Source organism: Lagenorhynchus albirostris, chromosome 2 (genome assembly GCF_949774975.1).
Source record: "Lagenorhynchus albirostris chromosome 2, mLagAlb1.1, whole genome shotgun sequence".
Classification (NCBI taxonomy): domain Eukaryota; kingdom Metazoa; phylum Chordata; class Mammalia; order Artiodactyla; family Delphinidae; genus Lagenorhynchus; species Lagenorhynchus albirostris.
This window is the reverse complement of record NC_083096.1, coordinates 72,380,975-72,525,153: the sequence shown is the minus strand read 5'-3', so window position 1 is coordinate 72,525,153 and position 144,179 is coordinate 72,380,975. Positions and strand designations below refer to the sequence as shown.

Genomic DNA, 144,179 nt, shown 5'->3' with positions numbered 1-144,179 from the left:
ATTGCCTGCGTGAGTCCAACTAAAAAGGACTGATGCCAGGATTTGATGCAAGACGCTGTTTCATAATCACGTATTACTCATCCATGTAAGTTTATCTTCAAAATAATGGTACTAGTAGGCAACCTTTTTTAGCACGACACTGTGCCAGGCTCTGTGCTGATTGCATGAGGCCACGGCATCAGATGCAACAGCAGGAGGAGAAGCGGGGGACTTTACCCTTCTGTATCGGCTGCTGCTTAACCTGCGTTCTCAAGGCTTTCACCTCTCAGAGCCTCAGACCAAGATGCTGGGCCTGGGCTGGTAGAGGCAGAAGCTGGGAAAGAGTTGTTAACCAAAACTTTAAAAATGGAGACCTGACTGAAATAAAAAGGTGTTTATTGGGGCTTGTTAGGACTGCAGCCCGGGACACACAGATTCAAGAAGTACTTGAATTGTGTTCCATGGGACTACAACATGGTGGAGGCTTATGAGGGCAAAACCTGCAAGGTTACAGTTAATTACATGAGTTCTCAAGAATTACAATCAAAGACGGCAGGAAGTAAGGGTGCCGGTTACGCAAGGACAGGTTGGGGTCTGAAATGGTCGCATGGTTACAAGGGGGAATCTTGAGACCAGAAGGTTGCAGGTGGCACGTGTTGTTCTGAATGCCCTGGTGGTGTCCTTGGGTCTGGTACAGTTCAAAGAAAGTTCACGTTCTCTGTGGCGCAGAGACGTGTCTGACACCAGATCCTCAATGGCCTCCTGACTCCATTTTTGTGTGAACTGTGATGACTTTATTATAATTTCAATTTGTCATCAGAGTGGAGGGGAGAAGTGCCCCCAAGGGCACTGCCAACACCCCTCTCCAGCCCCATTCCCCAGCTATGACTGCGGAACATTACATCAAGAGAAACCACCGTCTTGCCAGCTAAAGGTACCAGAGGTCAGAGTTCAGGGTTGTCAAGCAGCTGGAAGTTTCAAGGGGGAATATCTGGAAGCATGACGATCTAGAAGGAGTGAGATCCAAGTCACAAAATAAATTGTCTAAATCCCTGGGTGGCAGCTAGACTATACATATGAGGGAAGGACCAAGGTGCCTCGTAGAAAAGTAGGTGTATTGCAGAGAGAAATCTGTTATTGACAGAGATACAGAAAAATCAGAACTGTGAATCTTTTTTTAAAAACCTGAATTCATACCCCAATGTTGTACAGCTTGTTGGTAAAAAGCTGAAGCCAGATGGGCTTGAAGAACAGAGTCCAAATCTGACAGAGCAACTGGCAAAAATGAGGGAATACTGAGAGGCAAGGGAACCATTGATGAACAACCTCTAAAAATGTGAGCAAATAATTTGAAAGACACTTCACTAAAGGACAAATTGCAAAGAAGCACCTGAAAGGTGGAAAAGTGCTTAACGTCATTTAGCATTAGGGAAATGCAAATCACACTGAGATACCACTACACAATCCTACCATGGCTAACACAAGAAGACTGAAAATACCAATTGTTGGAGAGGATTTGGAGCAACTAGAGTTCTCACACATTGCTGGAGGTAGTGAAAATGGCACATCCACTTTGGGAATTTGTTTGGAAATTTCTTGTAATTTTAAATGTACACTTAACCATACGACTCAGTGTTCTATTCTTAGATATTGACTCAGCAGTCCTAAGGAAGTGAAAAACAAGGCTGAGATTATGTGAAGCAACATAGGAACCCAGAGAGCAAAATTCAACTCTCGGGGTTGCACTAGTAGGACCAGAGAGTCGGTGTCTCCTTAAATTTTGAACCTTAGATGACTTCCTTGCCTCACGCTAGTCCCAGCCCTGAGAAAACATGTCTACACAAAGACAGGTGTGTTCATAGTGTCTTTATTGGTAATATCCAAAAACTGGAAGCAGCCCAAATGTGTATCAGTTGGTAAACGGATAATCACATTGTGGTACGTCCATTCCACACTGTGGAATACTACACAGCAACACAAAGAAATGAACAAACAGTACGCAGAAAAACATGAGGGACTCTCCAAGGCTTTATGCTGAATGAAAGAAGTCAGACACAAAAGACTACTACTGTATGATTCCATTTACATAAACTTCAAGAAAAGGCAAAATTATAGTGTGGGAAAGCAGATTAGTGTGGCCTGGATCAGGGGGATCCAGAGGAAGGGGATACAAGGGAATTTTTTTGAAGTGATGGAAACATCTGTTTATTGACTGTGGTATGGGCTACCTCACTGTGTACATTTGAGTAAATGTGTGAATGAATACAGCCTTTGAGGGCAAACAGAGTTTGTCAAATCCCCTTGACAGGCTTAGAAGCCCCGAGTCTCAAGGAGAATACAGACCCTGCTGGGAACTGACCCAAATGCCAGACCAGGATTTATTCAGAGTCCTCTGCTTTTCATCTTCCAAGGACAGGGTGAGAGGTAGCATACTGGGCTCATCAGTGATGCGCAAGCAATCTCCCATGGGGATACACCTAAAGAGAGAGCCATGTGGTAAAGAAACAGACACACCTGTCCTTGATTACAAATAATACGTGCTTCAGAGGCAAAGTAAAGGATGCCAGAGACCAGATCTAGTAGGACAAAGCTGGGAGGAATGGAGGGGTAGGAGGGAGCAAGGTTCATTTTTCAGGGGCTGACTAGTTTTTATTGAGTTGTAATTTACATACAGTAAAAGTTGTTGATTTTAAGTGTGCAACAAGATTTTCTTGTGTTTCCTAGAGAAAAGTTTTAACTTTTCTACAACTGTGTATTAGATCCATTCATGTTTTTACTTCTTGGGTGGAGTGGGGACTCTTGGGTCTGAGTTATTATGAGTTATAATAATAATAACATATAATAATATATAATATAATAATCTGAGTTATTATTACGAGTAAAACTGTGCCCCCTTTCTGTTTGGATCTTGCCCTTAGAACCTAACTGGTAGGGCCAGGTGTTGTCGCCGTAGCTACTCAGTTGTTGGAACAGATGGGGTTAGACAAGGGACTAGGGGAAGCCATTCTGAGAGCTTAGTCTCTGTGTTTTTTCTCTGAATTTGCTAGAACACTTGCACTTCAGGCCAGTGCCGTGGGCTTATGAGCTGTTTGTATTCCATGGTGAGAGGAGCACGCCTTTGAGTTTTGTGTGTGTATGCGTGTGTGTGTGTGTGTGTTTCCATTTCCGCATGGCCCAGCCACTTTGGTAACCATCATTACTAGTATTATTATCTCTAGGAGCTGAGCTTGGAGAAAACAGTATGCTGGTAAACACTGCTCATTGAAAATCCCTTCTGGGAGAAATTCTTAGGTGAGGATGAAGAGCTTTGCAGAAGTTACAAAGATTTTTTTAAAAACTGGAGCAAGAATAGCGGGAGTATCTTGTCTGTTGCAGGACTGATATTTGGGTTCACTTGGAGTTAAGCAGTTTCTCACACTTCAGACACTCATCGGTGTTGATGCAGACCAGCTCCCATTGTAAAAGATTGGCAAGAAGGTTGAAGTTACAGTGGAATATTGGGGAATTTTTTTCAACAGATGCTTGGCCACATCCTCATGTGTTTCCTTGTGTACAGTAGTGCCACAGGAAAGAATTGATAGTTCAGGTGAGCTGATGGGGCTCCTCTCCTTATCCTTTAATTTTTAGAGGCTCAGAGTGAGTAGAGTCCTGGCATGGATTCCTAGCTTTCCAGTTGTTTTCCCAGCATTTGATGCTTTTCTGCCAAAGCCCCTTTTGCACCCTGCATCCTAAGTTTCAGAGCTGAGGCTGTGGAGCTGAGCCAGGAGGGGAACCCAGATGCTCGGCCTTACAGATGAGACCAGCTGCAGAGGCTCATAGCTCTGGAGTCAGTGGTCTTTGAAGCAAAAACTGGTAGAGGCAGCTATGGTGGGGTCTTGAGGCTGCTAGGACCTCCAGAGGAGGGGTGACGCAACTGCACATCTCAGCTCAGGCTGCACCTCGTGGGGGTGTCAGGAAGGATGGAGAGGATCTGGTAGTTTTTGCTGCCCAGGGTCTGACTAGCTGTCATTGGCTGAGGAGCACAAGGAAAATGTTGATAGTAACCAGTAACTGCAATGGTTTGTATTTATATATAACTCTTTTAGGAGAATATTTCAAAGGCAATTAGCATTATAATGAATCAAAACTGCAAGGGATTGTGTAAGATGGGGTATGAGTGAATTGAATTAATGAGATTGCATTTTTCAAATTATTGGCTCATCAAAGAATTGGTTGATAGTTTAAAATGAGTAAATTTTTAAATAGGAATTTTTAAATGACTCTAATAATGATCCATCATGTTTGTAGTGAATAGACTCAAGTCCATAACCAGTGGACCAAAAAATGTGAATGCACATTAGTCCGATTAAATTCAAAATCACCAACTTAGTTCCAGCAAAATAACACTACCCACCACATTAAATTAACCTTAACTTGAATTTTATTGCTCTTTCTAATTGTATACTTAAAATTTTTATTGTTATTAGATAAGCATACAGTGTATACATTTCGTATTTATATACCTTTGAGTAATGTAATAATAAAATAAGTTAGCGAAAATTGGATTTCAATATATGCGTGGTGAGTTTTTACTTTTAAAAGGGATCTCTGATTCTCAGCCTGAACACAAGTAACATCTGTCACACTTGATGTCAGTGACACCTAGTGGCGGGAGGCAGAACTGCAACTTCATTGATGGTTTAAACAGCCTCCTCTTGGATAAACTTCAGTGTTCCTCTGGTCTTGAAATGAGTTTTGAAATGAGGTGACCACCAGTCCCTGGTCTCTCCCTGTGGCTCTTCAGCTATTTGGAGCAACTATATGGAGGAGAGAATTATATTTAATGTGCTGGGAACAGAACGTGGAAACAAATGGTGACTTTTAGAGTGAGGAAGTCTTCAGGAAGGCATTTCTAACAATTACAATGGTCCAACAATGTACATAATTTGGCTAGAAATTCTCTTCTCTTTGTTTTTGTTTTTTTTGTGTGTGGTGACTCTAACATTCCTTGACCTTATGCCCTGTGGGTAATAAGCTCCCCACCACCAGAAGTGTTTAACAAGCAGCTAATGACCATTTGATCAGGGAGGGATTCTACTGAAGGGTCTCCTGAACTTGGTGGGAAGAGAGGTTAGAAGGCCTCTTGGCCCCATTGCAGCCCTGAGTTTCTTTAGGCTCAGAATTGAATCTGATTTCAGTGACTTTATGCAGGTAGGTTGAGAAAGAAGGGGCTGCCTCACAGCAGGTGCGCAGGACCCATTGATCCAGGTCGTGGGCCCAAGCCCACTCTGTTCCATGACCTTCTGAAAAGTGTCCATTCAAGTCTCCACCTTCACCATCTCCACATCACTTGAGTTCTTATTAGGGTCAATTGAGTAAAATGTTGCCACTGCCCTCTCTAAGACATCTGGGTGTCCTAGAAGTCACTTTGCCTTAAGAAGTTTCTTAAAGCTCTTTTTGAAAAGAGCTGATGTGCTCTAAATTGCGAACAGACCAGGGAGAGAATTATGCCTTTGTCACTATGAAAGGATCAAAGGTGGCCATGGGCTTAATGTGTGACAATGTGTGCAGTGGAGACGCAGGGGTCAGAGCTGTAGATTTATAGAGTGATCCCAATAAGGACGGTAGGCGCTCAACATAGTTTTGGAAGTTTTAGCCACAGCAATCAGAGTAGAAAAGGAAATAAAAAGAATCCAAATCGGAAAAGAAGAAGTAAAGCTGTCACTGTTTGCAGATGACATGATACTATACATAGAGAATCCTAAAGATGCTACCAGAAAACTACTAGAGCTAATCAATGAATTTGGTAAAGTTGCAGGATACAAAATTAATGCACAGAAATCTCTGGCATTCCTATACACTAATGATGAAAAATGTGAAAGTGAACTCAAGAAAACACTCCCATTTACCATTGCAACAGAAAGAATAAAATATCTAGGAATAAACATACCTAAGGAGACAAAAGACCTGTATGCAGAAAATTATAAGACACTGATGAAAGAAATTAAATATGATACAAATAGATGGAGAGATATACCATGTTCTTGCATTGGAAGAATCAACATTGTGAAAATTACTCTACTACCCAAAGCAATCTACAGATTCAATGCAATCCCTATCAAACTACCACTGACATTTTTCACAGAACTAGAACAAAAAATTTCACAATTTGTATGGAAACACAAAAGACCCCGAATAGCCAAAGCAATCTTGAGAACAAAAAACGGCGCTGGAGGAATCAGGCTCTCTGACTTCAGACTATTCTACAAAGCTACAATAATTAAGACAGTATGGTACTGGCACAAAAACAGAAATATAGATCAATGGAACAGGATAGAAAGCCCAGAGATAAACCCACGCACACATGGTCACCTTATCTTTGATAAAGGAGGCAGGAATGTACAGTGGAGAAAGGACAGCCTCTTCAATAAGTGGTGCTGGGAAAACTGGACAGGTACATGTAAAAGTATGAGATTAGATCACTCCCTAACACTATACACAAAAATAAGCTCAAAATGGATTAAAGACCTAAATGTAAGGCCAGAAACTATCAAACCCTTAGAGGAAAATATAGGCAGAACACTCTATGACATAAATCACAGCAAGATCCTTTTTGACCCACCTCCTAGAGAAATTGAAATAAAAACAAAAATAAACAAATGGGACCTAATGAAACTTCAAAGCTTTTGCACAGCAAAGGAAACCATAAACAAGACCAAAAGACAACCCTCAGAATGGGAGAAAATATTTGCAAATGAAGCAACCGACAAAGGATTAATCTCCAAAATTTACAAGCAGCTCATGCAGCTCAATAATAAAAAAACAACGCAATCCAAAAATGAGCAGAAGACCTAAATAGACATTTCTCCAAAGAACATATACAGACTGCCAACAAACACATGAAAGAATGCTCAACATCATTAATCATTAGAGAAATGCAAATCAAAACTACAATGAGATATCATCTCACACCAATCAGAATGGCCGTCATCAAAAAATCGAGAAACAATAAATGCTGGAGAGGGTGTGGAGAAAAGGAACACTCTTGCATTGCTGGTGGGAATGTGAATTGGTACAGCCACTATGGAGAACAGTATGGAAGTTCCTTAAAAAACTACAAATAGAACTACCATATGACCCAGCAATCCCACTACTGGGCATATACCCTGAGAAAACCATAATTCAAAGAGTCATGTACCAAAATGTTTATTGCAGCTCTATTTACAATAGCCCAGAGATGGAAACAACCTAAGTGCCCATCATCGGGTGAATGGATGAAGAAGATGTGGCACATATATACAATGGAATATTACTCAGCCATAAAAAGAAACGAAATTGAGCTATTTGTAATGAGGTGGATAGACCTAGAGTCTGTCATACAGAGTGAAGTAAGTCAGAAAGAGAAAGACAAATACCGTATGCTAACACATATATATGGAATTTAAGAAAAACAAATGTCATGAAGAACCTAGGGGTAAGACAGGAATAAAGACACAGACCTACTATAGAATGGACTTGAGGATATGGGGAGGGGGAAGGGTAAGCTGTGACAAAGTGAGAGAGTGGCATGGACTTATATACACTAGCAAACATAAAATAGATAGCTAGTGGGAAGCAGCCGCATGGCACAGGGAGATCTGCTCGTTGCTTTGTGACCACCTAGAGGGGTGGGATAGGGAGGGTGGGAGGGAGGGAGATGCAAGAGGGAAGAGATATGGGAACATATGTATATGTATAACTGATTCACTTTGTTATAAAGCAGAAACTAACACACCATTGTAAAGCAATTATACTCCAATAAAGATGTTAAAAAAGAAAAAGAAAAAAAAAAAGAGGAGCGTGAAGGCCTCGCTGTTTTCAGGTTCTTCAGAATTGGGGAGAGATCAGATGCAAAGAGTTTCTACAAAGCCCTTCTCAGCGATGCCCCGAGCACTTTCCTTGGAACTGGATACCTGGCTGCAGAGCCCCTGTGTTGCAGGCCCTGGATCTGTGCTATTTGAGAGAGATGCTGCCCACCCTGGAAAATCTACCTGATCTAAGCTCTGAGATCCAACTGTTACACTGGGTGACCCGACCATCCTCTCCATGATTAGTTTCCTGCCTGCAAACAATCAACTGTAGAATGTGTGTGACCTGACTGAACTTGACAATAATGTCCTCAGGATCAAGTGACACTGAGACCTTGAGCCCAGGGAGCATGTATAACCGAGCAGGACCCTATGTCCTCTGCTTTAGTTCTTCTCTGAAGTACCTAGATAACAGTATCTCATGCACATTTTCTGAGCTGTTTTACAGATGCTAAAACCCCCACCAGTGGAAGAAGTTAACTACTTGATGACCATGAGCACGTAGCCCCCAGACCTAGTGGAGCCTGAGGACTGATAATGTTAACCCTGTGGTACCACCCTATTCCCTCACCATCAACCATTCAGAGAATTGTGCACAAGCTGATCACACACCCTGCGACTCCCCTCCCTCAGCTGGTCTTTAAAAATGCCTCCCTGAAGCCCATCTGGGAGTTCAGGCTTTGGGAGCGTTAGCTGCCCCAAACTCCTTGTCTCGCGCCTTACAATAAACGCTGCACTTTCCTTCACCACAACTCAGTGTTCGTAGGTTGCCTTTATTGCGCGTGGACAAGCGGACCCAAGTTTGGTTCGGTAACACATCAGAGTTCTTCAGGGAGTCTGACCGTTGGGCTCACTTGGGAGCCCCTTGCAGCATGGTAGCATCCTTGAGTGCAATCTCAGGGTTTCCCTTTAGGGGCAGAAATGGTCCCTATGGAGACGTGGGTGGGTCTGATGTTGCACAAGGATTGGAGGGGGTTTGTGTGGCCTGGGGATGGGGCAAGGTTTTGCGGGGCCCACATGCGCTGGACCACCTGGAGATGCTCTCTGAAAGCAGGCGACCACGTAGGCTCTGCAGACACAGGCCCAGCTCTGTCACTTTCTAACTGGGTGAGCTTAGGCAGGGTAGTGAACTTCACTGAGCCTCTGCTTCCTTTTTCTTTAAAATGAAAATATGAATATATTAGTTGCACCTGCCCCATAGGGTTGGCTGTAATAAGTGCAGTGAGGTGCCCAGCTCAGTGCCAGACACATGGGGGACCTCAGCAGAGGTGAGCTACAGTTACTGCAGTGTAGCTACAGTCACAGGCAAGGGCCAAAGTGGTCCATCTGGTTGGACTGGGAGGAGGCTTATGCTGTTAAATATTGTTAAAAGGTTTGGATTATAAAGACGGTTTGGATTTATAAAGTTTATGGAGCTAATAGAGAAGAATCATGTGTCAACCACCTCCCTCTCCCTCCTGCGCCCAAGGTTGCAAAAAGTTGTGGAAAGTCCAGGAGTGTTTGGTGCCTCCGTGATGGTACAGACAACTTTTTCAGGGTGGTCTGTGACTTGCGGGGGAAAGCTTGTGTGGCCGTGGGAGTGTGGGATCAGGCATGGGCTGCTGACGAGGGAACACTGTAAAGACTATTATGACCTCTGGAAAGCTGGAATTTAACATCAGTGGTCTTCAGAAGGTCTAGAGCATGTAGCAATTTACAAATACAAAACTTTGCATCTTATGTCTGGTGAGGTTGGTATGTGTTGTAAGTTGCTTAGCTGGGGAGTGAGCCTAGCAGACTGCCTGGCAATCCCAACCAATGTTAATGGTTCTCTACCAGTCTTCTCAAGCATAGAAGATGCTTGAGATGTGATTAAAAATGAGTGTGTGTGTGTGTGCACGTGTGTGTGTGTGTGTGTGTGTGTGTGTGTGTGAAAATGGCTTTCCAGTGAGAGAAACATGTTGTCAGAAGACAAAAAGGTCACTGACTCACAGCAGGAAGATACTCACAGGAAACATCTGTCTCAATGAAAACCGATTTTGGGGATAGGAGGGAACCTGCCCCAGTGGCTTCCTTACATGTGAGCCTGGGGTTGTCCACAGGTGCCCAGACAGCTTGCAAGGACCCACGGTGTCCTGGATGGTTCTTATGCCCTGGGGGTAAGTGAGGTTTTGTCTGCTCAGACTCTGAGGGTGCCTATCACGCAGGCCCAGCCTCCCAGCCACTGTCAGAAGCCGGCCCTTTCATGAAGGGGCTTGAGGTCTGCCAAGTGGTAACAATGTCCAGTGACGCCAGGGTGTGACAGCACTGTGGGGACCCATGTGCGCCGATGTGTGGTATTGATGCTCTGGTACCTTTCTGTAATGAGATCGTAAGCCTGTGTGCCGATGGTATGACTAAAATGACAAGGGTTGAATGAAGGGAAAGAAAGAGACATGCCTCTGCTTTAAGGAAACCCTAACCCTTTTGGAGCCTTTCCATCGTCACAGCTAACAAAGCAAGTGAATTAATAAAAGGAAGTTGTCTCCTCTACTCTTCTCACCTCTTGCCCTTGGCAAGAGAAACACACACACACACACACACACACACACACACACACACACACACACACACTTGTCCCCTCTGGAGGGTGCTGGAGGCAGGTGCACTTTCTTCCATCAGGATGAATGTTTCTCGGCTCCTTCAAGTGGGGCACCAGGGCAAATTTTCCGGTATGTTTGTGGATGTCAGTCCAAAGACCAGGAAGAAGTTCAGGTGAGAAACTCTGAACCACCTTGCCTCCCCTTCCTGCTACAGTCCTAGCCAGCAGCTTTCTTTCTGGATGCTTCTGGCTTTGCTCAGTCTTTTTACAACCCTCCTTTTATTTTAATACAGGCACGCTCCTTTGCTGACTGTTCATGGGGTAATAGACCCATAGAGTATAGCTTTTGCTGTACTGGGTGATAAATTCTTCCATATATGCTGGGGCAAGCTGGTGTTCTTACAGACATTGAACACTGGTATTTATGTCCTAGTCAAGCATCTTTCCATCTTTCCACAATATTACCAAGGGCCTTTTTGCAATTATATGTAGATGGCCAGACTGGAGTGATGGTCTGGTTGTGAGGGAGGGAGAGTATAAATTCTCCATCAAGAATGGCTCTGTGGACGCCCGCCCAGAGGAAACGAGGCTTTCCTGAGTTCATTTGTGAGACTGAGGCTGCTTCCCATCATTTGTCTTGAGGGTTTTTTGTTTGTTTGTTTTTCTGTTTGTTTGAAAGAACTCATTTTATTACTTGGATTGTCAGTCTTAGGAAAATAGCTTTTCACAAAGAATAAAATGTAGAAAATCTTCTGTGAAAGCCTCCTGCATCCAAGTGGGGAGTTTTTGAGGTTTCAGACATTAGGTCATTGATGATCAAAAAGTTGTCATTCCCCTTGGGAAAATGGTTATTATCTCCACAAGGCAGTGGCAAGCTGACCCCAGAAGGGACGTGTGAGAATTTGTGTTGTGCGTTCTTACACAGCTGTGCCAGGGGCAGCGATATCTGACAGTTTCTTCAAGTCCACATGACAATATCTTATTACCACGTTTTAAGTTTTAGGTTTCGTTTTCTGGTTTTTCTTTTACAAATAGCCTCTTACCAGAATGGGGTTTTTCTTTTACAAATAGCCTCTTACCAGAATGGGCGGAGGTGGGGGCTGTGTGAGATGGCCTATAATGGTGGGAACCTCTGAGAAGGGTGCTGTCCTCATCTGTCAGGGGTTCAGGATCCCAGAGCCCAGTTTTGAAATGATCCTTTGGATTTTTTATGTATTTTCTTGATGTGAATTTTTCTCAAGCTTCATATCTTTCATTTAGTACTTCCTGTTGTGGAACATCTCGCTCTGATGCTTGACCACCTGCTTATCATCACTGGCTCTTCTAGAAAACACTGTGGACGATGAAGCTGCCTCTAGAGGCCTGACCGCCTGCCTCACCCACTGGCCACACAGCTGCCACACGCCTTACTTTTGGTCACCTGAGCCCTGCGCCTGTTACATTTCCACGCCCCTGTGTGGTGGCCTGTGCAATTTGTGTGCACCACACAGGCTTAGTGGCTTTCAAGGGCCTTAGAGGAAGGACAGAAACTGAAGATTCCTTACGTTTTGAGGCCAGTGACCTCATGAATGTGGCTCCCAGTCCCCCTGTGGATTGAGAGTCTACGGAGTGTCTGGTGGTTCCACTGGCCCTCCTGTAGGAATCCCAGAACACTCTGGACCCAATCCCTTCCCTCCCACAGGGCCCAGGGCCCAACTTTTTTTTCTTTCCCTTTAAAGTGTTCACCAGCCACTTTAAATGAGCTTTTCTCTTCCCTTGACCCTGACTTTGGACTCAGCTCCCTTGTGCCTGCCTGTTCCTGGGCCTCTTTGTTTTCGGGATTTTACTGGTCTTTATTCAGGGGATATAGGCTAGGGACACGAAATTAGGCAAGGTATAAAGTTCAATAACCCCTACAGGTGTAACCTGAGGCTTAATAGCTGCTGAGAGTTTTTGTGAAAACCTCATGGGCTGCAAGCCCTGGGGTAGCTGCCAACATAAGAAAGGGGAGACCGGGTGGGGGTCATGGCCAAAAGTCTCAGGTGTACTTTTTCACCCTTAGTGGGAGCTGGAGATGGGGCAGAGTTCGTTTGCAAGGTGGAAGACAGTAATTACCAAATCACTACAAAGTGATTACCAAATTACAAAATCACTACATTGGGCTTAGGTTTTAATTTTTAAAAATTCAGAAATTACTTAAAAATTCTTTTGTCGCTGTTGGAAAAGAACAGTGAAATTGTTCCCTTGACACCACAATTATCTTTTCAGCATTAAAAATAAGTCGTTGAATACCATGCACTTTAAAAGTTTGATAACTTTACTGCTGAATTGTTTGTATCAACCTGTGAACATTTCCAAATCACCTTTTGTTTTTACCCTAATTATTTTTTGTGACTTAAATAACTTACCTAAAAACATTTCCGCACAAACTCATCTAAATGTTGGTAAAGCTCCCCCTGGTGGCGACTCTGAGTATTGAAGTCATGCGGTCTATCTTCCTTCACGGGCACCAGCAGTCTACGACCTAAGCTGCCTGAAGAGCAGTCTGTGCCAAACTTTTGATGCTGAAGCTCTTATTTGCCACTGATAGGTGTGTGTGTGTGTGTGTGTGTGTGTGTGTGTTTGTGTGTGTGTGTGTTAGGGGGTGTCTGGGTGCGTGAGCGGAATGTGCATAGAGGCTAAGGATGGACAGAAAGACCATGGGTTGTATTTAGGCGGGAGTTGAGAGCAAAGAATCAGGAGATCTACTTGTCCCTCTGCATCCCTGTTCCCCAATCAGCAGCGCTGAATTCGTTGGCCCAGAAAGGACCCTCATCACACAGGGGAGTTGTGTGCTCCCCATTCTCCAACCTGAGGCTGCCCATGTCTGAGGCACCACTGGCTGTGCACAGAATGCCAGCTCCTACTGCTGGCAAAGCCACTGACCTCTAGCTGCTGCCTCCCTCTGTCCTCCTTCCCTAGCCAGGCCCCGAGGAGACAGGAGACAGCTCCCCCAGGTTGTTACGGGGTACTATGCTCCCAGACCTGGCACCAGCCAGGAAACCAGTGATAACTAGTGGTCACTGGTTAGAACTACAGCTTTACTTTGAATTTTCAGTGTGCCGTAATAACCTCCATACTAAATAGACATATTCATGTGTAAAGAATACATGCTCGTGTTTAAAACTCAAACAGTAGATAAAGGCATTCAATTAAAAAAAACTAAAGTTTCTCTTCCTTATTGTTCCACATTTACTACTGCAATGAACAATTTCTGAGTCATCTGGTTAATAGCACACAAATGTAAATAACATGGCAATATATGTAAATTCTTGATTTACCAACTTTAGGTAGTATCTATTAACTACCTTGCAGGAAAGGTAAAGAATTTAGGGCATTATATGGGCTTCCTTTCTTCCTGCCCCCTCTACTTCCTGGTTTCGATCTGTAATGTTACTAGGTTTTCCGGCGGTTAGATATACGATTTAAGAGTGTACTTAAACCTCTATTTCTTGATGTATCATCTTTAGACAAAATCTACTGATTTTCCACTACGCAAAACAAGGAAATCAGTGCATGTAGATGTCCCTCTGCTCTCCTCCTCCAGATTTCTGTCAGCCATACTATCATTTTTATATTGAGCATGTTTATAGCAGTTAAAGGCTAAAGTAACCATAATTAAGTGTTCTATGCTTTGGGTTGATTCTGAAAACTGAAACCCCTTAAATAGTATTTACGGCATTATGATTATGTAAACATTATGCACTGCAAAAGCAAGTGTTGTGATTAGGCCCACAGAAAAGGAAAGAAAGTAACATGTAATTAAACCTTGGCCACTCAAAGGAGAATGTTCTATGAATGAAGTCCTATATCCTTCCACTCTGTTGTTTACTCACAATTATCCCACAGTTTAGTTTGCACCAAATTTGAACCATGACTTCCTTAGACTGGGTTTTTCCCAAGGTTTCTAACTGTCATTTTACTAGTTGTTATTGGAGAATCACACATCTTCATCTTATTGTTTAGAATTAACTACGACCTGCTTAGGATATATATTTTGAGCTCTTATTCATATAATTTGCATAGTAGAAGTGGCTTGCTTTCTGAACACAATCTTCACAGAGCCCTCTGTCTTTGGACCAGTTACTTTCTAGGGCTGCTATGCTGTTGTCAGCTTAGGAGTTTTTCACTGCACACCTGAGTCCCACGTTTTCTTGGATGTGGGTCATTTTCTCTTTTGGATTTATTGTTATTGCTAATGTACAGATTCGCTAGAGCACATACTCCCATATAACATAGCAGTTAAGAGTTGGCCTCCTGAGTTTGAAACCTGGCTTCATCGTTTATCATTCTGTGGTCTTGAACAACTGTGTGTGCAGGGTCTTGGTGTCCTCCTCTATAAAATGGGCATAATACAGCTCCCTCACTGGTTATTTTTGGATGGGCTAAGATAATACATGTGGAACTGTTAGGTCAGTCACCAATAAATGATAAAAATTAATATTTGGTGGATTTGGAAAGGGAGAGGAGTATATTAGTGTGCTCATTGACCATTCGACCATCCTGAAACATGGCAGCCAAAGCATGCTTCTGAAGTGGTCATGAAGGACCCGAAGGACCCTCTGCCACTGGGCACTCTCTTGATGATGTTGTGCTGTCTTTTATGGCAGGGACTCCCATGTGCATGTCTCCAGACCTCTCTTCTAAGCCCAGACTTCCATCCCTGACTGTCTACTTGACGTCCCCGCTTGCATGTCCAATACACATCTCAAATGCAACTTGTTCAAAACTAAACTCCTCATCTTCTCTCCCAGACTTGTTGCACTCCCACCATTCTCCAGCTCAGGATGGAGTTGCCATCCTTCTAGTTGCTCAGGTCAACCATTTCAGAGTCACATTGATTTCTTTTCTTTTTCTTGTATTCCACATCTAAGCCATCAGGAAATCCTGTGTACTCTATGTCCAAAACATCCCCAGTATCCTACCCCTTCTGAACACCACCACCGTCTCCATGCTTGTGGGAGCCATCAACATCTCTCACCTGGACCGTGCACAGCCTCCTAACTGGTCTCTCCGCCTCCACCATTGTTCCCTGCCATCTATCCTCAGACTTGTCAGGTATGATCCTGCCTTGCAGCCTATGCCCTCTTCCCAGGACTCTCCTCCTTCAGAGACCCATTGTCCGTCCGATGAACCTATCATGCCTTTGCTCAGACGTCACCTTCCCAATGAGGACTTCCATGGTCACCCTACTTAAAACTGCAGCCTGCCCTGGCCACTCCTGATTCTCCTTACTTTGCTCTACTTCTTCTTCTTCCTCCATGGCACATACCACCCTCTAAATTACTACGCACGTTACTTATTTTTCATGTTTATTGTTTAGTATCTTTTCCTCTGCTAGATTGTCAGCTTCTTGAAAGCAGAGTCTTTATCTGTTGTATTCGTTGATGTATTCCAAGTGCCTAGTGTAGTGCCTGACTCAGTTGCAGGCACAAAGTAAAATTTGGTGAATGAATGAACGAATGAATGGCAATGAGGAGAGTTGGGGTTCTCCCACACTGGCATACTCCGCTGGCCCAGCTATTTGAAGGTGACACCAGGAGGAAGCAATATGGTTAATAAGTCCAGGGAGCAGGATCTCCTTAAAGTTAAGATTTACAGGGCGGTGACTTCCAGAGTGCAAGGCTATCAGGCAGCATGAGGATTTCCCACCCCAGCATTCACAGGACCTGCTGGCCTCAAGGCTTCTTTCCAGCTCCAACCTTCTGTAATTTCAGACCATATGAGGTGCTGAATTCCCTGGAGGTATTCCAGCATAGGCTGGATGATGGCTCAGGAAGGATAATGCAAAGGGACCCAAGCATGAGAAAAGCATTAATAGTGGATGACCTTCAAGTTCTCCTCTAATAATAAGATTTGATAATTAGATGACTGACCTCCCCCTGATCTCTCCCATCCCTCAAAGCCTGAGTCACAGCCCTAGAATCCCTGGTCCTGCTGGGTCCCTCTGAGCCATTCCCTGACCCTCCCTATACCCTTATTACTCCATAGTTATGGTCACAGAACCTCTTTCCCCTCCCCTACAGAATGTATTCTATTTTTGCCAAGGCAATGTAGTGTCCTTGACTGAGAGAGAGCAGCCTGGACAAATGGAAGGAGGGTAAGTGAGGGACACCTTCCTCTCAACCTTACTCTTTCATCTCTTCTTCTAATTTCTGCCCCTTCTCACTGACATGGCCACATGGCCAGCTCTGGACCAGACTTATCCATCAGGTTTGCACTGTGGTTCTCCACTTGGAGACGCAGGTGGACATGTGAGTTCAGAGGTGTGGAACGATCACAGGAGAGATCTGGATGAGAATGGCGATGGTCAGGCAGGAAGGGAGGCTGAGGGCTGGAGCATGGAGAAACAGCCCTGAAGTACCCATCAGCCTAAGCGCTCTCATTTTCTCTCTTTCATCCCCACCCTCCTCCCCAGCCCTTGATCTCTTCAGCAGCCTGGTACCAGAAAACCTAGAGCTACAGGATGTGCTGAGCTCTGGCCCAAGGAATTAGAATTTATTCAAAGCCCTCTTGTGAGCAAACGACATGATCTTTTGTCAACAAGAGACCTGGGAGAGTATGTCTAGCAAAATCACCCCTTTGCTTTTATTTCTCTGCTAAATGACCAGATAGAACCCAAATTACATAGGTCATTCCCTGAAATGCTAATATATGTATTCTCCCATCTCCCACCTAATTATCCCATTCCTTTAACATTAAAAAGGTTAACAAGTTATTTTCCACTATTTTCTTCTGGAGTATCTTTTTGGCAGTTCAGCAGCTGCTTCACTGTAACGATGGAGTAGGGACCAATAAAGGCAGACAGCAATGCAAACTTTGCAGTGAATGCAAGTACCTCGCCACCTGCTCTGAGAACACCTGCACAGGGTTTATACAAACATTATCTCTTTCAATAAGTACTCCAGGCAAGCAGCTGATATTATTTTCCTGTTTTACAGGTGAGGTGAGCAGAGCTTGGAGAGGCTGGATAGTGGGCGGTAGGGCCATATGGGAGCCAGGCCTCTGGCTTCAGCTCTCATCTGCTCTCTGCTTCTTCACAAATGTCTCTCTCCAGACAAGACTAGTGACCCATGAAACCCTGCAAGGACAATGGGTGAAGAGGCTAAAAGCATGGACTTTGACGCTAGCTCCAACTTACTAATGTGTGCTCTTTTCTTGTTATGGCTAAAATTTATTTATCAATTTATTTTAAAAAAATTTAAATTGAAATGTATTTGATTTACAAAGTTGTGTTAGTTTCAGGTGTACAGCAAAGTGATTCAGTTATATGTACATTATATAATATATATTCAGTTATACATATATATTCTTTTTCAGATTGTTTTCTCTTATAGTTTATTACAAAGTATTGAGTATAGTTTCCTGTGATATACAATAAGTCCTTGTTGGTTATCTATGTTATATATAGTTACATGCATATGTTAATCCCAAACTCCTAATTTATCCCTCTCCCCCTTTCCCCTTTGGTAACCATAAGTTTCTTTTCTATGTCTGTGCATCTGTTTCTATTTTGTAAATAAGTTCATTTGTATCACTTTTTTAGATTCCACATATAAGTGATATCACATGATATTTGTCTTTGTCTGACTTTCTTCACTTAGTATGATAATCTCTAGGTCCATCCATATTGCTGTAAAATGGCATTATTTCATTCTTTTTTATGGCTGACTAGTATTCCATTGTGTATATGTACCACATCTTCTTTCTCCATTCATCTGTTGATGGACATCTAGGTTGCTTCCATATCTAGAATAATGCCTGGCATGCTGCCTTATATTTATTAATTCTTCAATAAATAGTAGCTTTTCTTATGAGTTAGTCTCTGATGAGGGGGCTGTACTGATCAGAGGAGATTGGAAGAGGGGAAAGACAGCAAGGTTGGCTAGTTGATGTCGAAAGAGTTAAATCTGGAGATTTTGTACGGGCCAGCCAGATGTCAAAGAGAAAGACGGACCTTGAGGAGGAACAAAGGATAAAACAGAAAGAGAAAACAGGTGTGCTCTTGAAAGGTTTGACGTTCTTTTAACTACCAAAGTGAGGGAGGCCAGACAGGTACCTCTCCTCTTTGAGGACACCCCCCAAATAACACCACTCTTCCCTGTCAGAGTTCTGAACCAACTGAGAAACAAACCAAAAGATATATTGGAGCCAGTTGACCACCTTTATGATTGTGATAATAAATTTTATACGTCAACTTGATTGGGCCATAGGGTGCCCAGACATTTGTACAAACATTAGTCTAGGTATATCTGTGGGGGTGTTTTTGGATGAGATTAACATTTGAATTGATAGACTGAGTAAAGCAGATTGCCTTCCTTTAATGTAGGTGGGCCTCATCTAATCAGTTGAAGGCCTGATCAAAAGACAAAAGGTTGACCCTCTTCCAAGTGAGAGACAATTTCTCTTGCTTGACTAGCTTCAAGCAAGGACATCAGTTTTCTTCCTTTCTTGGACTCAAATTGAAATCTTGGCTCTTCCTAGGTCTCTAACCTGCCGGCATTTGGACTGGAATTACACCATCAGCTCTTCTGGGTCCCCAGTTTTCCAAATGCAAATCTGGGGATTTGTCAGCCTCCATAATCACATGAGCCAATTCCTTAAAATAACTCAATCTTTCTTATAGATAGATAGATAGATAGATAGATAGATAGATAGATAGGTCATCTCTTGGTTCTGTTTATCTGGAGAATCCTAATGTAATTATTAATAAAGCTGAGGTGTGAGAACCGAATGGGCTGGCTAACTACCCCTCTCCAGGCTGGAACTTGAGACAACCCACCTGAGGGAAAGTTTCAGTCTTCAGAGAAGACACACTTATCTAGATCGCAGGCTTATACTGGTCCTGAGTAAAGAGGAAGGAGAAAGGGAACAAATCCCCATGTCTCTAACTTGGATAGAATAGATTCACCAGTGAAGATGTGAGCAAACAGCCATTGTCCACTAACTGGGGAAGAATAAGAGGTGTTTAGGGAAAATTCTAATGATCCCTAGATTTTTGTGCAGCTCACTGTGCTTATCCATTAAGCCTGTGGTCGATCACGGGTGTGGGCAGCAGAAAGAATATCTACTGATCCCATCTGTGTGAGGCTGCATCCCCAAACCAAATATTCCTCCTCTGTGAAGTCTTCTGGGAGCAGAGCTGAGCCACTCAGGTTTTGTAGAGAGCTCTGAAATGGGTCAGAACAGTGGACTAACTAGAGTCCACTCCAGCTCACAGTGTACTTGAAGCTGAGAGTTTCCTCTCTGTTCTATTACCCGCCCCTAGTTATTTCATCCGTATTTCCTAACCCTCTATTAGAGGTTCTGCGTTGAGGTCTGATGACATCATTTACTTCTCCAATCATAACGCGCCAACACAAAGATATTCTGATGTTGAGAACAAATTCCATTCCATTAGGAAATCCCCAGGGAAGAATGACAGCTCAAAAATTAAATTCCCAAGGAAATTAAAGTAAAATATTTTAAGTTAAAACCCCAGTCATCATCCTCAATGTCCTGTGTGGCTCTATCCTTGGCCAGGGTGTCTCAGTGCCTGAGCCAAGCAGGATTCTCATGACACATGTAGTGGAGAGGGTGGCTCACAGGGCTGGGTGAAGTTCTATCAGCATCTCAGGGCACCTATCAATTCAATGCCAAGTGTCTGAGGTGCTTCTCCCCTACCTGATGCTTTATTTTAAAAGTTTTCAAATCTCAGAAAAGTCGGAAGCGAGAATAGTACAATGAACACTGCCATGCCCTTCCTTGCATTCACCAATTTTTGCCAAATTTGTTCTCTTTCTCTCTCTCTCTCTCTCTCTCTCACTCACACACACACACACACACACAGAATTTAAAAAATATTTACTGAATCATCTGAAAGTATTTTGAATATTTTCAAAAATATTTATATAGTAATATCAGGTTATTGATTCAATATTATCAATAAGATATAGTCCATATTAAATTTTCCCTAATTTCTCCTGTGGCTTTTTTTTTTTTGATCAAGAATCCAATCAAAGTTCCTATTAGGTGTGTCTTTTCAGTCTCCCTTTGTCACACTGCCCTTTTATTTTCATCTTTTGTGACATTGACAGTTTTGGGGAATCTCTCTCAGAATGGCCCACATTCTGAATTTGTCTCCTCACATAGGTTCTGGATTAGCTTCTTTGATAAGAGCACTCTGAAGGTGAGACTGGACTTCCCACTGCACCATATTAAAGATCACGGAGGGTCAGTGTCCCCCACTACTAGTGATGCCACATTTGGTCACTTACTGAAGACTGGCGCTGCCAGATCTCTCCGTTGTAAAGGTACATTTCCCCTTTTGTACTGTGGGTGATGATGCACTGAGACCCTGTGGATCTCTTGTTGCCTAGCAACCTCTTACCCAGTAATTTTAACATCCATGCGCGATCCTTGCCTGAATCAATTGCTACCATGGGATTGCAAAGTGGTGATTTCCTAATGTCAACATTCCTTCTACATTTATTATTTGTTGTCTTCTGTAAATAAGAGATTTTGACTACTATTTTTTTTCCTTTGAGAATAATTATCTCATAAATTCTTTTAATGTGTTATTGTTTATTACTAGTAATATTATTTTTCATGCTCAAATTATCCCAAGGCAAACTCATAGATGATGTACCTTACTATTTGCTATATACTGAATGTTTGTGTCCCCTCCAAATTCATATGTTGAAACCTAATCCCCAATGTGATGGTATTAGGAGGTGAGGGTCTTTGAGAGGTGATTAGGTCATGAGGGCAGAAGACGGCTGAGGCCACAGCTTTTTTGTTTTGTTTTGTTTTTAGTAAATATATTTTTTATTCATTTTAATTAGATTTTAAGCTGCTTTTGTCTTTGGAGGCTTTTAGAAAGAAAACTGAATTAGGTCCACTTCAATGTCCACTGATTTTCTTTTATGAAACTTGTATGGTGCTCTCAGGCCATATTATAGCTCTGCAATAATATCTATCTTGATTTTCCACTCTGCAGCTTTCTTTTGAATATGTTCCCTAGTTGAGGATTTGTGTAAAGAATATACTGCTGTTCTTGCCATTTCCAAAGCAGTCTTCAGAAAGGCCATATCTATGCCTTTATTATTTTTGGTCCCAAAGGGAGGATTCATAATTACTGTATCAAATGACTTAGACATTCTGTTAGATAATGAGCACACATCACACTGAACCATGTCAACATTTGTTAACTCAAACTCTTCTACATTCCTATTAAATATTTCCAGTGTGTCTTCATCTATGTCAAATCCAACACACAATCCCTCATAGGGGATTTTGCTCTTATAAAAGAGACCCCAGGGAACTCCTTTGCCTCTTCTGCCATGTGGGGACATGTCTAAGAACCAGGAAGCAGACCCTCACCTGACACTAAATCTGCTGGCACCTTGACTGTGGACGTCCCAGCTTCCAGAACTGTAAGAAGTGAATTTCTGTTGTTTTTAAGCCACTCTGTCTATGGTATTTTTGTTATAGCAGCCTGAGCAGACTAAGACACTATTTAAAAGAATCCAGAGAGTTAATAGGACATGTCAGAGTATCATAGCACGGGCCCTAGACTTACTGACTTTAGAAAAGAAGTCAATCTCAGGGTCCTAAAACATTTTATCCTAACAAAATTATGTCCCCGGAGACCAGCATTTAGCATTGCCAAAGAAACTGGTGTCTGAATCACAGAGGGTAAATGGAAAAGATCTTTTCACCATAATGAAATTGTGATAAAGTCTAGAGTCTGTAATTTTAACTAAAGTGGAAGAAATCTTAAGTTTTGTTTTGCTACTATGAATTCACCCTACTGGGAAAGGGGTAGAATTCACCTAAGTGGTACCTTTCTTTTCCACTGAAGAATTTTAAAATTTCCTTTTTTTTTTGAGCCTGGTGCCACCACCTTCTCAGAGCGGCACCTTCTATGAGCTTTGTTGGGTAATGTGGCCTCCATCACAGATGGTGAGCAGATCTTTTCCTTTAGTCCTGAGCTGCTCTCGCTGTTGTCATCTGTCAATTTGCAGTTAGGCCTAAAAATCCCCCTCCTAGGGAATGCGTTCCCCTTGTCTGTCTTTATGTTAGTTGCAGTTCTGTAGTGGAGACAAATGTCTCTCCTCTTGCTCTATAAGGCAGCATGGGGCTACAGCTCAGGCTCATATCTCTGGTGTCCTTGTTAAAAGGTTCAGCTGAGGTTGGGTCAGCAGACACAGCCCTTCCTACCTTGGCAAGGCCCTAACTCCTAACAGCTTGAAAAGCTCTGTGACACACGGGAAGTCAGCTGCCTTGCATTGAAAGCAGAAAATATTGCCCTGGCTCCCAATATATCAAAGGCCTTGAATGAAAAGGTTCTGTTTTATGGCTGAAGCTTGGTCACAGCCACAGCTGTTCAAGAAAGCCAATCTGTTGAAGGACAGTGGTCCCTTTTTCAAGGTTGCTGGCTTTGCTGGGACCCTTGACTCTCACCTAGAAGATAGCCTGAAGGAGAAGCTCATGTGCTAACACACTGTGGGTGAGTATAATCCCAGGGAAGTAGAAGGGAGAGGGAATAGGAGGGAGGCTGGGAAAGGAGAACACATTTAAGAATGTGTAGGGCTTCCCTGGTGGTGCAGTGGTTGAGAGTCCGCCTGCCGATGCAGGGGACACGGGTTCGTGCCCCGGTCCGGGAGGATCCCACATGCCACGGAGCAGCTGGGCCCGTGAGCCATGGCCGCTGAGCCTGCACGTCCGAAGACTGTGCTCCGCAATGGGAGAGGCCACAACAGTGAGAGGTCCGCATACTGCAAAAAAAAAAAAAAAAAAAAAAAAAAAAGAATGTGTAGACCCAACTTGGCCAGAGTTTTGCAATAGGTTGATTGCTTGGTCACTCAAGGAGTCCTCAGAGAGGTCATATAAATAAAGCTTTTACATCTCTGAATGGTGCATTTAGGGAGGGGGCTGTGGAGAGGACAAAAGGAGCAACATTTATCCATTGCCTTCAATATCCCAAAGTTAACTTCCCTGCACATTTGCACTTCAGCCCAATAGGGGAGCCCCGGAGTGGAGGTGGAAGGTTCATGGAATGTGTGTGAGGGAGGTGTTGTCAAGTCATGCCCCCAAGTGCCATAAGGACCTGGAACCCTTGACTGGCAGAAGCAACTGCCTGAATACACAACCATGGGAATAGTGTAGGTCGTGTCCAGGGCCACTGCACCCAGAAGAGTCCAGTGCACTTGCTCCCCACTGCTTAATGGTCAGTGTGTGTATCCCCAGCCCTACAGCCTTTGGTCAAAACCTCGTCTAAGTTCTAGTGCCCTGCCACAAAACACCACAGCCTAAGACTTAAAGCTCCTGTCTCAAGTTCAGCAGCCAAAAGTCAACTCCAATACACTGTCATAAAAAAACACAGTAAAAAACCCATATGATCTCTGCCTGGTAAGCACCACCAAAGCATAGAGTCGTCTGCCCTGCTTCGAGCAGAAGCCTCCATCTCTTGCTATGCATTTTGCTCCCCTGAATTCTCTATTTTTGTTTCTCAGGGTTTGAAGCCTCCTATGCTAAACCTTGAGGTTGGGGTTGTGAAACTGTAAGTATCCCTCTGTAGAGGCAGGTCTTTTAAAACTTAGGACAGAGGGGAACACATGGTCCTGTGGGCTGCTCTTGGCTATGAGAAAAGAAGACAGAGGGGCTGGACCACTAGAAGCCAGGAGTGTGGTGTTAATGGAACTCCCTTCCCGTGAGAGGAGTGGGGAATAGTGTGCTCTCTAACATCCCCAAACCCCAGGGCACTTGTGTTAAGATTTCTTAAAAGCTCTCTCACTGGGCTCTGCTCTCTACCTGAGGCTCAACAGTTCCCCTTGAATGGTGAGATGAGGGGCTGTCTTCCCTTCTTTAAGCCATTATCTAGGAGTCCTGCCTTCCCCTGGCTGGAGTTGGGAGGGAAAGTAAAACACCCAGTGCCCCTCACCAGACCACCCATCTCCTCCATTACTCCTTTCAATGAACTCTGAGCTCAGCTGATAGAGGAGGTGTGAGGAACCAGGGAAGTACCCAAGGGTCATGTGGCCACTTCTGAGTCAATCCTGTGGGATGTGTCCAGAAGCTCCTCTTCAGAACATGTGAGTTACTATCGACTGTTGAGCTCAGCTTCGGGGCTTACGCGTTTTTCTGAGGGAAACAGGAAAAGTCCATTCAACACTGTTGCACATTCATTTATTCACTATGAATTGAGCATCTGTGATTCACCAGGCCCTGTGTTGTGTGTTGGGCATGATGCGAGGATGAGAGGAGGGTTATAAAATAGAACTAGCTATAACACTCAACCCTAGAGAGGCTTTAAGTAGTCCAGGGAAAGAAGCACGTGGGTGCATGCACTCACACACACACGTGCACACACACACACACACACACACACACACACACACACACACACACTTTTGTAAGGACTACAAGAAACATAAATGCCAAAGGTTATAGAAACCTGTCGAGAGAAATGAGGCCTCACTGAGTATTGACATTTGAACTAAATGTTGAAGGATGAGTGAGTTTAACCGAACAAAAAGGGGAAAGTTACTAGGAAAAAAGCCATGGCTGCTTGAAAGAAGGTGGTGTGTATAAGAAATGAAAAGAAGTTCGTGTGACAGGAGCACATGGTGTGTGCTCTTGCCTGTTAAAGGGGATATTGGGAGGTGGAGCTGAAAATGTAAGTTGGAACTAAATCCTGAAGACCTTTGTGTCCACTGATAGAGACTGAAATCTGGATAATTGAAAGATTTCAAGCAGAGGAATAAATAGAGCTGGTTTTTAGAAAGGTCATATTAGCAACTCTGTTGGGAGGTCGAACTGGCAAATCTGTTGGGGATGGTTATGCAAAGAGAGAATCTGGAAGTTGGGAAACCAGTTTCGAGGCTATTATGTAATGCTGGTGGTAGGTGATGAAGGCCTGTACTAAGGAAGTGGCAGTAGGAACTAAAAGGAGGATGTGATTTGAGAGATATCTCAAAAATAAAGCTGACGGGGAATTCCCTGGTGGTCCAGTGGTTAGGACTACAAGCTTCCACTGCAGGAGGCCCATGTTTGATCCCTGGTGGTTGGGGAACTAGGATCCCGCATGCTGTGTGGTGCAGCTGAAAGAAAGAAAGAAAGAAAGAAAGAAAGAAAGAAAGAAAGAAAGAAAGAAAGAAAGAAGATGACAGCAGAAAGAAAGAAAGAAAGAAAGAAAGAAAGAAAAGAAAGTTGACTGGATTGGCTTGGGTGACCAATTCAATGTAGAGACTCACAGACGGCTATGCATCTTCTGTCTTGGGCGAGTGGGTAGAGTGCTATCTTCAAGTCAAAAAAGAAGAAGAAGGAAAAGAGAGGGAAGGAGAGAGAGAGAAAAGAGGAAGAAGGAGAAGAAGGGGGAGGGGGGAGAAGGAAGGAAGGAAGAAAGAGAACACAGTAAGGAGAGCAAGTTTTGTGGGGACACCTGATTGGGTTTTATGTGGTGTTTTAGATACCTGCAGTTCATGCAAGTATCTTGTTCTTGTTTTGAACAATACACAGCATTCATCTCAAACTGACAGGTGGACCTTGTAGCAATGATTTTATTGGGATTATTAAAAACTCTGAGATTGAAGGACATGTGTTGCACTTCTTTGGGTTAAGAGAGAGCAGGTAATGATATAGACAAATTTGTAGAGGTGATGTTTATTCATCGGGGGATTTAATGGACATCCAATTCAACAACAATTCATTGAGCACCAATTGAATGCCAGGTACCATGCTGGCTGCTTGGGCTTTGCTTTTAAGGAACTCTCAGTCTTGTTGGAGAAACACAAAAATGCACACGTCTCTGTAGCAGAGGAGCCGTGTAAAGGAAAGAGCACTGTCCTGGGTACCAGGAGTCCTGGGTTTAATTTAGTATTTGCTTTGCCACTAACTCGTCATTTAATTTTCAGCTAGTTGCTCTTCCTCTTTCGTTCTCAATTTACAACCAAAAAATTAAAGAAGTGGCTTAGATAAACTCTAAGTTCCCTCCAAACATCAGCCATTAGTGATTCCATGTCTCACGGCATACAAGTGCTATGGGAGTCCAAAGACAGATCATTTCCAGTAGGGGCTGACATTTGACTTGGGGCCCAGTGAATAAGCAGGATTCTAGCATATGCAAATGACGGAAAAGGCTAAAAGGAGGAAGTGCAGAGTGGCTATGTTAGAAAATGGGGAAGATCACCTGGTGATTGAGTGTAGGGTGTGGAGGACAATGACCACGGAAAAAGCTGGAGAGGGAAGTAGGTGGTACTATGTGGAGAAGGGCCATGAATGCCCTGTCAAGGATTTTACTAATCCAGGCAATGTGGCTTGGAAACGATTCCCCCTGTACAATCCACCGGAGGGTGGAGATCAAGATGAGGTGTGATGGACATCATAAAAATGGATCAAAACATCCCATGGCTCAGAGGCGAGATAGATCAACTTTGAATGGAGAAGGCTAAGAGGTATATTTATTCACAGTGTATTCACTTCCTCTGTGGGAAAGTGTGAGGCCTGAGGTGGGGAAACGAAGATGACAGCAGCTGCTTTTTACTGACCTAGGGAGGCTGATGAAACCCAGCATGTTGCTGAGAAGTTCTCTTAGCAGCAGGATCTGATGGTGTTCTAGTGGAAAGATGGTGCAGGGAGCATGTGATCTACGTGAGTGGCCCCCATGGAGTTGGGCAGTGGGCAGCCAGAGCCCACGCTACTTCTTCATGGGCCTGGGTACTCAGTATGCTCCTAGGATCAGTAGCATCAGCATCACGTGGGAGCTTATTATAGATGCAGGATCTCAGCCTCCACCCAGACTCAATGAATAAGAATCTGCATTTTAATAAGATCTCCAGATGACCCATAAGCACTTTATTTTATTTTATTATTTTTTTAACATCTTCATTGGAGTATAATTGCTTTACAATATTGTGTTAGTTTCTGCTGTATAACAAAGTGAATCAGCTATATGTATACCTATATCCTCATATCCCCTCCCTCTTGCATCTCCCTCCCACCCTCCTTACATAAGCACTTTAAAGTTTGAGAAGGCTTCCTGCTTTCTGAACACAGCTTTCCTCACTCAAACTCCTTCTCTTAGTTTATTTCCTACTCAGGGAAGAGAAAAGAGTACTTCTTGGATTTACTAGGGAGCACACTGGATCAGATGCCAGTTTGAGGGTAGGAATACACCATAATGACCCATAATATCTTCTTCATTTATTCATTCATTCATTCAATCAAATAGTGATAGAGCACCTCCTATATTTCAATATGTATTCTATCTGCATCTCTGGTCCTCCTGGCCTTGACTGTCCTGGGTTACTTCTGGCAGGAAGGGAAGGATCTAGGACCTAAGGTGTGAAGTCCACTTACTTGGGCAGGTAGATATTGGCACATGGGCAGGAGAGGAGTTATCCTGGTGTCAGATTCTGAGCTTAGAGTTTCAGACAGACAGGGGGAGTGTGGAATGCAGTCCCATCGTGGGGAGGTCCATGACGAGCGCAGTGTCCATGTCTCCAGGGGTGTGTGCTGTCCCATTGGGCAGAGCCCACTGTAGCCTTACCAGACTGACTGCAGCTGAGAAAAGCACCCACTGAAAGCAGGTTATCCGTGGCAGATTTTAGGGGCAGTCCTCATGGAGGAATGGTGGGGATGTGTATGGGGGTAGGACTCGGAATAGTGACCAAAGCTGAAGTTCATTAAGGAAGCCAGGCAACATCATGGGCCCTGGGTTGGGAGCACATGTCATTAAGAAAAAGACCACTGGGCCAGGGCTGTCACTTTGGAAATAGGCGGGAGTCCTGCAGGGCCCTGTGTTCTGTTCACACTAGGGTGTGGGCACTTGATGCACAGGTTGCTGGGTGTGGCCTTGGGTCTAGGACCCAAGGTTTAAATCTTCCCGCTTTGATGTCCCTTCTCCCCCAAGGGTGGTTTTGGGTGCAGAGGCTGAGACAGCAGTCGGGAGCTGCGTGGACTCATCTGTGAGGAGGGGATGCAGCCAAGAGCTGGGGCTTAGGGGCTGCGGTGTAAGCCCCCTTCACCTGGGAGTAGATGACGCAGGAATCCTGGGGGAAGGAGCACATAGGTGAGGGCCAGAGGCCAGCAGGCCCTAGGTGGGAGAGTACACAGGTCACGGGACTCACCGTGTTCTTGAGAAGCTCTGGGTCAGAGGCTGCTGTGGAAAGAAAGGAAGTATTCATCTGTGAACTGAGAACTCTCTCTTTGCATCTGTGCCATCAGCCCAGCCACAGCCATCTCCATGTGGCTGCACTGAACCTTTCCTAAGAACCTCAACCTCACAGCTTCGACCAACTCTCTCAGTATCACTCCACTCTTTGTTCCTCATGCTGAGCTCCCCAGGGACTCTCAAAAGAAAGAAATCTACTTTTTATCTTGTTCGTGTTTTGATCATAGATTCATAGTGTATATTATGGAGAAGCAGCCTGGCCTGGAGCAGAGGCAGTGCAGTGGTTCAGAGCAGACTTCTGATCCAGACCACCCCAGACTGAGCCCCAGGTCAGCCGTGCCACCTCTGTGGCCTTGGGAAAGTCACTCAGTATCTCCTGCCTCGGGTGTCTCATCTGTATGTTGGGAATAATAATACCTACCTATAGGGTTATGTGTGTGTGTGTTTGATTTCTAACATCTGTTATGTGCTGAGCAGTTCCAATGTGCAGGTACACTTCTGAGGGCTATAAACAAACAAACTTTAAATATATGTGTGTGTGTACATATTTATGGCATATATATATATATATATATATATATATATTTTAAATGTATTTATTTACAGTACTCAGAACTGTACCAGTCACATAGGAACTGCTCAATACATGTTGATATGATAATAGAAGTTGTTATTATTATTATATTGTCTTAAAGCTGTAATGAAATATGGCATTCATCAAGCAAGGCTTTCTTTTTGGATTGGGATCAGGCTCAAGGCTCCCTGGAACTGCCCTGAGAAGCAGAGCTTGGCCTAAGGCTTGGATTCTAGAGACAGACTCTTCTGTCATTTGTTAGCTCTGTGACTTCAGGCTGGTCATTTAAGGTCTCTCTGCCTCTGTTTTCTCATCTGTGAAATGGGGTAACAACAACACACTTCAAAGGAGATTGTAAGTGTGAATGAGTTCATACGTTTTAGAGGTGGGCCACTGAACCAAGAATGGAACAAAATAGAGTTCTTTTAATTTTATACAAGAAGAATCAAAAAACCAGAGAAGGAAGCAGAATGGCTAAAAATCACATGGCACTTTTTACAGAACAAAGTTAGAATAGCCCCAAAGGCTTTCCCTTTCCTGCTCTGAGCAGGACGAAACCAGGCTGGGATTCTTCACGGCTGACCATCTACCATGAGTGAGGACTAATGACACAGACAGACAACCTGCATATACTCATTATAAAAGCTGCTTAAATTCTGCTGCTGTAATAGCATCTCCACATCTACTTCCTCGTTTGATCCTCACAATAACCCTATGAGAGACTGTGATAAGCAGAATAATGTCTCCCACAAAGATGTCCATGTCCTGATACCTGCAACCTGTGAATATGTGACCTAAGATGGAGAAAGGGATTTTGCAGATGTGATTAAGATTAAGGACCTTCAAATGGTGAGATTATTTTAGATTATCCAGGTGGAATTTTAAGGAGAATTTTAAAATCTGAGAACTTTTTCTAGTTGTGGTCAAAGGGAGCACTGACTATGGAAGAAATGGTTAGAGAGGTGCCACTTGCTGGCTTTGAAGGGGATGGGATGGGACCATGAGCCCCAGAAAGGAAAAGAGTGTCCTTTAGAAGCTGGAAAAGGCAAGGGAATGCATTCTCCCATGGAGCTTCCAGAAAGGACCTCTGCTGACACTGATTTTAGCCCAGTGCGACCTGTGTTAGACTTCTGACCTACAGCACAGTAAGATAATAAACTTGTATTGTTTAAACCCTCATGGTCATTTGCCACAGCAGCAGTAGAAAACAGGTACAAGTAGGTAGGGAATGATAGACAGTCCTGTCTCATTTCACAGATGGGACACTGAAGCTCTGAGGAGCTGACTGCCCAGGGTGATGACTTTGTTACTCAAGTGATGCTGAGGCCATCCATGGAGAATGGAGAAAGCAGCTCTGCATGGTGAGCTTGGGTTAATCGCAACAGAGTAGGTGGGCACAAAGTAAGAAGCCCAGTGACCCAGCCTGAGGGGCAGTTCTTTGTCTGGTTGGCCCAGACCCACTGAAGGGGTGGAGACTGAGCCACACATAGCAATAGACCGCCAAAATCAAGGGTCCTTTGGTCTTACCTGCCTGTTTGTTCTCCACCTTCACGGTCCGGACTTCCGAGTACACCACGTCTCCTCTGTTAGGATTTACTTGGAGAGAAGTTGAAGTTTGAGAGGACTCTAAGGTTCTTGCCCCTTGTCTTGCTACTTCCTCCTCCCCCAGATAGAGTTTGTTTTCTGGAGGGGGCAGAGCCCTCTGGGCCTCTGTACTGTCCCTTCCTCATTTCTTCTCCCACCACTTCTTGGACCAACCCTGGGGTCCCTGCCCAAATGGAGGGTCCTCTGTCCTCACCATTGCTGTACACTGGTTGTAGTTCTATCCAGCTTGGTACATTGTGGTAGGTGGGCTCTTGTGGGTCTGAAGCTGACTGATTCCTGTAAGATAGAAGCATTGATGTTTCCCAGAAATCCTGATGAAGTAACTATAAGGATCATTCCCTGTTAGTGAGTCTTTACCACAGGATAGTTGCCAAGCCTGGAAACGTAGATGAGCATATAACAAATAGTCTATTGTTATGGACTATTATATTATAAATCATAATATTAATCCAGATTTTATGATCACCTGTATGTCACTGTGCTAGTGCCTATAACAATATTAAGTTGATTCTATTATTATCTCTATTTTTTAGATGGAAAAAATGGAGGTTCTGAGAAGTAAAATGACTTGCTCAAGACTATGTAACTAGAAAGGGGAAGAGCCAAGATTCAAACCTGGCTCCAAGGTCTACACTCCCAGAGAGATCAGTATCTGAGTGAAATCCATAATTAGAAAAGCTCAAATGGGAATTCCCTGATGGTTCAGAGGTTAGGACTTGGTGCTTTCACTAAGAAGGGCTCGGGTTCAATCCCTGGTAGGGGAACTAAGATCCTGCAACTGTGCAGCATGGCCAAAAAAACAAACAAACAAAAAGGCTCAGAGGAACTCAGGATGGTTTGGATGCTGCTACCATAAGCTTGCCCAGGGATAGTTTGTGAGCTATGGTGTGACTCCTAAAGTCAGCCTTTGGAATCCAAGATGGCAGCCCCTTCTTCACAGGCACCACCTCCTGTTAGCAGAGAGGTCTCTCGGGGTGGCCAAGTTGCATGACTCCATCTTCTTGGCTGTCATCACAACAGATGTTGGTTAGGTTAGGTTGGCCATGACCAGAGTTTTCCAGGCTGATTAAGCTAAGACCATCTTAGGAAACGGATGGATTCAGTGGTCATAGTGTCACTCAAACACTCAAACAACCAAGGCAACATTGGACCAAGGATGTAAGTTAATAAATAAAAAGCAATTAACACTTGCTGCAAGAAAAAGGCCTATTTAGCTAAGCTGATGGGTGAGAAGGTCCTGGGAATTGAGATATCCCAAGGGAGGTGGCAACATGAAATTGGCACAACCCATCTCAGTGACATGAAGCAGTGACCGTGCTCTCAGCAGTAACCAGATTTAATTCCATTTTCATACTTGGTGGGCATTTCATTAACCATATGGCAATATAGGCAGGTCTTACCTGGAGGAGTCAAATGTAGGCTTTCTCCCTGCAAAGGAAAGCAGAGAGACATTGAATCCAGCAGAAGGAAGACTTCACAAGGAGCACAGCTCATAGGAGGCTCACCTAGAACCTTCCAGGAGTCACTGTCTCTAAGATGTGAACCCTCCTTTGCTATGTCCAAGGGAGGTAGCAGATTGGGCAAAAACTACTGATCCTGGATTCCAGAGGGGTATAGTTATAATACAAAAAGGTAGCCCACAATCCATAATCTTTTAACGTGGAGTTTGTGAAGAACAATGGTCAATAGCTGAATGTGGGAAAATAGACTTGATCGGCTATGAAAATACCATACATTTACAAAATCAGTAAGTTATCAAATTACACTTGGTTTCTGTTTTCACTCCTATTTCTCAGAGTTTTTCTTCTCCTCTTCTGTTCCTTGGGGGGTCTTGTAAGGGTAGAGAGGGAAAGACACTGTAATTTGTCATGTCAGATAAACTACATCTTGTGAAGACATCTTACACCCAATAGGGCTGTTCTGGAAACTTTGCATTTGATTAAGACAAATTCTGGAGGAACTAGAGAGGAAGGTAGGAGTTGTGGAATTGTGCAGAAAGGAGGTTTTGAGAGCTTGGGGTTGGTTCCAAAGGCAGCATGGGCCTGAGGGAATGGAGATGGGAAGGACAGGGACTCAAGCAAAGGTTAACTAGGGAGTTACTCACCTGCTTTTCTCGGGAGCCAGCAGTAGAACAACAGTGTTATGGCAGCGAGACCCATCATGCTGAGCAGCCCCCCGGTGACACCGGTGGCAACAGGGCCACTTCTGCTCTCTGTCAGCCCTGAGGGGGAGACCCCAGGCATGAGCCAGATGGAGAGGCTTGTGGTCTTGAACTGCCCTGATCCCTGGAGCTGATGCCTGGGAGAGAGGATGAACTGAGGGGACCAGGACTCCTGAGGCTAATGAGGTGCAAGTGTGGCACAGGGGATGGAACTTCTCTTGGTGGGGAAGCTCATGTCTGTGGCTGATGCAAGGGTTGAGGGTCAGGATGGATGATGCTAGCTGAAGAGTATTAAATTCGGTGGTCTTCTTTAGCCTCCTTTCCCACCCAAATGACAAGCCTTCAGAAAAACTTAATGAAAATAACAGTTTGGAGAACATCTAGCTTTGTGTACATGTCCCTGAGAAACACTGTCCTGGTCAGGCATCACAAGGATTATCAGAGTATCCTAGGAGGAAATCTTTTGGCCACATCTGTGGCCTGAGAATAGGAAACTTACCTGTGATGGAAAGTGTCACTGCCTCACTGCACTGGGGACCCAGGCCATTGTCGGCCTCACAAGAGTAGGTTCCAGAATGATTTGCAGTCAGTGAGAGGTTGAGGGACACTCCTTGTCCAGAGTGGGACATGCTGCTCTCTAGGGTGACATTCTTGTGATAAAACTGGTACAGGATCGGGGGAGAGCCTCTCTGGGCCTCACAGTGAAGCTCCACCACATCCCCCACCACAGCCTGGGCCCTGGGGGCCCTGAGGGTGAGGATAGGGCGAGACACTGGAACTGAGGAAAAAACAAAAAGTCAATAGAAGTTCCTACTTCTAACATATTCAGAAAGGAACAAAAAATAATATAAACAAATAATAAAAGTCATATCTCAATCAAGGAAAATATATTGAAACACATATGACAGGCAAAGTTAGTGACCTGAATCCACAAATAGCTTTCAACGCACAAAAATATCCAACAGAAAAGTGTGAAAAGGGTATGAATCACTAAAAACTTCAAATAGCCAATAAATATATAAAGATATTATCTTTGTTACTAGTTAAGTATATACAAATAAAAACACCCATCAGACTGGCAAAGCTTAAAAAGGTAGATAATACTGATGGGGTTGTGGATTAAGAGGCACCCTGATATTCTCTCAGTGGGAATGCAAATTTGAGACACTTCCTTAAATGGTGATTTGGAAATATATATCTAATTTAAAATGCACATAAACTTGGACCCAGCAAATCTACTTCTAAGACTATTTTCTTTAGGGCTACTAACATAAGTTATGTAAAAAATGGCCAATAGGCACGTGAAAAGATGCTCAATATGGCTAATTATTAGAGAAATGCAAATCAAAACTACAGTGAGGTATCACCTCACACCAGTCAGAATGGCCATCATTAAAAAGTCAACAGGTTTGGTACTGTGATGTGTTTACTTATTATATACAGTTCATACTTCATAGAAACTGTTATTTTATTGCTTTTGAATAAATTTTATATGTTGAATAAAAAAAAGTCAACAGGACTGAGACCTTCAAGATGGCGGAGGAGTAAGATGTGGAGATCACCTTCTTCCCCACAAATACATCAGAAAAACAACTACATGTGGAACAACTCCTAGAGAACACCTACTGAAAGCTGCCAGAAGACCTCAGACTTCCCAAAATTGTGGCTTACAGGGTTTTGGTGCTCCATCCGGGTGTCAGGTCCTATGTCTCTGAGGTGGGAGAACGGAGTTCACAACATTGGTCCACAAGAGACTTCCCAGCTCCACGTAATAACAAATGGCAAATGCTCTCCCAGAGAGCACCATCTCAATGTTAAGACCCAGCTCCACTCAATGACCAGTAAGCTACAGTGCTGGACACCCTATGCCAAACAACTCGCAAGACAGGAACACAACCCCACCCATTAGCAGAGATGCTGTCTAAAATCAAAATAAGGTCACAGACACCCGAAAAAACCCACCAGACATGGCCTTGCCCACCAGAAAGACAATATTCAGCCTCACTGACCAAGACACAGGCACCAGTCCCCTCCACCTAGAAGCCTACACAACCCACTGAACCAACCTTAGCCACTGGGGACAGACACCAAAAGCAACGGGAACTACGAACCTGCAGCCTGTGAAAAGGAGACCCCAAACACAGTAAGTGAAGCAAAATGAGAAGACAGAGAAAAAAAAGCAGATGAAGGAGCAAGGTAAAAATGACCAGACCAAACAAATGAAGAAGAAATAGGCAGTCTACCTGAAAAAGAATTCAGAGTAATGAGTGTAAAGATGATCCAAAATCTTGGAAATGGAATGGAGAAAATAGAAGAAACATTTAAGAAGGACCTAGAAGAACTAAAGAGCAAACAAACAATGATGACCAACAAAATAAATGAAATTAAAAATTCTCTTGAAGGAATCAATAGCAGAATAACTGAGGCAGAAGAACGGATAAATAACCTGGAATATAAAAGGGTAGAAATAACTACCACAGAGCAGAATAAAGAAAAAAGAATGAAAAGAATTGAGGACAGTGTCAGAGACCACTGGGCAAACATTAAACACACCAACATTCAAATTATAGGGGTCCCAGAGAAGAAGAGAAAAAAAAGGAACTGAGAAAATATTTGAAGAGATTATAGTTGAAAACTTCCCTAATATGGGAAAGGAAATAGTCAATCAAGTCCAGGAAGGGCAGAGAGTCCCATACAGGATAAATCCAAGGAGAAACAGGCCAAGACACATATTAATCAAACTATCAAAAATTAAATACAGAGAAAAAATATTAAAGGCAGCAAGGGAAAAGCAACAAATAACATACAAGGGCATCCCCATAAGGTTACCAGCTGATCTTTCAGCAGAAACTCTGCAAGCCAGAAGGGAGGGGCAGGGCATATATAAAGTGTTGAAAGAGAAAAACCTACAACCAAGATTACTCTACCCATCAAGGATCTCATTCAGATTCGACAGAGAAATTAAAACCTTTACAGACAAGCAAAAGCTAAGAGAATTCAGCATCACAAAACCAGCTTTACGACAAATGCTAAAGGAACTTCTCTAGACAGGAAACAGAAGACAAGGAAAAGACCTACAAAACAAACCCAAAATAATTAAGAAAGTAGTAATAAGAACATACATATTGATAACTACCTTAAATGTAAATGGATTAAATACTCCCACCAAAATACATAGACTGGCTGAATGGATACAAAAACAAGACCCACATATATGCTGTCTACAAGAGACCCACTTCAGACCTAGGGACACATACAGACCGAAAGTGAGGAGATGGAAAAAGATATTCCATGCAAATGGAAGTCAAAAGAAAGCTGGTTAGCAATTCTCATATCAGACAAAATAGACTTTCAAATAAAGACTATTACAAGAGACAAAGAAGGATACTCATAATGATCAACAGATCAATCCAAGAAGAAGATATAACAACTGTAAATATTTATGCACCCAACAGAGGAGCACCTCAATACATTAGGCAAATGCTAACAGCCATAAAAGGAGAAAGTGACAGTAACACAATCGTAGTAGGGGACTTTAACACCCCACTTTCACCAATGGACAGATCATCCAAAATGAAAATAAATAATGAAACACAAGCTTTAAATGATATGTTAAACAAGATGGACTTAATTGATATTTATAGGACATTCCACCCAAAAACAACAGAATACACCTTCTTCTCAAGTGCTCATGGAACACTCTCCATGATAGATCATATCTTGGGTCACAAATCAAGCTTTGGTAAATTTAAAGTAATTGAAATTGCATCAAGTAACTTTTTGGACCACAATGCTAAGAGTCTAGATATTAATTACAGGTAAAAATCTATAAAAAACACAAACACATGGAGGATAAACAATACACTACTAAATAACCAAGAGGTCACCTAAGAAATCCAAGAGGAAATTAAAAAATACCTAGAAACAAATGACAATGAAAACATGATGACCCAAAATCTATGGGATGCAGCAAAAGCAGTTCTAAGACGGAAGTTTACAGCAGTACAATCCTACCTCAAGAAACAAGAAACATCTCAAATAAACAACCTAACCTTACACCTAAAGCAATTAGAGATAGAAGAAGGAGAACAACAAAAAACCCTCACAAAGTTAGCAGAGAGAAAGAAATCATAAATATCAGATCAGAAATAAATGAAAAAGAAATGAAGGAAACAATAGCAAATATCAATAAAACTAAAAGGTGGTTCTTTGAGAAGATAAACAAAATTGATAAACCATTAGCCAGACTCATCAAGAAAAAAAGGGAGAAGACTCAAATCAATAGAATTAGAAATGAAAAAGGAAAAGTAACAACTGACACATCAGAAATACAAAGGATCATGAGAGATTACTACAAGCAACTATATGGCAAAAAAATGGACAACCTGAAAGAAATGGACAAATTCTTAGAGAAGCACAACCTTCCAAGACTGAACCAGGAAGAAATAGAAAATATAAACAGACCAATCATGAGAACTGAAATTGAGACTGTGATTAAAAATCTTCCTAAAAACAAAAGCCCAGGGCCAGATGGTTTCACAGGCAAATTCTATCAAACATTTAGAGAACAGCTAACACCTATCTTTCTCAAACTCTTCCAAAATATAGCAGAGGGAGGAACACTCCCAAACTCATTCTACGAGGCCACCATCACCCTGATACCAAAACCAGACAAAGATGTCACAAAGAAAGAAAAGTACAGGCCAATATCACTGATGAACATAGATGCAAAAATCCTCAACAAAATACTAGCAAACAGAATCCAACAGCACATTAAAAGGATCATACAATATGCTCACGTGGGTTTTATCCCAGGAATGCAAGGATTCCTCAGTATATACAAATCAATCAATGTGATACACCATATTAACAAAGTGAAGGAGAAAAACCATATGGTCATCTCAATAGATGCAGAAAGAGCTTTTGACAAACTCAACACCCATTTATGATAAAACCCTCCAGAAAGTAGGCATAGAGGGAACTTACCTCAACATAATAAAGGCCATATATGACAAACCCACAACCAACGTCATTCTCAATGGTGAAAAAATGAAACCATTTCCACTAAGATCAGGAATAAGAGAAGGTGGTCCTCTCTCACCATTATTATTCAACATAGTTTTGGAAGTTTTAGCCACAGCAATCAGAGAAGAAAAAGAAATAAAAGGAATCCATACCGGAAAAGAAGAAGTAAAGCTGTCACTGTTCGCAGATGACATGATACTATACACAGAGAATCCTAAAGATGCTACCCAAAAACTACTAGAGCTAATCAATGAATTTGGTAAAGTAGCAGGATACAAAATTAATGCACAGAAAACTCTTGCATTCTTGAGAGGGCAGACAGCAGAAGCAAGAAGAACTACAATCCTGCAGCCTGTGGAACAAAAACCACATTCACAGAAAGATAGACAAGATGAAAAGGCAGAGGGCTATGTACCAGATGACGGAACAAGCTAAAGCCCCAGAAAAACAACTAAATGAAGTGGAGATAGGCAACCTTCCAGAAAAAGAATTCAGAATAATGATAGTGAAGATGATTCAGGGCCTCGGAAAAACAATGGAGGCAAAGATGGAGAAGATGCAAGACATGTTTAAAAAAGACCTAGAAGAATTAAAGAACAAACAAACAGAGATGAACAGTACAATAACTGAAATGAAAACTACACTAGAAGGAATCAAGAGCAGAATAGCTGAGGCAGAAAAATGGATAAGTGACCTGAAAGACACAATGGAGGAATTCACTGCTGCGGAACAGAATAAAGAAAAAAGAATGAAAAGAAATGAAGACAGCCTAAGAGACCTCTGGGACAACATTAAATGCAACAACATTTGCATTATAACGGTCCCAGAAGGAGAAGAGAGAGAGGAAGGACCAGAGAAAATATTTGAGGAGATTATACTCGAAGACTTCCTTAACATGGGAAAGGAAATAGCCACCCAAGTCCAGGAAATGCGGCAAGTCCCATACAGGATAAACCCAAGGAGAAACATGCCAAGACACACAGTAATCAAATTAGCAAAAATTAAAGACAAAGAAAGCAGCAAGGGAAAAATGACAAATAACATACAAGGGAACTCCCATAAGGTTAACAGCTGATTTCTCGGCAGAAACTCTACAAGCCAGAAGGGATTGGCATGATATACTTAAAGTGATGAAAGGGAAGAACCTGCCACCAAGATTACTCTACCCAGCAAGGATCTCATTCAGATTTGATGGAGAAATCAAAAGCTTTACAGACAAGCAAAAGCTAAGAGAATTCAACACCACCAAACCAGCTCTACAACAAATGCTAAAGGAACTTCTCTAAGTGGGAAACACAAGAGAAGAAAAGGACCTACAAAAACAAACCCAAAACAATTAAGAAAATGGTCATAGGAACATACATATCAATAATTACCTTAAACGTGAATGGAGTAAATGCTCCAACCAAAAGACACAGGATCACTGAGTGGATACAAAAACAAGATCCATATATATGCTGTCTACAAGAGACCCACTTCAGACCTAGGCACACATACAGACTGAAAGTGAGGGGATGGAAAAATATATTCCATGCAATTGGAAATCAAAATAAAGCTGCAGTAGCAATAGTCATATTGGATAAAATACACTTTAAATAAAGAATGTTACAAGAGACAAGGAAAGACACTACATAATGAGCAAGGGATCAATTGAAGAGGAAGATATAACAATTATAAATATATATGCATCCAACATAGGAGCACCTCAATACATAAGGCAATGGCTAACAGTTCTAAAATAGGAAATCGACAGTAACACAATAATAGTGGGGGACTTTAACACCCCACTTACACCAATGGACAGATCATCTAAAATGAAAATGAATAAGGAAACAGAAGCGTTAAATGACACAATAGACTAGATAGAGTTAATAGATATTTATAGGACATTCCATCCCCAAAGAGCCGATTACACTTTATTCTCAAGTGTGCATGGAACATTCACCAGGATAGACCACATCTTGGGTCACAAATCAAGCCTCAATAAATTTAAGAGAATTGAATTCATATCAGGCACCTTTTCTGACCACAATGCTATGAGATTAGAAATGAATTACAGGGAAAAAAAACATTAAAAAACACAAACACACACACACACACACACAAAAAAAAAACCCCAAAAAAACCCCACAAACACATGGAGGCTAAACAATACATTACTAAATAACGAAGAGATCACTGAAGAAATCCAAGAGGAAATAAAAAAATACCTAGAGACAAATGGGAATGAATACACGATGATCCAAAACCTATGGGATGCAGCAAAAGCAGTTCTTAGAGGGAAGTTTATAGTTATACAAGGCTACCTCAAGAAACAAGAAAAATCTCAAATAAACAATCTAACCTTACACCTAAAGGAACTGGAGAAAGAAGAACAAACAAAACCCAAAGTTAGCAGAAGGAAAGAAATCATAAAGATCAGAGCAGAAATAAATGAAATAGAAACAAAGGAAACAATTGCAAAGATCAATAAAACTAAAAGCTGGTTCTTTGAGAAGGTAAACAAAATTGATAAACCGTTAGACAGACTCACCAAGAAAAAGAGGGAGAGGACTCAAATCAATAAAATTAGAAATGAAAAAGCAGAGGTTACAACAGACACCGCAGAAATACAAAGCATCCTAAGAGATTACTACAAGCAATTGTATGCCAATAAAATGAACAACTTGGAAGAAATGGACAGATTCTTAGAAAGGTATAAACTTCCAAGACTGAACCAGGAGGAAATAGAAAATATGAACAAGCTAGTCACAAGTAATGAAATTGAAACTGTGATTAAAAATCTTCCAACAAACAAAAGTCAAGGACCAGATGGCTTCCCAGGTGAATTCTATCAAACATTTAGAGAAGAGCTAACACCCATCCTTCTCAAACACTTCCAAAATATTGCAGAGGAAGGAACACTCCCAAACTCATTCTATGAGGCCACCATCACCCTGACACCAAAACCAGACAAAGATAGTACAAAAAAAGAAAAATACAGAGCAATACCACTGATGCATATAGATGCAAAAATCCTTAACAAAATATTAGCAAACAGAATGAAACAACACATTAAAAGGATCATACACCATGATCAAGTGGGATTTATCCCAGGGATGCAAGGAGTCTTCAATATACGTAAATCAGTCAATGTGATACACCATATTAACAACTTGAAGAATTAAAACCATATGACCTTCTCAATAGATGCAGAAAAAGCTTTTGACAAAATTCAACACCAATTTATGATAAAAACTCTCCAGAAAGTGGGCACAGAGGGAACGTACCTCAACATAATAAAGGCCATATATGACAAACACACAGCAAACATCATTCTTAATGGTGATAAACTGAAAGCATTTCCTCTAAGATCAGGAACAAGACAAGGATGTCCACTCTTACCACTATTATTCAACATAGTTTTGGAAGTCCTAGCCACAGCAATCAGAGAAGAAAAAGAAATAAAAGGAATTCAAATTGGAAAAGAAGAAATAAAACTGTCACTGTTTGCAGATGACATGATACTATACATAGAGAATGCTAAACATGCCACCAGAAAGCTACTAGAGCTAATCAATGAATTTGGTAAAGTTTCAGGATACAAAATTAATGCACAGAAATCTCTTGCATTCCTATACACTAATGATGAAACATCTGAAAGAGAAATTAAGAAAACACTCCCGTTTACCATTACAACAAAAAGAATAAAATACCTAGGAATAAACCTACATAGGGAGACAAAAGGCCTGTATGCAGAAAACTATAAGACACTGATGAAAGAAATTAAAGATGATACCAAAAGATGGAGAGATATACCACATTCTTGGATTGGTCGAATCAATATTGTGAAAATGACTATACTACCCAAAGCGATCTACAGATTTAATGCAATCCCTATCAAATTACCAATGACATTTTTTATGGAACTAGAACAAAAAATCTTAAAATTTGTATGGAGACAAAAAAGACCCTGAATAGCCAAAGCAGTCTTGAGGAAAAAAAAAGGAGCTGGCAGAATCAGACTCCATAACTTCAGACTATACTACAAAGCTACAGTAATCAAGAAAATATGGTACTGGCACAAAAACAGAAACATAGATCAATGGAACAACATAGAAAGCCCAGAGGCAAACCCACGCACCTGTGGTCCACTAATCTATGCCAAATGAGGCAAGGATATACAATGGAGAAAAGACAGTCTCTTCAATAAGTGGTGCTGAGGAAACTGGACAGCTACATGTAAAAGAATGAAATTAGAACACTCCCTAACACCATACACAAAAATAAAGTCAAAATGGATTCGAGACCTAATGTAAGACTGGACACTATAAAAATCTTAGAGGAAAACATAGGAAGAACACTCTTTGACATAAATCACAGCAAGATCTCTTTTGGTCCACCTCTTAGAGTAGTGGAAATAAAAACAAAAATAAACAAATGGGACCTAATGAAACTTAAAAGCTTTTGCACAACAAAGGAAACCATAAACAAGACGAAAAGCCTCAGAATGGGAGAAAATATTTGCAAATGAAGCAACTGACAAAGGATTAATCCCCAAAATTTACAAACAGCTCATGCAACTCAATATCAAAAACAACAAACAAAGCCCAATCCAAAAATGGGCAGAAGACCTAAATAGGCATTTCTCCAAAGAAGATATACAGATTGCCAACAAACACATGAAAGGATGTTCTAATCATTAGAGTAAAACAAATCAAAACTACAATGAGGTATCACCTCACACCAGTCAGAATGGCCATCATCAAAACATCTACAAACAATAAATGCTGGAGAGGGTGTGGAGGAATGGTAACCCTCTTCCACTGTTGGTGGGAATGTAAATTGGTACAGCCACTATGGAGAACAGTATGGAGGTTCCTTAAAAAACTAAAAATAGAACTACTATACGGCCCCACATCCCACTACTGGGCGTATACCCTGAGAAAACCTTAATTCAAAAAGAGTGATGTACCACAATGTTCATTGCAGCTCTATTTATAATAGCCAGGACATGGAAGCAACCTAAGTGTCCATCGACAGATGAAGAGATAAAGAAGATGTGGCATATATATACAATGGAATATTTCTCAGCCATAAAAAGAAACAAAATTGAGTTATTTGTAGTGAGGTGGATGGACCTAGAGTCTGTCATACGGAGTGAAGTAAGTCAGAAAGAAAAAAACGAATACCGTATGCTAACACATATATATGGAACCTAAAAAATAATAAAAAGGCTATGAAGAACCTAGAAGCAGGACAGGAATAAAGATGCAGATGTAGAGAATGCACTTGGGGACATGGGGGTGGGGAAGGGTAAGCTGGGACGAAGTGAGAGAGTGGCATGGACTTATATACACTACCAAATGTAAAATAGATAGCTAGTGGAAAACAGCTGCATAGCACAAGGAGATCACCTCGGTGCTTTGTGACCACCTAGAGGGGTGGGATAGGGATGGTTGGAGGGAGACGCAAGAGGAAGGAGATAGGGAGATATATGTATATGTATAGCTGAGTCACTTTGTTATAAAGCAGAAACTAACACACCATTGTAAAGCAATTACAGTCCACTAAAGACGTTAAAAAAAAAAGTCAAGAAACATTGCTGGAGAGCCTGTGGAGAAAAGGGAGCCCTCCTACACTGTTGGTGGGAATGTAAATTGGTGCAGCCACTATGGAGAATAGTATGGAAATTCCTCAAAAAAGTAAAAATTGAGTTACTATATGATCCTGTAATTCCACTCTTGGGCAAATGCTAGTTCAAAAAGGTATATGCACCCCAATGTTTATAGCAGCAATATTTACAATAGCCAAGACATGGCAGCAACCTAAATATCATCATTAGAGTAATGGATAAAGAAGATGTGGTATATATACATACGATGGACTATTACTCAGCCATAAAAAAGAATGAAATAATGCCATTGCAGGAACATGGATGGACTTAAAGATTGCCATACTGAGTGAAGTCAGACAGAGAAAGACAAATATCATATGATATCACTTATCACTAAAAAAATGATGCAAATGAACTTATTTATAAAACAGAAATAGACTCACAGACATAGAAAACAAAATTATGGTTACCAAGGGGGCTAGCAGGCAGGGATGAGATAAATTTGGAGTTTGGGATTAACATGTATACCCTACTATATATAAAATAGATAACCAGCAAGGGCCTACTGTATAGCACAGGGAACTATACTCAATATCTTGTAATAACCTACAATGGAAAGAATCTGATAACGAATATATATATATATATATATATATATGTACGTATATGAAACTGAATCACTTTGCTGTACACATTGTAACTATACTTCTATTTAAAAAAGTATTTGCAAATATATTTGCACAAAGATTTCTATTGTAGAATTTTTATAATAGCTAAAAACTGGAGACAACCTAGTTGACTTGCTAATAAAACACGAAAGATATCCAAGATATATCAAGTAAAAAATGCAAGTTGCATAACTATATGTGTAATATGATTGTACTTGTAAAAAATTCTATGCCTTTATGTTTATAATATATTTTAATATTTCTAGAAAAACATACCTGAAAGTACCCTTTTGTTCCATTTGACTTTTTATCGTGAAAGTTTATGTATTCTTCCAGAATAATAAATTATTAAAAAGTTGTGTTAAACCTGGCCACAAAGGATGAGAGATATTATAATGTAGATTTACATTGAGTTGGATAGGCTCATTTTTCAACCTGGCTTTACCTTTGCTAGCTGTGTCTCTAAGCTGGTTACTTCACCTCTCTAAGCTTCAGTTTCCTCTCCTGCAAACTGAGGATAAAAATGATCTCATTTTTAACCTCAGTGGTTTATTTTAAAGATTAAATGAGATATTGCATGTCAAGTACTAAGCACAGGGCCTGGCACATACAAGGGCTCAGTAAGTATTTATGATGGTGATGATGATGATGGTAGTGACAATGTAATAAGTATTCCTTTTTCTTGTAGTTCTCCATGATGTGTCCTAGTTCTAGGACTCAGACACAATCATTTAGCAAGAAGTCCTTTAGGTGTGATAGCACCAGCATAAATAATAGGCATTTGCACCAGGGATCATAGAAACAAAGGAATGAGGATGTGTATAAAATCACGAATACAGAGTGTGAGGGGTATGATGTGCTGGTCCACTGTGTTGTGAAGAGGGAGGGAGTGGCACTTGGTCAGAAGTACATGCCTGTGTGGTGGATCTAAAAGGTGAGTGTGTAAACCATGCGGTAAGAGTTCCTGTGAACCTTAGAGGAAAATTGGCTGAGGCAGGTGCTGCCTACCACTGGGGGAAGAAGAATGGACTAGTTGAATAGAAAAAAATCAAATCTGCAATCAGGTAGCCTGCTAGATGCCAAAGACATGGCTGCCCCAGCCACCTTGATGGGATGCTGGCTCCTGGGCTGGTATGCCTAAATCAACCTGCTCATGTGATTTTGTCTGTATTTCTTATGATACTCAGGGACCCAGCCAAGGGAGACTAAGAGTATCAGCCTGTATTTTGCTTTATGTACTTCAGAAAGCATTTGCATGTTATTTCATGGTCTCGTGTTTCTCTGGGTTTGTATCCCAGGAGCAGTGACTCCCAGCTTCTCCTTTAGCATGTCTCCTTCCAGGAACCTTTGAGTCTGACATACACCATATTCCCTGTGCACCAAAATAATAGGATTCTAGGGTTGAGGATGACCCTGATATTCATCTAGTTCAATTTTCTCACTTTGTGAATGAGGAAGTTGAGGTCAATATAGGGAAATATGCTTGGCCAAGTTCATAGAGCTAGTATCTTCAGAACCAACACTAGAACATTCATCTCAACAGCCCTTAGCATACTTTTGCTCTACCATAAGATTGGCCTGTAGAGGATCATCACAAAGCAGATTCAGAGATGACAAGAAGCAGTTTTCCTTTGGCTTTTATACCTAAAGGCAAGATGTCAGACTGCTTAGAGAATGAAAGAATTTGATTAATGGGTGACCATTTTCACTCCATGTCATCCTGCTTTCACCTCTGTGTCCCCATTGCTTTAAGAATCACTTTGTAAACTAACTTGGATTGGTTGTGATTGTATACCCTTAAAAGCTATGTACCTAGCTAATATTAATATAGAATTTTTAATATGGAAATGTGAGGCATGTTTATATCCCTGGTAGTGAAAGAAGCTCAAGAGTAGAAGTTTGTTGGAAGTCAAAGAGAGAAAAACCAGGACAAAGAATGACCCGACCTTTTTTGGGGCAACGAAACCTATACCTAAAATTCATTATTTTCCCTTTTGTATCGTAATTGCAGATCAAAATATAGTCTTGGTTCTAAAAACCTTCTTTGCATTTTTAGTGAGGAGTTTTGATCGCATTCAAGAAGACTTCTTGAACTGTGCTGCTGGGAAGGTCCAGGTTCCTGAAAGCGCAGACACAGGAAGGATCCCAGACTTTCAACTGGAAATTCTATGTGCAGGAAATATGCTGGGTGGTCACACCAGCAAACAGGAGTGCTGGAGCTCCATTTCTGCTGCCGGGGAGAGAAAGCAGTCAGTCCCTGGTTGTGCTGTCTGTGGGCAGGACCAACTCACCTATGACACTGAGTAGCATCACCTCACTCTGCTGGACCCCCAGGCCATTGTTGGCCTTACAGGAGTAGTTTCCAGAATGGTTCGTGGTCAGAGAGAGGTTGAAGGATGCTCCCCCTCCCAAGGGAGCTGAGCTGTTTCCCACGGTGACATCCTTGTGATAAAACTGGTACAGGATCGGGGGAGAGCCTCTCTGGGCCTCACAGTGAAGCTCTACCATGTCCCCCACCACAGTCTGGGCCCTGGAAGCCCTGAGGGTGAGGACAGGCTGAGACACTGGAACTGAAGGAAAAAAGATAGTTAACCATCAGTTCATGCTGTTTAAATATGTTCTTCCATAGAAAAGATATTTCAAACAGGAAAATGTTTTTAATGACCTTGTGACATCACTCAGAACTCAGCTATAATTGCTTCATATCTGAAGAAACAAATCATTTATGTAGTGTTATATATAGTCTGGAATACTTCGATATACAATCGCAAAAGTGTTTGGGGAATCTGAAAACAGAGATTAAATTGAAACCCAAGTATCTGAGAAGTCAGAAGACAGTTGGAGAAAAGGAGAAATCAGTTCAATAGAAAATAAGAAACAGGGGAGACTGCTGCTTACATAGCCAGAGATGTAACCGAGCCTTGGCCGCATCAAAAATAAGACCCAAAAGAGAATAAATATTGATCAAGTTATTGGCTCATTTTTATATTTATTCATTCATCAAAAATTAATTGAGCAGTTTAAAAGTCTCAGGAACTACACAATATGCTGGGGATTCAATAGTGAGAAAGACACAGTTCCTGCCCTCATGAAGCCTGCAATCTAGATGAGATGATAGAGAGCAATTAAATAGAAAAACAAATACATAATTAAAACATTTATAATTGATACAAAGTAAAGAATAGGATGCTATGAAATGTATAATAATGGGGCCTGATCTAGTATGGGTTAGTCAGGTAATGCTTCCTCACAAAGTGACATCTGAATTAACCAGGTGAGGAAGGGAGTGAAGACTGCCCAGGCAGGCAAACAGTGTGCGCAAAGGCCCTGAGCTGGAAAGAAGGTTGGAGCTTTTGAGCTGTTGAAACGAGGTGACAGCAGCAGTAAGAGAAGGGTTTGAAGAGTGCCATGAAATAGGAGGCTGGAGAGCTAGGCAGAGCTTCACAAGCTATGGTACGGATTTTGATCCTTCTTCACAGAGCAATGGGAAACCTGTAAGTGTCTCTATACAGGGGCATGAGATGATCAAACCTGTCTTTTCTAAAGACAATTTTGATCTCAGTGTGCAAAATGGATTGTAATGGGACAGAAATGGAATGGAGAGGTTATTAGGGGTGGAGTGGTGGCGTTGCAGTAATTGAAATGGTGGTAGACTTGACTATGATAGTGGCAGTAAAGATAGAAAGAAAAGATCCAAGGAATATTTTGGAAATAAAATCAATAGGAGTCAATGATTAACTGGCTATGGAGACCAAGGGAGAGAAATGGCAAGGAAGACTCCTGGGATTTTGCCTTGTATATATGGGTGAATGGAAGTGTCTTTCACAGAGCTAGGGACACTTGGAGGAGGACCAGATATGGGGGGAGTTCCATGAGTTCAGTTTTAGAGATGTTCAAGTTCGTGAGCCTTTAAGAGGTATGGCATAGGCAGGTGCTCAGGTAGGAGGTCTCTTTTGGAGATAAAAGCTTAAGAATCATTTATAGATGACACCCCCAGGATTATCCAGAGAAAGAACATATATAAGAGAAGAGGGTACATGCAGGACAAAGCTCTGGGACACACCAATGCTTTTAAAGTTTGTCTATAAAAGGAGGAGCTAGTAAAGGGAACTGAGAAGGAGTGGCAGAGAAAGGAGATCCAGGAGAAGGTGAAGTCATTGAAGCCAAGGAAGGGAGGGTTTCAAGAAGAAAGAAATACTATTTCTGAGAGACCAAGTAAGATGAGGATTGGAAAATGGCCATTACATTTAAAGCCATGGGGGTCATTTGTGACCTTTGTGAGAATCATTTTTTATATAAAGGTCAGAAGAAACCAAGTGTTAAATCCAAGAAGGTAAGGAGGAAATGGAGAAAATCTGTGCAACTGACTCTTTTTTGGAAGTGAAGCCATAATAGAGCAGTGGCTGGAGACATAAGTGGGACCAAGTTAGGGTTTTTTCTTAGACATGGGAGAGACATAGCACGTTAAATGTCAATGGGAAGGATCCTATAAAGCAGGAGAGAAAGTTGTTCAAAGTCTGAGAATGCAAGGAAGGATGGACTCTAGAGGTGAGACGGAGATGTTCACCTTTCATAGGAAGCAGTCTTCTATACCTTAGGAAGAGGAGGGATGAGTTACTGGATGGATACCGAGACAAACACTCAAATGGTGGTGGGAGTCGAGGGTGTGATTGTCTGGGAGGAAGTAAAGGTGTTAATGAACTGGGGGTTCTGTTGAGGTCTGAGAAAAATAATGATTGGAGGATTTTATTTAATTCCTGTATTCTTTTATTTTTTTAAAACATCTTTATTGGAGTATAATTGCTTTACAATGGTGTGTTAGTTTCTGCTTTATAACAAAGTGAATCAGCTGTGCATATACATATATCTGCGTATCTCCTCCCTCTTGCGTCTCCCACTCTCCCTCCCTATCCCACCCCTCTAGGTGGTCACAAAGTACCGAGCTGATCTCCCTGTGCTATGTGGCTGCTTCCCACTAGCTATCTATTTTACATTTGGTAGTGTATATATGTCCATGCCACTCTCTCACTTCATCCCAGCTTACCCTTCCCAATCCCCGTGTCCTCAAGTCCACTCTCTACATCTGCGTCTTTACTCCGGTCCTGCCCCTAGTGATTGGAGGATTTGAAGAAACAAGTAGAGGGATAGGAGGTTGTGATCAGGTGATTGGAGTAGTGTATGTACGGGGCAGTGGGTGGCGGAAAGAATGACAAGCCATTTTATTGAGTGGGTCATCCATGTGGACGAGTTATGGAATGATGACAGAGTGTAGGGTAGAGAGGAAGACTATGAGTGAGGTGCCAAGCCTGCACTGAAAGTGGGCATGACTAGGAGGTCAGCCCATGAGAGGCCAGGTAGGAGAGAGAGTGCTATAGCTGAATGAGAGGTAAGATGTCAGGAGAATGATGTTGAAAGGTCTTTTAGCAGGAGTTCTGGCTGGAGGTCTGAGATGCTCTGGGACAGGGGCAGGAGAAGCTAGAGAGAAATTCATGAGCCAGTGAAAGGATGAGTTGGCCATTTTATTGATTGACTGACAAAGGAAACCCCAACTAAATCTCTTCTGAGGTGAGACATGTTGAACTTTATAATTTCCTTTCTTGCTGATCATTGTTGGCCAGGATGCAATTTGTGTTTTAAAAGCCTTTATTCCTACGTTAGGAAACTTTTAGTCACAATGCCTTGCACTGCTGCTACCAAGAGAGGCAAAGCAAGCAAAGGGAAGGTGCGAGTTCCTGAAAATGTAGAATACAGAACTCTCAGTTGGAGGCTGTGTAGCAATGATGTCACACAGCAAATGGCCCTGTGGTAACTCCAATCTCGGCTACAGGTGAAGGTGGGGGAGATGGTCTGTCCCTGGCTGTGCTGTAGTTGGGTCCACTTACCTCTGACACTGAGTGACACTGTGTTACTGCGCTGGAACCCCTGGCCATTGTTGGCCTCACAGAAATAGTTCCCAGAATGCTCTGCCGTCAGAAGGAGGTTGAAGGAAGCTCCCCTTCCAGAGGGGCTTGAGCTGCTCTCCAGGCTGGCATCCTCATGATAAAACTGGTACAGGATTGGGGGAGAGCCTCTCCATGCCTCACAGTGAAGCTCTACCATGTCCCCCACCACAGCCTGGGCCCCGGGAGTCCTGAGGGTGAGGATGGGGTGAGATACTGGAACTGAGAGCAAAAATGAGTTAGTTGATACCAGGATCTTTTCCCATTGACTCTATTTTTATTTTTCAGAAGTTACCTCTAATGATTATTTGGTGACATTTTCTAGATCTTTTCTATGTGTAAGAACTCTTATTCTTATCAACACATAAACAAATACATAAAATACCCACATACATGCCTGGGATCACAGTATACATACTGGTCTATGACCTGATTTTTCCCCTTAGCAAAATATCATGAGCATCATTCTGTGTTATTACCTAAAGATCTATCTCTGTCACTTAAAAAATCAGCTTTATTGAGGTATAATTTACATGCATAAAATGCAACTCCTCTAAATTTAAAATTTGATAATTTAGGGTAAATATTGCTTGATTATTTTTAACAATAGCAAAGCATTCCATGGTATGAATTTACTGTAATACACTGAAGCAATTCCTCATTATGGAACTTTAGGTTGTTATTGTTTTCTAAGTTTGAATAAGGCTGCATTACACAATTCTGTATATATATCATTGTATTTTGTCAATGCATTTCTTAGGATAAATTCTTCGAAGTGGGATTTCTGGGATTGGGATATGGGCATTTCAAATAATGATATATAATGCTAAATTTTTCTTCAAAAAGTTTCAATGAATTTACACTTGCACTAATAGTATGTAAGAGTTTCCTTTCCCCACCCTCTGATCAATTATAGTCATATAAATGCACAGGCTTATTTTTCTTATCATTTCTCTTTTCCTAGTTTTAAACTCTACAGTTGTTCCATCTGAAGAATTGACTTATTGTATCCTATGGGACCTTACAATTTATTATTTGATTTTTTATGGACTGCTAGTGAACTATAATCCATTAATGATGAGTTGTTCTCTATAAAGTAACCAGAAATTATTTACAAAATGAAAACTTTGAAATCTGTCATTAATTTTTATAAATTATCAAGTCAATTTTTGTTCTCCATTATGAAATAATAATAATCATGAGAAAATTGGTTTTTTTAATTTCCTCTTCTCCCTCTGGCTGATTTTCCTTTGTTACATATATTTTTTACATTTTCAGCATTTATAATAGTTGCTTTCTCTTCTGTAACCATAACTCTCATGTTGCTTAGCCTTTGTTTTTATGTCTGAATCAGTGGTTTTCAACCATATCTGTACAATATTTTCAACTGAGGATGTGTTAAAAAATATGGATTCTGAGACCCCATCTGAGAGATTCTGAATTTGATTGGTCTGGAGAGAGCTTAGTAAAAAGTCTTTTTTCAAAATTCCTAGGTGATTCTAATATGCAGCCAAGGCTGAGAACTACTGATCTGAATAGATTCAGTATTCACTTTTCATATCATAGTTTCCTCATTTGGAGTCTTTTATATTGATTCATACCTTGGCTGGCTAGAGTTTGTCATCAAGTAATTTTTCAAGAAGCTTTAATGGGTACTAAGTTCCCTGAATTCTTGCACGTTTGAAAATGTTTTTTTGATTTGATATAAAATTCTCAGTTCTCATTTCTCCTCTGAAAGTTCAAGTCTGAATACAATTCCTCTCTCTTTTAGCATTGACTTCTGTGTAAAGACTAAGACCAACTGCATATTTTTTCTTTTTGAGATGACTGCTATTTTTTCTTTTTTTTTTTTGCTGTGATCACACACACGTGGGCGCATGCACACACACACACACGTATATTTTTAGCCTTGAAAGTCAATAACCTCATCAGGATATGTCTTTTGATCTACATATTCAAGTTTTCTTCACTTCAGGAAACTTTTTTATTATGTCTTTGAGTTTTGTTTCTCTCTTTAGACACTTAATTATCCACACTTGTGGACTTCGTTGTCTGATCTCCATATTTTACTTTCTTTTTGCCTTTTTCTGTGTCTTTCTACTTTGTATTCTGTATTATTTTCTCAAACCAATTCTCCATTCCAGTAACAGATTTTGGAAGTATGCATTCTCTTCTTAGTGCTTCAAATTTGGATTTTATTTTTAACATAGGTTTGGTTTTTCTCCTGAGCTCTGTTTTATATATATATATATATATATATATATATATATATTTTATTTTCTGTTATCATCTCTCTTTTTTTCTTAACATCTTTATTGGAGTATAATTACTTTACAATGGTGTGTTAGTATCTGCTTTATAACAAAGTGAATCAGCTATACATATAAGATTCTCATATTGGACTTGTTTTCTTTATGGCTTTTACTTCAATGAATAAAATTATATTCTGAGTTTTGTATTTGCTTGAGAAAGCTGTGTGTGTGTGGGGGGCGGGTAGTGTTTTAGTGACCCAGGGCTGTTGATAGATTCAAAATGGGTATATCTTATTAGCTCACATTCCCAAGAAATTTCTGTGTCTTCTCTTTGGGGTATATTCCCTTGGGGAAAAAAAAACAACCCAGATTATTCTGCCAGAAAGTCTGCATGGCTCACAGTGAAGCTTCTCAACTTGTTTGCTAATTTAGGGCTCATTTACTTCTGTTCAGTTGATATAAACAGTTGCAAAGATCAATGTTTTCTCCCTGCTCTTTTTTTCCTCATCTCTTCTCAAAGACTTTTTGTTCATGGAGTTACAAATGCTGACTGAGGACCTACTCTATGCCAGACACCAAGTAGGCACAGGGATGAGGTGCAGTCCAAAACTGATAAGGTTCCATTCTCATGAAGCTTATACTCTGGTATTGAGGAAGACAGACACTAAATGGGAAATAAAGGGGTTTCAGATATTGCTAAATTTGAGAAGAAAATACAACATCATAATGAGAAAGAGGATGTCTTAGGGCTTGGGGCTTTCCTAGGTAGATTGGCTTCAGGCTTTGGAGTCTGGGCCCCAGATCATTTACATTTTTAAAATAATCTCTTTACTCAACAATTTATATTGGGGTAATGTCTTCCTTTGGCCATGTTTTATTTCTATGATCTGAAACAGCTATCGAGGAGCAAGAGGTCCTTCAGATCCATATGTTCCAAGATAGGACCATAGTAATAAGAACTCCAAGTGGACTCATGGGTTCCTAAGACCACAGACTGTAACAGAAACTTGCCTAATTTACAAATTCTGACCAGACCACACTTGCAGTTACAATCACACTCTGACCAATTCCTGCTCCCAAAGCCCTAAAAGTGCCTCACCTAACTCCCTGCTGTGAGAGTTGATGAGACTCTGTGAAACTGATGCTCTCCCTTGCTTTGCCAGGTAAACAAGCCCAGCTCTGGGGCACCCACAGATTTCCCTGGTTGTCTTGTCTGGGGCTTTGACGAGTGTCGCTCAGCCTCTCCCTCACTCTGTTTCTTCCAGAGCTTCATGAATTCATGGCCTCTGGGTTCCTATTCCAACTTGAATCACAGAATTCTGGGGCTGTAAGGGACGCTAATTACTGTCTTATCTAACTTTCAATAGAAGGTGAAAACAGCAAGACAAAGAAAATTTAAAAGTTTTGCCCAAATTATGAGCTAGCTATTTTCATATCCAGGGCTAGAATTCAGATTTTCTGACCCACGCTGACATCAGACAACCCGAGCAAGGTCTTTTTTATGTACACTGGCTCTTTCTAGGAAACCTCAGAGGTCCTGCTGTGCATATCGTTCCTAGAAAAAGTATTTTCTTAAACGTAGTTCATTACATGTCACGTTGTCCCAAGTGACCCTGCTCTCTTGGCCATCATTTGTTGAATTAGAGGTGAGCAGTTGGTTTAAGAACATTCTATGTATAGACTTGCCAGTGGCCTATGAGGTGTCTTAGAGCTAGGCTGCTTGACTAGTTAGACTAGTTGGAAGCACCGCTTTGGCAGTTGGGGCAGACGCTGAAATACAGAGCAGGATGTCATACCTAGAAGTCCAAGGCAGTCAATGCTGAAATTAACAGGAGTTTTGAGTAAAAATAAGTTATAAGATAGAGTCATAAAAATGAGGGTGGAAAGCACTTAGGAGCAGTAAGAACAATGGGTCAGAAGGACATAGAAAGGAAATAGCTGATGGGCTTAGGAGTAGAGAATAATGAAAGCTTCTAGATCCTCAGACATCAGTATAATCTGTTTTTGAGAAATAAGTTGAATTCTGAGAGATCTCCCAGTTCTTATTCCATGAATCTGAATATAATGTCTTTCCTGTTTTTTGTTTTGTTGTTGTTGTTGTTGTTTTTTAATCCCTGGATATCCTTAACAAACCCTTACCCACTGGAGACATCAGGGTTTTTTTCTTCTGACCTAAAATGATCTGATATACCAGATTCAAGATTTTTCTATTTATATTTCTCTTCTCTGAAAAGAAAACTGAACTTTCACTCTCTACTAAACAAAGATTCCAAGTGTAAACAGAAGCAAATTTGCCCCTAAAATGACACTTTTTCATGGTTCCATGGGAAACCATGATCTGTACAACTATGGTTCGTATACCTTTATAAATGTATGTCATACTGCAACAAAAAATTTAAAAACATAATACAATGAAATGACACTAATTTTACTGGGTTAAGTCAAAGGATCACGGAAACCCCAGAAAACAAATGAGCTGGTTTCCAGGAAGCAATTTCCTCCCTTCCCTTCACCTTTAGCCCTCTTTAAACCTACTGGAAGAGCTTGAATTGCTTGAGAACACTTTGGAGAAAGTAAGGTCTTGCCCACTATATGCCCATATGACTGTGCTTGTAGCTAAATTAATATGTAAGTGTTATTGGGGAAATATGAGATGCTTCTGTGCATGGAGTTAAGAGAAATTGGCTTGGAGACTGAATATACAGGGCCTGAGAAGATAATTTGAGAAAACAAATTCATTTGGTAAAAGCTGGGGAAGGTGCTGAGCTATCATAAGGGTCTGGCTGAGCCAGGGATGGGTGAGATTAAGGCCCACAGATAGCTGGTTCTATAAGAAGGGAACCAAGACAGGCATGAGGTTGACTGGGGTAGGAAACTGGAAGATCCATGCAGACCTCTGAAAAGGTTGGTGTGAGAGGGTCAGGGATGGGTCACTGACAGGAATCCAGAGCTTACTGGTGACAGAGAGTCTCAGGGTCTCACTGCTCTGGAGGCCAAGGCCATTGTCAGCTGTGCAGTAGTAGTTCCCAGAATGCTCTTCAGTTAGAAAGAATCTATAGGACATTGTTCTCCATAAAGTAGCTTCTATCTTCATGAGCAGCACACCTTCATGAAAAAACTGATACCAGATGGGCAGAGAACCTCTCTGAGCTTCACAGTCAAAGCTCACCTCATCTCCCACAAAAGTCCAGGTCCCAGGAGGGCTGAGGGTGAGGACAGGTTGAGACACGGGGACTGAGGGAAAGAAACACTTAGTCAAACAGGTGCATCTGACACTTCTTGGAGCTTTCAATCAGTGGCTAGTGAGATGTCCAGCCTGAAGTCCACTGGCCCTCAGGGCAGCCCAGTGCCTCCCAGGCTTTTCTCCCCAGCTCTCTCCTGTTTTCCATGCTGGTCTTCTCCTTTCCCATCAGACCTGGCCCTTCTCTTCTCCTGTCTCCCTTTGTTAGGTGACCCTCATTCTTGTTTTCCAGAGGAAATGATGTTCTCTGGGAAGAAGTCCCTTATTTTGCTTCCACCAGACTGACAGATTTACCTTGTCCCTTCCCTTTGCCATATGACCATGGAAGATCTGTTCCCTCACCTGCCAAGCCTCTCTGAGTCTTCTTATCAGTCCCTGCTCTACACTTCTCCCTTTGCTGGGATTGGCCTCAGGCCTCTGCCCTTGGCCCATTTCTGTTCCAGATTCACATACTCTTCTAGGATGCTCTCCTCTGTTCCTACACTCTCCCTGCATCCAGCCTGACCCTCTCTATTTACAGGTGAGAAAACTGAGTCAGGAAAAGGTTAGGAGATCCACCTGTAGTCCCTCAGCAGGCTGTTTTCAGGGCCAGATAGGACCTGAGTCTGTCTCCTTACTCATGGTCTAATGCTGAATCATATCATCTCCTTGAAAGTGGAACTGGAGTTTGCCACCAATGAAGGAAACAGCATAGGGCTCTACAGAAGCTATTTTCCTCTCACTACCACCACTACCTTAATAGCTTTCAGTGTAAGATGGCATCAGATACTGGTAAAGTAGGTGGTGTAGTTTGGGGTGGTGCAGTAACCATAGTTACATGGTTGGAGTAACTGTGATGTTGCTACCTGTCTGTATCCTACATGGATTTGCACATTGGTTATTGCCAATAATTAATTGTTGATTGGAACAACAGATATCTCCACAACTCTGGGATAGAGAAATGATTTGAGAACTACTAAGATTGATTGGAAACTCAAGCATCTGGGGATTTGAAGGATAAAGAAAGAAAAGAGAAAAACAGTGAATTATGTAGATGCCAGGGACCAAGGAGGGGGAGAGAGACAGATGCTGCAGACATATTAAGGGGTGTGATGGTATCTGAACTTGTTGAAAGATGAGGCCCACAAGATAGAGGCAGTTGTTCAAAGGCCTGGGAACCAATGGGGATATTAGAATGGTGTTATGGACAGAACTGTGTCCCTTCCAAATACATATGTTGAAGCCCTAATCTCCAATATGACTGTATTTGGAGATAGGGCCTTTAAGGAAATAAATGTCAAATGAGGTCATAAGGGTGGGGCCCTAATCAGATGGGACTGGTGTCCTCATAGAAGAGGAAGAGAGAGGCCTCTCTCTCTCCCAGGGCACAGAGGAAAGGTCATGTGAGGACACAGAGATAAGGTGGCCTACCACAAGCCAGAAAGAGAGCCCTGATTAAATACCAATCTTACTGGCACCTGATCTTGGACTTTTAACCTCCAGAACTGTGAGAAAATAAATTTCTGTTGTTAAACCACCCAGTCTGTGGTATTATGTTATGGCAGCCTGAGCAAACTAATATAGATGAATTGGGGAAGAAGCAGGAAGTAGGTAAGGTAGTAGAGATTTGTTGGGATTCAGTAACAGGAAGATTAGACCCAGGAATCGCTGGACTATTTTTTTTTTTTTGATTGACAGAAAAATCAAAGACTGCATATCATCTAAACCAAATAATGGTGAACTCTGACAGCATCTGGACCCTGAAAAATTTTCACAGCTGTGTTAGGAGAGTTTTGGTCAGACTGTGTATTTTACTGTTGATGATTCACTGTAAGGAATTCCTGAGAGTGTGGTCACAGGAAGGAGCTCAGATCTGCCAAGCAGAGGCAATGAACCTGCTGTGGTGCCATGTGAACCAAAAGCCTGTGAATTTCTGAAGCTGCAGTCTTTAGATTGTGGGGTAACAAACAACCTGATCCTGTGACTTCTGGTGGTCAGACTTAACTCACTTCTGATGGAGAGTGGCCTCTCCTCACTGCCTGGGTCCCCAGGTCATTGTCTGAGTACAGGAGTCCTTCCCAGAATGTTCTGTGGGCAGAGAGATTTAGGGATGTTCCTCTACTATAGGGGTCTGGGGTCCTCAGGATTTCAGCCTCATGATAAAACTGATACAGAATTGAAAGAGAGGCTCCCTTGGTTTCACAGGGAAGATCTGGAACTCTATCTCATTCTTCCCAATATCCTGTGCCCTAGGAGCCCTGAGGGTGGTGAAAAGATGTGTCATTTGGAACTAAAAGAGACAACGAGGTAGTGGGAGGGAGGGAATCCCTGCACATCCTTAAATCAATGAGGCTTATGAAGACACATGGTCCCAGATTGTTCCAGTTCTAAAATTCTGTTTGTTCTGGCTTTATCCCAGGAGCCACCGCATTTAAGCTAAAAAGTAATTTGTAAATATGAAGAGTCCAGACATATGCCAATCACTGAGTACTTTCTCTGACCTCCATTTCTAGGAGTTTCCAAAAGCTCCCATAACTCCTTCTATCCCTAAATCCCACTCCTGTTAGTCTCTAACTTCTGGTAGATTATTCAGAGTAGTAAATTATTGGCAACTATCAACATTCACTCCCACTCAACCACCTTGTGGTTTTCACGAAGTTTGAAAAGCCATCCCTCAGACAATATCTGGCAGACATACCTTTCACATTGATGGTCACTGGGTCACTGCGGAAGGAGGAATGACTATTGCTGGCAACACAATAATACTCTCCATCATGGCTGTTTTGCACCACAGGGATCTTGAATTCTGTTTTTGAGGAAGTGTGAAGCTTTCTTTCTCTCCTCAGCTTGAATTTTCTGTACCAAGAAACTGTGATGGGGCCTGGAACTCCATTTACTGAGCAGATGAGCACCAGCTCCTGCCCTTCAAACACCAACTCTGGGAGAGGGTATATACGGACGTCAGGAACAACTTCTAAATGAATAAAAATGACATGTGGGATTCTTGGTATTGGGGTGTCACAGAATGAGTCATAGAAGAAGAGTCTCAGAATGGGAAGGGCTAAGTCTGCTGACCCGATGGGAAGTTGGCCTGGAGTAGAATTGGGCTTGTTCCTTGGGATGAGGGAGAAAGTGGTGGAGCGACTGTGGTCCATCCATGGTTTGGGAGAACTTCAACTCCCTAATGAAATGGTGGAGCATCTGGCACAAGAAAAAGAGGCAACCCTGCCCACCCTCCCCTCATGCCCTACCTGTTAGAACATGGACTAATCATTCTAGAAATTACACCCGGTGCCCAACAGTGGTGTTGCTTGTGGGGGAAGTGGTGGATGGTGAAGGGGACAGGAAGACCTGCCATCAGAGGTGCTTGTTCTGAAGCTGTGACAACTGCAATGGCTAGCTGGAAATCAATCATTGGCATATACAGAAAGCTTGCCCTGGAATAAGCACTTCTTAACACCTCTGCCAGTCAGTTAGATGATCAGAGATGTGGACACATAACAGTCCTCCTAAAACTGGGAAAATCTGTGATGAAAGTGTTCTATACTCCAGGTGGTTGTGGTTTTACACTAGGATGTTGGCTTAGGGCAGTGCCTTTCTGAGTCATCCTGGGGGCTTGAAGAACAAGGGAAGATACCTGGGAACAGAGAGGGAGTAGGGTTTGAGACTAGGGTTCCATCAATTATGCTAGGGGAGATCCTATGCTAGAAATTACTATTTTGCAACTGTTGGGTAACACCCTCTCCACTTCCTTTCAATTTTCCAGTCCAAACCAGGGACCTAAGGAAAACCTGTTGACTGTGACTGGAGAACAAAGATTAATAAATTCTGGATAGTGTAGAAGAAACATAGAACCTTCTTTTTTGCTTAGGAATGGGAGTGAATTTATGGAGAATGCTACCACTTTCACCTCTTCCTCATTCAGGAAAGCATGCACCCCAGATCTGCATCTTTCCTAATGCTCAAACACGTCTCCTATGAGATGGGTCAAATTTAATCAGAAGAGGCATTTGACAATTGGTTAGCAGTCATGCATGAGGACCTACACAGTTTCAGAGACGTAGGGAAAAGTAATCGTGGATAAAACACCATCCTTAAAGACAGCAAGTTGAAACTATTTACTCCCCAATCTCCTGTCCTTTGTTTTTTTATTCTTAAGTGCTCTGCTCCAGGGATCTAGCATTCTAGGAATCTGTCCATCTGGCTGAGCAGAGTCCATCCAGCCCAGTCGGAGGGCTCTGCCACAGCCCATGGCTTATGCCTATAGGCCTACCAGGAAAAACAAATGGTGTCAAGGAAGAGAAACTTCAGAAGAAAAAGAAAGAGTTGTATCTCATGGGATTGAAAGAAAAAAATAAACAACTGTTGTGCCACTCTGCCCGGCTCTTCCCAGCCCCAGTCTTAGCAAGTCTCACCTCACTAACACTTACTTTTCACCTGTATCTGTAATCTCTGGCTCTGTTTCTGGACAGAGGGATTCATGCTCTGTGCCTGGCACCAGTAAGACCCTGAGTTTTCTCTCCATATGGTGCGGATCCAGAATTCTGGAGAGCTTCCCCAGCCTGACCCCAGGGACCTTCTGTCTCTGAAGAAGTGAAACTGGAGCTGGACATCTGGCCTCTGTGGAGAGAGCTGGGTCTCACAGGTCAGAGTTACTGCTCCTCCTTCAGTGGGCTGGGTGGAGCTGGCTCTCAGCACAGGACGTGGAAACAGCTCTAGAGAGAAGAATCAAAACAGTCCCTGGAGCAGTGAGGCTTGTAACTGCTCTGCAGAAAAACACAGTTCATCCTCAGCACGAGCAAGCAGAGCATACAAAAGCAGGCAGAAGAGATGCCACCTTTGATTACTAATATCCTTCAGCCCAAAGCACAGTAGTACTTTCTCTGTTCCTTGTAGGACTGTGCCCTGAGGTTCAATGGTATTACAGTCCACCCTCTTTATCCTCTACAATCTCAGGGGTCCTCCTTTAGACTAACCTATTTCACAAAATAATGAAGGCTTTACCTTGGACTTCGATTTTGACCGAGTTTGAAGAAACCAACTGATCATCTTCCTTAACTCCAGTACAGTGATATTTGCCGTTGTCCTTCAGACTTGCCTGATGAATATGGAAGTCAGTCAACATTCCCACTGGTATCTCCACAGTGTGATCTTCCAGGACTTTTTCATTCTTGTACAGCTTTATAGTTTTCAGTACTGTGTTTGCCTTTGCTCGGCATCTCAGAATTACAGATTCTTCTTCAAACACATCAAGTGGAGCCTGCAGGATCAGGTTGGCTGTAGGAAACACATGGACAGTTGTTTGTTTCATCTGATTGTTTCTCCCTTCTTTTCATTATTATTCCAATAGATTTTATAAGAGAGGGACTAGGAAAAAGGATTCTTAAAATAATTATCATTTCTTTTTTTCTGGTCTTATCGATCTATCTATCTATTTTATATTTTATTTTTTGGCCATGATGCGCGGCTTGCAGGATCTTAGTTCCCCAGCCAGAGATCAAACCCGTGCCCCTGAAATGTAAGTGCAGAGTCCAAACCACTGGACCACCTGGGAAATCCCTCTTTTTTTCTGGTTTTAAAAGGAACACATATGTTTGAGAAAATTTTGTAAACGGAAATGTAAATTAATCTTATCATCACACCACCCAGATTTTTTCAAGTTCTTTTTTCTATGTACATGTATATGAGAGTCTGTGTGTATTTCTTTTCTTTTTATGAAATTAAAATATTTATCTACTTGATAACTTGCTTTTCACTTACTTTGCTATGAACACTTTCCTATGTCATCAATATCATTCCCTAATCTGGTTTTCAATGACCACAAAGTTTTCCTACAACAGCAGTAAGGTAATTCATTTAATGAGTTTTCTTTTCTTGACCATTTAATGTTCTTCAATTTTGGTTGTATATATCTATGATTATTTCAGTAGGTAAATTCTTAAGAGGGGAATTGTCAGGTCAAAGAAGCTCTTAGCTCTTTGCTACTATACTGCTTCCTTGTTCACTAAATTAAAGAGCATTATAACTAGAAAGATACTGCTTCAACTCAAAACAGGTGGCTTTAGGACAGAAATGGAAATTTCTGTCTATCTATATAACTATCTATCTATCTGTCAAATATTAACAAATCCTCATGTAGATTATTATTCCTAATAAATTTTATAAGCCTCAAACTATACATAGTTTCAGAAACCATTCAGATAAATTGCTTCTCAAATTTCCTTTTTCCTGAGCAGCTTGTAAAATATATAAATTCCTGGGCCCTATTTCTATAGCTTTTGAATTAGTAAATCTAGCTGAGTTCTGGGTAACTTTATTATTACTAAACTTTTTTCTTTCATTTCTTTCCCACCTGGAGAAAAGAGCAAGCCCACACGATTACTCAGGGGTGAGTCCTGGGCCTGGCATCTGTAATCTCCAGATTCATGGACCTCATGCGTGTTTCCTGAGGTTTCACTTTGTGTTTTTTCCAGAAGATACCAACGGTACCATTTTATTTTCTCTGATGCATCCAAGTGAAATGTTTTGCAAGTCAGTGTCACATTCTCTCCTTGGAAGACAGTGGTCCATGGAGAATGGAGGAAAATTACAGATTTTGGTTCAGTTGCTGTGGATGAAAGAGAAAGAATCTGAGATGGAGTGGCCTGCAGTCCCCATCACAGTGGTTTGTGAGGCCCAGACTGGAGGTCCTGGCTTTGGAGAATCCCTAAGAAACCCCCCTGGGAAGGTCACTGATTGCTCAAGTCTGTGTTTCAACCAAAGCACTCACCCAGCAGAAAGTGATTGCTGAGGGGATGACAATGAGCAAAATGATTTCAAGAGGGTGATACCAGGAAAGATTCACTGCCAAATGTCAATGGGAAAAAAATGGTAGGTTAGTCTGTTATGGAATTGGATCCTGGGAAATGTCATCCCCTGCCCCTGCCACTTCATCATGTTCATAAACTCATAAGAACTTCCCAGTGAGTTGTTAAAATCACAATTTTGCACTTTCCAAAAAAGGATAAATCATATTAAGATTTTGGCACTGGAAAAAGCTTGAGAGCTTAACTTGTCTAACACCTTCATCTTATAGATCATATCCAGGAAATGCCCAGAAAAATCCCATCATAGCTAATTGTGGTAGAGCAAAGAATGGACAAGTTGTTAGCTAGAATCCAGAGGTGATCTAATTAAGGATGAAACACTGGGCAGCTGATTTTGGACAGGAGAGAGGTGGTAGTGAGTTCTTGCTATTTATGAGTCCTCAAATAGCCAAAATACTCTGACCCAAAAGATTGGCAATTAAGTGTTAGAACTTAAAAAAAATGTGAGATACAGACAATTTGTCTCCTCCCTCAATCTCCTCTTTTTGTGTATTTCTTTCTTTTAAGGGACCATTTGTTGGATGTTCTTATGCTCCCCACACATTTCCTGGAGGATTTTACTCCTAAAACTTCAGAGAAGGCAACATTCCCACTGGTATCTGCACAGTGTGATGTTTTCAGAGAAGTTTTGCAGGCTTGCTGATTGGAAAACGTCTTATCCCAAGTCCTGTGCATTTGATATGGAGTTAAGATGTCCTGCCTTGTTATCTGGGGTCCATTTGCAATAGGAGTAAGTGCAGGACCTAGTGAAGGCCAGGAGTTGCTTGTACATTTGCTGCTTCTTCCAGGGAGGGTCAGAGGATGACCACATGGCTATCCTGGCTCTTAGGCAATGCCAATAGACCAGGTGACACTTTCACATCTTTGCCGACCTCAGCAAGAGAAACAGGAGATATTAGAGATCCTCAGGCAATCATCACAAATATTTCATATTTATTAGGGAGACACTCTTATCCAGGGACACTGAAGTACATAAGAAAGGAGAACTCACCAAATTGTCCACTGACAGGAGCTGTAAAAATATAAAGAGCCAGAGATGAGCACAGAGCAAGGAATCTTTGGCTTTTCAAAGGGAAAGCTTGTTTTTTTTCCATTCATTTATTATTTCTTTCATTAAAATTTATTTTTTAACGTAATAGTCATTTGTCAAATGTCTATTTATACTGGTCATTGTGCTTGGACTAAAGCGTGAATAAAAAAGATGAATAAAAAATGGTATCTGATAAAAGAAGTTGATTGGTGGGATAAACAGAAACCCTAAGCAAAATAATATAATTATAATACAGGGTATAAGTGCAGTAACAGAAATACACATGGGCATCTTGAAGGCAGAAGGGTCACCCATCCCAGTATGCAGGGTCTGTGTATGTGAGTCAGTGTGTGGCAAAGAGGGTGGGTGGACCATGAAAGATACCTGAAGGAAGTGATGCTTGAGAAGACTGAATGAGAACATAGGAGTCAGCCGGGCAAAGGTGTTTGTGTGTGGCAAGAGCTGATGGGGGGTGTAATTAAGACAGAAAGGGCACAGATGTGAAGAAATAGCACTGGTGTTTAGAAGTTGAATGCAGGAGTGGTTCTGGAAGGTAGAGAGTTTAGGGGAAATCAAATTAGACAGATAGGCAGGGCCTAAGTTATGGATGGTATGTAGCTATGGTTTCATCATAAAAGTAACAGAGAGCCATGGAAACGTTTCAAGTAGGAAAGTGACAAGATTAAAAGTTGTAACTTATTGGAGCACTCTGGCAGATGTAAAGCAGAAGGACTGGAGGGAAGGCAGAGCAAGAGATGATGATATTTAATTTTCTTCAGAATGTTTATCTGAAATTATCTTATTTGCTTGTTTACTTTGTTTGTTTACTTTCCCTTCTCTAGAATAGAAGCTATGTGAAAGCAGGGACTTCTCATGTTCACCAAATATCACGCAGAATTTATAACAGTGCCTGGCTTATAAGAGACATTTCATAAACATTTATTGAGTAATGAATTAATTAAAGTACTAAGTTAGTAAGTATCTCTACTTGGGAGAATACGGGTTTGAGAAAGGGGTATTGGAGAGGCAGAGGAGGTAAAATTGACTAGTTTGTAAACTGATTACACATTCCAGATGAGGGACAGATTTGATTCATTCATTCAACAGAAATTTGTGGAATGCCAACTGTATCTAGGAACTGGACAAAACAATGGAAATCCAGTAGTGAGCAAAAGGGATATTATCCCTGTCCACATGGGGATGATGAGAAATAATCCAAACCTAAGTATTATAATCAGAGCAATGGATTATTTGCCATTTTCTAAATATCTTGGCACCATGGATTTGTATTGTTTTATAAGTAGCTAATATTTTTCTGAGTGTATTCTCTGTGGTAGATATTCACATACATTATTTCATGTAATCTTCTTAACTATCCCTATGAGGAAAGTTCTATGATTATCCCCATTTTACAGACCAGAAACTGTTTAAGTAGCTGTTAAGGGCAGAATTGAGTTTTTAACCCATTTATTTGAACCCATCCTGTTTGACCCCAAAGCACATGTTCCTGGCCATTACCCTATCCTGCTCCTTTGTTTTGGTGCCACACAAGGATGTGCTTCCTATTTCTGGAGTATTCCATGCAGCTTCCAACTATGGGGTCTTTTTTTCTCACATTGTGCTGCACCTCTTCCCTGCCCCCTCCATCTCCTACCATCTATCTGTTTCATGAAGTCATTACCAGCTACTTGGCATATAGTTTTTAACCACTTTTACGATCATTGGTAACTTTGCTTGGACAATTGTTTAACTGAGATCTTGTTACATAGATATTTCTTGTACATTGGCCTTGTTGAAGGCCCTTCTATATCATGAGCTTCCTAAGCACAGAAATGCTGCCTCCCGTGTCTTCCCATCATTCTCAGCACCTAGCATAGTGCTGTGTATTAATGTTACTAAATAATTTGTTGAACAAATATGTTTTATTCTAATATTTTCAACTTTGGTAAAAAAAGAACCAGTTGATATGTGTGAATTGATAGACTTATACACACCCACAGGCACAAAGAGAATGTCACATGTTGGAAGTGACATGAACAAGATGGTAGAAGAGGAGGTCTCTAGTCTTTGTCTCCACCCTCTACAGAAACAAAGTTTTGGCAGACATCTACAAACAAAAACTGAGAGCTTTGAGATCTAGAGATTGTGAAACCCCATTGGAGCCCAAGACCAAGGAGGGCCACTTTGAGAAGACAAGCACATGCGCTGGTAGAAGACTCACTGACTATGATCCCAGCTACAGAATGAAAGCTGCCTTATTCTCCTGTAAACTCAACTCTAGCTCCACTTGTCCATTGTCTTGCCACCAGCCTTTTCTGCCGAGGAATTCACGCTCATCCATGCCCTTGGTTGCAAGCCCACCAGCCTCAGACCTGAGTTCTATTTCTGAAGCAGTTCTGTGACTGAGATCCAGTCACACTCTACTGTAGTCCAAAGCAGTCTTGCCTGTCCAGGGTTCTACCCAGGGACCCAGTGAAAGCCACACCTGTAGGCATCCCTGACAACAGAACTTCATGTCTTGAACTTGACTGTGGTCCTAAAGCCATCCTGTGACCAAACTCCAGTACCACTCTACTGAAGTTCAGGGAAGTCCTGACTTCTCAGGGACCAGCCAAACAACCCAATGAGAGAATGCTCAGGGACCTAGCAGAAATCACACCCATCCATGCCCTTGGTAACAGGCTTGCCAACTTCAGACCCAAATGCAGACCCAGCAATAACCATGAGATCCAGCTCCAGCCAAGCTCAACCATGATCCTGGAGGCAATCCTATAAGTTCATGGAAGAAGCAAGAGTATTTAACAGTTCAAACAAGTAAATACCAGAAAGAGTGTCTGCTTTTCTAAATTCACAGACACCAATGCAGAGCTACACAGATCATATTTTTCAGGCAAATATGACAACATCAAAGGAAACTAATAAAGCTCCAGTAACTCCCCTAACGATCCATGAACTGCTTGACTAACATTTCAAAATAATAGTCTTACAGAAGCTCGATGAACTATAAGAAAAAGCAGACAAGTAAATTAATCCACAAACAATAGATAAACAAAATGAGAAGTTTAACAAAGAAATAGAAAACATAAAAAAGAACCAAAACAAAAATCTTGGAGCTAAAGAATACAACGACTAAGCTGAAAAATTCAATAGACACCTTCAATAGCAGAAGTGATCATGCAGGAGAAAGAATCAGTAAATTCAAAGACAAGCCATTCCATATTACCTAGTTAGAGGAACAAAAAGAAAGAAGACCAAAAAAGAGTGAAGATGACCTAGGTGGTTTATGGGATAACATTAAACCAATCAATATATGCATTATTGAAGTCCCAGAAGGAGCAGAGTATAAGAGTGAAAGATTGTTTAAAGAAATAATTAAAAACTTCCCAAATCTGGGGAGGGAATTGAACATCTAGATCCATGATTCCCAAAGGATCCCAAATAAGCTAGACATCAAAAGGTCCAAGACATATTATAATCAAACTCTCAAAAGTCAAAGACAAAGAGAAAGTTTTGAAATCAGCAGAAGAACAGCAACTCATCACACACAAGGGAACCCTAATAAACGTACAGTGGATTTATCAGTAGAAAAATTGCAGATCATGAGAGAGTGGGATAATTAAAATACTGAAAGAAAAAAACCCTGCCAACCCAAAGTACGATACATGGCAAATCTGTCCTTTGAAAATGAAGGCGAGATAAAGACTTTCCAAGATAAACAAAAGCTGGGAAAGTTAACTACCATAAAACCTGTTGTAAAGAAAAACTAAAGGAAGTTCATCAAGTTGAAATTAAAGAACACTAACTAGCAACATGAAAACACATGAAATTATAAAATTCACTGTTAAAGGTGAGTATATATATGGTTTGACTTATGACTTTTCAGCTTTGTGATGGTGCAAAAGCAATACACATTTGGTAGAAACCATACTTTGAACTTTGAATTTTGATCTTTTCCTGGGCCAGCAATATGTGGTATGATACTCTCTTGTGATGCTGGGCAGCAGCAGTGTGCCAGAGCTCCCAGTCAGCCACACAGTCAAAAGGGTAAACTTACAACAATTCTGTATCTATACAGTCATTCTGTTTTTCACTTTCAGTACAGTATTCAATAAATTACATGAACTATTCAATACTTTACTATAAAATAGGATTTGTGTTAGATGATTTTGCCCAACTGTAGGCTAATGTAAGTGTTCTGAGCATGCTTAAAGCAGTTTAGGTTAGGCTATGATATTCAGTAGGCTGGGTGTATTAAATGCATTTTAGACTTATGGTATTTTCTACTTATAGTGAGTCTATCAAGACATAACCTCATCATGAATTGAGGAAGATCAGTATAGTTATATTCAGACTACTCTGAATACTGGGTCTTATTCTATTCAGTCTGCTATGAAAAAAATGCCATACTGGGTAGCTTATAAACAGCAGTAATTTATTTCTCAAAGCTCTGGAGCCTGGAAAGTCCGATATCAAAGCACTGGCAGACTCATCTCCAGTACAGTGCACTTCATCATAGACAGCTATATTTTCACTATAATCTCATATGGAAGAAAGCATAAGAGGGCTCTCTTTGGCCTCTTTTACAAGGGCACTAATCTCTTTCATGATGGTTCTGCCCTCATGACATAATCATCTCCCAAATGTCCCACCATCTCCTAATACTATCACCTTCGGTGTCAAAATTTTAACATATGAAGTTTGAGGGGAAACAAACATTCAGACCATAGCATCCTATATAATGGTATATAAATCACATTTAATTCCAGTGAAAAGAGTTTAAAAAGACAAAAGTATTAAAAATAACTATAGCTAAAACAATTTGTTAATGTATATACAATATAAAATATGTAAATTGTGATATCCATAACAAAATGGGGGGGAGAACTAAAGGTGTAGAGTTTTAATATGTGATTGAAATACAATTTCTTAACTTAAATTGTCTGTTATATTTTATAAGGTCCCATAGTAATCACAAAGAAAAAAACTGAAATAGGTACACAAAGACCCCCAAAAGCTAAAACTATCTTGAACCAGAAGAACAAAACTGGAGGCATTATACTCCCTGACTTCAAATTTTATTACAAAACTATGGTAATCAAAGCTAACATAAAAATAAACATATAGAACAATGGATCAAGAACAGAGAGCCCAGAAATAAGTCCACACTTTTACAGCCAACTGATCTTCAAAAGGGGTGCCAAAAACACACAAGGGGGAAAGAATAGTTCTTCCTGTAAATCATTCTGCAAACACTGAATATCCACATGAAAAAAAAATTGGATCCTTATATATCACCATGTACAAAAATCAATTCAAAGTAGATTAATGACTTAAATATATGACCTGAAACTGTAAAACTACTAAAAGAGAACATAGGGAGAAAGCTTCTTGGCATTGATCTGGGACATGAGTTTTGGATATAACCCCAAAAGCATAGGCAACAAAAGTAATAACTAAAACAAATGGGATTGCAACAAAAGTAAAAGCTTTTGCGCAACAAAGGAAACAACAATATAAAGAGTAACCTATGAAATGGGAAAAAATATATGCAAATCATATATCCAATAAGGGGTTAATATATAAAATGTCTAAGGAACTCTAACAAATCAACAGCAAAATACAAATAACCTGATTAAAAAACAGTTAAGGACATGAATAGATATTCTTAATAGAAGACATAAAAGTGTCCAAAAGTATATAAAAAGATGCTCAACATTAATAATCATCAGGGAAGTGCAAATCAAAACCAGGAGATAACACCTCACACCAGTTAGAATGGCAAAATAGACAAAAGATAGACCAAATAGACAAAAAGATAACAAGTGTTGACGAAGAAACCTTGTACACTGTTGGTAAGAATATAAATTCACACAGTCATTATGCAGAAACAGTATGGAAGTTCCTAAAAAAAATAAAAGTAAAACTATCATATGATCTAGCAATCCCACTTCTGGGTATGTATCTGAAGGCAATAAAATCAGTATCTTGATGAGATTCCTGCATTCCCATATTCATTGCAGCATTATTCACAGTAGCTAAAATATTGAAACAATCTAAGTGTCTGTCAACTGATTAATGGATGAAGAAAATGTGTTGTATAATAATATTCCGTTGCGCATATATATATATATATATATATATATATATATGCAACGGAATATTATTCAGCTTTAAGAAAAAGAAAAAAATCCTGCCATTGTGAAAACATAGATAAACCTACAGGACATTATGCTAAATGAAATAAGCCAGAGAAAGACTAATACTGCATGATCTCACTTACATGTAGAATCTGAAAAAGTTGAACTCACAAAAGCAGAGAATAAAATGGTGTTTGCCAGGCAATGAATAGGATGTAGGGGAACTGGGGCGATGTTGGTCAGAGGAAATGAACTTTCAGTTGTAAGACGAAGGAGTACTGGATATCTAATGTAGAGCATGGCGACTAATAATGTTTTGTTGAAATTTGCTGAGAGTTCATTCTGAGTGTTCTTACCACACACACACACACACACACGGTAATTATGTGAAGTGAGAGAAATGTTAACTAGCTGATTGTTGTTATTACTGCATAATATATGTATATCAAAACATCTCATACATCTTAAATATATACAATTTTTATTTGTCAACTATACTTCAATAAACCTGGAGGGAAAAAGAAAGAATGTCATGAATCTTAGGTTTTTCCCTTGCCTTGCCCACTTCTCCCTGTGAGTCTCAGTCTTTGTCTCCCCCTCCCTGTGTTCTTTATCTGACAATCACAGCTGTGGTTTGCATTTGTGTGCAAAAGAAGGAGACATCTTTTGTATTAGAAAACTTTCCCTCCCATGTCCAGCACCATCTTCTGGCATTGTCATACAAGGGATAAACACTCTTCCTCTGCAGAGAGAAAACTAGGGTCTTCTCTGAATGAGACAATATGAACAAGCAAACGTAATACATTTTCTGGACTTTATCAAGTAATATTTGTTGTAGAAAAAAATGAATAAACCCTTAAGTGGTGTGGTCACTGTGGTTTCCTTCTTTGTAAAGTTGAAGCTCTGACCACGCTTTCAGCCTCAAGGGAGAAATCGCTGAGCTATACAGTGAAGCCAGAGAATATAATCTCCCCAGGCAGAAAAGAATCTCTGAGCAGGGGCTGAGCCCCAAGAAAAGGCCAGGTCCATGGTAGAGAGGTGCTGTCCCAACCCCACCCAGGGCCCACGTTGAGCTGTTCTACTTACCCAGGACCAGCAGTGATACCCACAGCAGCATGAAGACTTGGCCTGCCCAGGGCTGAGACCAAAAGAGAGGTTTTCTCAGGAATACCAGGTTTGGCCTTGATCTTACAGTTGTACACTGTCACAGTAGCCCCAAGGAAGACATCTGAGAAACAGCTTTTTCAAAGAGCAGGATGCATTAGTAAATTAGAAAAAAGGAAGTGGAAGTACCCATCCTTAACTACTAATCAAAGTTTCCTGCCCAGTGATCAAAGTGAAAAAATAAATGTTAGAGTTTTTAAAAAGCTCATATCCTTGACCCCACATTTCTATTGCTTGGAAAATACCTTAAGGAAAGTATGGAAGATAGCTCTAAAATAATGTTTTTGTGACATTATTCATAATAGCCAAAACACTTGAAGCAACATAATAGGACTGCTTAAGAATATTCTGATACATCTAAACAATGACATAAAATGCAGACATTAAGAATGAGATAAAGTTGCACATATAAGAAGGCAAGACAACCTTGATTAATGTGAAGAGAAAAAAGTGAGGAGTAGATTGGTATTTGTAGTATTAACACATTGAGGTAGATGTAAAAAATAGAGTACATGTGTATATAAACTGACAAAGTATCCTTTTTTATTTCCTGGAAAGTATACCTAAAATAGTGGTTATATTTGAGGAACTATGGATGGGAAAGAGACATTTTATTTTATGTCTTTCTATACTGTTTAACTTTTAAAAAATTACTATGTTTGTGAATTGATTTTATAACTTTTTAAAACTCAAGTTTCCATCCTGGTATACTGACAGCAAAGATCACTAAGACATTAGCTGCCATGAGAAATGCCAGTTCCTTATTTTCAAATAGTTTTCCCCACCCTTTCTTTCTGAGTCCATACCTTGGTCTTCTTAAGGGGACATTTAATCTCATATCTGCAAATGCATATCACCTTACATATATTATGTTATATCCTACCTACTTCATTCTGAGACAAGAAAAGCATATAAGGGTAAATAGAGATTATTCCATCTCAGTCCAGCAGGAGACCTCAAGGGAACAAAGAGCTTTTACTTGCTTTTGAAGCTAATACAAATAGCTCTGCTACATATATTCTTGTATAGGTCTCTCGGTGCATGTGGGCACGCATATCAGTTGAATATATACCTGGGAGAAGAATTCCTGGCTCTTAAAATTATTTTAGAAGGCTCAGTTTAGAAGGTACTGCTAAATTGTTTTGGAGAGTGGTTGTGCTAATTCCTACCTTATCAACCAGTGTGTGAGAGTTCTTGTTGCTGTAAAATATTTACTGATATTGGTATTATACTCTTGTAAACTTTAGACACTGTGCTAGGATTATCTTAATGCAGTTTTAATTTTCATGTCCCTGGTGAATTATGCAATTGAGCATCTTTTCATATTCTAATTGGTGAATTGGATATTCTTTTAATCTCACTGGTCATTTTTTCTTTTCTTGCCTTAAAATACAAATTTTATTTCATCTGGCTTGCAATTTTTCTTTTGTGATATCATTGTCTGGTTTTGGTAGTGTGATGTTGGTCTCATAAAATGACTTCAGAGATGTTCTTTCCTCTGCAATTTTTTGGAATAGTTTGAGAAGGATAGGTGTTAATTCTTCTCTAAATGTTTGATAGAATTCACCTGTGAAGCCATCTGGTCCTGGACTTTCGTTTTTTGGGAAATTTTAAATTACTGATTCAATTTTATTACTGGTAATTGGTCTGTTCATATTTTCTATTTCTTCCTGGTTCAGTCTTGGGAGATTTTACCTTTCTAAGAATTTGTTCCTTTCTTCTAGGTTGTCTATTTTATTGGCATATAGTTTTTTGCAGATGAAATGATACTACAGATAGAAAATCCTAAAGATGCCACCAGAAAACTACTAGAGCTCATTAATGAATTCAGTAAAGTTGCAGGATACAAAATTAATATACAGAAGTCTGTTGCATTTCTAGATACTAACAACAAACTATCAGAAGAAAAATTAAGGAAACAATCCCATTTACCATCAAATCAAAAAGAATAAAATACCTAGGAATAAACCTACCTAAGGAGGTAAAAAGCCTGTATACAGAAAATTATAAAACACCGATGAAACAAATTGAAGATGACACAAGTGGATGGAAAGCTATACCATGTTCTTGGATTGGAAGAATTAATATTGTTAAAATGACCATACTAGCCCAAGACAATCTACAGATTTAATGCAATTCCTATCAAAATACCAATGGCATTTTTTTCCCAGACCACAACAAACAATTTTAAAATTTGTATGGAAAGACAGTAAACCTTGAAGAGGCAAAACAATTTTAAGAAAAAAGAACAGAGCTTCCAAACAGCTTGAAACTAGGTATTGAGATACTCCTCTTAGGAACTCTGAGAGTTCTTGGCATATCCTCAAATACTGGGAGCATTTAAAAATATAGTAGTCTGTTTGACGAAGCACAAAGATTTGAGAGATAACAAAGAGCTGGAGCAGGGTTGAATAATAAGTTTTATCTCCTACATGAGGCCACTCTTCAATATTGGGAGAGGCCTTCATTTCATCTACTGTATACAAACCATAACAGAGTCAAGCAAAGTAAAGAAACAGAGGAATATATTCCAAATAAAAGAACAAGATAAAACCTAGAAAGAAAAAAAACCTTAATGAAATAGAGATAAGTAATTTACCTGATAAAATGTTCAAAGTAATGGTCATAATGATGCTAACTGACCTGGGGAGAAGAATGGATGGACACAGGAAAACTTCAACAAAAAGAGGGAAAATATGAGAAAGTACCAAATAGAAATCACTGCCGAAGAATACAATAACTGAACTGAAAAATACACTAGACACATTCAACAGCAGACTAGATGAAGCATAAAAGAGGATGAGTCAACTTTAAGACAAGGCCATAGAACTCACCCAATCAGAGCAGCAAAAAATAAATTGAGTAATTTTTTTTTTAAAGTGAAGATAGCTTAAGGAGCTTATGAGGCAAAACCCAATGGACACACATTCAACTCATAGGTGTACCAGAAGGAGAGGAGAGAGAGAGAAAATAGCAGAAATCTTGAAGAAATAATGGATGAAAACTTCCCTAACCTGGGTAAAGAAATAGACATCCAGATCCATGAAGTTCCGAATTTAAATAAGATGAATCCAAAGAAAACTACACCAAGACACATTATAATTAAAATGTCAAAATTAAAGACAGAGAGAGAATATTAAAGAGCAGCAAGAGTGAAATATTTTGTTATGTATAAAGAAACACTTATAAGACTAACAGTAGATTTTCCAGCAGAAACTTTGCGGGCCAGAAAGGAGTGGAATGATATATTCAAAGTGTTGAAACAAAAAATAAAAAATCCAACAAATAATACTCTAACCCAGAAAAGTTATCTAGTAGAATTTAAGGAGAGAGAAAGAGTTTTCCATACAAGCAAAAGCTAAAGAAGTTTTCACCACTAAACTGGCCTAACAAGAAGTGTTAGGAGGACTTATTTAAAATGAAAAAAAAAAGTTTAATTTCTAACAAGAAAACATATGAGAGAAAATATATAGTAGGTAAATATATAGTAAATTTAGTGGTTTAATGGTTTAGTGGTTTAATATATAGTAAATTTAGTGGTTTAATCACATAAAGCTAGTATAAAGATTAAAAGACAAAAGCAGTAAAAACAACTATTACAATCATTAGTTAAGGGATATACAAGACATAAAGATATAAACTGTGAGGTGGAAAGTAAAAATTTTGAGATATAGGGATCAAACTTATGTTGTTATCAATTTAAAATAGAATGTTATGTTATTATACAAAAGCCTCCTGGTAATCACAAAACAATCCTTTAGTAAATACCGAGAGAGAGAGAGAGAGAGAGAGAGAGAGAGAGAGAGAGAGAGAGAGTAATATAAACATAACAGTAAAAAAAAAATTCATCAAACAACAAAGGAAGAGAAAAAGATTCAATAAGTGGTGCTGGGAAACTGGAGAGCTACATGTAAAAGAATGAAATTAGTACATTTTCTCACACCATATACAAAAATAGACTCAAGATAGATTAAAGACCTAAATGTAATACGTGAAAAAGCTGTTAGGAGAGAACAGAGGCAAAACACTCTTTGACATCAATTGCAGCAATATTTTTATGGATCAGTCTCCTAAGGGAAAAGAACCAATAGCAAAAATAAACAATGGGACCTAATTAAATTTAAAAGTTTTTGCAAAGCAAAGGAAACCATCAACAAAATGAAAAGATAACCTACTGAATGGGAGAAAATATTTGCAAAAAGCTCATACAACTCAACATCAAAAACAAACAAACCAACAAAAAACAGAATTAAAAATGCACAGAAGAATTCAATACACATTCTTCCAAAGAGTAAATGCAGATGATCAACAGACACACCACTAATCATCAGGAAAATTAAAATCAAAACCACAATGAGATATCACCTCACACATGTCAGAATGGCTATCATCAAAAAGAAGACAAATAACAAATGTTGGCAAGGATATGGAGAAAAGGGAATGCTTGTACACAGTTGGTAGAAATGTAAATTGGTGCAGCCACTGTAGAAAACAGTATGGAGGTTCCTCAGAAAATTAAAAATTGAACTACCATGTGATCCAGTAATTCCACTCCTGCATGTACATCTAAAAAAACCAAAAACACTAATTCAAAAAGATGCATGTACCCCAATGTTCATAGCAGCATTATTTACAATAGGCAAGATATGGAAGCAACCTATGAATGAATAAAGATGTGGTATATATATTGAATATATATATATATATATAATGGAATATTACTCAACCAAAAAAAACGAATGAAATTCTGCCTTTGCAGCAACATGGATGAACCTAGAGGGTACTATGTTTAGTGAAATAAGTCAAACAGAGAAAGATAAATACTGTATGTCATCACTTATATGTGGAATCTAAAAACAAAACAAGCGAATATAACAAAACAGAAAAGGACTCACAGCTATAGAGAACAAAGTAGTGATTACCAGTGAGGAGACAGAAGGGTGAGGGGCAAGATAGGGGTAGGGAATTAAGAGGTACAAACTACTATGTATAAAATAAATAATTATATTCTACAGCATAGGAAATGTAGCCATTATTTTGTAATAAATGTAAATGGAGTATAATCCAGAACAATATTGAATAAGTATGTTGTATACCAGAAACCAATATAATATTGTAAGTCAACTATGCTTCAATTAAAAATAATTATAATTTAAACTGGTACACTCTTACAGAGACACCAGGGTGATTTTAAAATTTATCTGAAAGATAACATTTAAATTTCTAAAACATTGTGAAGATTGTTTAGGATGAAAAACTAACACTTGTAAATTTGGTGTGATAAATTTAAAAGAACAAACATGTTTGGAAACACATCAATGATTATAATTTAATTTTGTTGAACATATAATTTCACTTGCTTGTATATTTAAATATTTTGTAGCTAAAATAATTATTCACTTAATGAATAAAAATAATATAAAATTTGGGAAGCTATTAAAAAAAAGAAGAGTGCAAGAGAAGAAAAAAAGGAACACAGAAGAACTACAAACACTAGTAGAAAAGAATTAACAAAGTGGCAATATGTACATACCTATCAATAGTTACTTTAAATGTAAATGGACTAAATGCTCCAACCAAAATACACAGAGTGACTGACTGATAAGAAAACAAGACCCATATATATATACTGTCTACAAGAGAGTCATTTTAGATGTAAGAACACACACAGACTCAAAGTGAAAGGATGAAATAAGACAGTCTATGCAAACGGAACCAAAAGAAATCTGGAGTAGCTATATTTATATCAGAAAAAATAGGCTTTAAAACAAAGACGGTAGTAAGAGACAGAGATGGGCATTACATAATGATAAAGGAGTCAATCCAACAAGAGAATACATTTATAAATATTTGTGCATCCAACATAGGAGCATCTAAATATATAAAGCAAATTTTAACAGACCTAAAGGGAGAAATAGACAGTAATAGTTGTAGGGGATTTTAATGCCCCACTTACATAAGTGAATAGATCAACCAGAAAGAAAATTAATAAGGAAACATCTGCCTTAAAGGATGTGTTAGCCAGATGGACTTAACAGATATATACAGAACGTTACACTCAAAAATAACAGAATGCACATTCTTCTCTAGGGCTCTTGGAATATTTTCCAGGATAGATCATATGTTAGGCTACAAAACAAGTTTTAATAAATTTATGATAATTAAAATCATATCAAGTGTCTTTCTGAACACAATATTAAACTAGAGATTAATTACATGAAGACAACAAAAATTTACATATGTGGAGATTAAACAACATACTACTGTGCTTGCTTTGGCAGCACATATACTAAAATTGGAATGGTACAGAGAAGATTAGCATGGCCCCTGTGCAAGGATGACATGCAAATTTGTGAAGCATTCCATATTTTTAAAACAAAGAAACCAATCCAAAAATGGGCAGAAGACCTAAATAGACATTTCTCCAAAGAAGATATACAGATTGCCAACAAACACATGAAGGGATGCTCAACATCACTAATCATTAGAGAAATGCAAATCAAAACTACAAGGAGGTATCAACTCACACCATTTAGAATGGCCATCATCAAAACATCTACAAACAATAAATGCTGGAGAGGGTGTGGAGAAAAGGGAACCCTCTTTCACTGTTGGTGGGAATGTAAATTGATACCACCATTATGGAGAACAGTATGGTGGTTCCTTAGAAAACTAAAAATAGAACTACCATACGACCAAGCACTCCCACTACTGTGCATATACCCTGAGAAAACCATAATTCAAAAAGAGTCATGTACCACAATGTTCATTGCAGCTCTATTTACAATAGCCAGGACATGGAAGCAACCTAAGTGTCCATCGACAGATGAATGTATAAAGAAGATGTGGCACATATATACAATGGAATATTACTCAGCCATAAAAAGAAACAAAATTGAGTTATTTGTAGTGAGGTGGATGGACCTAGAGTCTGTCATACAGAGTAAAGTAAGTCAGAAAGAGAAAAACAAATACTGTATGCTAACACATATATATGGAATCTAAAAAAAGAAAAAAAAAAGATTCTGAAGAACCTAAGGGCAGGACAGGAATAAAGACACAGACATAGGGAATGTATTTGAGGACAAGGGAAGGGGGAAGGGTAAGCTGAGACAAAGTGAGAGAGTGGCAAGGACATATATACACTACCAAATGTAAAATAGATAGCTAGTGGGAAGCAGCTGCATAGCACAGGGAGATCACCTCTGTGCTTGTGATCACCTAGAGGGGTGAGATAGGGAGGATAGGAGGGAGATGCAAGAAGGAGGAGATATGGGGATATATGTATATGTATAGCCGATTCACTTTGTTATAAAGCAGAAACTAACACACCATTGTAAAGCAATTATACTCCAATAAAGATGTTAAAAACAACAACAACAACAACAACAAAACCCACAACTTACTACTGAGCAATCAATGGGTCAGAGGGAAGTCAAAAGAGAAATAAAATACTCTGAGATGAACAAAAATTGAAATGTACCAAAATTTGTGGGATACAGCTGTTCCAAGTTCTACATCCACGATTCAGTCATGTGATATACCACATTAACAAAATGAAGGTTAATAATCTCAATAAATGAAGAAAAAGCTTTTGAAATAATTCAACGTTCATTTATGATAAAAACTGTCAACACAGTTGGCATGGAAACAGTACCTCAACATAATCAAGGTCATATATGACAAGCCCACAGCTAACATCATACTCAACACTGAAAAGCTGAAAGACTTCCTCTATGATCAGGAGCTAGCCAGAACAAATAGGCAATAAAAAGATATAAAATGCATCCAAACTGGAAAGAAAGAAGTAAATCTTTTACTATTTGCAGATGACATGATATTATGTATAGAAAATCCTAAAGATTTAATAAAAAAACTGTTAGAAATAATAAATGAATTCAGTAAAGTTTCAGGATACAAAATCAATATACAAAAATCTGCTGCATTTCTATACCCTAATAAACTAAAATATCAGAAAGAGAAATAAAGAAAACAGTCCTGGGGCTTCCCTGGTGGTGCAGTGGTTGAGAGTCCACCTGCCGATGCAGGGGACACGGGTTTGTGCACTGGTCTGGGAAGATCCCACATGCCATGGAGAGGCTGGGCCCATGAGCCATGGCCGCTGAGCCTGCGCGTCCAGAGCCTGTGCTCTGCAACGGGAGAGCCCACAACAGTGAGAGACCTGTGTACCGCAAAAAAAAAAAAAAAAGAAAGAAAACAGTCCCATTTACAACTGCATCAAAAATAAAATACTCAGGAATAAATTTAACCAATTAGGTGAAAGACCTGTATATTTAAAAGTTCAAGTACTAATGAAGGAAATTGAAAATGAAACAAACATATGGAAATATATACCATATTCATGTACTGGCAGAATCAGTATTTTTATTTTATTTTAAATTTGTATTGGAGTATAGTTGATTTACAATGCTGTGTTAGTTTCACATGTACAGCAAAGTGAATCAGTTATATATATATATACGTACGATACTTGTCTTTCTGTGTCTGACATACTTCATTCAGTATGACAATCTCTAGGTCCATCCATGTTGCTGCTAATGGCATTATTTTGTTCTTTTTCATGGCTGAGTAATATTCCAGTGTGTGTGTGTGTGTGTGTGTGTGTGTGTGTGTGTATACACACACACACACACACACACACTATATATATATATATATATATATATATATATATATATATCTCACATCTTCTTTATCCATTCATCTGTTGATGGATATCTAGGTTACTTCCATGTCCTGGCTATTGTAAATAGTGATGCAATGAACGTTGGGGTGCATGTATCTTTTCAAATTATGGTTTTCTCTGGGTATATGCTTAGGAGTGGGATTGCTGGGTCATATGGTAGTTCTATTTTTAGTTTTTTAAGGAACCTCCATACTGTTGTCCATAGTGGCTATACAAATTTACATTCCCACTAAACAAAGTAGGAAAGTTCGCTCTTCTCCACACCCTCTCCAGCATTTATTGTTTGTAGAGTTTCTGATGATGCCCATTCTAACTGGTGTGAAGTGATACCTCATTGTAGTTTTGATTTGCATTTCTCTAATTTTTAGTGATGTTGAGCAGCTTTTCATGTGCCTCTTGGCAATCTGTATGCCTTCTTTGGAGAAATGTCTATTTAGGTCTTCTGCCCATTTTTTGATTGGGTTGTTTGTTTTTTTGATATTGAGCTGTATGACCTGTTTGTATATTTTGGAGATCAATCCTTTGTCTGTTGATTCATTTGCAAATATTTTCTCCCATTCTGAGGGTTGTCTTTTTGTTTTGCTTATGGTTTCCTTTGCTGTGGAAAAGCTTTTAAGTTTAATTAGATCCCATTTGTTTATTTTTGTTTTTATTTTCATTACTCTAGGAGGTGGATCGAAAAAGATCCTGCTGTGATTTATGTCAAAGAATGTTCTGCCAGTATTTTTAAAATGTTCATACCACCCAAAGCAATCTATAGATTCAATGTAATCCCCATCAAAATTCCAATGGCATTTTCATAGAAATTGAACAAATAACCCCAAAATTTGTATGGAACCACCAAAAACCCTGAATAGCCAAAGCAACCTTGAGAAAGAAGAACAAAACTAGAGGTATTACACGCCCTGATATCAGATTATATTGTGGAGCTACAGTAATTAAAACAGTATCGTTTTGAAGTGGGACTTCATCATAATGAAAGGTTTCTGTGCAGCAAAGGAAACCATCAACAAAACGAGAAGGTAATCTACAGAGTGGGAGACAATATTTTCAAATCATATATCTGATAAGGAGCTAATATCTAAAATATATAAAGAATTCATACAACTTAACAGCAAAAAAAAAAAAAAATAAACAATCCAATTTAAAAATGGGCAGAAGATCAGAATAGACATTTTTCCAAAGAAGACACACAAATGGCCAATAGGTATCTGAAAAAGTGCTGAACATCACTGATCATCAGGGAAAGGTAAATAAAAACAACAATGAGATATCACCTCACACCTATCAGGATAGGTATTATCAAAAAGACAAGAAAAAACATGTTGGTGAGGATGTGGAGAAAAGGGTAGAACTACCATATGATTCAGCAATTCCACTTCTGGGCATTTATTTGAAGGAAATAGAAACACTACCTCAAAAATATATGCACCCGTATGTTCACTGCAGTATTATTTACAATAGCCAAGATATGAAAACAACCTAAGTGTCCATCGATGGATAAAAAGACAAAGAACTTGTGGTACATACGAACAGTGGAATATTATTCAGCCACAAAAAAGACGAAATCTTGCCATTTGTGACAACATGTGTAGACCTCATGGGCATTATACTGAGTGATATAAGTCAGACAGGGAAAGACAAATACCATGTGACCTCTCTCAGGTGTGGAATCTGAAAGAGGCAGGGGGTTTGGGGTGGTAGAAATAAGGGAATGAAAAGAAAAAAGGAAAATAATGTACAAGTCTTTTTGTAAGCAGCCTTTGGCAGGAAAGAGCTCTTCGCAGGAGGCCCCTTTTGTCTTGTCACAAAACTTAAATCAGACACCCCTATGCTGTACTCATCTCTAGCCCTAGCACAACTTTCAAATCTTTTGATCACACAATACCTTGCTTAACCTGTTGGTTTTTTCTGTAGATCAAAGAAGTAGAAATGAAGAATAAGTAATTAACAGATGACCAGATCTCTTCCTTAGCATCCCTTTCAGTAATCTCACGAACAAACTGTGTGAACAAGACAATATCAAAAGAAAGATCACAAGAATTTGACAAGCCTGCACACAAACCTGCATGCAGAGGGGGATGGCAACGACTCTGGCCCCCTATCTCAATGATTAACTGAGATAACTTCCCCTTTTCCCTTTAAAACTTTCATGGCTGAGCAGAATCTTGAGAGGCGGTTTTTGGGGAACACTGAGTCCACCATCTCCCCAGACTGCCGGCATTCTGATTAAAAGCAACTTTCCTTTCTACCAACATTTGCCTCTCTTGAGTATTGATTTTTGAGTGGTGAGCAGCTGGACCTGATTTGGTAATACTTTAAGAAAATTGTAAAATTTATTGCCATGAAAAAGCTGGATAAATGGAGAGTTATATCATATTTGTGGATAGCAACACAATAACATAATGACCTTAAATCTTACCACATTAATCAACAAATTCAAGATGAAAAAAAGAAAGAAGAGAAGTAACAGAAGTTTAAGGAGGGTGGAAGGAAGTGACCTGGACACCCAATAACACTTCTCTAGTAACATCCTGATGAGTTAAGTATAAATGAATCAGAAAGAAATGGATTTTTTTTCCCTTGAAATACACATGAGTTTAAATACCAAGGAAAAGTATGCTTGGAAAAAATGTTTTGTTAAAACTCCTCCTCCCCCAAAAAGTTTCATTGAAGATGGAGTTTTGTTTTTCACTCTTTTAGTCATTTGTGGTTTGTCTCAGAAAGTAAAATGTGGTAGACATGCTTTTATTCTGAACTGAAAGTGATGTTTATCCTGATAGCTTACCATATATTGGATGCTTACTGTAATACAACATCACATCAGCTACTATGTATATATTATTTTATTTAATCTTTGCTTCAACACTAAAACAGTTAAACAGTGAAATAACACAGGCAATGTTCTGTCAGGTGGGTATTATTGTCCTCATTTTACAGATGAGGAAAACTGAAGCTCAAAGAAATTAAGTACCTTAATTTCAAGTACGTTGTAAGTCCAAAGACTCAAAGACAGTAAGTAGTAGAGCCAGGTCTGGAACCCAGATCTGTCTGAGAATGAGCATAACCAATTCAATACAGAGATTCAACAGTCATTAACATTTGAATAGGAATCTAGGTAAAGCACTGCTCTAAAGCCATCTGTAGCAGCAACAGTTTCCATGGTTAAATGGTTATCTCAAGGGCAATATTAAGGACCTATTCTGGGTTCCTGATGGCAGGAAATGGAAACTTGGTATTCTGAAGTTTATAAGTAAGCACTGTACTATCTATAACAGTACAAATTAGAATGAAAGGCTTTTGAAGCACAAAGGGAGAGACATATTTAAAGTAGGACGTGAGGAATTAACCACAGTAATCTCATGATCACTGGATAAACCTTTCAGTTCAAGGGCTCTGTCAATCAATATGGAAAAGGGTTGGAACCTCTCAGTTGCTCTGGCTATAGGCAGCTGGAGGAAAAAGTGTCAGATACAGTAATGAGAGAGGATTGACAGAGATGAAGAGGGAGTGTTGGCAGCATAAACAAATCGGGACAAAGGGAGAATTTAAATATTACCATCAGGTCATTTTCCTGAAGGAAAATCTAACCGGCAACGTTCTGTCCTGACAGAGAGGTAAAGGAGCACGGGCTCTGTTACCAGAGAGACTCAGAGCTCTGCCACTTACCAGAGGGATGACCATGAGCAAATTATCAAACTTGATCCCAAGTTTCTTCATCTTTATAAAGGAGACAACACCACCCATCTTACTAGGTTGGTGCCAGCCTATTCAAAACCCAGACCCGCATGAAACCAAAATCTGCTGTTCTTTCAATCTTCTATTCACTTTCTACACTATAGCCTTTTTACCAAATTGCCTTTATTTGTGGTAATTAATGCTTATTAAAAATCACTGGGTGAATGCATATATATTTAATAACTCTGTTGAAATATAATTTTCAATGATAAAATCCATTTGTTTTATCACCGCAATCTGATTTTTTTAAAATTTCCACTACCCCAAATAGAAACTTGGCACCCATTTGTACTCTCCATTCCCACCCACAGCCCCAGGCAACAGATTACTAATTTACTTTCTTTCTCTATAGATTTGCCTATTCTGAGCATAGAAATTGATTCATACAATATGTGGTCACTTAGTATGCTTCCAAGGCTCATCCGTGTTTTAGCATTCATCAGTACTTTGTGAATGTATGCTTTGTTTTTTGAACCTTCTTGGCTAGGATAACAAGGTTTGTTAAGAATCTCCTTGAATATTTCAGTTTCCTTGAAGGTACTGTCTACATCAACCTGAGTTTGATAAACAAGAGCAACAGCCAGAGATAATAAGGAAAGAACATGTCTGATATCCCCCGTTAAAATTTCTAGGGTTCTGAGGTGAGATACCCATGCCTGTGGGTCACTTTGCATACTTGCTACCATTTTCCCGACCATGTCCAGAAGGGATATTAGGTCAGATTAGGCTGCTCTTGACTTCTGTCCTTGAATGCTGGACATTCTTTTTGCGTGCTGTGGCTTTGCTACCTTGAACAGGTAGCAAAGAACAAAAGCTCCCCAGCTTTCCAACTTTTTGCTAGTTCTCCAATCTATGTCCGTTCCTCCACCTAATTCAACTTCTGAATACCCTCTGTTCATTACTTCATATTGATTTTTATTTCTTATTAATTTATCTACCTGGTTACATTTAAAAAAAGTAATCAAAACAGGCACCCATCATTGGGTTTGTCAAGCAAATCTCTCCCCATCTTAAGATACATGCTGGACCTGCCAAGGTGACTCTCTACACAAAGACCCTTCTCCTTTCATGTTTTTTTTCCAACTTGGACATCCCAATACTCCAACTGCCTTGTGTATTCAGACTCTGATCATTGGCCAGGGAGGAAGCTTGTTGTATGGGAAGAACATTGGTATTCGAATTGGATAGACATGAAACTGAATCTTAGCTCTGTCAGTTACCCTCCGGGGGACTTTGGGCAAACAATGCAAGATTTTGAGTCCCAGTTTTCTCATTTATAAAGCAGGTATAAATTACACTTGCCTTCTAGTTGTTGTCAGCATTAAATGTTTGCAAAGTATATGTCACAAGAACACAGTAGATGCTGCATAAATGGCAGTTATGAATTTTATTAGCCCGCCACCCTGAACTCAGCTCTTTTTTCCGTTCACGTAACTGAGCAGCACCCTATGGGGTTTTCCCATGACAGACCCCTCCCCCATATCCTCGGCTTTAACTCCTCTCCACAGTACACAGATAATAGTATCTCATGCATATTTCCTGAGTTTTTCAGATGCTAAAAACCACCACCAAATGGAAGAAATTAACTACTTGGTGATCATGAGCACATAGTACACAGACCTACTGGCGCCCAAGGGCTGGTAAAGTCAACGGCCCTGTTACTTCAACATCAACCAATCAGAGAATTTTGCACGAGCTGATCACATACCTTGTTACCACCCCCATCCCGCAACCTGGACTTTAAAAATGCTTTGCTGAAGCCCTTTGCGGAGTTCAGGTTTTGGGGTGGGGCATGAGCCACCTGTCTCCTTGCGTGGCCATGCAATAAATATTTCACTGCTCCAAACTCTGACGTTTCAGTTTGTTTGGCCTCACTGTGTGTTGGGCACATGAACTTGTGTTAGGTAACATTCTCCAAGGCTGCCCTCAGCCCGGGGCTTTCAGATCCAATTGCCTTCTAATCCCAGCACTAGCATAATCACAAATTCCAATGACGGGTTCAAATATTTAGTTAGAAAGCATTTAGAGAAAGAGAGAACTTGTTTTGGGCCTGTTTGATTCTGGAAGATCCATTGGAGAAGACCTCTGACTAGCCACTTACGACTTGCTGGCAGCATCACAACTACATCTGGTTTCATGAACATATGACCTGTATAGTCACACAGGACCCTACATTTATTTATAAAGGCCCTGAGCTTGGTCTAGCACTCTGCTGTTGCCGTCTTGAAATTTCTAATAATTTTATCTTTAAATTGTGTTTTGTAAATGAAGTCTGACGGAACAATGGAGTCAGCACATGAGCAGAGAAGGTACTTGCTATAGGTGTGTCCACTTTCCTTGCTGCCCAAATGCAAATAGCATTCAAATACCCCAGGAACACAGAATTCCTGTTGGATCCACAATATGTGTGAGTCAGCAAGACTCAAAGGGAGTACAAAGTAAACATATTACATCAATGAATAACAGCCCTGAGAAGCCATGCTTTCCATTTGAACCAGAACTGGCTTTAAACATAGTAAGAAGGCAATCGTGTTCTAAGAAACTTCAACAACCAAGGAACCCTAATATAAGGTACTTCCCTATATTAGCTAATCAAGTTAGCTGAAAATAACATAAAAGGAAAAGGAAAGATAAGACAATCTCTATATTTCAGTCTTTCCTTACTTGTCAGTAATCTAAAGATAGAAAGTGTTGGCATAATGTGCTCATATTAAGAAATGAAATTTTAAAAGTTGAGAGGTTTTTTTTGGCAGAATTTCCACTGGTCTCAAAAGAACAAAATACATATGATGAGTGAACTATGAAATACAAATTGTCTAATTTCTGTGGTTCTACATATGAGTGAAATACTCTCACATTTGCAGTTAAAGCTGGCATTGCAAAATATAAAGGTGAAACATAAAATTCATGCTAATGATTTAAAATTTTGTCTTTTCTTTTCTTATAATGACCTTAAATAGCAAATAAAAAGCATCACGACAAGAAGAGGCAGAGACCATGGAAAAAAGAAAAAAAAAAAAGCTTTATATTTTAGTACATTTAGCATCACTTTTTTTCTCTTGGTTTTTGAACAGAGGGTCTCGCATTTTCACTGGGCCACAAAATTTATGTAACATCCTGCATCTAACTCTGCTCTCTTCTTGGTGGTCCTGAATATCTTCCTGGGGAGAACTTGGGCTACTTGTGCTCTTAGGGAAGGAGGCCCTCTGCAAATGAACTGACTTCTTTTCATAATGAAAATTCTCACTTTTTTAGTCAGAAAATAGTAGAAGCCAACTGGTTTGAGGCTTTCCCCTTACCCCTCCAGCTTATGTAAATTTCTGAGGTGTTATTTTTCCATGCCTCTGGGAAGTCCGAAGACACAACACATTTTTGCATAAACATAAATGATATATTTATCTTGGGGTTCCTCTTTCTGATACTCTTGAACTGACGTTTGGGTGGGGGCTGTTTTTACCTCTTATCTCAAGGCCATGCTTAGCTTTAGAGATTTTATTAAATATAATAAGCAAGAAACTGGGATGGAGCTAATGAAAACTGAAGGCTGATGGTGTGCACAGCAGAATCACCAAATATACAAGATTGAAGTATTGTAGAGGTTATCTAGGTAAACATTTTAATGACTCAAGAGTGAAGGCAGGGAATTTCAAATTGTTTTAAAAAAAAAATGTCTAGGCCATAAAGTGATTGGCCAGGAGGAGAGAAATCTGAATGTGAATCTCAAATTTTCTTCAAGTTTTTTGGTAAATAAAATCTTGGCACATAAAATGCAACACTGAGAGGAGCTGGGTGAGACTGCACTTATGCCAAGGAGTTTTTGTTTGTTTGTTTGTTTTTTGTGGTACACGGGCCTCTCTGTTGTGGCCTCTCCCGTTGCGGAGCACGGGCTCCGGACGCGCAGGCCCAGTGGCCATGGCTCACGGGCCTAGCCGCTCCGCGGCATGTGGGATCTTCCCGGACCGGGGCACGAACCCGTGTCCCCTGCATCGGCAGGTGGACTCTTAACCACTGTGCCACCAGGGAAGCCCCCAAGGAGTTTTTGAACGATACTTCAGTCTGTCTTCATCTATGGCATCGTCATTCCCTTGGTTACTTAAGCCAAATTCCTGGGACTTGTCCTAGATGCCTTCCTTCACCTCCAATCAATAACTGCTTTTACTGAGTTTCCTACAAAACAAGGTGTGTGCCCCTCCCCTCTACTACATCTGTGGCTCTGCCCTGTTCATCTAACCTTGATGACAGTAACTTATGTCTGCTTAAGTCCTTTTCTTCATTCCCTAGCCCATCCTTTCTGTGTCTAGTTTTCCAACTCAGTTTCCTTTTCCTCTTCTTCTTTCTATTCTTCCTTCCTCCTCCTCCGACAGCTAACATTGATTAAATGTTTACTATGTCTAGGCACTATGCTTAAGACTCCACACTTTTAATCCTCACAGAAAGTTTATGAACTAGATTCTACAGTTATTCTCATTTTTAATCTCTAAGGAGTTATTTGAGTAACTTAACTAAGGTTACCTAGCTATGAACTGTGACCTGGATCTGAACTCAGATCTGGTTGGCTCCCACATGTTAATACTCTCTTAATCACTGTGTACTATCTCTTCCAGAAAAATTTCCCTTGGTTGAGTCGGGCAGTGGCTGGCTGGGATGTTCAACAGATCTGTGTCTTCTGCTTCCCAGGCCACAGCTGGATTGCTTTTCCCACCCCTGAGTTAGGCAAGGAAGCTGTGGCTAAGTTCTGGTCAATGGGCTATGGGAGGAATGAGTGCATGCCACTTTCAGGGCTGGCCCCTAAAGTCTCTCTGGTGACCTTCCACACTCTTTCTTTTTGCAAAGAAATTGGAAGCCCAGAAGATGACAGTATCATGAGATGTAAGCAGCCTAGGTTCCTAAATGACTGGGTGGAGCACAGCTTTGCCCTTCATGCTGGGAGCAAGTGATGCTTTATTTGGAAAGCTCCTAAGACTTCTAGGGTCATCAGTTACAACTGTTTTTGTTTTTACTTTTTTTTTTTTGGCTGCATTGGGTCTTCATTGCTGTGTGCCACAACTCTAGTTGTGGTGAGCAGGGTTACTCTTCATTGTGGTGCACAGGCTTCTCATTGCGGTGGCTTCTCTTGTTGCGGAGCACAGGCTCTAGGCTGTGGGCTCAGTAGTTGCAGCATGTGGGCTCAGTAGTTGCAGCTCATGGGCTCTAGGGCGTGAGGGCTTCAGTAGTCGTGTGCGTGGGCTCAGTAGTTGTGGCTTGCAGGCTCTAGAGTGCAGGCTCAGTTGTTGTGATGCATGGGCTTAGTTGCTCTGAGGCATGTGGGATCTTCCTGGACCAGGGATTGAACCTGTGTCCCTTGCATTGGCGGGTGGATTCTTAACCACTCCACCACCAGGGAAGTGCTGTTAACACTGTTAATGTTACTTTCCCTAGCACATGGGCTCAGTGCTCCATCTAATGTTACTTTCATATTATATGGGAATTATCTCTTTATGTATCTATCTCTTCCAATAAGATGTTTGGAAACATCTTAAGGGGAAACACTTTTTCTGATCAATCTTTATGTTTGGTATATTAAGTACACATTAAATATTTGTTGACCTAGAAAATATATCAATGGCTTACTAAATACTAATATTGATAATATGTTTTGAATGCTTATATGCAAAAGACACATTATCAAGCACATATTCATTGCTTTATATAATTCTAATAATTCACAAATGTTAATTAAGTGGTTACCATGTATTGTGTATTGGGCTCTGAAAGAGGCCCTGGGGATACATTAGTAAACAAAACAAAGTCCCTGTTTGCATAGAGCATAAGTTATACTTTGTGTAATCAGATAATAAACAAATAAGAAAAACTCTTAGAATGTCAGATGGTAAAAGTGCTTTGGAGAAATATGAAGTAGCATAAGAAGAAGAGGAATTAATGGGGGTTAGGAGATGTGGCTATCTTAAACGGGTGACAAAGGAAGACCTTGTGGGGATTATAACATTTGAGTAAGGTTGAGAGGAAACAAGTAGTGGTTATCAGGAGGAAATCATTACAAACAGAGGGAACTGCAAGGACAAAAGCCTTGAGTAGGCATGTGCTCACAATGGCTGTACAAGGTACATAGTATCTTCATTTTGCATAGAAAGAAACTGAACCCAGAAAATTTAAGTAACTTATCAAAGAACTTATAAGTGGCACATTCAAGGCTTGAACTGAAATCTTTTGGATTTAAAAGCCCATATTCATTCTGATACACTCTCCAGCCTGTGACTTTTATTTTTAGTTACACTAAAAGTACACACACACACACACACCATTCTAAAAGAACTGTCATGGGAGGTCATGATGAATGGCTTTCTTAATACCAATGCTTTCTATGTGACTTCTTACTCAATAGAGACTAGAAGGGTGAAGCTAGGGTTTCTGCATGTAGCCTCTCCTTCACTAAACAGATCACCTGCCAGACTTAGAAATGGACTTTGGTGTAATGAAATTGCAGCTGTGAGCTCTTCTGGAAGCTGCATGGTAGAGCTGGATGTTTTGATTTTTCTGAGCTGAAGAAGGAGAGGCTTTTGTGTTGAATGGAAGTTATAGCAGCTTCTCAGTTTTGAAATTTTGCCAGTAGCAGCTGAGACCCTGTGGATCTTGCAGTGGCTGCTGTCTTGCCAGGCCAAATTGGCAGTTTTATTCTGGGAGTTGCCCTTGGAGGCTCAGCCTAGAGCCTCATTCTCCAGCCTGTCCCTTAATACCCTATATTAAATCCCTTTCAGGCGTCCAGTTTGTTTTACATATGTACAAGTTGTACATATGTAATGTACATATGTACATACATTTTATATATGTACAAGTTGTACATATATAGCTTGCTCATCTATTTTGGTACCAAGATTCAAAGTCCTTTTCAGCAATAGTATTCTAATTACCATTCTGACCTTGCCTCCTATTATAGTAGACACGCCCTCCTTGGACTCTGCTACACTGAACTCCATCACTATCAGGGAGCTTATTTCAGATGTGGTATCTTCACCTTTGCCTATTTCTATTATGCTTCACAAAGATGCTTGGACTTTTATCACTCATGTATTTTTCACTGCTATGTGTGGAAAGGGGTGTCCTCCAGGCCCTTTTGGGAGATATAGTCAGAGTGTAGGCGAGTGGGTCATATGTGATACATCCACTTCAGCAATCTCATTTATACTAATCTTTGAATCTTTCCACTACATTATACCAATAAATAGTTGCTATCTCAACCTCATTTAACACAGGCCACTGCTGAGTATAATTTTTGATCCTCCAAGAGAGCAACAATTTAGGACCACTTCTAGCTGCTTGTGTTCATACACTGAATCCAGGATCTCTACCAATTGAAACTATATCAATTAATTTAGCCCCAAAGAAAATTACCTTCCTCCATCCCTAGTCTACTATCCTTGGCAAAATATCCAGGTTTTTGCTATTATAAATTCATAAATGTAAAAAATTCTCTTAACATGTTATCCTTCCTTTTCTGGGTTTTGCACTATTATTGGCCCTCTACAACATATTGAGATAGTCCTCTCAAAGTAAGGTTAGTTAGTACTGCATTCTGTTAAGAAAGAAGCCCAACCCAGACCTCTGGATATTGGAAGCAACATATATCACACTGGTTGCCCTGTTCTGACTCAATAACTGAACTGCCCATAAAGCTGTTATCTTTAAGAGAGTCCCTGAGGAAGGAAGAATTCTTCAGCTCGTCTAGGCTAGAGTACAATCAGTTCTGTCCTTGGTTTTTATGACCTAGTATACCCAAAGGGTCCAAAAGTGCTGAGGCTGATTAGGATGTTTTGTGGATGCTGTAGCAAGCCTAGACAGGAGAATCACAGTCAATGACCCTAGGGTTTTGGAGCAAACCTATGCCCTCTTCAAGTAACTACCATCTTTTTGCAAAAGCTCTTCAGTAGCCTTGCTCAGGTAGTCACTGAACACTTGAACATGACACACCAGAGACCTGAGCTGTTCATCATTAGCTGGAAGGTATCTGATCCACTAATCAAGAACTCATACCATCACCAAGTGGAAGTGATTACAGAAGATCTGACACCTGAAGGTATGAGTAAGTTGAATAAATAATAACTGGCTCATATTCGTCTCTCCAACTTCTCTCTCAACTAACAACTATGGCCTGGTGGTGAGTTCCCTATGACCAGTTGACAGAGGAGGAAAAAGTCCATCCTGGCTTAAATATGCCAGTGTCAGCTGGAGGTGACTGTTGCAACACTGTAGCCCCATCTGGGGAGTACTTGAAGGACTGTGAAGAAGAGTTTTGCCAGTGACAGAACTTTTAGTGGCACATCTAGAGGTCCACTTTGACTGGAAGATGAGATATCCAGAGATGAATGTCTACTCTGATTCATGAGCAGGGGTCATATGGTCTGGGGGTTGGAAATAAAAAAGTTAGGAGATTAGGAAAAAGTTACATGGGTGGACCTCTCTGATTGGACCCAGAGCATGAGAGTATTTGTGTCTCATATGAATGCTCACCAAAGGCCTTGCTGCAGAAGAGGATCTCAATAATCTGAGGGACATGATAACTTGCCCTAGGTGAACGTCAGTCAGCTCTTTCCCCGGCTTCTACACTGATTACTCTAAGGGTTCATGTAAAAAGTGGCAATCGGTGGAAGATGCAGAGGTTAAGTATGTACTCAGTTATATAAGCATGTGCTCACCATGGCCAGTCTGGCCACTCTTAAGTGCCCAGCCTGACAGATACAGAGGCTAGATGGAGTTTGATAACGTGCCAGATCCATGGGGGGCCAGCTTGTTACATGGTAGTAGAGTGTCTACATTAGATCTCTTCCATTCTGGAGAGGGTGGTTATTCTCCTCAATGAAATGGGTAATTCATTCATTCAAAAGTATTTATTAAGCACCTACAATGTACCAGGCACAGTTCTAGGTGCTTGGGATATATCAGTGAACAAAAAAGACAAAGGTTGTTGCCCTTAACTTACTTTCTAGAGGGCTGACATACAATAAGCATAATAAATAAGCAAATTGTATGGTATATTTTAAAGTGATAAGTGCTGTGGAGAAAAAAAGTAAAGCAGAGTAAGGGAGATTGGGAGTGCTTAACTTTTTATCATGGAAATTTGAAACATACAAAAGCAGAGACCAGTATAAACCCTCCTTCCTCCTGTAATGTACCTACCACCCAGCTTCAGAAGCGGTGCTCACATGACCAAACTTGTTTCATCTATACCCTTATCCACTTCTTGCCCACCCTCTCATTACTGGATTATTTCAAACAAAAGCATATCATTTAATCTACAAATACTTCAGTATGAAGTAAAAAATGAATATTTTTTAATAAAACCATAACCACAATGCTATCATTTATATCCAAAACACATAAATTCTTCAAACATAAATTATCCAAACATAATTTCTTTATATTAATGTACAAATTTCATTTAGTATTCCATAAGTAATTCCTTTTTAACTTAATTTGTTTGAGTCCAGCCTCACTTATTCCTTTTGACTGACATGTCTCAAGTCTCATTTAATTTATAGGTCTTCCCTCTTTCCTTCCTTCCAGTCATTTGTTTGTTGAAGAAACCAGGTCATTTGTCCTGTAGAATTTTTCCATAGTTTACATTTTTCTGATTGGAATCCCATGGTGCTATTTAACATAGTCCTTTGTCCCATTTATTTCCTGTAAACTGGTAGTTAGACCTAGCAACTTGAGTGGATTCAGTTTTGATATTTCAGGCATAAATACTTTGTAGGTGGTATTGGATACTTCCATCAGGAGGCACATAATATTAGGCTGGTTTTTGTATGTCAACTTGATCAGTAGCATGAAACATTCACACAAATAGTCGTTTTCTGTTTCTTTCAGTCTTTCTTCATCTATTGGAAGAATTATTCTAACATCACCTATTTGATAACTCAAAGATACAGCTCCTACAAGAAAGGCAGCTCTGTATCCTTTGAGTAGGGAATAGTATTTAGAGACTACAACATGTGCAATGGGTGCTCATTGTTATTGAGTTGTTAATTATTTCTAGACATTTCCAGTGTACAGAACTAGGAAATAAATAATTATTTTAAAAGGCAGGGTTTGAAAAAAAAAAAAGACAGGGTTTGTCATCAGTTTGTACTAACATTTCCAATTCAAATTTAGGTTTTGGGGGTTACTTAAAGTTACCTACTTAACTTTTTAATTTTATATTTCTTCTCTCCAATGTTAAAAATCTTTGTCCCTAATAACATTAACATAATTAGCTTTTGCTTTTGGAAACTCAGTCTAGAGCCTGCTTCTTCAGGTCTTCTAATGATTTTTCAAAGTAGTTAATATAAACTTAAATACCTTTATCTGTAAACCACTTGGAATGGATTCTTCTGCCCGCAACTGAATCTTGACAGTGTAAACAGTGTAAGCAGGAGGGATGGGGTTATGCATTCCTGTAAAGTACACATGCAGCCACTCATAGTGAAACTAATTGATGCAGCTGATTCCCCAGTGGGAGAATTGTTGAAGATGTATTAAACAGAGACCTGAGTCACTTGGTCCTTTCTGTCTAGATGCAAATCCCAGTTCTCCAAAATTTATGCTTCTGTTTTTCAGCAGCAGTCCTTCTCCCGCCTTATTCCTTTCCCCTAAATCACACCCTAGGGAACACATTAGGTTAGGCTCAGAGCAGGTACACAGGCTCTTTTTTTAACCATGGACCCTGGTCATTTTAGTGACGTCTTTGAGGGGCTTTCCCATCACGGCATCAGAGTGGGTGAATCAGAAGTCCTGGGAGTGAATGCACATAGGCAAGAAGAACCGTGAAGTTGGAACTAGTTGGTCACTCTAGAGACCTCAAGGACTGCACTGAGCTGGGTCTTGGGATCAGGGACAAGTCACATGAGTAGGACATCCTTGTAATTTTCCATGATATCTTCATCTTTAGAGCCGACCTTTCCAGCTGAATCATCTCGGAGCTGTGTCTTCACCTCAGAGTAGACAATTGAGGCATGCTGGGGTGGAAAAAAGATAGAAGAAGAACTGGAAGGAGAAGGAGTATGGGGCTATAAGCAGTAGTGGGAGAGAAAACAGTCAGGAAATGAAACTCACCTGGTCCTCTAGAGATGTTCTGAAGGTATTTCCTGTGGAAGAAAAGGAAACCACTGAACTATGAGTATTGGATCCACTCAGAACTCAGTCTTATAGCTTATTTCCCAGAATCTGGGAGTCACTAGGCCTTTTGCATTGATTGTCATGTCTTCTCCTCCCTGACCCCCAACATGTCCTACAACACATGTGACTTTGTTTTACCATTTCTTAACCCAGCCTTCTGCATGTCCTTTTCAGGTTCCCTTAATACCACAGAAAGAAATCTTACTCCCTTCATTTACCAGATGTTTAGAGATAATTTCTCTCTTAGTTACAATTCTTGCCTCTCTTAACTTCCATCTTACCAACCTTGAAGTCCAACCCCTGCTTGTTCAGCAAGTTCCCACTAGACCTCTTCAAATGTCTGCTCTGTGAGAAAAATTCTCTTGCATTAGCATGTTCTGGTTATTGATTTTATTGCCAAAGTTTCCTAGAGATGGAGCCATAGTGAGAGAAGAGTTTAGCAGGTATGATTTGTCATATCCTGCATATTAGAAATTAAGAATTCAGAGAAGGTAGAATCATGAGAGCTATATATAGTAATTTTATGGAGAGATAGAGCTTGGGAAAAAAGATACATCCTGGAACTCTTTCGTTTTCATTATATTTTTACCATAGACCTTCTGGATTTACAGATCTTTTTAATAACCTGATAGAAGCTATGTACTCCCTCCCCAGAACAATAGACATATGCATGGAAATTTGCATAAAATTTCAGGGGCTTCATGCAAACACTGAGGCACTGGTAAAGAAATCTTGCTACAGATCATCAACACATAAAGTGCCTAAAATATAACTCGTCCACCAACAGAGTGCTCAGCTTCAGTGGTGTTTTGACAAATATGTCAAGGACAGAGTGTGAAGAGCAGCAACTGATCAAGGTGACTCTATAAGATGTACCTAATTAACCCAATCAAATTGGTGGCAGTTCTATCATTCAAAAGGTCCTGATTAGTGGGGATGGCTGAGAAATCAAAGTAACAGATAAAGCAGGTGTTCAGATGATGCATGTTAGTCAAATATAGCAATAGGCACTATATGCAGCAAATATTATAGCAAAACAGAAGACTTAGTCTTTTACTGGCTTGTGACCTTGTAAAAGTCCTTAACCTCATTTGTAAACCGTGTTCAGGATCACGTTACAACTGAAATTTCTACTAGGCACAAAAATACTGGAGAGGTGCTACAGGTAGAAAAGGCAGCTTACAAAATGGAAGAAAATACTTGCAAACCATATATCAGATAAGGGATTCATATGCAAAATATATAAGGAATTCGTAGGACTCAATAGCTAAAATAATAACAATAACCCAATTTTATAATGGGCAAAAGTTCTGAATAGATGTTTCTCTAAAGGAGACATACAAATGGCCAACAGTTATTGAAGAGGTTCTCAACATCAGTAATCACACAAATGAAAACCACAGTGAGATATCACCTCACACCTATTAGGATGGCTATCATCAAAAAGACAAAAGATAACAAGTGTTGGCAAGGATGTGGAGAAAAAGAAATTCTGGTACACTGTTGGTGGGAGTGCAGATTGGTACTGCTACTATGGAAAACTGTATGGAGGTTTCTTAAAAATTTAAAAATAAAACTCTCATGTGATCCAGCAATCCCACTTCTGAGTACATATCCAAGGGAATTGAAATCAGGATCTTGAAGAGATCACAGCACTATTCATAATAACCAAGATATGGAAACAACTTAAATGTTTATTGATGGATGAATGCATAAAGGAAGTATGACACACACACAGACACACACACACAATGGGATATTGTTCCACCTTAAAAAAGAAGGAAATCCTGTCTTTTGTGACAACACAGATGGACCTGGAGGACATTATTCTAAGAAAAATAAGCCAAATACAGAAAGACAAATACTGTATGTTCTCAAACTCATAGAAGCAGAGAGTAGAATGGTGGTTCCAAGGGGCTGGGGGAAAGGAGACTAGAGGTATTGCTCAAAAGGTACAAAGTTTGAGTTATGAAGGATGAATAAATTCTGGAGATCTACTATACAGCATAGTGCCTACAGCTAACTATATTCTATTGTATACTTAAAGCTCGCTAAGGTAAATCTTATGTTAAGTGTTCTTACCACACATCATCATCATCATCATCATCATCATCATCATCAAGTGTGTGGAAGGAAACTTTGGAAGATGATGTATATATCTATGGCCTTAATGGTGGTGATGGTTTCCTTGGTGTTAATTTATCTCCAAACTCATGAGTTGTATACATTAAATGTGCATAGCTTTTTACATGACAAAAAAAATAGTGAACTACTTATAATATGCTAGAATATGGATGAATTGCAAAACATTATGTTAAGTGAAAGAATCCAGACCTAAAGATTCCATTACATAAGATTCCATTTATATGAAATTATAGAAAAGCAAAACGATAGGACAGAAGGCAGATCCGTGGGTGCCAGGGGTGGAGCTGGGGGGAGATTAACTGCAAAGGAGCATGAAAGGATTTTCCGGGCTGTTGGAAATGTTCGACATCGTGATTGTGGTGGTGGTTCTGTGAATGGATGCATTTATTAAAATAATTTGAACTGTGCGTTTAAACGTAGAGAATTATATTGTATGTCGATTATACCTCAATAAAGCTGATTAAAACAATCAATGAGTAGATTAGAAAACAGAGTGCACCACACTAAGTACTGTCTCCTAAAACTTTAGTTCAGTTATGTGTGTGTTTGTGTGTGAGTGTGTGCACATTCACACTGCTTAACAGTACAATTTGTACTTCTTACTGCAGATAACAATAAAAAATATTTCAACACCCTTATCTAGAGCATTGAGAGTTCTGACTCATGACTGGTGGTGGGATTGGAAGAAAGCTGTGGGTCAGCAAGGACCTGAAATTCCCAGGTGTCCCCAAGGACAGATGTGGTCCACGTGGGAGACAGAACAAGCAGGAGTATGGTCACCTTGGGTCCTGTTCAATAGGGCCTCCAGGTACCAAGGGAATCCAGCAGCAGGAAGCTGGATGTGATTGACTGGAGGTGAGGCCAATGAAGGAGTCACAAACAACTCCTGGAATTAGAAATGCACCAGCTGTGCCAAAGGAATTTTAGGAAGGAGGGGTCCAGCAGGAAACCTCAAGAGACCACACATGTACCTTATACAGGGGAGTGCCTGCTTAACCATCTGCCATCCCAGAGAGGCAGAAGCCAGCTTCCAAAATACCAGCTGGAGTAACTCCTTTCCCACTCCTTTCTCCAGGCTAATTAGGGGAAGCCAACCAAAGAAACAGAGAGGCCAACTCTGCCTCGTCCTCCCCCTCATCCCTACCATTGCCAGCTTCCATTCTGAAATTTCCCTGAACTAGGAGAGGGGAAAGTTTTGCTTAACATCTTCAAACTAGGTGTTCTAGTTACTTAATAGAGACTATGACATAAAGTGTCCACCTACTGTCTATTGTCTAAGATAATGTTTTGTAAAAACTTTGACTGCCAGAATTTTCATCCTGAGTGCCCGAGAAGATCTCTCACAGAAGAAAGTTTAAACAGACAGTGGGAGACGGAAGATTTTTGTAATTAAGTCATGAGTCTTGCTTGTTCAGTATACTGGTTACACAGGGTTGTTATATGGATTAACTAAACATATACATACATATGTATATTTTTATATATTATAATGCATATATATCCTTATCACATAATAGGTGCGTTGCCATCATTCATTCATTACTTAAGGGAAATCTTTGTACATACACCTTCATGATTATAATATCTGTTAGAAGGATGTTTAATTTTTGTTCTGATCATCAGCAAAGATACGTTATGTAGTTTTCTGTGTTTGCCTTCTCTCTTCAGAATCTAAGCATCACACTGTAGGGATTTTTATCCACCTTGTTCACTGATTTACTCTCTTTACTTAAAGCAGTGCCCATCACATAGGAGGTGCTCAGTAAATATGTGTCAAATGAATGAATATAGTTTGCAGCAAGAATCTCTCCCCAGTGACTTACCTTCTCCTTCTTCCCCAGGCTGAATAATCTGGATCTGAGAATATACCAGGTCTCTTTCTTTGGGGTGCTCTGAGAACAAAAAAAAGCAACACTTTCTAAGCTGTCCCAGTCAGTGGGGTATGCTGCAGATGCTTCTTCCTAAGCAATTATTTATTGTGAATGTCTGGGTTTGGGATACTTAGGGAGACCAGGGGCCTTTGCCAGGCCTCAGAACAAAGTATCTCTCCCTGGCTCAGGCTGGGAGCAGTTTCCTACCAGGAAATCTTTACCATTGCCATGCAACTGCTGCAGCTCCACTGGGGCAGGGCACATGGGATGGAAGGACACTCCTGGGCCTAGGGTCAGGGGTCTCCTGCGAGGCACAGAAACACATGATCATCCTTGGAACATTATATGCACAAGAGTGGCATAGACAGAGACAAAAAGGAATGGGGAGAAGTCAGCAGAACAAGGCCAGAAGAGTCTCTAACATCATAGGAATGATGACCTCATAGATAGAATGGTCACTCTCAGTTGGTTAAAAAAACCCAGCCTCATCACCTGGAGGAAGTGTCCTCAAAGCATTCTATCTGGACAATTCAAGAAGAAATTAGACATAATCCATGCTCCAAGTCCCTGACTATAAGACTGAGGCACTGACACAGACAGAAGAAGACCATATTTTCCAAACCAAATTTAAAAGCACAAAATTTGATGAGTATATGAGCACATGTGGGGCAAAAAGAAGATTCCTAGAAACTGAGGTTCCTCTAGAAAGTCTAGAATTAACAGTCATTTTATACGTAGTTATAGTAACACGTTGCCTAACTATAGGACTATTTGCACCAGAAATATTCTGCGGCAACCTAGAAAATCTATAACCTTTGGTATCATCCATTCAGATAAATTTCAAATAAGAAACTGATCTAAATACATGCAAAATCCATTATACAAACTATTAGAAGGATTCTAGGAAGCTGTGATTGTGGCCATTTTAAGGAATGTGAAAACGGGAGTATCTAGACACAGGGACACAGAGAAATCACTTAGCCTAAACTTGCAGCCCCACAGTTCTGCACATTTTATTCTTGGGAAACCAGAAAGACTGAGGCCTCACCTGGTTGTGTCTCCCAGAGAACCGTCTCCTGCAAAATAAAACGAAGGCAGATTGTGTCAGCAGAGGGAGCTCATTCTCAAATATTTCACACACATGCACTGCCTAAGAGAGGTCATCAGAAAGTTATTTCAAACATGGGCCCAGTCCCATATTCTGATGAAAACCATGTGAAAAAGAACTGGACAAAGCATATAACTTGCTGGGGACAGGGCTACACATTTCTATGTTGAATATACAATTATTTGAGACTTATTAAGGTCCAAGGCTGTGTTGATCTACCTCAGGAAATACTAAATATAGCCAAATTTGTCTTTCTTGCAGAGTAGTGAGGGGCTGTAGCTGGTTTTCCAGGAACATCTGTGGTTATGCCCAGAGGAACCTCAGTTTCAAGCTCGTTAAGGAGACTCATGGTCAAAGGTCCAAGGCTCCCTACATTCAACCCAGTGCAGGGCACATAGCAGGTGCTCAGAAGGATCTGGTGAGTTGAGTTGAATTGAATTAAATTAAAAGACAGGGATGAAGGATGGGTAATTATACTAGAGCTGAAAAAGTTTCTGTGCCTGTCTTCTACACCAGGTTTCCTGGCATCTGAAACTACCCTGACCTGGGTTAAAGCAAGAAGCCTTTGGAAGCACATGACAGTACCAGGGAGAAACTCTCTCCACCATGTAGAGGGGGAGGCAGCGGCCTGACCTGTGGAGAGCAGAGCCATGGGAGCACAAGGTGCTCGTTTCAGGCTTTGACTCTGGGAAGTCTCTGAGGAAGAAGAAGGATAAAGATTAGCCAGCTCCCATTCTCAGTCATTTCTTCATAGGGGCTTCCAGTTTATTTTGATTGTCCACTTCTAGGGGAGGTAGGGTGGGCTGAAGCATCTAGTTGACCAGTCTGTTTGGGCCAAAGAAACTACCCAAGGAAACCGTTTAAAGTTTTTGAAACTTCACATTAAAATGTTTATTTCCTCCCTACCTTTCCACTTGAGGCTTTGTAGATTAGACTAGATACCTATTAAGGAAACTGCCATTTCAAGGAAGAGTATGAGTGTGTCTGTGAGCGCTGGGGTGGTGAGGTAGAGAACGGTGGCATGGCTGTTACTGAGGTTGGGATGAGCTGGGGTGTCTGAGGCAGGGACAGGGCATGGGCTCTAGCAAAAGGTAAGAGAGAACACAAACCTAGTCTCCTCTGGTGCCAGCAGTAAAACAGCAGGGCCACAGCCAGGAGAACGCTGAATATCCCCCCAGTGGTTCCTGCAGCAACAAGGCCTCTTCTTTTCCCTGGGGTGCCTGGAGGGGAAAAGCCTGTATGAGCCTCCAGGGGAGGGGTCTAGGGCCTGGAGCCCTGGAAGCTTTCCTCAGCTTGGCTGGGGCCTTGAGCCTGGTAGAGGGAAGAATCTAAAAGATGAGGACTCATGGGGGCCTTTGAGGACTAGGCTAGGACTGGTGTGGCACAGGAAGCAGGTTTCTACTTGTGGGCAGCACAGCCCTGAGCCTGCATGTGACAGGAAGTGACTCACTGTGAAGGGGTAGAAGACAAGAGCCTGGGTGGATTGTGGCAAAGGGGAGAAAGGTAGACAGCTCCCTCCACTGACCCCCAGACATCATTTCAGAAATTAATATTTGGGGGAAAATCTACATCTGCCTCTCTATCTCTCTATCTATTCTGTACTTTGGCCTTTTGGAAATTTCCCCTAGACATCTGGAAAGATGTTATGCGACAGCGGCTTGGCAGCACCTAACTTTGGAACAGCAGCCTGCCTGAGAAAGAAAGCAAATATCACCACTGATTAGGACACTAGCTGAACCAGCAGTAACTCTGAGATTGCTCTCCATTAAAAAAATATATTGGGACACCACAATGAAATGCCACCAGTTTCCTTCCTCATAGAAGCCTGAGTCTTTGAAGGGGAGGTGGGAAAGAAACTAATGGAAGGAATAAACTAAATTGTTGGGGAATTCTGATTTTTCCATTGGATCCATTCTCCAAGGCAAGGGTGTCCTCTCTCACCACTCCTATTCAACATAGTTCTAGAAGTCCTAACCAGAGGAATCAGGCAAGAAAAAAATAATAGAAGACCTCCAAATTGGAAAGGAAGAAGAAAAATTGTCTCCGTTTGCAGGTGACATGATCTTATATAAAGAAAATCCTAAAGACTCCACAAAAAATCTTTAGAGCTAATAAACAAATTCACTACAGTTGCAGGATACCAAATCAACATACAAAAATCAGCTGTGTTTCTATCCATGTAACAATGAATTACCCAAAGAAGAAATAAAGAAAACAATCCCATTTTCAATAACATCAAAAATAATACAGTACTTACTAGTAAATTTAACCAAGGAGGTGAAAGACCTGTATATTGAAAACTATAAGATATTGTTGAAAAAAATTGAAGAAGACACAAATATGGAAATATATCCCATGTTTGTGAATTGGAAGAATTAATACTGTTAAAATGTCCATACTATATAAGTCATCTACAGATTCACTGCAATCCCTATCAAGATTCCAATGGCATTTTTTACAGAAATTAAAAAATATATATTGTATGGAACCACAAAAGACACCAAATAGCCAAAGTAATCCTGCAACAAAAGAACAAAGTTGGAGGCTTCACACTTCCTGATTTCAAACTATATAACAAAACTAGAGTAACCAAAACAAATTGGTGTTAGCATAAAAACAGATACATAAATCAGTGGAACAGAATCAAGAGGCCAGACATAAACCCATGCATATACTGTCAACTAATATTGGATAAGAGAGCCAAGAATACTCAGTGGAGAAGATAATCTCTTAATAAATGGTGCTGGGGAAACTTGATATTCACATGCAAAAGAATGAAACTGGACCTCCATCTTATACCACTCACAAAAATTAACTTGAAATGTATTAAAGACTTAAATGTAAGACCTGAAACCATAAAACTCCTAGAAGAAAACATAGAGAAAAAGCTCCTTGACATTAGCCTTGGCAATGACTTTTTGGATATGATACCGTAAGCACAAGCGACAAAAGTGAAAATACACAAATAGTACTACAACAAATTAAAAAGCTTCTGCACAGCAAAAGAAATAATCAGCAAAATGAAAAAGCAATCTATAGAATGGGAGAAAAAACATGGAAATCATGTATCTGTTAAGAGGTTAATATAATATAAGGAAGTCATACAACTCCATAGCAAAAAACCCCTCAAATAATCCAATTTAAAAATGGACAAAGGATTTGAATAGACATTTTTACAAAGAAGGCATGCAAAAGTTAACAAGTTCATGAAAAGGTGTTCAACATCACTAATTGGGGAAATGCAAATCAAAACCACAGTGAGGTAGCACCTCACACCTGTTACAATGGCTTTTTTATAAAGTTTGTTTAGAATCAGAGCATAAGCAAAAACAGTAAAATTGGGTTTCCCTGGTGCCGCAGTGGTTGAGAGTCCACCTGACGATGCAGGGGACGCGGGTTCGTGCCCTGGTCCGGGAAGATCCCACATGCCGCGGAGCAGCTGGGCCCGTGAGCCTGCGCGTCCGGAGCATTTGCTCCACAACGGAAGAAGCCACTACAGTGAGAGGCCCGCGTACGGCAAAACAAACAAACAGTAAAATTAAATTTCAGCATTTCAGTTTAATAAAGCAGTCTACGTTATGGTGATTTAGCAGAACATAGGAAAGCAAGAAAATGTGTCACACTTACACTAAATTAAGGACGTTGAGTTATGTTACTAATGTATGCAACTTTAATTTTGTTTAACACTCTCTGCCAAAATAAACTTTATTCCCTATAACTTAAAAAGAAAAGAAGACTAGAAATAACAAGTGTTGGTAAGGATGTGGAGAGAAGAAAACCCTTATACACTCTTGGTGAGAATGTAAACCTGTGCAACCACAATGGAAAACAGTATGTAGGATCCTCAAAAACTTTTAAAAAATAGAACTACTATATGATCTAGCAATCCCACTTCTACATATATATCCAAAGGAAATGGAATTACTGTCTTGAAGAGATATCTGCATCCCCATGTTTATTGCAGCATTATTTACAATAACCAAGACATGAGCAACCTACGTGTCCATCGATGTATGAATGGACAAAGAAAACCTGGTATATATATATAATATTCCATCATGATGGAATGTGAATATGATGGAATATTATACAACAATAAGAAGGAAAATTCTGCCATTTGCAACAACATGAATGAAGCTTGAGGGCATTATGCTACGTATGACAAGTCAGACAGAGGGAAAGATCTCTGTCTCTTTGAGCTAAAAGATTGTGTCGAGGTTCAAATCTGGGCTGCCAGGTATAAGCTTTGTGACCATAGGCAAATTACCAAACCTTTCTGAGTTTCACACTCCTTTTCTATAGAATGGAGATGATAATATCTTTATTTTCTAAGATTATGACTATGATAAGCAAAAATGATATGTGTAAAACTTACTCATTCAGCAAATATTTATTGAATGCCTAATATGAGTTAAGCAGTGGAATAGGCACTTGGGATAAAATATGGTCAAAATAGAGATTTACCTTTATGAGGCTACTATGGGAGGCAAGGAAAGAGACAGAAAATGACTGCATGGCATGGCAGTTGGTGACACATGCTGTGAGGAAGAATCAAGCAAGACTTGGAGAGGGAGGGTCTTGGTGAAGAGCTGCTATGTTACATAGGGTGGCTGGGAAGGTCTCATTGGGAAGGTGAGTAAGGTCCTGGAGGAAGTGAGGGGATGAGCATGAAGATAGTGGGGAAGAGCAGTGCAAAGGCCCTGAGGTTGGAGTGTGACTGGAAGTTTTGAAGAAGAGACAGGGGGCCGTGGTGGCTAGAGTGGAGAAGGTGAGGAGACAGTGGTGGGCCATCAGGTCAGAACAGCAGGATAGCCAGATCATCAGGATCTGGTAGGACATTGAGAGGACATTGGCTCTCCCTCTGAAGGAGATGGGAAGCCATGGGAGGATATTGAGCAGAAGAGTAACATGATCTGATTTATGATTTAGAGAGTTCCTTCTGATACTGTGTTGAGAACAGGTTGTGTGGAGCCACAGGTGAAGGAGAAAATCAGAGTGTTACTGCAATCATCCAGGTGGCTTGGATCAGGTGGCAGCAGTGGAAGTGGTGGGAATTAGTCATATTTTGGTGATACTTTGAAGGTAGAGCTATCTGGACTTGCAGGTGTATTAGAGTTGGAGGATCTAGAGAATCCGCCTGCCAATGCAGGGGACACGGGTTCGAGCCCTGGTCTGGGAAGATCCCACGTGCCACAGAGCAATCAAGCCCGTGCACCACAACTACTGAGCCTGTGCTCTAGAGCCCGCGAGCCACAACTACTGAGCCCGCGTGCCACAACTACTGAAGCCCTCACGCCTAGATCCCGCGCTCTGCAACAAGAGAAGCCACTGCAATGAGGAGCCCACATACCGCAACGAAGAGTAGCCCCCGCTCACCACAACTAGAGAAAGCCCACACGCAGCAACAAAGACCCAACGCAGCCAAAAATAAAATAAATAAATTTATTTTTAAAAAATGTGATGGGGATCCAGTAAAAAGAAAAAAAAAACCTTAAAAGGGGTATCTGATGAATAGGTATAGAAGTACCATTGGAGTGAGGCAAGCCTCAAGGTGATGGGTTTGCGAGAAAACAGAATTAAAGAGAGTGAGTAGAGATAACTCTTTTAAGGGGTTTTACTGTAAAGGAAAGCAGGGAAATCTAGCTTTCCAGTAGTTCCTCCATAAAACTAGCTTTATTGGATAGCCTGGGATGCAACTGAACCTGAGATAGAGGATGAATTGAAGCCCCATAGAAACAATTTCTTTAGTCCCAGGGGAGCTGAGTGGGAACCTGGCTTGACCTAGTATGACTCCTTGGAGACAGAGGAAGGTAAAGATATAAGCTACGACTGTGCTATCCCAAAGGAAGGCTTATCTCCTCTGTGGACATAATGGGGCTCTGTATTTGCTCTTGGTACTTGTAAGTTTCCTGACCTGCATACAAGTTGGTATTGACACACTCTTAGACAAACAGTAATGGAGTAAAGGGATGTTTTATGTCTTTGGCCCTGTGGAGGATTACCAAAAGGAGAGTATAGTTGACGCTTAGGATGAAGGAGCTATACCCTACCCTAAAACACTGCTAATGACATAAGACGGCTGTTTGAGAGCAACACACAATGGATCAGCGTACAGGCACACAGAATCATCCCCAAGAGATGAAATGGCCCCTGGCCAGCATTCCCTCACTGTAGTACCTCCTTATAACCTGAATTATTGATATTTAATGGAAAAAAGTGAATATCGCAGTGGAAAATGGCAAAATGGAAATAGAAAAATTAGAGTCACAAAGATAGTGTTGGCTATGCCCACTCCTAATTTGAGAAATCTGAGAATAAATAAGGTCAATGGGGATTAAGACTTACTTCTCACAGAGACGTTCACCGCCTCGCTCTGGATGAGGCCGTAGCCATTGTCAGCTGTGCAGTAGTAGCCCCCTGCGTGGCTCTCCCTGGTAACAGGGATCTCCAGCTCTGCTCTCTGGGAGCGCTGACTTTTCTGCCCCAGACTCTCCCTTGTGTCCTCTCTGTGCCAGGAGAACGTGGTGTTCCCCGTGCCCTCAGCCACAGAGCAGACAAGGACAAGTATCTCCCCTTCAACCACCAGGTCCCCCTGGGGCTGGGTCTCCAGGAACACTCCAGACACGGGGATTCCTGTATGAACACAGACAACAGGTGAGGGCATGGTGAGAGGAGGACAGGGTTGGGATGTTGGACAGGGTCACTTTTTATGGGACTTTAAGATATACTCTTCTGCAGGTGTTAGCACTGTAGCTCATAGACTGTGGATTTGGGACCTAGAGTATCATTAAATGTGGTAACCTTTCCATCCTGATGCACAGACTCCAGGAGAGAAAAATTGGGTCTCCCTGAAAAATCATTTGGGTTTTATGTCCTGTCCTAGTTGTCAGTGTGAATTATTTTGACCTGGGAGAAGTAATAGCAATAGTGGCTATCATCACACTGACCTAAGCCACATCCGTTTCCAGAAGTCCTGCTTTGGTACCTAAGACAAGCTGATATTTATTGTATTTATCTTTGTGTGTATGTATGTCCTTCTCTTCTGCTTTACACCTCACACTGTTGTTACTGGTTAGGGTCCACCTCTGTGGATATGTGTCTTCTAAATAGTTTGCCCCAAGATCTGACATCCTAGAATCTGTCGATTCAGTAGCAGAGAATTTTGTTTCTTGTTTTCATTTTGTTTTGCCCAACTCTTGTATCTGCCTCCATGAATCACCTCTGTCATTTCAAGGTGCTAGAATTTCAAAGAAAGACTAAGTTTTTAGAGAAATAGAGGTGGAAATGAAATCCTGTATTTCTTTTATTATCTACCTCACTTCACAGTCTAAGCCTGGTGCCTCTGTCAGGATGAAAAAATCCATCTGTACTGGACAGTCCCTACCCTCACTGGGCCAGAAGGAGCAGTCAGGGGAGACGCCACAGCCCGGCTCTCCAGCACTCACTCTGCACGTCAATCTGAAGTGGAAGGCTGCGTTTGTGGATGCCGCTGGTCATGGCCCCACACCAGTATGATCCTGAGTCTTCTCTCCAGATGGCTGTGACCTGGAGTTCTGGGGACGCGCTCCAGTTTGAGAGGATGACCCCATGGTCTCTGAAGAAGACAAAGCGAAGCCGAGTGTCTGACCGCTCTAGAGGAAGCTGTGTTTTACAGCTCAGGTTTACAGAATTCCCCTCTGTAGGCTGGGAGTCTGTGGCTTTCAGCTTTGGACGTGGAAACAGCTCTAGAGAGAAGAGGTGAATCAAGTTCTCAGTATGAGGCAGGCTTGGATTCGCGGTTCTGGAAAACTTCAGACACCCAGCAAGACAAACTTATCGACCCCTCTATCACATTTTTCTTTCCCAGGATTATTTAAGTCAAATTGTTCCACTTTCTCTGCCTCTTAGAGGACGTGGTCTCAAATATTTCCAGAGCTTGTTATGATATCCACTTATATAGGGAATTCCCTGGAGGTCCAGTGGTTAGGACACTGTGCTTTCACTGCCAAGGACCCTGGTTCAATCCTGGTCAGGGAACTAAGCAGATCCCACAAGTTGAGCGTCACAGCCAAAAAAAACCAAAAACCAAAAAACACCACTTACATAGATCCCCGCGGATGCGCCCAATTTACCCTGCCCTGACATTGCCAAGCAAATTTGGATGAAATGAAGTGTTTACCTTGAATTCGAATATTTGTGAGACTTGTTCTCAATACACGATTGTTTTCCAAGGATCCAGTGCATTGGTAACAGCCACTGTTGTTTAAACTTGCTTGTGATATCAGAAGATCCAAGCTTTTATTAGAATCAGAAATAAGTTTTCTATTCCAAAAGTACCTCACAGCAGTCAGTTTCTCTCTCCCCCTTTTCCGGCATCTCAGAATCAACTCGTCACCTTCAAACACAGAATGTGGGGCCTGGAGGATGAAGGAGGCTGGAAACCACACACAGATAAGACGTTATTATTGAGGCACTCCTTCCTCTGCGCATCCTGAATTACAGAGATTTTTTTTTCTTCCTTTTTTCTCCCCCAGGATTTAGTCTCCTGACTCAAGCTCACTCATTTCCTTCCAAATCAGTTGACCTGCTTCAGATACAATTCCTAAATAAATCCTAAACACGTCTATTTAACCATTCAGGGACAGATTCAGAAATATAAGGATTCTAATGTGCAGAGGAAAAGCTGAGAGGAGGTGTGACCAAATCTCTGACGTCATTGATTACGGAGAAGATCAACACCGACTTGCTCACCAAATAACAGAACAGGAGTCGTCAAAGACGTAGTTCTTGGAGAAATACACTGGGAATTGTTACAGTGCATTGGAGTGCGCTATGCAGAGGGCTTATGGTCACAGATACAAATTCAGGGTCAAGGGACAGTGAATGCGGTCCACTCATGAAGCTCTCATGCTCTTCAGATTCTGATTACAGGCTAGTTCTATCCTTTCTCTCTGAGACGATGCAGTGAATGCCTGCTCCTATAGACCAATGCCTGAGGAGTGATCTAAATTTTCTGAAATAGAGAACGGACATATCCTAAGACAGGTGAAGACACAAGCCCTGAGGCTGGAGATTTCCCACCTCTGAATTCTTATTTTATAGCACTTTTCACTTTCTATTTTGTGCTTAGTACATTCATGTATACGTAAGTTCTCCCCAAGGAGGCTGTAGAGCCCTTGAAGGCAGGACCTAAGACAGCTTCACTTTTGAATCCCCTAAAACTAAAACTTCCTTCTTTAATTGTGTGTGTAAGAATGTCTGTTGATTAATATCAGACATTTAAACTCTAATGTCAATAGTAGTTTGAAAAACACTTATAGACAGTGAGGGAGGACATGAACCTGAAAGATCAAAGTTAGAGTAGAATGAAGGGCCTCAGTTCTTGGAAAATCCAGGGAGCTAAGATGTACTGCAAACCACTTCCAATGTTTTAACTAATTCACCTTCTTTCTCACCTGTAGAAAAAAGCAAGCGCACAGGGTTACTCGGGAGTGAGCCTGGGGCCTGGCAAATGTACTGTCCAGAATCACGAACCTCGAGGGTGTTTCCTTGGGTTTCACTTGGACGTTGTCTTCCAGAGTACCAACGGTACCATTTTATTTTCTCTGGTGCATAGAAGTGAAATCCATTGCAAGTCAGATTCACTCTCTCTCCACGGAAGACAGTGGTCCACGGAGGCTGGAGGGAAATCATGGATTTGGGTACAGTAGCTGGGGAGAAGAGAAATGAGTCTGAGGTGGAGGTGTCTGCAGTCCCCACTGCAGTGGCTTGTGTGGAGTGGACTGAAGCACCCAGCTTTGGTGAGTCTCTGAAAGGCCCCCCGGCGGGGCTGCTGTTTCCCCAGGTTTCAAGTTTTCCAGCTGTGTTCACCTTACCCAGGAGTGCAGCAACTGCTCTGTATACAATGAAGTCTGTCTACAGGAACAGACTAACCTTTCAGAGGGCAAACTCAGCAGGACCTACTCACCACAGAAGATCAGTGATGGGAGGCCCGCAAACCCCCTTACCTTTTCCAACAGGACCAGGTCCTCAAGTAGATTCCTCCTGAACTCCCTCCCACCTGGGCTCTTCATGTTACACACACCTCTCTAAGATGAGCATTTGTGTGGCATGGCCGTATGGTGGGGTGAGGGATTGTAGAGGGAGGGAGTATAGGAATTTGGGGTCAATTACTCAGTTATGGAAAAGGGTCCATAGTATGTTTTTCCAACAAGAAGTAGGTAGGGGAGGGGTGAGCAGGCTGTTGTCTGAAGTGAAAATTATATTGAAATAACTACAAAGAGTATGAGTGCTGGGAACTAGGTGCTTCTAACTCCCCACACCCCAAAGATACTCTTTCATGAAAATAAAATGTGGGCCATGCATAAAATCAGGCCTTAAGATCTTTGAATAATTAATGGACAGAAGCTGGAGAATGTAAGGGTAAATATCAATACAAATTAAAGATAAGAGGTTTAATTCTCCCTGTTGAAAATAAGGGAAACAACTTCTCCCTCTGTTTTTTTCTTTCAGAATTTCTTTCAAATGTATGTGAATCTTTATAATGGTTAAAAAGCCTCTTGCCAGTCTCATAACTCAGGAACATCTTTCTCAAGAAGGGGCCATCTTTTTTTTTTTTTTTTTTTTTTTTTTGCCGTACACGGGCCTCTCACTGTTGTGGCCTCTCGCGTTGCGGAGCACAGGCTCCGGACGCGCAGGCTCAGCCGCCATGGCTCACTGGCCTAACCGCTCCGCGGCATGTGGGATCTTCCTGGACCGGGGCACGAACCCGTGTCCCCTGCATCGGCAGGCGGACTCTCAACCACTGCGCCACCAGGGAAGCCCCAGGAGCCATCTTTTTGAAATGCAGACATCTAGGGGGATAGCTCCCCTGGATCCTGTCTCCCCATTCCTGTGGAAGGGTAAGCATTTACCTTTGGTAGGTACCTTGTTGCAGTATGCAAGACTACCTCCAGTCCTAAAGATATGAGATGTTTATTCTTCCTCTGGAAAAAAGCCAATAACCATGATAAATTTAGGATAAACTATGTGTGACAAAAGGTGCAGTCAAGTCCTCCTGCTTGAGAACTAGTTACTGTTTAATCTTGAAAACATGTATGTAATGGGCTGAATCCCCTTGGCAATATAAGAGTAAGAGATCCTTTTCTGTCTTTGCAATCTCTTGGCGGGTTGTCTGTGATGAGCATGCTTATTATGAAGCGTATGGTTTAATGCTTATTCAATGCTAAAAGTGTTTGCTTTCTTTATTACCTTTGTGGAGAGGATTTCTGGGTTGGGAGATTTTGTTTTTAACTTTATTTCCTGCAGCCATTACTGTGGCTCTTTCTTATCTGAGTTTATTTCCTGAGTTTTGTAGCTTCAAGGTGTGAGAGTTAGTAACTGAAGGATGAGTCTACCACTGTGGCATAAAAATTATTTTGAGCTGAAGGCATTTGAGAATAGATTTTATTTTTCTTTATTCTGAATTCTCTTATCTGCCTAAAAGCCAAGCCTGTGAAGAGTTCAGTTGTCATAAATCACCTCCCCAGGAGCAAATAAATGATCAGCTCTTATCCCCAGACACTGGAAGTTGGCACCACACCTAAAGCAGAACTTGTCACAAAACTAGCATAGCTCCCATCTATTCTCTTAAGGGTCCATTTATCTTTCCTAAAAATCATTTGTTTTCCAGTAAGTAGCCTTCTCACCTGCCCCTTTCCCTATCCAGATGTTATATAAGTCCCAAATTCTAACTGCCTCCTTAGTTTATATTTTTCTGTGTATTCCCGTAAGTTTTGAATAAAAAAATTTGTCTTTTCTCTTGCTAGTCTGCCTTTTGTCAGTTTAATTTGCAGGCCCTCATTAGGAAAACCTAAGAGGATAGAAAAAAAAAGGTTTTCTTCCTTGACATAATAAAAGTAATCACAGACCAAATTATTCACTATTGGAAACACCCACTCAAACATTCTTACCCCTTTAACACTACTATTTTCTAGCCTGCACAGAGATCAATGTTTTGATAGGCTAATTCTTCATTGTGTATACAATGAAAATTTATTGTAAAGTGATACTTCAGATTCTGCCAAAGATGCAGTAATTCATGAAGGTGGTAAAAGTGTTGTGGGACCACGGCTCTGTTGGCTCCCAAAGCCACTGACAAGTGTAGTAAAGCAAGATTTGTTAAAGTTGAAGAGGAGCAAACAATGATAGGGAAAATATTTGTTTGGCTTCTGAAAGTTAGTCCCAATGTCCTTCTGTTGAGCCTGTGGCCCAACAGCGGGTTTGAAAAACAGAAGCACTAACTTGCCCAGCCACGTGACACAGTTCTGAGTAAGGAGATGTCAGAGGAATAAAGCTAGGAGTGAACTAAGGGGTGAGGATTCTGGGGGAAGATTTTTCCTTTATGATGAAAGGAGAGAAGCATAGCAGGGGAGCTCTTTTGCAGTTTTAGTTTCCTACAGCTATCACATACAAAAAAAACAAAACAAAAACAACCACACAAAAAACAATATTTGATTCATGCTTTGTTCTACAAATTGCCTTGGTAATCTAAATTCTGTGATGTAGAAAATAAAACACATTATTTCCATTTGTATTGTCTTTTTTCCAAAAATAAAATCTCATTGTTGGGGATATGCAATTTACCATAAAATCATAAGTGGAATCAATTAAGTGTGTTTTTATCTTAGTACTTTTTATGCTCAGGTAAGGAGGACTGTCTGTATTCAAGGGCGTACAAGCAATTGTTTTTTTAAAGCTTGAGACTTTAAATATTCTTACCTTTTTCTGTAAGAACTGCCCCAAATATGCCTTAGAATTGTACCCAAATGTAATGGAAATACTCTGTTTGGGGGCAAAAACTGTAGAATAACCTGAACGCTTGTTTTAAATAAAGAAATTAAATGTTCTGTTCGATTATAGAAACATTCATGTGTCTCTGCAGACTTTTTTTCCTTTCTCTTTCTCTAGAGGTTTATACAGATATACTATGCCCCAGTGAGTACGGGGTTGTGTTTCTCTTAAAGAGAATAGAAATCTGCACTGTCTATGTTCCTGGGAAGCATCTGGGGTTAGGGAAATGGAGACTGGGCAGTAGGTCTTATACTGGAGGGAAGGGAGAACTTCTTTGGTGTGTGCAGCTTTATTCCTCACTGGTCCAAGTGAGTTGCCCCTGCTATGTACAGATGGCCCAGTGGTCAGGGAGAGACACATCTTGTCAGCATCTTTAAGAGGTTGGGACTGAGTCAGTGGGTTCTGAGATTAGCCACATCTACTAGCTGACACTCTCTGTATTTTATTTCTCCATCCTAGAATGTTTAACAAAACCTAGTCCAGTTAAGATCTCCTCCCAGTTAGGCAGAGATTTGTGGGAAATGGGTTGTAGCCACAGCACTGAGGGGGAGAATCACAGGCCCAGAAGCTGCAGGGGATGGTGTGCATCAAGGGGCAGTGGCTCCCACTGGCTGGAGCTGGCTGACCATAAGAAGCTCCCTGGTTGGGGGGCGGGGGTGGGCTGGACAAATCAGCAGGGATTGCCAAAACTCGTGGAGACAGCTCCCAACAGAAGGCTGAACTTTCTGCTGACCAGTAGGATGGGGGCTCAAAGTTATCATGATCTGAGCTTATTAATAGAGAAATGTCTACACAGAATGCTGAAGTTCGGGATGAGTTGGTTGCCCGTGGCTCTGTCAAGCTTGGGGGGACATGGGGAAGCTGGCAAGTTGGTTGCACCTCAGCCTCCCCCAATGAAGTAATGGCTTATTTCTATCCTTCCCCTCTCACGATTCTATGCATTCTGTCAAGTTGGCTAGAATCCCACATCAGGTGGGGACACCCCGTTTCCTTGAATTCTGTGACATGTATCCCAGCCCTGTCTCCAAGATCATCCAGCACGATGCCAGGTTTCAACCAAGAGTGTGACTCCCAAACTCTTAGGGTCAGAGTCCTAAGACATGTTTTCACCTGCCCGTAGTCCTCAAGAAAATGATGCAGGCACAACAAGGCCTCTTTCTACAAGTATTTGAGATACAGGATAGTTATTAAGATATCCAGAAACAACCAGACAAGGATGTCACAAAGAAAGAAAACTACAGGCCAATATCACTGATGAACATAGATGCAAAAATCCTCAACAAAATACTAGCAAACAGAATCCAACAGCACATTAAAAGGATCATACACCATGATTAAGTGGGGTTTATTCCAGGAATGCAAGGATTCTTCAATATATGCAAATCTATCAATGTGATAAACCATATTAACAAATTGAAGGAGAAAAACCATATGATCATCTCAATAGATGCAGAGAAAGCTTTTGACAAAATTCAACACCGATTTATGATAAAAACCCTGCAGAAAGTAGGCATAGAGGGAACTTTCTTCAACATAATAAAGGCCATATATGACAAACCCACAGCCAACATCATCCTCAATGGTAAAACACTGAAAGCACTTCCACTAAGATCAGGAACAAGACAAGGATGACCACTCTCACCGCTCTTATTCAACGTAGTTTTGGAAGTTTTAGCCACAGCAATCAGAGAAGAAAAGGAAATAAAAGGAATCCAAATCGGAAACGAAGAAGTAAAGCTGTCACTGTTTGCAGATGACATGATATTATACATAGAGAATCCTAAAGATGCTACCAGAAAACTACTAGAGCTAATCAATGAATTTGGTAAAGTTGCAGGATACAAAATTAATACAAAGAAATCTCTGGCATTCCTATACATTAATGATGAAAAAATCTGAAAGTGAAATCAAGAAAGCACTCCCATTTACCATTGCAACAAAAAGAATAAAATATCTAGGAATAAACCTACTTAAGGAGACAAAAGACCTGTATGCAGAAAATTATAAGACACTGATGAAAGAAATTAAAGATGATACAAATAGATGGAGAGACATACCATGTTCTTGCATTGGAAGAATCAACATTGTGAAAATGACTCTACTACCCAAAGCAATCTCCAGATTCAATGCAATCCCTATCAAACTACCACTGGCATTTTTCACAGAACTAGAACAAAAAATTTCACAATTTGTATGGAAACACAAAAGACCCTGAATAACCAAAGTAATCTTGAGAACGAAAAACGGAGCTGGAGGAATCAGACTTCCTGACTTCAGACTATACTACAAAGCTACAGTAATCAAGACAGTATGGTACTGGCACAAAAACAGAAAGATAGATCAATGGAACAGGATAGAAAGCCCAGAGATAAACCCACGCACATATGGTCACCTTATCTTTGATAAAGGAGGCAGGAATGTACAGCGGAGAAAGGACAGCCTCTTCAATAAGTGGTGCTGGGAAAACTGGACAGGTACATGTAAAAGTATGAGATTAGATCACTCCCTAACACCATACACAAAAATAAGCTCAAAATGGATTAAAGACCTAAATGTAAGGCCAGAAACTATCAAACTCTTAGAGGAAAACATAGGCAGAACACTCTATGACATAAATCACAGCAAGATCCTTTTTGACCCACCTCCTAGAGAAATGGAAATAAAAACAAAAATAAACAAATGGGACCTAATGAAACTTCAAAGCTTTTGCACAGCAAAGGAAACCATAAACAAGACCAAAAGACAACCCTCAGAATGGGAGAAAATATTTGCAAATGAAGCAACCGACAAAGGATTAATCTCCAAAATTTACAAGCAGCTCATGCAGCTCAATAACAAAAAAACAAAAAACCCAATCCAAAAATGGGCAGAAGACCTAAAGAGACATTTCTCCAAAGAACATATACAGACTGCCAACAAACACATGAAAGAATGCTCAACATCATTAATCATTAGAGAAATGCAAATCAAAACTACAATGAGATATCTTCTCACACCAGTCAGAATGGCCATCATCAAAAAATCTAGAAACAATAAATGCTGGAGAGGGTGTGGAGAAAAGGGAACACTCTTGCACTGCTGGTGGGAATGTGAATTGGTTCAGCCACTATGGAGAACAGTATGGAGGTTCCTTAGAAAACTAAAAATAGAACTACCATATGACCCAGCAATCCCACTACTGGGCATATACCCTGAGAAAACCATAATTCAAAAAGAGTCATGTACCAAAATGTTCATTGCAGCTCTATTTACAATAGCCCGGAGATGGAAACAACCTAAGTGCCCATCATCGGGTGAATGGATGAAGAAGATGTGGCACATATATACAATGGAATATTACTCAGCCATAAAAAGAAACGAAATTGAGCTATTTGTAATGAGGTGGATAGACCTAGAGTCTGTCATACAGAGTGAAGTAAGTCAGAAAGAAAAAGACAAATACCGTATGCTAACACATATATATGGAATTTAAGGGAAAAAATGTCATGAAGAACCTAGGGGTAAAGCAGGAATAAAGACGCAGACCTCCTAGAGAACGGACTTGAGGTTATGGGGAGGGGGAAGGGTGAGCTGTGACAGGGCGAGAGAGAATCATGGGCATATACACACTAACAAACATAGTAAGGTAGATAGCTAGTGGGAAGCAGCCGCATGGCACAGGGATATTGGCTCGGTGCTTTGTGACAGCCTGGAGGGGTGGAATAGGGAGGGTGGGAGGGAGGGAGATGCAAGAGGGAAGACATATGGGAACATATGTTTATGTATGACTGATTCACTTTGTTATAAAGCTGAAACTAACACACCATTGTAAAGCAATTATACCCCAATAAAGATGTTAAGAAAAAAAAAAGAAAAAAAAAAAGATAGATCAATGGAACAGGATAGAAAGCCCAGAGATAAACCCACGCACATATGGTCACCTTATCTTTGATAAAGGAGGCAGGAATGTACAGCGGAGAAAGGACAGCCTCTTCAATAAGTGGTGCAGGGAAAACTGGACAGGTACATGTAAAAGTATGAGATTAGATCACTCCCTAACACTATACACAAAAATAAGCTCAAAATGGATTAAAGACCTAAATGTAAGGCCAGAAACTATCAAACTCTTAGAGGAAAACATAGGCAGAACACTCTATGACATAAATCACAGCAAGATCTTTTTTGACCCACCTCCTAGAGAAATGGAAATAAAAACAAAAATAAACAAATGGAACCTAATGAAACTTCAAAGCTTTTGCACAGCAAAGGAAACCATAAACAAGACCAAAAGACAACCCTCAGAATGGGAGAAAATATTTGCAAATGAAGCAACTGACAAAGGATTAATTTCCAAAATTTACAAGCAGGTCATGCAGCTCAATAACAAAAAAACAAAAAACCCAATCCAAAATTGGGCAGAAGACCTAAAGAGACATTTCTCCAAAGAACATATACAGACTGCCAACAAACACATGAAAGAATGCTCAACATCATTAATCATTAGAGAAATGCAAATCAAAACTACAATGAGATATCTTCTCACACCAGTCAGAATGGCCATCATCAAAAAATCGAGAAACAATAAATGCTGGAGAGGGTGTGGAGAAAAGGGAACACTCTTGCACTGCTGGTGGGAATGTGAATTGGTACAGCCACTATGGAGAACAGTATGGAGGTTCCTTAAAAAACTACAAATAGAACTACCATATGACCTAGCAATCCCACTACTGGGCATATACCCTGAGAAAACCATAATTCAAAAAGAGTCATGTACCAAAATGTTCATTGCAGCTCTATTTACAATAGCCCGGAGATGGAAACAACCTAAGTGCCCATCATCGGATGAATGGATAAGGAAGATGTGGCACATATATACAATGGAATATTACTCAGCCATAAAAAGAAACAAAATTGAGCTATTTGTAATGAGGTGGATGGACCTAGAGTCTGTCATACAGAGTGAAGTAAGTCGGAAAGAGAAAGACAAATACCATATCTTAACATATATATATGGAATTTAAGAAAAAAAACTGTCATGAAGAACCTAGGGGTAAGAGAGGAATAAAGATACAGACCTACTAGAGAATGGACTTGAGGATATGGGGAGGGGGAAGGGTAAGCTGTGACAAAGCGAGAGAGAGGCATGGACATATATACACTGCCAAACGTAAGGTAGATAGCTAGTGGGAAGCAGCCGCATGGCACAGGGATATTGGCTCGGTGCTTTGTGACAGCCTGGAGGGGTGGGATAGGGAGGGTGGGAGGGAGGGAGATGCAAGAAGGAAGAGATATGGGAACATATGTATATGTATAACTGATTCACTTTGTTATAAAGCAGAAACTAACACACCATTGTAAAGCAATTATACCCCAATAAAGATGGTAAAAAAAAAGAAAACAACACCCATATAAAAAAAATAAAAGTAAATAAAAGATATCCAGAAACATAAAAGAGAAAGGGAAAGAAAAGATGGACTTACCAAGTGGTCCACTGACTGGAGGTGCTGCAAGAGAGTCAAGAGCAAGGCATCAGCACAAGGCAACGAGTCACAAACCATTTTACCGTGAGAGTTCACCCGCCCATTTTCGACTTCCGGCCAAATGGAGGAGAAACATGCCCAGTTCCACCCACCCTGGAGAAACAAGATAACGTCATGGCCAAAAGCTCAGGCTGCAGACTCAGGCAGAAACAGGTTTGAATTTTAGCTGTGTGGCCCTGGGCAAACTGCACAAAACCTCCAAGGCTCAGTTTTCTCCTCTGTAAGATGGGGGCCATCAAACTGACCTCATGGCCATATTTTAATGAGCTAAATTAGTAAGTCATCAATTAAGGTTGCTGTAATTGGTTTTTTGACATGACTGTGGCTGCTGCTGAGGCTTGGCTTCACTCTCTTCTTGCCTGGAGTGTTATTCTCCTCCTTCATTATGAAACAAAAGCAAGTTACCCTCACACATCAAAGCCCAGATAAAATCCCACCTCCTCCATGAAGCCCTCTGAGATGCCTCCAGGCTGCAGCACCCTCACTTTTCTATTGATTCAGAACCCCTCCCATTCCCGCTCAGTTGAAACTCATAACTGGACATACAGTATGGGGCAATGGTTAAAAGCACAGCTCCAGTGTCAGATTATGGGTTTGAATCCTGACTCTGCCACTTTGCTACTGCATGAAACTTAAGGCAAGAGACCGTCTCTATGACTTAGATTCCTTATCTGTAAAACAGGATTTATAGAAGTTCCAGCTCATCGATTGTTAGAGGATTGGATACATTAATACAATGGGATATTCTTAGAAGACTGTCTGACATAGGGCTCAGCAAGAATTAATTATTATCAGCAAGAATTAATTATCATTGTCCTATGATCCATTGTGTAATAATTTTCTTGTATTGCCAAGTCAAATGCTCTTTTATTTGTCCTTTGATTTCTTTATCAGAATGTCAGTTTTTGAGGGCAGAGGCCATGTCCTCCGTGTCCCTGCATACTCTGCATTGCCCCGCACCATGCTATGCCCCATATAGCCATTCATTCACTATTTACTGAATTCCCATAATGTGCCAGTCACACTAATAACTCTTCCTTTGTTTTGTTTTTTTTTGCGGTACGCGGGCCTCTCACTGTTGTGGCCTCTCCCGTTGCGGAGCACAGGCTCTGGACGCACAAGCTCAGTGGCCATGGCTCACGGGCCCAGCCGCTCCGCGGCATGTGGGATCTTCCCGGACCGGGACACGAACCCGTGTCCCCTGCATCGGCAGGCGGACTCTCAACCACTGCGCCAGCAGGGAAGCCCCGTACTCTTCCTTTCTTAATTGGAGTCTGGAGATATAGCTGAGAACAAGGCAAACGCATTTAACAAAATTCAGTGTACAAATGACTGACTGGTCTTTATTTCCCTAAGCTTGAGCTACTAGAAAATCAGTGTCTCATTTGGACAAATATTGGCAATCGGGAAGAAAAATCAAAGGGAAATTGTCTTATTTCTCCTCTTCTCATGTTCTTTGCGAACATCAGAGCAGGTTTGATCTTAGAATACAAGAAAGAAATAACTATTCTCAGCAGAAAATCATTCTACATCAGCTCGCGGTCAGAACATGGTCCTTTCACAAGGGACTCAGTTCATCTTTCACTCTTGGTTTTCATGATCTGTAATTAGAAAGGTAACCAAATTTAATTGTAGTTTTCTGCATGGAAAAATAAGCCCACTTTTGGGGGGTAAGAGGAATTTTTCATAGGCAATTAAAAGCAAACAAGGAACACATTACTAGAAATAATTTTTTCCCTCTCATTCCATTGTATCAATATCTTTCCCCTTTGTTCATTTTCTGCTGTTCTAAATGAGATTAAAATCCATTTTTTCAGCAGCACAGAGGAGAGGTCTTTTGCCTGTGGAGAGGCTCCGTTTTCCCAGCAAACAGAGGCTTCCCCCACTACTTACCGAGGACCAGCAAGGATGCCCACAGTAGCATGGAAGTCTGTTCTGGGGTCCTGAGGAGCATCTCATAGGAGACAGGCCAGTTCCCAGCGCTGGAGAGTGAGTTCAGCAATTGTTCCTCTGAGTACAGTTGGTTGAGTTAATGAAGTGAAAGGGGGAAGTAGGGGAATCTTTCTTAAAATACCGAACACTTATGTTACGAGGTGTAAGAAAATCTCAATGACAGAAGTCAATATATGATAAAAAAAATATTTAAGTACTGCTCTGATATATTGGTATGAATAGCCCCTCAAGGCTTTAGTTGTCTTATTTTCAGAAAGCTCCAGTCTCTGCCTTCCAAGGAAACTGCAACTTATTCTCTCTGCTACCAGACATCAGGTAAGACTGCAGTTCTGTTGAGATTCACATAATCCAAGGATGTGTCTAAATCACTCCTGAGCTGGAAAACTTCTCATTCAATACAGAAATGTCCTTCTCTGACCCCTGACAGACTCTGCTGGACCACCTCCAGATGACCATCTGTATATAATGAAGTATCTGAATCATAAGACAACTTGCACCTTGTCTGACATATATGAAAATATCCTGACTCATTAGTCTCAGAGGAAGCCACAAACTTTGGTCTGAGCAGGCAGCAACGAATAAATTATAGCCCCATCATGTTCTTCCTGGAGAATGGACTGTGAAATTTTTAACTTAAGGTCCTAGAAACCAAAATTTGCTAAAGAAATGAATGTCTCGACAAATACATATTGATTATGTTAGGCATGGTGCCAGGTGATGGGAGCACAGTGGTAAGCAAGACTCGATAAGCTTTCATTCTAGTGGGGAGACAGAAAAGCCAACAGGGAGTTAAATACAGAGTGAAAAGTGCTCCTAGAGTTCAGTGGGGGGGAAATCTGACCCAGTTCTGGGGAATCAGGAGAGGCTTCCCTGTGGAAGAGACACCCAAATTGACTGAGAGATGAGCAAGGACAAAGGTGAATGCAGTGGCATCACTGTCTTCATCATACTCATGATATCTGTGAATAAATGACCGTTGGCCTTCCTAGGAGGCGAAAATAACAGACATAGGATGAATTATGTGGAATGGTCTGCATTCCTCTCTTACAGCAACATTTTTCTGTATATCTATAATAGTTTCTTTCTCTAATTAGGGGTTTGTATTGAACATCAATTCCAGGCAATGTCCATGAACTTAGAAGTATCACAAAATAAATAAAATGCATCTCCTTTAAAGACTTTGTAAAATGTGGTAAGGGCCAAAGTAGACATAGGCATGAGGCACAATGGGAACATAAAGAGTGTCAAGGTGGCACTTACATCCTTTGTCACCTAGCCCTGGGACCTTTCTATCATCTTTCAGTTCTGGAGGGGTGAGACATGATGAACCTGGATTCATATCTTGGCCCCAACTTTTATTAGTTGTGTGACTTTGGTCAAGTACTTAGCCTCTTTAGGCCTCAACTTCAACACTGGTATAAAGAAGATAAAAATAATATCCAATTTAAGGCGATGTTGCTATTGATGTGTGTATGAATGCAGTAATGATGTAGAACTCGTGGCCCAGTGCCTGGCACCATGTAAACACTCAGTAAATCACTATTATTATTTTAGGACCATGAGCTGGAGAGCACTTTATAATTGATGCAGTATTCTACAAAGAGTATTTTAGACTAAGCACTAATAACATTGATTGAGTAAAGGTTGAGGGGAAGTTGAAATTACATCTTCTGTTTTCTCGCTTCTGGCATCAATTTTGTTGAATGAAGGGTTTTCAATTAGCAAATAAAATTTTATATTTATGACATTATATAAGATGTCCAAACACAAAAATCATATTGGCAACCACTGTGTAAAATTTTAAATAGTTTAAGTCAGGTACTATTTTTGTTGTTGTGTTTAAGTCACTGATATAAATGCCTCAGTTATTGGTATCAAAACTGTAGTTTCCTTTCAAAACACCAGCATATACCACAATTTATTAGACAATTGCTTAACTAATCAGGGACAATTTTTAGATTTTATATTAACGAGGGAAAGTAATACTTGTATTTAGTGACAGCATAAGAAACTGTGAAAAGTCTGATCTTTTTCATATATGAAAAAAGAAGCATTTAAAACTCTACATTTTAAAAATAAATTTTTAATTTTGGAGTAATTTTAGATTTACAGAAAAGTTGCAAAGATAGTACAGAGGGTTCCTATGTATCCCTCACCCCATTTCAGTTTCCTGTAATGGTATCGTCTCACGTTACAGTGGTATATTTGTCAACTACTAACTCCACGATTTACTCAGATTTCACCAATTTTTCCCTTTAATATCCTTTTTCTCTTATAGCATCACGTCTAAAATACCACATTACATTTAGATATTTCTGCTTAGTCTACCCTGGTCTGTGACAGCTTCTCAATCTTCGTTTTTCATGACTGGCAACTTTAAGGATCACTGGCCAGATATTCTGTAATGTCCTTCAGTTTGGGTTTGTCTGATGTTTTTCTCATGACTCAACTGGGGTTATGGGTTTGCAGAGGGAATGCCACAGAGGTGGAGTGCATTTCTCATCTCATCATATCAAGGGATATGTGATATCAACATGCCTTACTGCAAGTACTATTTATCTCAATCACTGGGTTATGGTAGTGTTTGTCAGCTTTCTTCAATGTAAAGCTACTATCTATCCCTTTCCATACTCTAGTGTCTGGAAGCAAGTCCCTAAGTCTAGCCCACACTCAGGAAGTGGGGCTGGGAGGAGATTAAGAAATGAAAATTTGTAATGAAGATTTGTCTTTTCTCCCCCATTTATTTACTGTTTGTCTGTTTGTGTGTGTTCATTTGTTCATTCATTCATTCATTCATTCAATCTTTGTTTATATCCCTATGGACTCATGTGCATTTATTTTATACTTTAGGTAATAATCCAATGCTACTTCATTGCTTTAATTGTTTCAGCTTTGGGCATTGGGAGTTCTTTCAATTGAGCCTCTATTTCCCTTTGACATGGATTGTGCTGTGGGGTGGAGCTGGGTGTGGGGAGAGAAAGAGGAAGCTGCAGGCTTGGGACCTGCAACCAGAGCTTGCATTTCTTATGGTTCTATGTTCCAGCATGGAATTCCAAAGATCCAAGAATTTTATATTTGAACCTAGACTACCAGGTCATTATAAAGGTATATTTGTCAAGGTGTAGGATAAAAATATTTTATTAGTTCACTAGATTGATTAATAACTTTTAAACCTCCAGATATATACAATGAAGGCCTCCATTTCTACTCTTGTCTTGGACCACACATGTTAGGTGGTCTCTAACATGTATTTGGAAGGGAAAGTGAGATACTGCTTTTCCAATGATTTTGTTTATATGTGGAAATTGATTTTCTTACTACTTCATTTCCATTGGCCAAAACATTTTGAAAAAGAATAAACAAAATAAAAATTTTAAAGCCATAACTTTTAGTTAGATTTTGTAATTTTCCAAGCCAGGCAATTCATTAGGAGGCTGTATATGAAAGAATTTAAAATTTAGATACCAAAGTAAAATCACCCATCACTGGTAAACAGCATTAAACTATGCATCTGGTTCTAAATTTTGTCTGTAACTACCCATTTTTAGTTGCAACTGCACATCACAAAAGCCTTGATAGAGAGAAGGCTGGTTTTTCAAGAGGTATACTCTTAAAAAATTACATGGGAGGGTGCTCTCTACTTTATGGGAGTGGGGCAAGTTTACATTTTACCAATTTACTCTGTTTTAATTGCTTTTCATAGATTGGTGCCTCTGGCATGTTTTAATCTGACTCAGTCTATTTCAAGGGGTGTGTATTCAAAGCCTATGGGAGCCAGGCAGGCAGTGTAGAGTGTGAGAAAAATCAATTACCATAATGCAATAAAAGTTTAATTATTTTACCAAACTATTGGATATGTGTGTAACATAATACAAGCATGTGTGAAACTAGAGATTATATTTTAAATCCAAACTTGAAAACTACAAAATGGAATGCAGACTTAATTCATTATTTTTTCTCTTACATTATTTATTATTTCTCTATTGGGAACTGGAAACTTGACATCTTTTCATCTGCACCAAGAAATCAGTATCAGAATTTACATTTCACATTGTATATGCAACATAAGATTCAGTTTTATAAACCTTGTAACCTTTAAATGGTATGGAGACCCCTTAAAAAAATTAAAAATAGAACTACCATATGATCCAGCAATTCTATTCCTGGATATTATCAGAAGAAAATGAAAATACTAATTCAAAAAAATATATGCACCCCTATGGTCATTGCACTATTATTTTCAGTAGCTAAGATATGGATACTACCTAAGTGCCCATCAATAGATGAATGGATAAAGAAGATGTGAGATATATACACACACACACACACACACACACACACACACACACACACACATGCAATGAAATATTATGTATATATGTATATGTATACATATAAATACACAGTGAAATATTACTCAGCCATAAAGAAGAATGAAATCTTGCCATTTGTGACAACATGGATGGACCCAGAGGGTATTATGCTAAGTGCAGCAAGTCAGACAAAGACCAATACTGTATGATTCACTTATATATGGAATCTAAAAACAAAACAAATGAACAAACATAAGTAAACATAAATAGTCACAGATATACAGAACAAAAATGTGGTTGCCAGAGGGAAAGGGGGTGGGGGGAGGAGAGAAATAGATGGGGGAGATTAAGAGGTACAAACTTCCAGTTTCAAAAAAAGTCAGTCTTGTTTCTAAGTTGGACCTAGGTCAACTCCAGTTGGTTTTGAGACCCAGTTTGGAAAAAAAAAATGCTCAGAGTCTGAAATCTCATGAAGCAAAGCTGCTGAATGAGGACCAGATTCCGAGGGGATGTCCCCACATCTCCAGAGGCAGCAGGCAGGCAACGGCTCCAGGGGGCTCGGCAGTTTAAATATTTCATCCATTCTCTTCATGCTTGTATGGTTTCTGAGGAGAAGTTGAACGTCATTCTTCTTTTTATTCTTCTATAGCTGGGTGGCTGACAGAGTCTTGGTGCTTTGGGTAGGTGTCAGGCATGAGCCTCCGAGGTAGAAGAGCCGAGTTAAGGACATTGGTCCACCAGAGACCTCCTGGCTCCACGTAATATCAAATGGCGAGAGCTCTCCCAGAGATCTCCATCTCAGCGCTAACACCCAGCTCCACTTAACGACCAGCAAGCTCCAGTGCTGGACACCCTATGCCAAACAATTAGCAAGACAGGAACACAACTCCACCCATTAGCAGAGAGGCTGCCTAAAATCATAATAAGTTCACAGACACTCCAAAACACACCACCGGATGCAGTCCTGCCCACCAGAAAGACAAGATCTAGCCTCAACCACCAAAACACAAGCACCAGTCCCCTCCACAAGGAAGCCGACACAACCCACTGAACGAACCTTACCCACCGGGGTCAGGCACCAAGAACAATGGGAACTATGAACCTGCAGCCTGTGAAAAGGAGACCCCAAACACAGTAAGTTAAGCAAAATGAGAAGACAGAGAAACATACAGCAGATGAAGGAGCAAGGTAAAAACTCACCAGACCAAACAAATGAAGAGGAAATAGGCAGTCGACTTGAAAAACAGTTCAGAGTAATGAGTGTAAACATGATCCAAAATCTTGGAAATAGAATGGAGAAAATACAAGAAATGTTTAACAAGCATTTAGAAGAACTAAAGGGCAAACAATGATGAACAACACAATAAATGAAATTTAAAATTCTCTAGAAGGAATCAATAGCGAATAACCGAGGCAGAAGAACGGATAAGTGACCCGAAAGATAAAATAGTGGAAATAACTACCACAGAGCAGAATAGAGAGAATGAAAAGAACTGAGGACAGTCTCAGAGACCTCTGGGCCAACATTAAATGCACCAATATTCGAATTATAGGGGTCCCAGAAGAAGAAGAGAAAAAAAAAGGAACTGAGAAAATATTTGAAGAGATTATAGTTGAAAACTTCCCTAATATGGAAAAGGAAATAGTTAATCAAGTCCAGGAAGCACAGAGTCCCATACAGGATAAATCCAAGGAGAGACACGCCAAGACACATATTAATCAAACTATCAAAAATTAAATACAAAGAAAACATATTAAAATCAGCAAGGGAAAAACAACAAATAACATACAAGGGAATCTCCATAAGGTTAACACCTGATCTTTCAGCAGAAACTCTGCAAGCCAGAAGGGAGTAGCAGGACATATTTAAAGTGATGAAAGGGAAAAACCTACAACCAAGATTACTCTACCCAGCAAGGATCTCATTCATATTCAACGGAGAAATTAAAAATTTTACAGACAAGCAAAAGCTAAGAGAATTCAGCAACACCAAACCAGCTTTACAACAAATGCTAAAGGAACTTCTCTAGGCAGGAAACACAAGAGAAGGAAAAGATCTATAATAACAAACCCAAAACAATTAAGAAAATGGTAATAGGAAAATACATATCTATAACTACCTTAAATGTAAATGGATTAAATGCTCCAACCAAAAGACATAGACTGGCTGAATGGATACAAAAACAAACCCGTATATATGTTGTCTATAAGAGACCCACTTCAGACCTAGGGACACAAACAGAATGAAAGTGAGGGGATGGAAAAAGATATTGCATGCAAATGGAAATCAAAAGAAAGCTGGAGTAGCAATTCTCGTATCAGACAAAATAGGCTTTAAAATAAAGACTATTAAAAGAACAAAGAAGGGCACCACATAATGATCAAGGAATCAATCCAAGAAGAAGTTATAACAATTGTAAATATTTATACCCCCAAGTTAGGAGCACCTCAATACATAAGGCAATGGCTAACAGCCATAAAAGGTGAAATAGACAGTAACACAATCATAGTAGGGGACTTCATAGTAGGGGACTTTAACATCCCAGTTTCACCAATGGACAGATCATCCAAGGTGAAAATAAATAAGGAAACACAAGCTTTAAATGATACATTAAACAAGATAGATTTAATTGATAGTTATAGGACATTCCATCCAAAAACAACTGCATACACTTTCTTCTCAAGTGCTCATGGAACATTCTCCAGGGCTGATCATATCTTGGGTCACAAATCAGGCCTTGGTAAATTTAAGAAAATTGAATTTGTATCAAGTATCTTTTCCAACCACAGCGCTATGAGACTATACATCAATTACAGGAAAAAAAGTCTGTTAAAAATACAAACACATGGAGGCCAAAAAATACACTACTAAATAACCAAGAGATCACTGAAGAAATCCAAGAGGAAATTAAAAAATACCTAGAAACAAATGACAATGAAAACACGATGACCCAAAATTTATGGGATGTAGCAAAAGCGGTTCTAAGATGGAAGTTTACAGCAATACAATCATACCTCAAGAAACAAGAAACATAAATAAACAACCTAACCTTACACCTAAAGCAATTAGAGGAAGAAGAACAAAAAACCCCAAAGTTAGCAGAAGGAAAGAAATCATTAAGATCAGATCAGAAATAAATGAAAAAGAAATGGAAACGATAGCAAAGAAAAATAAAACTAAAAGTTGGTTCTTTGAGAAGATAAAAAAAATTGATAAACATTAGCCAGACTCATGAAGAAAAAAAAGGAGAAGACTCAAATGAATAGAATTAGAAATGAAAATGGAGAAGTAACAACTGACACTTCAGAAATACAAAGGATCATGAGAGATTACTACAAGCAATTATATGCCAATAAAATGGACAACCTGGAAGAAATGGACAAATTCTTAGAAAACTACAACCTTCCAAGACTGGACCAGGAAAAAATGAAGTATGAACAGACCAATCAGAAGCACTGAAAAAGAAACTGTGATTAAAAATCTTCCTAAAAACAAAAGCCCAGGACCAGATGGTTTCACAGGTGAATTCTATCAAACATTTAGAGAAGAGCTAACACCTATCCTTCTCAAACTCTTCCAAAATATAGCAGAGGGAGGAACACTCCCCAACTCATTCTATAGTGGTGATGGAGCCATCATCAGCCTGATACCAAAACCAGACAAAGATGTCACAAAAAAGGAAAACTACAGGCCAATATCACTGATGAACATAGATGCAAAAATCCTCAACAAAATACTAGCAAACAGAATCCAACAGCACATTAAAAGGATCATACACCATGATCAAGTGGGGTTTATCCCAGGAATGCAAGGATTCTTCAATATACACAAACCAATCAATGTGATAAACCATATTAACAAAACTGAAGGAGAAAAACCATATGATCATCTCAATAGATGCAGAAAAAGCTTTCAACAAAATTCAACATCCATTTATGATAAAAAAAAAAAAACCCTGCATAAAGTAGGCATAGAGGAAACTTACCTCAACATAATTAGGCCATATAGGACAAACCCATAGCCAACATCGTTCTCAATGATGAAAAACTGAAAACATTTCCACTAAGATCAGGAAAAAGACAAGGTTGCCAACTCTCACCACTATTATTCAACATAGTTTTGGAAGTTTTAGCCACAGCAATCAGAGAAGAAAAAGAAATAAAAGGAATCCAAACTGGAAAAGAAGTAGTAAAATTATCACTGTTTGCAGATGACATGATACTATACATAGAGAATCCTAAAGATGCTACCAGAAAACTACAGAGCTAATCAATGAATTTGGTAAAGTAGCAGGATACAAAATTAACACACAGAAATCACTTGCATTCCTGTACGCTATAGATGAAAAATCTGAAAGAGAAATTAAGGAAACACTCCCATTTACCATTGCAACAAAAAGAATAAAATACCTAGGAATAAACATACCTAAGGAGACAAAAGACCTGTATGCAGAAAACCGTAAGACACTGATGAAAGAAATTAAAGATGATACCAACAGATAGAGAGATATAAAATGTTCTTGGATTGGAAGAATCAACATTGTGAAAATGGCTATACTACCCAAAGCAATCTACAGATTCAATGCAATCCCTATCAAACTACAAATAGCACTTTTCACAGAACTAGAAAAAAAATTTCACAATTTGTATGGAAACAAAACAGACCCCAAATAACAAAAGCAATTTTGAGAAAGAAAAGCGGAGCTGGAGGAATCAGGCTCCTTAACTTCAGACTATACTACAAAGCTACAGTAACCAAGACATTATGGCACTGGCACAAAAACAGAAATCTAGATCAATGGAACAGGATAGAAAGCCCAGAGATAAACCCACACGCATATAGTCACCTTATCTTTGATAAAGGAGGAAAGAATATACAATGGAGAAAAGACAGACTCTTCAATAAGTGGTGCTGGAAAAACTGGACAGCTACACGTAAAAGAATGAAATTAGAACACTTGTTAACACCATACACAAAAATAAACTCAAAATGGATTAAAGACCTAAATGTAAGGCCTGACACTATAAAACTCTTAGAGGAAAAGATAGGAAGAACATTCTATGACATAAATCACAACAAGATCCTTTTTGACCCACCTCCTAGAGAAATGAAAATAAAAACAAAAATAAACAAATGGGACCTAATGAAACTTAAAAGCTTTTGCACAGCAAAGGAAACTATAAATAAGATAAAAAGACAACCCTCAGAATGGGAGAAAATATTTGCAAATGAAGCAACTGACAAAGGATTAATTTCCAAAATTTACAAGCAGGTCATGCAGCTCAATAACAAAAAAACAAAAAACCCAATCCAAAATTGGGCAGAAGACCTAAAGAGACATTTCTCCAAAGAACATATACAGACTGCCAACAAACACATGAAAGAATGCTTAACATCATTAATCATTAGAGAAATGCAAATCAAAACTACAGTGAGATATCTTCTCACACCAGTCAGAATGGCCATCATCAAAAAATCGAGAAACAATAAATGCTGGAGAGAGTGTGGAGAAAAGGGAACACTCTTGCACTGCTGGTGGGAATGTGAATTGGTACAGCCACTATGGAGAACAGTATGGAGGTTCCTTAAAAAACTACAAATAGAACTACCATATGACCTAGCAATCCCACTACTGGGCATATACCCTGAGAAAACCATAATTCAAAAAGAGTCATGTACCAAAATGTTCATTGCAGCTCTATTTACAATAGCCCGGAGATGGAAACAACCTAAGTGCCCATCATCGGATGAATGGATAAGGAAGATGTGGCACATATATACAATGGAATATTACTCAGCCATAAAAAGAAACAAAATTGAGCTATTTGTAATGAGGTGGATAGACCTAGAGTCTGTCATACAGAGTGAAGTAAGTCAGAAAGAAAAAGACAAATACCGTATGCTAACACATATATATGGAATTTAAGGGAAAAAAAACATCATGAAGAACCTAGGGGTAAGACAGGAATAAAGACACAGACCTACTGGAGAACGGACTTGAGGATATGGGGAGGAGGAAGGGTGAGCTGTGACAGGGCGAGAGAGAGGCATGGTTATATATACACTACCAAACGTAAGGTAGATAGCTAGTGGCACAGGGATATCGGCTCGGTGCTTTGTGACAGCCTGGAGGGGTGGGATAGGGAGGGTGGGAGGGAGGGAGACGCAAGCGGGAAGAGATATGGGAACATATGTATATGTATAACTGATTCACTTTGTTATAAAGCAGAAACTAACACACCATTGTAAAGCAATTATACCCCAATAAAGATGTTAAAAAAAAAAAACTACAATGAAGTATCATCTCACAGTGGTCAGAATGACCATCATCAAAAAATCTACAACAATAAATGCTGGAGAGTGTGTGGAGAAAATGGAACCCTCTTGCACTGTTGGTGGGAGTGTAAATTGATACAGCCAGTATAGAGAACAGTACGGAGGTTCCTTAAAAAACTAAAAATAGAACTACCATATGACCCAGCACTCCCACTAATGTGCATATACCCTGAGAAAACCATAATTCAAAAAGAGTCATGTACCACAATGTTCATTTTAGCTCTATTTACAATAGCCAGGAGATGGAAGCAACCTAAGTGTCCATCGAGAGATGAATGGATAAAGAAGATGTGGCACATATATACAATGAAATATCACATATTTATATATTATATTATATTATTATAAGCACCTCTGATCATGGGTAGAAAATTTGCATAGTGGTTTTTATATTTAGATTTTATATTTAAAATATAAATATTTTATATTTAGAAGGACTAGTTCTTGGATGTTTGGAATTCTGGTGTTCCTACATTGTCATATTTGTTGTTCAGTTATATTGCTTTACTCTTCAATTATTTCTATTTGTAACTCTTGAACCCAGCTGTCACATTCATTGGAAAAGGGCAATCTAACCATGCTGGTTTATTTTCACATTTTTTTTCCAAATTTACTTTCCAGCTCCATAATTTGAGATAGATAGCTCAATCTATCCCTTTTATTTCTAGAAACTGATTTCAGTGAATGGGATCATAATTTGGGGTAATTACTAATAAATGTCTCCCTGAGAAAATAGTGTTTAAATGAATTGTATCTTTCACTAAAAAGACCAAGTATTTGATCTAATCTTTGGTGGGGAGTCAAGGTCGATGACATGAACGAGTTAATTTCTTTCAATTCTCCTTGGTACACTGTCACAAGTCAGTCACCTAAAATTCGTGTATAAGTGACCACCATACTCTGCCTCTTATTCATCAAGTAAAGTGCTAATCTGTCTGTGTTCCTAAATCCTAGGAATTTATCTGGCTTATGATTTTAATGACTGAATTTGAGATGGGTTCTTTTTCAGCAGAGTGATTTATCATGAATGGTGTTATGATAGAATTTAGTTCTTTACATGACAAGTTCACCATTAACACTGGCCACTGTAGGAGCACATTTATATTTGTCTTACTAACTTTGACCAGGCTATTTTCAACTGTTCAAGACTTGTGGTAGATGCAAAAATGGCCACAAACTCTTCCCCAACCTGCATCTGTGACCTTATAATGTGACTTGGTAGCTTCTCTCATAAAAGAGGGGGAAATCTATTTCTTTCCCTTTTGAATACAGTCTGGCCTTGTGTCTTGCTTTGGCCAATAAGGAGTGGCAGAAGCAATGATATGAAAATCATAAATGTCTCAAGATGTTTTGCATGCTTCTGCCTTCACTGCTTCATCATAAACCAGACAGCCCAAACCCAGCCATCAGCTGGTGGCAGAAATGCATAAGTAAGTTCAGCCAATAACGGTCCAGCACCGCCCAGGCCAGAACAGCTGTTGAGATAAATCCAGGCTGAGTTATCGTACTGCCAAATCATAAGATAAATAAATGTATGTTGATTTAAGCCATTAAGTTTTAGGGTGGTTCTTTTTACACAGAATTACTATCTGATATGACTTATCTCAATACACTATAAGCATCACGACCAAAGTTTTTAGTTCCATCTTAATTCTTAATGATATTGAAATAAATATAGTTATTCCAGGTGGTAGTATTTATACTTTTATAAACTGCTGTAGAAAATGCCATACATTGGTTTAAAATATCACACACTTAGCCTTTCAGCTCTTAAATCATATTTTCAACTTCCTGAACATCCACCAACGCTTGATTCTCTTCAGGAAACATAATATTTTTGCCCTCAAGAGACATTCTTTTACAGATTTACCCTCTGTGAAAGTTTTTGTACTTGGAAAACTTTTTGTTACTTACTGAGCATATAACTGCATTTTATAGTGGTAGTATTTCATTTATGAACACTAAAAAGAGGTCCTCTTTAAAGTTCAATTCTTTATTTTTTTAGTTCATTAAGTTCTTCAATGTGCATCTTTCTCTAGCCTGTCATAATTCTTGCTATCATTTGTTTTATAATTGTACCTTTATTTGCATTTAATAAAAAAAAAGACACACTGGAAATTCCCTGGTGGTCTAGTGGTTAGGATTCGGCGCTTTCACTGCCGTGGCCCGGGTTCAATCCCTGGTCAGGGAACTGAGATCCCACAAACCTCGGGTCGTGACCAAAAAAGAAAAAAGAAAAAAAAAAAGACACACTTTATTTGCATATATATGTAGGAATACTTTTTACTTTTATAAAGAAATGATCTCTTCTTCTTGAAACCACAAGTTCTTCTTGAAACTACAAGTTCTTCTCATTCTGTCTTCTGTTTTCCTACTTTTGGTAGAGACATGGGTAAAAAAGTCACTCTTTTCTTAAATCTACTGTAAGCAAACAGTTGGACATTTGAGAGAATAAATGGAGACTGCCACTTGGCTTAGATTCAATGAAACAAAGGGAATAGCAGATACTCTGGTCAATTGGAGAGCATGTGCTCCATTTGAAAGCAGAAGCTGATATTCAACTCTAGAATATTGTCACCAAATCTGAAAATCTGTTATCTGATTTTTCAAACTTCTTAAGAGAATCTCCAAATACATATTTTTATGTGAAACCTCCTGAGTTCTAAATTACAACTGATTTAAACTGTAACTTTAAACACTGTGTGAGTCAAGGATGTGCACCAGATGAACATGAGCAGAGTGGGATTTTTACGTTTCTCCTCCCGGTCAATATGTAGTATTAAGCAAAGTAGCTTAAACACAGACTAGATGAATGAATGTATAAATGAATGATAGGATAGTATAAAATAGGGACACAAAATAGGGAAGGACAAAACCTTTTCAGGGTTTTGCTCCAGGATTTGGTAAAGTAATTCAGGGAGGAAAAGGAAAAGACAAAAGTAGCAGGAGGGCCGACTGAGGAGGCATTCTGAAGGAGACTTGATTTCAAGAAAGAAGAAAAATATCTCCCTTTCCCATAGCTTCCTCATGCTCTGCATGATGAAACACTGTACCTCTTTGACAGAGATGCTCTTCTTTAATGGGATCTAAAATCTGAACTCCTTTTGAAGCAAGACCCCTTGCATCCTCTCCAGATTGTGGAAAGGGTTATGGTTGGAAAAAAAAAAAAAGGTGGGATACCCAAAGAGATGAAGAACTCTGAACCATCAATTTTCCAAGAAAGGGTTCTGCTTGGGGGAGTAGGACAGGATCCAAGGACCCTTTCTTCTCTCCCTTCCCCATTCATCCAGTTACTTCTGAATATAATGGTCTCTCAAGCCCAAGAAGACATTTCTTAGGTTCAGATAGTTGGAGGATTTCCTAAGCTTATCTCCCGGTCCAGTTCTTGGCAACTGGGTGGAGTTCCTACCTTGAAGAACTCCAGAATTAAAAAAAAAAAAAATCTCAGCATATGTGTGGTTGCCAGAGCTGGACTGAGGTTATTGTTGGTTTGTGGGAGTTAATGGTGGTATAAATTGAGAGCAAAGCAAGAAGAAATTGATCCTTCTGTATCAGGGTAAGTCACACCAGCAACGTATTTTTATAAGGATCACAAAGCACCTCTAATCATAAATCTTCCATTTCAAAGTAGAAAGTAGAGTCAAGAAAACACTCTGATTAATCAAATAAATCTGTGATTGGAACATACAGAATCCAGAACTTCTGAGATGCAAGTTCTTTTAATGTCCTAGTTTTCCAGTCAGGAATGGAACTTGGTGAGTGTGGATATGCGTGGTTGTAAGGGGTGAGGTGTGGGGTGCTAAAGCAGGCCATACACAACTAATTTTAGTTATCTGTGGAGCCAGGACCAGCAGAACTTGGCACTCTCATGAAAATGTCCAGGGGTAAATACTGGAATATAAATAGTACCACTGACTTGCAAACTCTCGATGCCCCAAAGCTGCTATGAGAGTTGTAGTTATTGAGGTTCTCATGAAGTTAGGATGAAAAACTTATAAGAAGTGGCTGTTCAAATAATCATATCCCCATGGATATTCTCTGCAATTTAAGGAGAAAAATAAGGGTATAGACCCAATTAGTCATATTCTAAGATGCCCAAGTTACTATCTTTAGTAGACTCTTGTTATTTACTTATTTATTTGATCTCTTGAGTACAACACATCCTTCTTACTATCATTTTGATTTCCTTTTAGGTGGACTAACCCAATGTATGGTCTTGGTGGGAAATAGGGCAGCCTCTCCTTTTAAAAGCCCAGTGAACAAGATTATTCCACCCCCTATTCCTGGGTTGTCAAGAGATGGATGTGTGACCTAGGCTCGGTCAGTCAGTCCTCTGGCCCGGGACTTTGCAGCTTGAGCTGGTGGCGTTGGGGTGCGGGGTTGCTGCGGTGGACAGGTCCATGTGTGGATCACAACATTTCTGTAGCATGACATTTGCTGTGGTCCCTACTGCTTGGGCTTCCCACTCTCTCTTGTTCCTATTCATTTCCTAAGCCCAGTCCTCCCGTTTTCTGAGTCTCTGATATACTTTCAGTAAAGTATCCCCTTTTTGAAAAGAGAGCCGGAATTGATTTCTGTTGCTAGAACCAAGAACCCTGATTAAAATATTACCTGAAGACTGGAGAAGAGACATGAGCTTTCTGCAAAGTCTACTCCATTGATTAAAATACATAGGGGTATGTAGAATGCATGTAGGGTTCTAGGTATGTGCCTATGTTTGAAAAAAGGGGGTAGCAGCAACATGGGTAAAATTCACTAGAAACCTCTTGATAAATTGTTTTTGGAATGTCTGTAAGAGACAATGTTTCCCATAATAATGATTATAACAATAATTCAAACATTAAAATTACCATTTATTACATGTCTTCTTTACAAAAGACATTTATTTCTTAGAAGGTCTCAATCTTTTAATAGCCCTATGAGATAAGAGCATTTACTCCCATTTTATAGGTAAGATAACTGAGGTTCAGAGAGGATAATAATTTCCCAAGGTCAGACAACTGGTAAAAAATCAGTCAACATTCCCCTCCAGTCCAAATCTTGTTCTCTTTTTGTTCTACAAGGTCATCTCTCTTCCAAAAACAGAGGGCAGGGGGGGCTTCCCTGGTGGCGCAGTGGTTGAGAGTCCGCCTGCCGATGAAGGGTACACAGGTTCGTGCCCCAGTCCGGGAAGATCCCACATGCCGCAGAGTGGCTGCGCCCGTGAGCCATGGCTGCTGAGCCTGCGCGTCCGGAGCCTGTGCTCTGCAACGGGAGAGGCCACAGCAGTGAGAGGCCCGCGTACCGCAAACAAACAAACAAACAAAAACCAGAGGGGGGAAGATTCTAGCCCAAAATATACCTTGTGAACCTCATATTGCTAAGTCTCTGCAGTTATCTTTTTTAACCACTGTGTCAACCAGACATTCTCAGACCCTCATTTTATTTTTAGACCTCACTGATTTGTAACTTACTGACAGGTGCATGTCAGGATTGCTAGCTCCGGAGCGCAGAGGCAAATGCTGCTAGGTGGAGTACGGATGCTCTTATTCCAAACACACCATCCTCTTTTTTGTTGACCTAGATAGTCCTTTGTGCTTTGTATTTTTGTTAGGGTTCTCCAGAGGAACAGAACCAGTAGAATATATGTAGGTATATCAAAAGACATTTATTATGAGGGATGGACTCACATGATTAAGAAGTCTCATGATCTACTGTCTGCAAGCTGGAGGCCCAGGAAAGCCAGTGGTGTAGTTCCAGTCCAAACCTGAAGCCCTGAGAGCCAGTGGAGCCAGTGGTGTAACCAGTCTGAGTCTGAAGGCCCACGAACCATGGGTGCTGATGTCGGAAGGCAGGAGCAGATCAATGTCCCAACTCAAGCCCTTTCTCCACCTTCTTGTTCTAATCTGGCAGTCAACAGATTGGATGAAGCTCACCTGCATTGATGAGGCTGGGTCTTTTATACTCAGTCTACTGATTCAAATGCTAACCTCTTCCAGAAACGCCTTCACAGATACATCCATAATTAATACTCTACCAGTGATCTGGGCAACCCTGAGCCCAGTCCTGTTGACAAATAAAATTAACCATCGCTTATCTCAACTTTACCGGAGGTAGTTGTCAGGTTTTCCTTTCTTCTTCTTTTTTTTTTCTCCTTCCTTTTGTCTATGACCTTTTTATTATTTCTGCAGTGACCAGGGGCTGTTTGACTCATCATTTGTCCTTTTTAGAATTTATTTTCCTCCCTTTTGTTTCAGAAATATGTGTCTTGTCTAATTTGCCTAAAGTTTCTGGAAACATCTCAAAGATTTAAATTTTTCATGCAATCCAGAGCAAAGAGGCTGAAGGTAGTGTATGGTAGGAAGTAAAGGTGGGGATAAGGAAGATAGGAGAGACAGTCTGTGGTATTTGGGGGACCATGGACTTTGAAAATTTTGGAATAAAAGGGACAGGTCTCTGCTTTCAGGGACAGTGCAATAAACTTTCTGTAAAGGCAGGTTTTTATTGGTCTCAATTATTTTGTATTTCTTGGTATGAAAGCCTCATTTCATAACTATTTGAAATCTCTAGGACTAGGGATTAAATGGATATAAAATTAAGGCTGATAGTATATAAAAAACAATTCTAGAAAGAATATTTATGCTCAAATTGCCTAAGAAAGTCATTTCTTTTTCTTTTAAATTTATGAGAAGTTGAAAGTTAATCTAGAAGCAGTATTAAGAATTAATTTGGGTTTTGGTGGGGGAGAATGGGAAGTAGAAGATGCAGATGAGGAGAGAAACCCTTTAGCTAGGAACTTAATGGTTTTGAGGTAGTTTTTCATATAATTAAGCTACATTAATGTAATATAATGTAGTCTGACTACATTACTGTAGTAGAAGCAGATGAATATAAAAATACATTACCATTGATACAGGAAGTCATTGCAAGAGTTCGTTTTTCACAACTAGTTATTTTATTCCAATTAGAATTACTTTGCTACATTATTATGTTTAATTTATTGATTTATTCTAGTCTCATGAAGCTAGGATATATATGACGATCAAGACTTAAATGTATGTCGAAAGATGAAAGCTGAAGAAATGGGGTAAACTAGTAAAACAAAGTCAGGAGTGGAATTAGAACATGACACGCATACCACAAGGTCTTGCCTGATGGTAAAAGTGCTTGAAAGTTCATGTCTTGGTTTCTTGTGACCAAAGCAACGAGGGCAAGATCATGAGTTGGCGCTGTTCAGGAATGCTGTCAAGAGAAACCCAATCTTGCTCTGGCACGAGGATTCACTGGACCGCAGAATCACAGTTTCTGACAGGGACACCAGTTTTGCGGTGTGAGTGGCTGAGTCTACATCTCCTCCACTGCTTGCCTAGTTGAGAGCCCTCTCTCACAATTAAACTTAGGGATTCTCTCTTCGGGCCCTGCGACTTGCTAACACAGGCCCAAGTCTTCTGCTCACTGTGTGCAGGTGCTGACTGCAAAGCTGGCCCTCGGGGGATTTGTGGGCAGCTCCTACTCACAAGGGTCCCCTTGCCTTTGTGTCCTGTCTGTGACCTGGGTCTCTGGGCTGAGGGCCCCTGGGCGGCTCTGGCTCTACCTCAGGGTGGTATAGAGATAGTCCGGGTGAGGGCATGAAGAAAACTGGAAAGATGGCTCCAACAGCAACGCCTGGTCCCTGAAGGAAACGCAGGGTCTGGGTCACAAGCAGGTCATGGGGACTGGATGTTCTCATAACCTTCTCTAGCAACCTCATGGCGTACTTCCTAGCCCTGAGTTTCCCTGCTCAGTCCCTGGCAAATAATTCTTTTCCTTCCTGGGAGAGAAGTACACGGTTATCCTGGTGGGCACCTGAAGACCCCAGTGATCTGAGTCAAGGTCAAGACATGCCTGCAGGACCTGCTCTGACTCACTGCAGGTGCCTTTAGGCTCCTTTCATGCTGAGTTGAGGCTTCTGGAGGCTGTCCTTTCCCCACCTTAGGACAGACAACAGAGGAATACTGAGGGGAACAAGCTCATGAGAGAAAGGAAGTTACTGTTTTTGTTGAGGGCCCACTGTGCCTAATGCATTGAACTACGTGCTTCGTTGAGGGGGAATAAGTCCTGGGAAGAGACAAGCCAGGAACGTGGACCCACTTGCCTTCCAGACATGTTCCTAGGTGCTCTGCTGGGGAGGAAATTAGAAAATCATGAGCAGTGAAAAACAGCAAGCCTCTTACAGCCCAGTCCTTAAACCATCCCCCAGCGTTTCAGCCTCTCTCCCAAGACAGGAAAGAGACACAATAGCAGCAGGCTCTGGAAGATTCAGCCATCAGGAGAGACCCACATTGTCTTCTCATGTGCAGGGCAATGACTGCTATCAGTGCCAAGGGACAGACATTGCTGCTCTGGAAAGCTCTGCTGTGCCTAGCAGCCCACTTACCCCCTCAGCTCCAATGAAGACAAAAGCATTGCCCCCAAAGCTCACCTGCACCCTCCTGTCCCTGCTGGGTGCTCCAGACCTGGGAATAAACCATGCACGGACACACTGGATTCACTGAAAGAGGGGACAAGATTAGCCAGGTGGTGGTGGTCAAGGACTCACACAGGCGCTTTTCCTGACCACATGCTTCATACTTACCTTGACAACCCCAAATGAGTCTCAGCAGGACCTGGGATGTCAAGGACATCCCTACAAGCCTCACCTCATTGGTCCTTTCCCTACACCTTTCCTCACCTGGAGCCCTGACCTAACAGCAGTATTCACCATTGCTATACACGGGCTCCTGGTCTCTGGCTGGGGCAGGTGAGCTAGAGTAGAGGCATCCTGGGAGACCTGGGCTGAAAGTTTCTGAAAGCAAAGAAAAATGTGTTGGTCCTTGGGACAGTGAATTAGGAGGAGAAGAAAGGCTGGCCAGGGGGCTAAAGTGTAGACAGAGTTTCAGAGGATTTAGTACCCAGAAAGGCATGGAGTGTTGCAAGGTAGGGCTAGAAGCGGGGAGGGGTGCAGAATATGGCATGTTCAAATTTCTATTTTTGAGCCATTTTCCAAGTTCTCCATTTTGAGTATTAAATAAGTTAGAAGGAGAGTTCCAGCATCCTTTGCACACAGTACATGCACACCTAGATGTGGAATAAATGAACCAACACATAAATGTGGACTAGACACAAAGGCCTCACCTGTGGGGGTCGGCACCAGAGCCTGCTCCTGTGAGGCAGAGAAGAACTAGTGTTTGCCAAGGGGAAGCTCTCTCCAGGATGGATTTGGCATAAAAGGAGTCCACTCATTTCACATATCAGTAGATGATGGTCTGGAAGGCCCCTTGCTGGGAAGTTTACAGTCAGAATAAGCATCCCACCTTCTATGTGACCCCCTGCTCCTGGCATTGAATTAGTGCTTAATATATGTTAGTGGAATGAATGAAAAATGTGAAATGCCTGTCTTCCCAGGGGCAGACAGCAGGTGCTTTACACCTGGAAAATTTAGAGATTTGGCTACTGGCTGTGTAACCTAAGCGAATCACTTAGCTTCTGGAGACCTTGGTGTGCTCTTTATGAGTATAGTGTAGTGCGTTAAACATGAGCTCTGGGGCCGCACTTCTTCAGCCAGCCTGTAGTTGGGTCACTTTAGGGTTACTCATCATTCCTGTACCTCTTGTTTCCATATTTGTGAAATTGGGAAAACAATAATAATAATAATACCTCTCAAATGAAGATTAAATTAGCCAATGCATGCTAAAGTGATGGTAACAGCATTTGACACACGGTGAAGATATTTGCTGCTATTATTTTTATTAATATTATTTTGTTAGTTTTACGAATTAGCCTAAACCTGACTGTGCTTTCGAGTTACTCAGGGAATTAAATAAATACCATTTCTTTTTTTTCTTTTTTTGCGGCACACGGGCCTCTCACTGTTGTGGCCTCTCCCGTTGCGAAGCACAGGCTCCGGACGCGCAGGCTCAGCGGCCATGGCTCACGGCCGCAGCCGCTCCGCGGCATGTGGGATCTTCCCGGACCGGGGCACGAACCTGTGTCCCCTGCATTGGCAGGCGGACTCTCAACCACTGTGCCACCAGGGAAACCCTAAATACCATTTCTTTATCCTCATTTCCAAATTCAGATTCAGTAAGTCTGGGTTGGGATCAGATATTTGTTTATTCTATGACTGATTCTGTTGTGCAGCCAGATTTATTGACTCCAGGGCTATGCTGCTTAACCCTATGGGATGCTGTCTCTGTAGACTACAATGTGAATGGCGTCCCCTGGAGTTGTACTGCGTGGTGACTCTGACCTGGTTTCTTCCAGTCTTAAGAGGCTGTGATGCTGTTCTGTGTCCCACATAGGCACAGTTCAGGGTAATCCTATAGCATATATTCAGGACATACTTGATTTTGAAATTAAAGGACCCACAATTTTGAATTCTTGAGGATTTTAATTATTTGGCCATCGCTGATTCGCTTTGCACAAGTAATATACAGTCTTGCCTGGAAGGTTTAAAAAGTGAATATTTAAATGAAATAAACATGAACTTTAACAGGTACCCTTAGCAGGCAGGGTAGTCTTCATCCTGCTGGAGTCTATATTCTTCCTTCCTCTGTCCTGAAAATAAGGCACTTTAAAACACTCTAAATACCCTCCAAGGCCATGGAGATCTGCAACCACTTGTTTGGTGTGTGCCAGGCTCCCTTCTGTCCCTCTGGTTAGTATCTTCATGGGGACATTTCGCTCTGAAGGTCTTCTGCAGTCTCTTGGCACAGGGCATTTTAATAGGCTCCTTTTGTGACTGGAGATATTAAGTGAGTGCCGGGGTCCTTTTCCATCCCTGTGTTAGTTAGGATTTTCTCTACTTTTGACATTGTCTTTATGTGAGCTTGCTGGATATCTGGAGGGCTTCTAAGGATGGAAGTGCTGTCCTTGGCACCAATATGCTGGGCGTCCCTAATCCATCTAGTAAGTGCATTATGGCATAATATTACAAGAGCCTTTTTTAAAAAAGGTAAAAGTAGTGGAAAGACTCCCCAGAGAAAAACATCAAAAGTCTCTCCTGGGGGCTTCCCTGGTGGCGCAGTGGTTGAGGGTCCACCTGCTGATGCAGGGGACACGGGTTCGTGCCCCGGTCCGGGAAGATTCCACATGCCGCGGAGTGGCTGGGCCCGTGAGCCATGGCCGCTGAGCCTGTGCGTCCGGAGCCTGTGCTCCGCAACGGGAGAGGCTACAACAGTGAGAGGCCCGCGTATCGCAAAAAAAAAAAAAAAAAAAAAAAAAAAAAAGCCTCTCTTGGGATTAACAGCTCTTCTTTGGGCATAAGAATTGAAAAAGGTGATGGAAGGGGGCTGAATTGGAAGAGGAAATGTGATTATTCTATTGTGGGTAAAGGACCTAGCCTATATTAATTTTGGAACAAGTGACTTCTTGGAGTCAAGGTAGTGATATCTGATTGTCTATTGTCAAGATTTTAGCTGGCTTTGTGTATCCAATAAAGTCTTCTTCGGGGGGGGCACCCCTCACCTATTAGATGACAATTGTGCTTGGTTCATGAGATTTGGGTGAGGTTGCCTCCTCCTTCCTTACTCTTGTGAAGGGTGGGACGTGTGCCATTCATGCTCCAGGCTGGCTCGTCCCAAGTTCTCCTTGAGACTTCTGCAGGAGCCATCTGGATCCTGAGCATTAAACAAGAGGCAGGCTTGGAGCAGCCAGCACCCTCCTGCTACCAAGAGGGCAGCCTAGGACCTGTGTCTGTGTGAGTACAAGCTGAGGTAAGCAAGCTGTGGCTGACTTCCACCTCTTTATGTTTTCCACGGGCTTGATTCTCTCTTTGACATTCTTCTCTAATTGTCAATGTTTTTGTCACAAGCTTTCTCAAGTCCTTCATGGAATGAATTAGAGGTATAACTAAATGAGTAAATGAAGTAAGACATTTTATGTAAAATGATTCTGTACTTCATGTTATCCTCAGAATGCCTCTATGAGGGCAAGGAGAGGATGCATTAATATCCCCATTTTCAGAGAAAGAAAATGGTCAGAGAGATAAAACCATTGTCTTGGTAGGTTTTTAATATATCCCACCCAGCAAGTGGCAGAATTGTGGCTACAACTCATCTCTTTACTTCCAATCCAAGGCTCTTTCTATTATATTATACATTATCATATATGAGTATGCATAATATAGTATATTATAATATAATTAATATGCCAGTTATACTGTACTTAATGTACCCATTGCATTATATTCTATAGTACTTAGAATACTCAGATTATTTCTTTTCAAATCTAGTTCCCTGTTGTATTTCTCTTCTCTATGCATCTTCATGGAGATTGTTTCTAACCCATAGCTATTTTGTCAGTTCTATTGAATAAACAAATGTAAATGGGCAATCAGTCTCACTTGAACTCACATATGTAAAGCACTTTCTTGGAGGGTTGAATTACTTTAACTGACAGCCTCACCCACTGGGTGGTAGCTTCCAGACTATGTGGATGCCACCTGCTGCACCCAGGCAGTATTTTTGGTGATAATCAGCGATAGAGCAACAAAGAGTAAAAGCAGAAGTTACAAACCTGACTTCCTCTGGACCTTAGGTGAAAAACAGAGCAGCAGTTGTCAGGAAACCAAGCAGTGACTCCCCCCACCTCCCCGCCATCACTGCAGCCGGAAGGTGGCTCTTGTCCTCTGCAGGTTCTGAGGAGAGAGGCCTGGGACTCAAGCTGGACATCTGCGGATACTGCGGGGGAGGGGGTGTGAGGTCAGGGATGGGGCAGGGGTCCCAGTGAGTTTTGCCTTAGTTTGAAACGGATAAGTGGATGTTCAGTTATTTGTCCAATGACCTGGAGTGTAATCCACTCCTCTCAGGCTAGTGTGAGGCTGGCTGCTAACTTTCACAATTTCTAGTAGTCTCTATTTCCAGTATGAGTCACTGAGGAACCCCAATTTTTTTTCTTTTGGCTGTGGCACATGGCTTGTGGGATCTCAGTTGCCCGACCGGGGACTGAACCTGGGCCATGGCAGTGAAAGTGTGGAGGCCTAACCACTGGACCACCAGGGAATTCCCGAGGAGCCCCAATCTTAACCAAATGCCCTTTCTCATCGACCGGCATGCTTAGAGTCTTTCCTCTGGAAGGGAAGCGTGTAACCCAAGCTCAAGCAACACACAAATGACATTGAATAGTAGTGCCTCACTGCGCTGGGCCCCCAGGCCATTGACAGCTTCACATAGTAGTTTCCAGCATGTTCTGTGGTCAGAGAGAGAATGAAGGATGCTCCTCCTCCAAATGGGGCCGAGCTGGTCCCCAGGCTGACATCCTCATGATAAAACCAGTACAGGATCGGGGAGAGCCTTTCTGGGCCTCACAGAGAAGCTCCATCACGTTCCCCACCACAGCCTGGGCTCCGGGATCCCTGAGAGTGAGGACAGGGCAACACACAGGACCTGAGGGGGACCGCGGGCTGTCAGAGAGGGTCTCTTCCTCTTGACAGTTCACCATCTACCCCTGCCTCTGTTCCCACATTCCAGAGTTAATCCTTAGATCAGGGCTGTCCAACAGAACGTCCTGCAATGGTGGAAATGCTCTATAGCCCTGCTGCTCAGTATGGCAGCCACTACACGCATATGGCTGTTGTGCACTTGAAATGTGACTAGTGTGAATAAAAGAGAAAATTTTTTATTTTAATTAATTTAAATGTAAACAGCCAAATGTGACGAGCGGCCACTGTATTGAACAGCACAGCTGCAGAGGCATTTACCCCAGAACTGTGAGGATGAATTCCAGGAAGCCTTTCTCCGGCTGGCTGACAGCAGCAGTG

The 144,179-nt window shown here is 40.5% G+C and overlaps 2 protein-coding genes, 1 non-coding gene and 1 pseudogene across 3 annotated transcripts; 1 reads left to right on the top strand and 3 right to left on the bottom strand.

The window, feature by feature from the left end:
- Window positions 1-27,460: 27,460 nt before the first annotated feature.
- On the bottom strand, window positions 27,461-70,727 carry FCRL5 (Fc receptor like 5). The gene is made up of 16 exons (XM_060141868.1): window positions 70,697-70,727; window positions 63,435-63,455; window positions 61,930-62,184; window positions 60,582-60,854; window positions 60,008-60,292; window positions 58,276-58,551; window positions 55,200-55,591; window positions 50,049-50,376; window positions 46,458-46,736; window positions 33,377-33,655; window positions 32,821-32,937; window positions 32,117-32,144; window positions 30,910-30,992; window positions 30,639-30,707; window positions 28,494-28,525; window positions 27,461-28,415 (listed from the first exon to the last, which is right to left on the bottom strand). The coding sequence occupies exons 1-16, from the start codon at window positions 70,725-70,727 to the stop codon at window positions 28,326-28,328; spliced, it is 2,838 nt and encodes a 945-aa protein (XP_059997851.1). The 3' UTR covers window positions 27,461-28,325.
- A 6,312-nt stretch (window positions 70,728-77,039) lies between these two features.
- On the top strand, window positions 77,040-77,146 carry LOC132516654 (U6 spliceosomal RNA). Its single transcript, XR_009539461.1, has one exon. It is a non-coding gene; the product is annotated as a U6 spliceosomal RNA (small nuclear RNA).
- Window positions 77,147-94,090: 16,944 nt separating this feature from the next.
- FCRL4 (Fc receptor like 4) lies at window positions 94,091-119,774 on the bottom strand. Its single transcript, XM_060142284.1, has 12 exons — window positions 119,714-119,774; window positions 117,761-117,784; window positions 108,926-109,180; window positions 107,650-107,904; window positions 106,937-107,215; window positions 105,837-106,124; window positions 100,601-100,711; window positions 99,432-99,459; window positions 98,605-98,687; window positions 98,336-98,404; window positions 94,305-94,336; window positions 94,091-94,207 (listed from the first exon to the last, which is right to left on the bottom strand). The coding sequence occupies exons 1-12, from the start codon at window positions 119,772-119,774 to the stop codon at window positions 94,091-94,093; spliced, it is 1,602 nt and encodes a 533-aa protein (XP_059998267.1).
- A 23,701-nt stretch (window positions 119,775-143,475) lies between these two features.
- LOC132515452 (Fc receptor-like protein 2) overlaps window positions 143,476-144,179 on the bottom strand; it is a 2,939-nt pseudogene continuing 2,235 nt past the window's right edge.

Coding starts and splice junctions, on each gene's coding strand:
- FCRL5 (XM_060141868.1), bottom strand. CDS start 70,727: ATGCTGCTGTGGGTATCACTGCTGGTCCTGG. Junction 62,185..63,434: donor TCCTGTCAGTGGACAATTTG/GTGAGTTCTCCT, acceptor TTTCATCCACAG/CAACTGAACCAAAATCTGTA. Junction 55,592..58,275: donor AGTGACCATCAATGTGAAAG/GTATGTCTGCCA, acceptor TCTTTCCCTCAG/TCCCCGTGTCTCAACCTGTC.
- FCRL4 (XM_060142284.1), bottom strand. CDS start 119,774: ATGCTCCTCAGGACCCCAGAACAGACTTCCATGCTACTGTGGGCATCC. Junction 107,905..108,925: donor GCGCTTGCTTTTTTCTACAG/GTGAGAAAGAAG, acceptor TGTGGTTTCCAG/CCTCCTTCATCCTCCAGGCC. Junction 94,337..98,335: donor GCCTGGGGAAGAAGGAGAAG/GTAAGTCACTGG, acceptor TTTCTTCCACAG/GAAATACCTTCAGAACATCT.